Source organism: Tinamus guttatus, unplaced genomic scaffold (assembly GCF_059628265.1).
Source record: "Tinamus guttatus ecotype Peru unplaced genomic scaffold, ASM5962826v1 Tinamus_guttatus_pri_ptg000244l, whole genome shotgun sequence".
NCBI classification, from domain to species: Eukaryota; Metazoa; Chordata; class Aves; order Tinamiformes; family Tinamidae; genus Tinamus; species Tinamus guttatus.
In genome coordinates this window covers 19,495-142,801 of record NW_028288778.1, presented here as the reverse complement: position 1 = coordinate 142,801, position 123,307 = coordinate 19,495, and the positions used below count along the sequence as shown (strand labels likewise).

General features: G+C 46.6%; 9 protein-coding genes across 13 annotated transcripts; 6 read left to right on the top strand and 3 right to left on the bottom strand.

The window, feature by feature from the left end:
• Positions 1-2,889: 2,889 nt before the first annotated feature.
• Positions 2,890-7,207, bottom strand: MARVELD3 (MARVEL domain containing 3). The gene is made up of 3 exons (XM_088526259.1): positions 6,963-7,207; positions 3,689-3,789; positions 2,890-3,575 (listed from the first exon to the last, which is right to left on the bottom strand). Exons 1-3 carry the CDS (start codon positions 7,205-7,207, stop codon positions 2,890-2,892), a joined length of 1,032 nt encoding a protein of 343 aa, XP_088382385.1.
• A 3,623-nt stretch (positions 7,208-10,830) lies between these two features.
• On the top strand, positions 10,831-20,678 carry TAT (tyrosine aminotransferase). Its single transcript, XM_010216722.2, has 12 exons — positions 10,831-10,912; positions 12,250-12,492; positions 12,671-12,775; positions 13,451-13,518; positions 13,909-14,067; positions 14,201-14,339; positions 14,867-14,919; positions 15,299-15,451; positions 16,375-16,503; positions 16,946-17,029; positions 19,919-20,017; positions 20,382-20,678. Exons 2-12 carry the CDS (start codon positions 12,258-12,260, stop codon positions 20,523-20,525), a joined length of 1,368 nt encoding a protein of 455 aa, XP_010215024.1. The 5' UTR covers positions 10,831-10,912; positions 12,250-12,257; the 3' UTR covers positions 20,526-20,678.
• A 10,368-nt stretch (positions 20,679-31,046) lies between these two features.
• On the top strand, positions 31,047-32,208 carry LOC104569729 (carbohydrate sulfotransferase 4). The gene has a single exon (XM_010216717.2). The coding sequence runs from the start codon at positions 31,069-31,071 to the stop codon at positions 32,206-32,208; it is 1,140 nt and encodes a 379-aa protein (XP_010215019.1). The 5' UTR covers positions 31,047-31,068.
• A 5,958-nt stretch (positions 32,209-38,166) lies between these two features.
• Positions 38,167-39,339, bottom strand: TERF2IP (TERF2 interacting protein). Its single transcript, XM_088526258.1, has 2 exons — positions 39,085-39,339; positions 38,167-38,610 (listed from the first exon to the last, which is right to left on the bottom strand). The coding sequence occupies exons 1-2, from the start codon at positions 39,337-39,339 to the stop codon at positions 38,167-38,169; spliced, it is 699 nt and encodes a 232-aa protein (XP_088382384.1).
• On the top strand, positions 39,338-49,249 carry KARS1 (lysyl-tRNA synthetase 1). Of its 3 annotated transcripts, none has more exons than XM_088526196.1 (14): positions 39,338-39,708; positions 40,535-40,685; positions 40,885-41,050; positions 41,460-41,553; positions 41,825-42,011; positions 42,188-42,313; positions 44,382-44,501; positions 44,725-44,887; positions 45,008-45,181; positions 45,890-45,975; positions 46,661-46,746; positions 47,045-47,171; positions 48,608-48,751; positions 49,136-49,249. In XM_088526196.1, exons 1-14 carry the CDS (start codon positions 39,338-39,340, stop codon positions 49,220-49,222), a joined length of 2,082 nt encoding a protein of 693 aa, XP_088382322.1. In that variant the 3' UTR covers positions 49,223-49,249. The 3 variants fall into 3 exon arrangements, with proteins under 3 accessions (XP_088382322.1, XP_088382321.1, XP_088382320.1); XM_088526195.1 differs by lacking the exon at positions 39,338-39,708 and adding an exon at positions 39,808-39,902; XM_088526194.1 differs by lacking the exon at positions 39,338-39,708 and adding an exon at positions 39,850-40,094.
• Positions 49,250-49,887: 638 nt separating this feature from the next.
• Positions 49,888-67,223, top strand: ADAT1 (adenosine deaminase tRNA specific 1). Of its 2 annotated transcripts, XM_010216718.2 has the most exons (9): positions 49,888-50,058; positions 50,818-50,886; positions 52,920-52,974; positions 53,714-53,844; positions 55,141-55,765; positions 58,368-58,513; positions 59,778-59,877; positions 61,482-61,568; positions 66,756-67,223. In XM_010216718.2, exons 1-9 carry the CDS (start codon positions 49,890-49,892, stop codon positions 66,886-66,888), a joined length of 1,515 nt encoding a protein of 504 aa, XP_010215020.2. In that variant the 5' UTR covers positions 49,888-49,889; the 3' UTR covers positions 66,889-67,223. The 2 variants fall into 2 exon arrangements, with proteins under 2 accessions (XP_010215020.2, XP_088382319.1); XM_088526193.1 differs by lacking the exons at positions 49,888-50,058; positions 50,818-50,886 and having other exon boundaries at positions 52,919-52,986.
• A 4,641-nt stretch (positions 67,224-71,864) lies between these two features.
• Positions 71,865-79,270, bottom strand: GABARAPL2 (GABA type A receptor associated protein like 2). Its single transcript, XM_088526191.1, has 4 exons — positions 79,108-79,270; positions 78,781-78,836; positions 74,486-74,658; positions 71,865-72,448 (listed from the first exon to the last, which is right to left on the bottom strand). Exons 1-4 carry the CDS (start codon positions 79,139-79,141, stop codon positions 72,358-72,360), a joined length of 354 nt encoding a protein of 117 aa, XP_088382317.1. The 5' UTR covers positions 79,142-79,270; the 3' UTR covers positions 71,865-72,357.
• A 261-nt stretch (positions 79,271-79,531) lies between these two features.
• TMEM231 (transmembrane protein 231) lies at positions 79,532-84,077 on the top strand. 2 transcript variants are annotated; one of them, XM_088526189.1, is made up of 7 exons: positions 79,532-79,689; positions 79,775-79,944; positions 80,632-80,760; positions 82,148-82,291; positions 82,562-82,643; positions 82,775-82,880; positions 83,755-84,077. In XM_088526189.1, exons 1-7 carry the CDS (start codon positions 79,548-79,550, stop codon positions 83,942-83,944), a joined length of 963 nt encoding a protein of 320 aa, XP_088382315.1. In that variant the 5' UTR covers positions 79,532-79,547; the 3' UTR covers positions 83,945-84,077. The 2 variants fall into 2 exon arrangements, with proteins under 2 accessions (XP_088382315.1, XP_088382316.1); XM_088526190.1 differs by lacking the exon at positions 82,775-82,880 and having other exon boundaries at positions 83,436-83,817.
• Positions 83,975-96,066, top strand: LOC104569728 (carbohydrate sulfotransferase 5). The gene is made up of 2 exons (XM_010216716.2): positions 83,975-84,037; positions 94,858-96,066. The coding sequence occupies exons 1-2, from the start codon at positions 83,975-83,977 to the stop codon at positions 96,064-96,066; spliced, it is 1,272 nt and encodes a 423-aa protein (XP_010215018.2).
• The last annotated feature ends 27,241 nt before the right edge of the window (positions 96,067-123,307 follow it).

Genomic DNA, 123,307 nt, shown 5'->3' with positions numbered 1-123,307 from the left:
TTTTTCTTGGACCGATGTGGAAAATCCAGGGGGCCTTGCCAGTCTGAACCAGCAGCACTGCAGGAACTTTGTTGTGAACAGCTCTGCTCAGCTCAGAGGGGAAAGGATGGGATCAAGCCAAATGGAAAGCTCCATCTTGAAGCATGCAGGAGGGCTGAGCTGCTCCTCCTCATGGGAGTGGGAAATGACTTGGCCTTTTCTCCAGTGCTGCTTCGGAGGTTGAAGGAGAAAGGAAGGTTAGTACAACCAGCTGCTATTTTCTGTGGGTAAGAACTGGCAGAAATTACTTGTTCTCTCAAACACTAGGTAGAATCCATAGCTTCCTCCGGTTTCTCTATACTAATGTTATGAACCACTTGGCTGATTTGGCAGCAGTCTGAGCATCCTCCCCGACACCCCATGTTTTCTCTGCTTCTGTAGAGGCAGAAGGCATCTGCCTTGTCTTCCTCACCCTACCTATTAACATCACTTTATATTTCAAACTCCTTAGGAGTGCTGCTGTATGTGGAACAGGTACAAGTGGGCAAGTGTAGAGATGGGCTCACAGAAGGGAATAGAAGGTGTTAACCCACTTCCCTTACTACTAGTCTTTGCCAGTCTCTTGTCCAAATTTTATATGCGGTTCTTGCACAGATTCATCTTCTATCCAGAACCACAGCACTGAGCCTGTCCCTTTCAGTAATTATCAGGGTCAATGAACTTAGTGCTGGAGAGGGATTCTTAGCTTGGGGTCATCAGGTGCTCTCGTACCCCTGCTGAGAGCAGTGCCAGGCCTGCCGCGGTCCAGGGCCACAGTCAGGTTTGCCTGGTGGGTTAAGAGTTCATCCACCTCTTCCATAGTTTTAGCCCTGCCAGTGCGCTTGGTCACCAAGAACAGATACTGTGGCTCTGTCTGCTCTGTCCTTTCCAGTAAGGCTTCAGCAAAAGGAATTAAAACAGGATATATTCAGTGAGGAATGGTTGATGACAGAGTGCTAAGAATAAAGGATAGCTTCCAAATTGCTCCCAGCACATGGAACAGGCCAGGTGGAGGCAGCACTATGTGTGTCTGGAATTTCATTGGACTCCTCAACTACAGACAAGGATAAAATTTTCAAGACTGCAGCAAGTATTTCCTTTTCTAGGGTAAGAGACAGCTTTGTGGCTGCAGTCCTAGGACACTGGGCCACACCAAAGGGCCTTGGACGTCAGGAGGTTTTGAATTCTTTCTAGCTGTGATGGATTTCATGTCACTTGCCAAAGGGCCTTCTTCAGGCAGTAGGTTCACCTCTTTGGTTTTGTGTGGTCATTGTCTGTTGTTCTCTTGCCATCTGAAGACTCATAGTGGTTGGTTACCTTTTGTTTTTTAATTTTTAAATATTACCTTTTTTTTTTTTACTTGACTCACCTGAGCCCAGAGCATGATAAACAAAAATTGTAGCACATCTATTGTTCATGAAATAATCTGTCTTCATTCTTTTTTGTTGTAAAATGGAGACCATTTTATATATTCCACTCTAGCATGAGCCTGTAATAATCGCCTTTTTCACTGTACATGGGAGTAGGGCATTTAATGGATGCACCTTCAGCGCTGTAGCCTGCGTGTGTGGTGCTTTGGAGAGGCAAATGGTGCAAGACTGCAGGAAAACACTATTCCATCAATTCTTTATTCAGATGTACAGAACAGTTCAGGAAGGAAGAATATTTTTGCATCAAGTTTTCAGCTGACTTAGCAATAAAGATTTTTACTTTCATCTAACTATATATTCTGGTTCTGTTACTGCACTGGAGGGAGTGTGTGGTGCCCCTCATGCACAGATGCATGAGCCATGGCCGCGCTGGAGGAGCCCCGAGCCGCAGCCGTGCGGCTGCCTCCACTCGCCAGGCTTCCCTGCTCCAAAGGGAACTGCTGCTCTCTGGAATAGCTTAGGGGCTCCCAAGAAGGAGAAGAGATCAAATAGAGCCAGAAGTACCAGGAATATTAGTGTTAAGAGTATTTCTTATACCTTTATATCTCTACTTCCAACCAGTATTCCAAAGCTTCTGAAATCACAAAAATTTAAGGCACTGCTGCCTGTGAAAGTAGAGATACAATGGAGACAAGGCGTACTTTTCCGTAAGCTTTGCATTCTTTTTTTTATGCACAGGACTGGTCTGGGAGACCAGCAATTGCTCCATCTACCTATGGACACTGCATGGAATGCCTGTTGCTCAGAAATGGTACTCATTCTGAGATGGGATTTTAGGACTGCCTTTTTTTTTTCCATTTCCTATAAAAGTAAACAAAATTTGGAGGCTTTTTGAAAGGTAATTTTACCTTTAATTGTCTATAAGCTGTACAAGAGCAGCATCTCCTTCCTTCAACTTGTACACTGAAAATGTATTTTGATAGGCAGAATACTGTTAAGCCACCTGTTTTTCAGTTTTAAGCTCATACAGCCCTTGTCTGATTAGCCCGATGTGGGGAGTCTATTCAAGCAAGACTACTGTAAACAATATATGAGACCATTTCATACAGCAATATGCCATCTTCAAGCCCCTTTGAAACAAAGGCACTAGGTCACAGATCAGGCTGGGGGTATTCATCCTAGGAAATTTCATTCAAAAATGCAATGGTGAGAAGAAAAATGACATCTGATCCCTCTTACGTTTATCTAATGCATTATACTTATTCATTATCTGAATGTATTAATTCCTGCTCCATTATGGAAGGTGTCTTGCCAGCAACCTGCAGCAGACCCTCTGCGGGGGAAACGGGACCTTCCCAGGCTGGGGCTGAGGGGAGGGCAGCTGGAGGAGCTTGTGGGAGTTACCACAAGCAGGGAGTCATTCCTGCTGCAAGAGGGACACCTGATGGCGGCAACCCCTGGGGCTAGCGGTGCGTGCGCTGCGCTCATCGGCAGTGCAAACTCAGGTCCGGAGCAGCGCGCCCTGTCCACCTGGAGCCCTGCTCTGCGCGCAGGACGGGCAGGCTGCGTCGCTCCCTTTCTGCTCGCAGGACGGTGCCGGCTTCTGCTTGAGCCCGCGGACCGCGCAGTACGCGCGGAGGGCGAGCGCGGCGCTCAGCACGTGGGCCACGCCGGCCAGGCCGCCCGCCACGCCGGCGGCCACCTCCGCGCCGTGCAGGCCGCAGCGGAAGCCCTGGTAGCCCTTGCTCCCGTAGAGCTGCTCCCGCTCCGCGCACACGGCCGAGCCGTAGACGCCCAGCAGCCCGCGGAAGCAGTAGTACATGGCGGGCGGCAGGGCGGCCGCTACGGCCGCGTCCAGGCCGCCCTCCAGCAGCAGCCAGGCGGGGAGGCGCCAGGGCAGCCGCAGAGCCCCCGCCAGGAGCTTGAGGCCGGCGGCGGCCGCCAGCGCCGCCCCCGCGGCCACGACCGCCCGCGCCAGCGGCGCTTTCAGCGCGCCGAACTGCTGGTCCAGGCGCCGCGCGCGCTCCCCGTCCGCGCCGGTCAGGCCGCTGTAGGCCCCGCCGTACTGGTAGTAGTAGAGGCCGCCCAGGTCGGCGAGGCCGGTGTAGCCGCCCGGGGGCCCGAGGGACACGCAGCCGCACACGAGGATGAGCAGGGCGAGCAGCGCCTCCAGCGCCTGGCAGCAGGCTGCGGGCAGAGCGCGCCGCTGGGCGGGGGGCAGCGGCCCGCAGCGCCCCCCGGCCCGGCCCGGCCCGGCCCGGCCCTCCCGCCGCCCGCCCGGCACGCCCGGCGGCGCTCACCCCTGCCCGTGCACAGGTACCGGCACCGGCGGCCCTCCAGCAGCGCCCGCGGTGCGGCGCGGCTCCCGGCGGGGCTCCCGCGCCAGGCTGCGGGCGCGGCGCTGCGGGGAGAGCGCGGCGTGAGGAGGCGGCGGGCGCCGCCGGCACCGCCCGCGTCCCCCCGCCCCGCGCGCCCCCCGCGCGCCGCCGCCCTCACCGCGCGCCGCTCCCGCCGCCCCGCTCCGCCATGGCCGCCCCGACGAGGAGCGGCCGCCGGGGCGGGAGGCGGAGGCGGGCGGGGGGACGCGCCGGGCAGCGCGGGCTGGGCCGGCCGTGGGTGCGGCGCTCCCCGCAGGGCGCGCGGGGACGGCGGGGCCGCTCCCTCGGCCACCTCCCTGCGGCTCCTGCCCCTGGGCTCGCCCGCTGCCCCTCGGTGCTCGCTGGCCCCGTCCGTCCGTCTGTTAGTCATGGGCGCCTGTGGTATCGAGGTCTCAAAGTTCGGGACCTGCCGTGCACGGAAGTATTTTCTTGCGTTTATCAGCTGCTCATCTCTGCTTTCCAGGGCTGCTGCCTGTCCTGTGCTGTGGGTCCTGGTGGACAAGTGATCCGCAGGCCAGCTTGGTGCTCCCCTGGCTGCCCCGGCTCATGGAGCTCATCGCTCCAGAGACTGGTCGGCGACGCCTCTGAACTTGTCAGCCGCCTGCTCTGAGTTCCGTACTGCATAAGCCATGTTCAGGTTATTTTCTTTGTCTCTGTTACTTTATATTTATCCTTACAGAACTACATAGACTTCTTCCGTGTCTGCTTGCTGGAGCGCTCTTCCAACAGTAGGACAAGAGCTTTTTGCTGTCTGCCCCATTCCCATGAACAATAATATCCTGCAGCCCAGTGTGAGCCGCTGCTGCCCATGCAGGAGGCTGCTGAATCCAGCCCTCGTCTTCCAGCAGGCTGCGTGATTTATGAAAACAGACTTTCAGGGAAGTGGGATTACACAGTGAGTATGAAGAGTGGCCCCAAGTAGTCCAACTTTGTTACTGAGGTGCAGAAATACAGTCCATCCGTCTGTAAGTTTGGTGGCAATACTGAGATTGTTTCACACTTATGTCCTTTCAGGAGCGAACTGACAGCCCTGTAGTCGAGTCCGCACTCTCAGCCCAGTGGGAAATGCATCTCCCCAGTCTCTTTTCTTTGAAGGGCAAAGAGACAAAGATCTGTACGCTCACCTTAAAGTGTACCTAGCTTTGGCACAAGGGAGAAGCAACCGTCTCCCCCATCCCTTGTTTCCCCGCCCCCCCAAAAAAACAAAAAAATAAACAAAACTCCCTGTTAAAGCCAGTTCAGCTAGCGGGGACAGGAGTTTTGTGATGAAGTTAGGAAACGGGGAAACTGTAGGGAACCACGAATAGGGGACCCTGCAGACACTGCTGCACCTCAGTGCTGCAACAGTGAGACTGTTGCCTTTTAGCATATGCCTGTGGCATCATTCATGTTCCTGTGTTGGAACCAAAGCCGCCTTGTTGGCATGCATAGGATGAGTTTAAAAGCTGCAGCAATCCTTTGTGTAAGTCGAGGATTTGCTGCAATGCCATTTTGCTTTTAACTGAGTTGCCATGGAAAGGACACGAACAATTAAGTAAAGTAAGCCTGAGTAATCGTAAGATAGGAAACAACGGTGTTTTTTGTGCAGTGTTGCTTTTGGTCATCCTGCAAGGTGAGCCCAAGATAGAATTACTGGAATTGCCGGAATTGCTTGTTCAAAGCAAGACATAAATCTGGAAAATGCTGCTGCTCACTTTGTGTTGCATTAGGTGCTCCGTTAGAGCATTTGCTGATAACAAGTGAGATATAATGTTTAAAATATTGTAGAATTGAGCCATGCTCCTGCTTCAGTTACTATATCTAGATCAGTGCGTAAGAGTTCTTAACAAAGTGCTTTGTTTGTGCTCTAAATTATCATAGCTGATGTACTAGTTGAGATTGGTCAGTTTCATATTATCTGTTATCACCGCAACAGTAGCAGTCAACAGAAGAGAGCAACAGGAAGGACAGGGTGAGCTTGCCTCTGCTTTGGCATCTCGTTTTCTTTTTTTTTTCTCTTCTTTTTTCTTTTTGACTCTTCTGTTTCCAGCTGCTCCTGAGGGAAGGGCCTGCCCTGGCTTGCTGTGGGCCAGAGCTCTAACCAGGTTCAGTGCCCTCCCTGGGAACCCAGAGCATGAAGTGGAAGGAGGGAGTCATGAACTGCCTCATACTTCTCCAGTGTGAGGCAGCTGGGAGCTGCAGCACAGTCACTGCTGACCATTAGAGCCAGATTTATTGACTGTCCCACATAAATAAATAATCACGGGAACAATGAGCACAGCACAGTGACGATGCAGCAATGCTACAGAAAAGAACTAGAGGTTACAGTGAATCACAAACTGAACTCAAGTCCACAAAGTCATCCTCTTGCGAAAAAAACTAATATCACTGGTATGTATAAACAGATATGTCACATGGAGGGCATGTGAAGAAATTCTTCTGCCCTCTGCAGTGCTGGTTAGGCCTCCAGTGGCTGTGGTCCAATCTTGTGTGCTGTTTGCAGAAGTGAGTGCATCAGTTGGAGGCGATCCAGTGGAAAGCAAAAGAAAAGTCTAGAAGAATAACCCATAAGATTGACCCTAGTTATTTCGTTTAACTGAGCATAGGAGATGCATCTTAAATTGTAAAAAAGGCTGCTGTCAAGAGGAGAGGAGTATCTTGTTCTTCTTATCTCCTATTGGCATGGACTAGAGCAGTCAGTTTGACTTGAAGCAGAAGACATGCATTTTAGACACCAAAAAAATGCAAAACACCACTTTCTAATGAGAACAGTGGTTTTGCTGGAGCGGATCAGTTTGGGAAGTGGTGAGTCTCCCATCACTGTGGCCTGGGCTCGGTTCAAGCACGTGGCCTGTATGAGAGTGTGTGGGGGCTGCTTTCCCACTCGCCACAAGCCGGTGGCGACGCTCCACTTTGCAGGGCTGCGCTGCCTCTTTCCATTCCACCTCTGTTGTGTGGTCACTGTCCTACAGCTTCAAGGCCATCCAGGGGGGCATATACCACAACAGACCATGCAACAGCTTGAATTTCAGAAGTCACAACTCAAACATAGGCTATGCACTTGCACAATGTTTGCCTGTGTGTAAGCAAGGCAAGATATTTCTCTACACTATGCCTGCACCCAGGCCTGCTAACCCCAGCTCTGCATGGAGCATTGCTTGCAGCATCTCTCGCAGGGTCTGACTCCATTGTGGCTGTTGGGCCTGTAGCTCCTTGCGCCAAGTCCGCAAAAACCTGGGCTGCTCCTTTCAGCATCCCTGCCAGCGTCCTGCCCAGGGGCTCCGGGCTCAGGTTGACCAGCACGACGTTCCTCAGTGCTGCAGGACTCCTTCCCCGCCGCCCCTCCTGCTGCAGAGTCCCTGGCCGTGGAGGGTGATGGGGTTTCCCGGTGCAGCTGGCGCCTGGCTGCAGCACTGCGTAGACCTTCGGCTTCCTCAGACCATGCTGCTGTGGGAGGGCCATCACGTGCCACGGTCATGAGAAAGTTTGGCCTTTACATTTCCTACTTTTCTTAACAAAGAGGGATTGCCATGGCGGGAGATAGTGTTCATTAAGACAAGTGTACTAATGTAGCTGTTTTCAGCCGACAGACAGCACCAGGACTTGCAGAAGGAGAGAGCTGTCCCATAAGCCTGGATGTGAATGACTATCCACAGCAACAGCGTTCCTGCTGCAAGGTCCTGTTGTATGGCCAGTGCAAGTCACCTTGCTCTACTTCCAAATGCAGCGAGTGTGGAGATGGGACAAGATCCAGAGGCTGCGGCACGCATCTCATGAGGCCAGCTCACAGGGTAAGCGGAGCACCCTGCAGGTCTCCTGCTTTTCACAGGCCACTTTTGCAGAGTGAAGCATCCCTAGCTAGGTTATAGCAATGTGCCTTTTTGTGTCTCTCACTTTTTTTTTATTTCTGAGGTCAGATAAAAATCGATCTTACCTACAGGCTATTAGATACATAAGCTACCGTATATCTTCCCCATTATTCACTAGCTTTGAGATGCTTTATGTGAATTGTACTGACTTGCTAGCTATGAAAATGAAAGTCTTGCATGGCTTTGGAGAAGCTATCTGTGTGTTTCTTTGTTGTTGTGTGTGCATTTGCTGTTTTTGAGCTTGGTTTCTGCTCGGTTTCCACAGAGAGACAACTAGTGCTGTGCTCCTTTTCATGTTAAAGCCGGGCAATTAAGATTGCTGGAGTCACAATCGTACATTGTTGTGGTTTGACCAGTGATTTGTGAAGATGTTTGCAGATGTGACACAGGAGCCCTGCACACACCAAAAAGTGGATTTAAATGTGTTTATTTTCATTTTCGGAGTGCTAAGGTCACGATCTGACCTATAACAGAAAAGGTTTGTCTGTTGCTGTGTTCTAAAGATAAATATGTCCTGGGATCTACAGTCACAAAATTCACTAGAGCTAAGTAATATTTTGGACTGATTGTTCATTTGCACATGGGATTGATAGGAAACTAATAATAATAATAATAATAAAACATATTTGCTTTTTGACAGCTGACTCAACCAGGAATGTCCAAGCAGAGATTAGCCTATATTGGTGGAATTGGCTACGGCTGCATGTGTTCCGGGAAGGAGCATCCAGAAGTTGCTGAAAAGAAATGCCAAACAGGAGGAGATAATGTATATAGTGATTTGTAATGGACTCTGGGAGGTTTTTGTGCAGTTTACTGGTTGGTAAGAGACATAGGTCAGCGCTGTGAAAGGGGTGCAGCTCACCCTGAATCAGGGGTTGCAGAGCAGTCAGGTAAAACTCTGCTGGTACGTGTCCTGCCCAAAGATTGGCAGAGACACAGCTTTGCCAGTGCAGTGGTGCTTGAGCCTTTGCTCTCCTGGAGCTGCTGTTTGTCAGTCCTGCCTGGTAACTGGCTAGTCCTGGAAGAGGGAACTGCTTCATCTTACTGTTCTGGCCTTGTTCACAGGAAGAGCCTCTGAGCAGTCCTGGTACTACAGGGCTAGTCAGCACCAGAGAAACACTGGCGTCATCATCAGTTTCTCCTTACATCAAAAAGAGACACAAGGTCTTTACTGCTGCCAATTAGTCAAGCTACAGAAGACATGGAGCTGAGGAGAGATGCAATAAGGGGGAGAGATGCTGAAACAGAGGAGCAATTCTGGGGCGGTAGGAGGTGTAAGGGGAGCTAGTCAGGGCTGATGTGGGTGCTGAAGATCCTGGCAGTCAGGACAGCCAGCTGCCTTGCTGGCAGAAATACAGCCTGCAGGATCTGTCCAGCCCTTCCATTGAGCCTTGCAAGAGGTGCTTGGCCACATTTGCAGAGCTTGAAGCACTAAGCTGAATATACCTGCTTCAGCACCAAAATGCTCTGTGCATCATGGATTGGGGTAGAGCTGCAGACCTGTGTGGGAGAGCATCCAGAGAAGGATCAGAGTTATGCAGAGAGGGGAAAAGGGCAGGAAGAACCCAGTGCCCCCATGATGCTATGTTTTTCCTCAGTATGGTCAGATTCCCAGCCTTATGTAATTGTTTCTTCAGCACCACATTTTTTCCCCTTTGGCAGCAGGCTCCTACCCTGCCCTCCCCTGCACCCCACTGCAGAGTGCAAGATTACAGGTAGAGCTACAGATTGCATCAGCTTCAGGGACTGTTGCTAGGCAGACCATGGGGCAGTGTCCTTGAGACCTCCCTGTGCCACATTTAACCCATGGCATGGAGCCAGCTGGAGGGAGCTGGAAAATAACCCTTAGGTGCTTGGAGAAGGTCTGAGTCCCTGAAAGTGTTCATGTGTTTGGCTTTGACAAGAAGAGAGAAAGTAGCCTGGAACTGTGCAGTTCTGAGTAGAAAAGAGCCCAAGTGGCTTTGAGACAAGATGTTTCATTGTGAAATGTTTTTGAAGGGTACAATTTCTTATCCAAAGCCCCTAGGTGTGGTTGCTGTGGGAGGCCTGGTTGAGATACACCGACTGCACACAACCACCCGTGAGCCTGTGTCCAGCATCTGTATCTTTGGCCCCTGTAATTCCCATTGTGCCCTCAGCAGCACCCACCACGGCACTGAAGCCGTCTTGGGAATCCATCAGTCCTCAGCAGCATCACCCCAGCCCGCAGGGCTGAGCGAGCAGGGGCACTGCTTGTGCCCAGGGAAGACGCAGCCTTATGGTGGTGATGCAGTAGGCATGGGCTGAGCACGGTGGTCCACCCTCCTCCCACGCAGAAGTAGGTGTAAACAGACAAAAATCACCCTGACCGCTGGCCTCTGCAATGGAGGCGTCAGCAGTCTGTTTGCAAGGAGATTAGAAGCTTCCCAGTTGTCCCTGAGCAGCTCTTTGATCTCCAGCCTTTGGTTGCCAGGGTGATAGGGGAAGGCTTGGAACAGCCCCTACAAGGCAGAGAGAACGCAGACTTCTCCCTTTCCTGCTCCGGGCCTCTAGCAGGTGAAGGACAGAAAGGCACAGATTTCACGTCACTTGAAAGTGATGCACTGGGCAATGGTGTCATCTGCACTCTGCAGCACCATCAGAAAAGGAGGACTTGCATCATCTCTGTTATCTGCCAAAAATGATGAGTATGGGCCTTGCAACACACTAGGCTTCCTTTAACTCCTCAGGTCCTAGTGCATCCCACTAGGATGAAGTGCCTGCCTCCCTTCAGCCAATGGAGATGTCCCATGTATGCAATGATGCCACAAACTGTCTATCCACTGGTAAGCTGGGTTCTCTGGGCGTTTGTGTAGCAGGCAGCGGGTAGGAGAGACCAGTGCTTTCCGTGGCCTTTGGTGTCCATTACTTCACACTTGGTGCATTACAAGAGGCTGAAATAGCTGGACTCTGCTCTCTGTGGGGTCTGCACTGCTCCCCCAGCTTTGAAGGAGGTGGTGCAGAAGGAATCAACCCAGGGTTTTCAAGAGTCAAGCTGTGCCTCTCGGTGAGCTGTTCGCAGAAAGAGTTAATGTACAGGCAGATTCCAGGTGTTTGAATTGAACATAGTTACAGTGGGGAGGAGAGGGCATTTTTGGGTGGGGAGTGCAGCCCTCTCTGCCAGCCAATGGCTAGAGTATTCAAACCCAACGCCCAGTTTTGGGACTTATTTCATGGGTGAGAGTTTGCAGGAATTTCTTCTCAAGGCAGTTTGTCGTGGATGAAAAGTACAGACAGGATCTCCAGGCTCATTAGTGTCTCCCTCTCAGCGCTGTAGAAGGTAAAATACTCTCCTTGCTGCCTTTGGGGGGAAGAGCAGGATTATTCCCCGGGTGTATGCAGTGAAGGTGTCCATTCTGACTGCAATTGCAGTTCCCCTTCACACAAGAACCATGCTGGTGGGTGAAGGCTCTGCTGGATAGACATTGCACCATGCATTTGAGACTCGTCCCTGTTGTTGAATGGGGTGTATAGCTCATCTCTGTGCTCAGTTTTGAGGCAGTCATGCTGTGTTGTTCCTCAGCTCCATTTCCTCATGTGAAGGAGATACAGAAGATGCCTGCAAGAGGGAAGCTGAAGTTTTTGCTTTATCATGACCAGCCCCATTAGCTCAGTCTCATTTGCTGTAAATAGGCTAGCAGGGCACTGCTGGCAGAGTAACTGCAGCAGCATGGGGTGTCCCTGGGTGCAAACTGGACTACCAGGTGATACTGCAACACTTCCAACTCAGCGTGTCTGCAGCGGGGAAGGGGGTAGCATGCTCCCTTTTCTGCTGTGTCCTGCATACCCGTGAGCTTAACTCCTGGCTGCCCATGGGAAATACCACAGATCAGTGAATTGCCTTTCAGTGGAGCAGGTGAATAGGGTCTTAGAGCGTGAGCAACTTATGGCAGGATTACAAGACACAACTCATCAAGAATGAGCTCAGTGGCCCAGGAGGTGTCTGCCCTGTGCCCTGTACCTAATCTTCTGCTGGTGGAAAGCCCTAAGTCAGCAGCAATTCCTGAGAAGGCTTTGGCTGGTTGGGAATGGCTTGTGCTTTGTGCTGCATTCTCAGGTGCCTAAGTTACTTTCAGGAGTACTTGTTGAGGCCTATAGAAATGCAGCTTTTCCTCAGCTGCCCCATGCTTGTTACCAGCCTTGGGCAGGGTAACAGGCCCTTTGTCTGGGGTAGTGTCAGTGCCCTGATAACTCTTTTTGCTCTGCCTGTCTTGGTCTGTTCTCTAGGCACTGCTCTCTGATTGAGGGTCTCTGGGATAGCCTCTGCTGACAGGGATAAGTGTCTGTGTCCACTTTCTGATGCTGCCTAGCACATCCTGAGAGCATGAGATCAGCTCTATCTTTTTGGTGCCTGAGATTTGATTTTTAACAGTGCCACGTTTGTGTCTGCAAGCAGAAGGGACTTTCTAGATGTGAATGCACCTAGTCGGCAGTTCCTTGTGGTTTCTTGAGGTCTAAAAGTTGTTAGCTGCAGGAGGATGATCTGACACCGAATCTGCAGTGACTACAACATACTGTTTTCTTGGGTGACTGTACTGGGAACAGCTCATCCTTAGCACAGCAGACCACACTAGGCCTATGTTAGCTAAGCCCAGGAAATCCATCTCCCACTGACAGATCTCAGGATGGACTCATATGTGATCCAAGTGAATGGCCATGGTGACCACGCTCCTGTACTGGACGTTCATCTCAGTACCAATGGGAACAGCCTGTCGCTGGGGAAGGTGAAAGGCCGGAAGCCAAGATGGGCTGTCAGGGCTTCTGAAATGTCAAAGAAGACTTTCAATCCTGTCCGAGCCATCGTAGACAGCATGAAAGTGGAGCCCAACCCAAAGAAAACCATGATCTCCTTGTCTCTAGGTAAGCACTAGTGCTGTGGCTGGAGCTTCTGGGCAGTGGGGTAGACTTTGGGGCTGGCAGAGTACAGGGCTCTGAAGCACAAAGCTTGTGAGAGCACCCAGGACATGCCAGGCTGTCTAACAGCTCTGCACCTGTCACGCAGCAGTGAGAACTTTATTACTTTTCAATTTTCCAAAAGGAGACCCAACGGTCTTTGGAAATCTTCCCACAAATGATGAGGTCACCCAGGCTGTGAAGGAGGTTTTGGACTCGGGACATTACAACGGTTATGCTCCATCTGTTGGTAAGCTAATATGCTCCTCCTGTGAGGGCAGGATGAAGACATGTGATAGCTCCCACCCCATGGCATGGACATGGAGTCCACACACCTCTCTCCAGCAGAACCCTGCAGCTGCCCTCACCAATACTCTTACAGGCACAGAAGCATGTGCATCTCCCAGATACCGTGAGCACCTGTCCCTGTGCGTGGACATCATATAGGTGCTTTCCTTGAGATGCCCTGAAGGCCTAAAGCTTCCTGCAGAAATCATTCCTTCTTCCCCCACCTGAGCCATTAGAGCAGGCAGGGTGTCAGGAACATAGAAAGGCTCAGAGCTTTGTTTTCGCTGTCACAGGTTCCTTTTGGTCTGCCTTGGCCAGTACTTCCCTTGTGCTCCCTACTTTCATGGAGCACATGAGTCTTTTTCTTTGCATTTAGTTATCAGAAACAGCATTTACAGAGCATAGATCACAGCTGCCTTGGTGACACTGAGAGACCCAGGACAGAGAGATCTGCCCTTGTGCCAGCACTTAGTAGTGAGGGTCATATAGTAATACTTGTGTGTCAGCCTCCTGCACCTCAGAAAAGTGTCCCTAACAAACGGGTTTGCCATGGCTGGGCTGGCAGCTGTGAGCCTTGTCCTTGCAAAACACAGGGAATGTAAAACCGCCTGTTCTTGTTTCGTTCTTCTCTCTCCAGGCTACAAGTCCTGTCGAGAAGCTGTGGCTGCATACTACAGCTGCCCAGAGGCACCTCTACAGGCCCAGGTACTGGCACCAAGCTAAAGCACCCCAGTACAGTACAGAGAAGGTGTTTCTGCTCGAGTCGAGACCATACAATGTGGGCTTCTGCCCCAACTGACACCCACCTGCCCAGTGGGGGACCTAAGGCCAGCCCGCGTCCTAGTCCTAAACTGATCTCCTGCAACTCCCATCCTTTGCCCTGGGCTTCTTTCAGCTGCACTGCCCAGAGAAGGAGGCTGAGCTCCCTAGCTAGTGGAGGTTTCCTGTTTTCAGTCAGGCTTTGCACTAGCATTTTTGGCTGAGAAGCTCTCATCTGACAGAGTCTGGGGCACTTAGGAGCTGAGTAGAATATCCACATGTCTGGATATTCTTGATCTGGGTGCATTTCCACTCATTCCTGTGTGCTTTCTGCAGGACGTCATCCTAACGAGCGGTTGCAGTCAGGCCATAGAGCTTGCCTTGGCAGTGCTGGCCAATCCAGGCCAGAATATTCTAGTGCCACGGCCCGGCTTCTCCCTCTACAAGACTTTAGCACTGTCCATGGGTATTGAGGTCAAGCTCTACAACCTCTTGGTAAGTGGTAGCATGCTAGAAGGAGCAGCCCTGATATTTCTCCTTCCCAGATATATTCAGCCCTGGACACCTTGGCACACCTTACTCTGTGCCAAGCCCAGTTTCTCAGCTTTTCTTTCCTTTTCTTCATTAGCCAGAGAAGTCCTGGGAAATTGATCTGAAGCATTTGGAGTCTCTGGTGGATGAGAAGACGGCTTGTCTCATTGTGAACAACCCATCCAATCCCTGTGGTTCTGTGTTCAGCAAGAGCCACCTCCAGAAGATCCTGGCAGGTGAGCCTGTCTATATGCATCTAGTATAGGGCTATAGTGTCGTGTCTGCCCAAGCTGCCCGTGCCTTAATCACTGTGGTTCTGCAGGGCTGTCAGCCTGCACAGTATGAACACTGCAGCAGAGCAGCACTCTGGCCCTGGGGTCTGCCCCTCTCCCACATGACTGACTCCAGCCCAGGGAAGAGGGCTTGATCAGGATGCAGGGCTTGCATGGACAAGAAAGGCAAGGGTTATACGTTGTTATTTCCCATGTGTCCTGTGTGTATTGGACTGCCCATTTCCCTACTCTTGCTTCACAGGGAGCCCTACGGCCCTGTCAGTCACAGGGGTGTGCTCCCTGCTACCAGAGGTGGGAGGAGAAGCAGGCCTAGCAGGGCTCTGTAGTGCATGGCCAATTCAAGTGTACAGGCTGCAGGAAGAAAATATGGACCTCTGCCCTAGGGCAGAGCTTGCCTCCTTGCAGCAGAGGGAAAATCTGTTCCCATAGAGGATGCAGGATGACCAAGCTGAATGCCTTGTCTCCCACAGTGGCCTCAAGGCAGTGCGTGCCCATCCTTGCTGATGAGATCTATGGAGACATGGTGAGTATGCATTTACAGACCTTTGCACCCATACACTGCCTTTCCCTTCTGATGTACTTTGGTCGTGGTAGCTAGCTCTTCAGAGGCAAGTTACAGCTCTGCTTCCCTGTACTATGCCCAAGTCCATGCCTGAATCTCCCAGTTCTGTAATTTTCAATCCCTAGCGGTACTTCTCATTCTCATCTAACTCCTTTCCTCTTCTCAGATGGCTCACTCCCATGTGAACACATCTTGGAGTTGGTGGCTTTCACCATCAGTTTCCCACAACATTTTTGCTTCCCTTCTTCTTGTAGTTCCTCGTTCACTTAGCCTCCCCCTTTCAGTTCTCACAGCAAGTGAGGAGAAGATAACAATCCTAACACAGCTTCTTGTACCAAAGGTGTTTGCTGATTGCAAATATGAGCCTATTGCAACTTTAAGTACCAATGTGCCAATCTTGTCCTGTGGTGGCTTGGCAAAGCGGTGGCTAGTCCCGGGTTGGCGGATGGGCTGGATCCTGATCCATGACAGGAGAGACATCTTTGGTAATGAGGTAAGCACTGGCAAGGATCGCTGTCATGGTAGTGTCTTTGGTGTGTTTGTCGCCAGGGCCTTAGTGAGACAGGCATGTACTGCTTTTTTTTTGCTCTCACATGTGTGTCATCCTATTGCTCACAGGCTTTTCAGGATCTTTCCTTATGCCATCTGCTTTGATATATGGCCTGGTACCTACATCTGCAGTCTTAACACACTCCTGGTTTCTGCTGCTTCATGTATCCCTTGCCTTCCTTGTGTGCTTCTCTTCTCAGGCAGTTCCTGTGTGCATTGAAGGTATTGGCATTATTTATCTAGCATGTGAAGTCCCTATGTGGTCTCTCTGTCCTTTATCATGGTTCCACTTACCAGTGGGAGCAAAGCACCATGCAGTGCAGCCAGCGCCTTACCTGGCTGTTTGTCCATCTGTGTTACAAGAACACCCACCACCTGCGCTGGCCTTTCTACTTAGAGGCCTTTCTGCTCAGGAAGAGGGAGAAGAGAAGAGCAACTGAGTGACCAGAAGAGTTAATATTTCCTCTCCCTGGCTGATTTTGATGGAAGTGTGCATAGTGGCCCCAAATCCAAGGCAAAAGCAAAACAGTATTTTGCCATGACTCTGGCACTGTTGTATTAACTATATTCCGGACTGATTTAGGTCAGTTTGGGAAACTCCAAAAATGATCTCTGTTAGTATCTTGATCTGCAACTCTGGCATGCAGAATGACATTGAGAATAGTCTGCAAACGTGGCATATAGTCAAGCAAGTGTTTTGAGGTACTCTGTATGCTTGCTGAAGAAAGATGTATGAGCTGCCCTCTATGAACAACTGCAGAAATGCAGACACGAGGCCTTGTAGCTTTTTCTTCAGTAAAGAGCAATCTCTGAGCTGCACATGTCACTGTATTTCTTTTTTTGTTGTTGTTTGTTTGTTTGTTTCAGATCAGGGATGGCCTTCTAAGACTCAGTCAAAGGATCTTAGGACCCTGTACAATTGTCCAAGGAGCGCTGGAACATATTTTGAACCGAACACCCCCTGAGTTCTACCACAACACGCTCAGCATCCTCAAGGTAAACAGGCAGTAACAGACCAGCAAAGTCTGATCATGAATTGTTGTTTTGGGGGAGCTATGTCCATCCTCCTTTGTTTCAAAGTGCAGGGCAGAAGTCTTGTCTGTGAGCAGAAGAGCCCAACAAATCCAATTTCAGCAAGAGACATAGTAAGCCAGGCAGAAATATTGGCTGTGACAAGTTTCAGGCAGCCCTCCAGTCAAAGCAGGGTTAGATGGGCAGACACAGCAGGCAGGAGGTTTGGCTCCAGCTTGCTGAGCTCAGTTCAGTCAGTCACACCTGCCATCTCAAGGCCATGATCAACAATGCTGTTTGCATTCATTGCCCCTTTATTTGCAGGGAGCAAACCCATGTGTGATACTGGCCTAGAGTTAGGCTTCCATTTGCTGAGCTTCTTCCTGGAATTTCTCCTGTTTTGACCTTTCTCCTTTCTGCTTTACAGTCCAATGCTGACCTTTGCTATGCTGCCTTGTCAGCTATCCCTGGCCTACAGCCTGTCCAACCTGCAGGAGCCATGTACCTTATGGTAAGGAGAGAGACATGCTCTTTTCAGATTATCAGCACTCACACTGGGCCTCTTTTCCAATACCTTGTTATTCAGGTTAGTGCTTGGCACCAGGACTCTGGTACCATGTATCTTAACATTTCCCACAGCAGTAGATCTATCCTTTTCCCATTTTGGAAGGCCAGAGCAGGAAGGAGGACCCAGGCAACTACAGGCCAGTGAGCCTCTCCTCCATCCCTGGAAAAGTGATGGAACAGCTCGTATTGGCCATTGTCTCCAGGCACATGGAGGACAAGAAGGTGCTCAAGAGTAGTCAGCATGGATTCACCAAGGGGAAATCTTGCTTGACTAACCTGATAGCCTTCTGTGATGAAATGACCAGCTGGATAGATGAGGGCAGAGCGGTGGATGTCGTCTATCTCGACTTCACCAAGGCTTTTGACACCGTCCCTCACAACATCCTCCTGGGCAAGCTCCGGCAGTGTGGGATAGATGAGTGCACAGTGAGGTTGATTAGGAACTGGCTGGACGGCAGAGCTCAGAGGGTGGTGATCAGCAGTGCAGAGTCTAGTTGGAGGCCTGTAGCTAGCGGTGTCCCTCAGGGGTCAGTCCTTGGTCCAATCCTGTTCAATTTATTCATCAATGGCCTGGATGAAGGCACAGAGTGCTCCCTCAGCAAGTTTGCTGATGATACCAAATCAGTAGGAGTAGCTGATACCCCAGAGGGCTGCGCTGCCATCCAGAGGGACCTGGACAGACTGGACAACTGGGCAGTGAAAAACCTCATGCAATTCAACAAGGCCAAGTGCAAGGTCCTGCACCTGGGGAGGAATAACCCCAGACACCAGTACAGGCTGGGGACCGACCTTCTGGAGAGCAGCTCTGTGGAGAAAGACCTGGGTGTCATGGTGGACGACAAGTTGACCATGAGGCAGCAGTGTGCCCTCGTGGCCAAGAAGGCCAATGGGATCCTGGTTGCATTAAGAAGAGTGTCTCCAGCAGATTGAGGGAGGTGATCCTGCCCCTCTGCTCAGCCCTGGTGAGGCCACATCTGGAGTACTGTGTCCAGTTCTGGGCTCCACAGTACAAGAGGGATGTGGAGCTGCTGGAGAGAGTCCAGCGCAGGGCTACGAGGATGATCAGGGGCCTGGAACATCTGCCCTATGAGGAGAGGCTGAGGGAGCTGGGCCTGTTCAGCCTGGAGAAGAGAAGGCTGAGAGGGGATCTAATCAGTGTCTATAAGTACCTCAAGGGAGGCAGTGAGGAGGATGGTGCTGGCCTCTTTTCACTGGTGGCCACCGACAGAACTAGAAAAAACAGCCACAAACTGAAGCATCAAAACTTAAGGAACTTAAGGAAAAAATTCTTAACGGTGAGGGTGACAGAGCACTGGAACAGGTTGCCAAGAGAGGTTGTGGAGTCACCTTCAAAGGCCATGTGTGGCAGTCTCCACAAATGTGGAGTCTCCACATCTTCATGTGGAGATCTTCAAAAACCCGCTTGGACGCAGTCCTGTGCCACGTGCTCTAGGTGACCCTGTGTGTGCAGGGGGGTTGGACTAGATGACCTCTGGAGGTCCCTTCCAACCTTAAGCATTCTATGATTCTGTGTTGTCTACTGCACACAGCAGTGGCCAGTACGTTTTACTCTCTTGTCTTTGTATAGAGCTCAATAGCTTGGACTTGGCAAGGCAATGCTATTTCACATGGATTTAATACCAGCTAGAAGATGGGAAGTCCCTGTAGCCCATGCTAGATTACCACACGTACTGTTGAAGACTGTACCCTTCTTCATACTAGCACATCTGTCTCCTGCCTGTGCCATTGCTTCTGTTTTTTTGGCCTTTCTCCATACCTAATATATTTTTTTTTACCTTCTACAGTGGATAAATTTCCACTTTCTCATCCCAATAAGCTCAAGTAAGACCTTTAAGCCTCTAACATATTTTTGAAATGTGTTGTGCCTCACAGTTTCTCAAGTTTTTCATTACTTTTAAAAATTTGGAACCAAAGTTGGAGACTTTGGTGACTGCCATGTCAATCACATGTTCTCTAGATAAATGTTTATCACTTGGCCTTGTTTCCAGGTTTTCTCAGAGTTCCATGGATCATTCTACTTGTGTTGTTTGTGTAATGTCGCAGCACTAGAATTCTTTCAGATCTTTAGCATTTCTGGAATATCTGAACATTTATTTCAAATGAAATCATCCAGTGAGAGGTTTCTTCCACATGTTCATTTAGAACTTTTATAAATGTTCTCTGGCCTTTTTTTTTTATTTAAAAGTTTTTTTTTTTCCTGAGTCATTTTAAAATCATTGCTGGTCGTAAACCAGACATTCCAGATGGTCAGAATGTCACTATCCTTATATGAGCTGACCATTTCAGCCTTTCTACATCATCTATCAGTTCTATCATCCTCATGTATTTCACGGCAAGGATGTATTTTGTTGTTAGCATTAGTGTCTTATTATCTTTTTTAACCCGTTAATTTGTCATTAGTCTCTTCTGCTTATCTATGAGTTTCTTGCATGACAGAATTACTAATGCACATTAACTACAGTTCTCTTTAAAGTTCTTTTTTAATGTCCTATTTATTGCTTTTCATTACTGGTTGTTTCCTGTATCTTTGCAATCAGATTTTCACTGAAATTATCCTTTACTGTGAAACTGTAGCTTTAGAGCCGAAATTAGGTACTTTGGGCAGCTGATGCTTCCTAAAGAATCCTCAATTTTCATTAAAATGTTTCTTGTTTTATATTCCAGTCAGTTAAAATTATGAACAAGAATTGTTGAGGGCAGGTAGCTGTGCTTGGCTGGGAAGGGTGAGCAGCTCTTGGGCCATGTGGTTAAGCAAGGACGTTGGTGACAATGATGGTGCCCTTTGTTGTCATGTCTCATCTCTCTGCTGCAGGTTGGGATTGAGATGGAGCATTTCCCTGAGTTTGAAAATGATGTGGAGTTCACTGAGCGGCTCATTTCTGAGCAGTCTGTGTTCTGTCTGCCGGCCACGGTGAGTCCAGCTCTGAGAGCTGCAGTGAGCTGCAGGACCAGAGCGTGAGGAGAGGGAACAGCAGAGCGTGGGAGTGCAGGGCCGAGGGTAGCAGTGCATGCCTGCTGGCACTGAGCTCCAGGTGTGTGCTGGTTTAGAGACTGGCAGTCCTTGGATTACCAGCAGCCCTCCATAGAGCTTCAAGGGTCTTCCCAGCTCCAGACTTGCTCTGTTCTTTCCAAATTGGCTAGAACCAGTCCTTAGTCTCTGGCCCACACTGACCATCTTCACTTGCTGACTCATCAGATGGCCCTGACAAGGCCAGCAGCCCTCTGAGACACAGGTATTACAGCTAATCTGCCGGCTTTGCCCTTTCTCGTTTCAGTGCTTTGAGTACCCAAATTTCTTCCGCGTGGTGATCACAGTGCCTGAGGAGATGATCTTGGAGGCCTGCAGCCGCATTCAGGAGTTCTGTGAGATGCACTACCAGGGTGCTGAGGGGGCCCAGGATATGGAGTGTGACAAGTAACCACTATGAGCTCCTGCTCCACCAGGCCCAGCCTTGTGTGAGGTGGCAGTGGGGAAGGCCGGGCTGCTCCCTATCGGCCCCCACCTCCCGCTGCCTGCAGACCGTAGCCATCCTGTGGCTCCGCCATTTGTGCCTCTGCAGCCCCCCTCAGCACCACAGGAAGCAGCAGCTCTTCTCTCTCCTCCTACGCTGTTGCTCACAGACCCTGGCACCCAGCGCTGGTGCTCCCCACGCACTTCACCTCTGCACCTTCCCCACGGGTCTGCCGCAGCCCTGAACCAGGTAGGGCAGGCAAGCATGGCTGCCCTGCTGCAACCGCCCGCAAGGGCTCTGAGCAGCCTCTGGCCCCTGGTCCTCGTGGCTGGCAGCACCTGAGCCAGGCTGTGCCACAGGGCAGGAGACAGCAGTCCCCTCAGAGGGCAAGGAACAAGGCGCCTGAGGACCTGCTTTTTCTGGGCATCTTGAGAAGGCAGAGCTCTTTATACTCTGCCCCTTGTGCAGAAAAAGGGAGTAAGTTATTTTATCTTTTTTATTAATAAATGTTCTAATGTGCCAGTACTCATGCTGTGACCCCAGTGTGATGGTTCAGCCGAGGCATGGCAGCGGCTGGCCCCTCACAGAAACCATGCAGCCTGCCTAGTCCATGGGACTGTGTGCAGCCCTGGGCACAGTGAGGTGCAGCCCCCAGATACCTGGGCACCCCAAGGCACAGCCCCTGGGCCCCTCTGCACCCCGAGGGGCCCTCCCCCGCAACCCCAGACACTCCAAGGTGCAGCCTCCAAGCAGGCTGCAGAGGGTCCCCAGGCCAGGGGACTGTACTCACAACAGATACCGCACCAGGCCCCATGGCCCTCCAGGGCAGAGCCCCCAGGGCATGTCGCCAAGTCCCCTGCAGTTCCCCAGGCTCCTTGCAGCCCCTCTGGGCAGAGCAGGGCCATTCCCAACAGGTGCCCCGACTGCCACCGCTTTGCACTCCAAAACGCTCACTGCAGCCTGCAGAAAGCAGGCCCAGTCCAGGTTACAGCTTGGCAAATTGAGGAGGAAACCCCAAAACAGGAAGGCCAAGCATTGTCAGTGCCTTGCATGCAGGTGCCTCTGGGTCTTTGCAGGGAGGGAAGGGGGATCCCCCTCTGCAGCAGCACCTTCAGCACAGACGGAAGCCCTTTGCTGCACTGCTGCTGGAGTAGAAGTAATGAGGCCCAGTAAAGTAATGAGGAAACAATGACCAGGAAAACCACTTTCTGGGGAAACTGGAACAGTGTTTGCAGAGTTGGGGGAGGACAAAACAGACTAAAGTGTGGATTAGTTGGTCCACCAGCTAGATGGTGTTTGGCAGGTGTACCCGGAACACAACCCTTGGTGCTGGAGCCGTCACTGGTGCTGCACAGCCCAGGCAGAGCCTGCACGGGAGGGAAGAAGCTTCAGGGCAGCAGGGAGCAAGGAGGAGGCGCGTGCCAGCCCGTGGCGGGCTGCCTGCATGCACTCCGCATGCGGCTGGCAGCCCAGACCTCTGCCAGGCCTTTGCTTTGCCGCACATGGCCTTAGCGTTAGCTTGTTTGCCAGAGTCAGCCTCTTAGAGCCTTGTCAGTATCAGCAAGTCTGCAACGGTGCTGCATGCCTGGCAGGAGGATTCGGTGCCTGCATGGGGCTCCCTGCACTTACCAGGCTGTGCATGTGCTGTGCTGCCCCTCACTGCTGTCCCGCGCAGCCTTGGACTTCGGAACAGCTGCTGCAGGGTTTTAGACTATCTGCATATGTAAGGAAGGCAGGAAGGCAGGAAGGCAGAAAGCTCACCAGTGAAGCAAAACTAGTAGCCGAATGCATATTTATTTTTTCTTCTTCCTTTTTTTTTTTTTTTTTTTTTACTGTTTTTCTCTTCTAAGTAGTATGTTGGTAAAGTGTTATGGGATCTCACTCTTACAGCCTTATTTGCATAAACCGAAATAATCTATCTTGTTTCTTTTCTCTTCAGTGTTTCAAATAAGCGAGTACTGTAATGCAGTGAAGCTGATAAATGAGCATAGCCCTTGAATTATTTTGTAAAACATAGAAATGTAGTCCAGGGATGACCTTCCCAGGTTATTGATCCTTATTTCCTGCATCTGAACAGACTGCCTTTGAGTGTGCAGGAGTAATTTCGTGTAATTACTGCAGTAAACAGCACCAAATTTTAGCTCAGATATTTCTACAGTATTGTTTTATTTGCGCCATTCAGACTGGGATGCCTGTTTATGTCCTTCCATAAGAAAATGAAAAATTAGATAGACAAAAATAAAACCAGAGGATTAAAGTACAGCAGTGAGTAGAAGGTTTAGTAGTAAGGAGGAAGTAGTAGTGTTAATTCAAATAATGGAAAGTAGGTGACATTGAAGAATACCAGCCTAGGTAGGAAATGGAGTAATGTCAGATAGATATGGCCAAGATGTTTCTTTATTAAGGCAAGTAATCAGCAACAACAACTACAGCTCCTTGTTCTAATTGTACAGTGGGTGAGAATTATTGATCACCATGAATTGGCAGAAATAATTAGAGCACAGGTATTAACGTCCATTGGTCAGGAAGGATAGAAAACCAAGTAATGTCACAAATGACAAGTATGTGTAAAACTGACAAGTAATGGCAGGGGGATAAAGTGTATTGGCAGGGGGATCAAGTATAATGGCTTGTCTCAGGACCTCTTCCTAGAGGTATTAAAAGCAGGTATAGTGAAGGCTTTAGTGATCTGCATGTGATCACATTCACAGATCTCCTTGGTATTAGAATAAAAATTCAGTGAAGGACTGTGTAATTTTGGAAGAGTTTTCAGCTTCTTGGGTAGAGACCAGAAAGTAACATTGTTAACAAGAAGAATCAATTTTTCCTGATGCAATGGGGCGATTTGTTCACTGAATTAGTCACCAAACTAAGATATTGTGTGGCAAGCAGCCACCATCTTGTAAAAGAGAGTCATGGAAAAAAAAAATCTCCAGTCACACAGTCCTACTGATTTGGTTTGAATTCTGGAGAGAGAAGCAAATGTCATGTTAACTGAGATGCACAGATACAAGCATGTGGATAAGGTGTAAGGCTTTCCTAAACAGTACATTAGATTCATGTTCAACAATCTGATCTAGAAACAAAGCAAACAGTTGGTTTCATGCAGCTGTGCTGATTTCGTGATACTTGCTAATGATTTGTGATCCAGTTTGATGTCTTTTTTTTTGTATCCAGACTGCTACATCCTTGGAAGCAGCATTGGTGCTTTTTTCTTCCTTTACAGCTACAGAGCCAGGGCAACATGAGGTTCATGTCAGCCCATTTCTCCAGCATGCCAGGCTCCTGCCCCTCAGTTTGTATCATCTGCAAAAATGTTGAGAGTACATGCTGTCCCATTGACCATGGCATAGATAAAGGTATTAAACTGCCCACAAAACTCTACTCTTTCACTCAGAAAGTTGTAGTCTCTCAGGAGTGCTGTTTCTGTAACACAAGTGTTAATTCCCTGTGTTCTGCTGCTGCTAAATTTTGTGGAAAAAAAATACATGTGTGTGTATATATATATAAAATCTTACTGCCACTTCATTTTGTGACAAAACACCTAGGAAATAAATGCACATTTTCATTTGCTCTGATATTCCCTCAGTGAAAGTGGAAAAATTTAAGTTCCATTTTCTGATGGAGTATATTTTAGCCCATTGCTATGTAAAAACTCAGGTTTCGTTTCCATACATGCAAAGATTTTCCCGTGGAAATCAATACCCAGCTTATCTATAAAATGCATTTTGAACAATTGCATAGTTTATAGCCATTGACTTTGCCTATTTGTTAGTCGTGCTCTCGTCTTTGGTGGTAGTTTTACCAGTTTGTCTGCTCCATCACATTTCATAGACCATCTGCTGGATGGTGATGGACAAATTCCTTGCTCCTAAGTGTAGCTTGGCTCTTTAATAAAAGAACCACTTACAATTACTTGCAATTGCAAGCCAGGATTTACTTGTCTGATGGGGAGGGGTGGAGAATTGTTTACAGGGCTTTAGTGTAAGCTGTAAATTCAGGTTTAGCTCTGGGACTAAACTGTGCCAATTCAGACAAACCGTTTTAGATTACACTATTTCTAAAGGGACAAACAACTTTACAATTTACAATCAAACACAAGGCAAAGGCTGCACCAATGTTTGTCTGGGTGCAAACTAGTCTGTGCCAGAGAACACTTGGCCGTGGAGAGAGGTTTCACACAGGACATCATATTAGTCATTTGTGTGTCTCCTTCCTCCGGAGGCTGTAGTGCTCCAGGGCTAGTGAGGTGTCAGTAAGAAAGGCACACGTATTCCTTGTGGCATCGCTTAAAATATTATTTATTTGAGCTAACCCCAGAAAGAATAAGAAGATAGACTAGATAATCTTATGTGCTTTCAGTTGCTGGGAATTCCAAGTTGTGGCATGTCAGGTGAACATGCATATAGTTGATTTCTAAAAATAATGTGATCTGAAAGTATATCTTAAGCTTTTTAGCTACTAGACAGATTCTTATCCACAAGGCAATTTCTGCAATCAATATGCAATAAAACTGACAGGTAAAATAATCTGAGAATCGGTTTAGAATAGCAGTGAAAAATTACGATTTACAATTCAGTGGGACGGTCTTGTAATCCATACTGGCATTGGCAGTGGTGGATAGATTTCCAGTTGCAAGGTTAGAAAAGCTTCTTGAGAGGGTTTTTCAGCTCCCTGCATGCTTTAATATCCATTAGTTTATTCTTGATGTAATTGGATGGATTTCCATGAGTTTGGACTACTTCACATCTTCCTGTGCCTCTCCTCCTCTGCAGAGGCAATTAAAGAACACCTGCCATTAACAATTAGCAAACTAAGTTTATCATGCAGACAAGGTACAGCACCGGCCTGAGAGACAAGCTGAATGTGCAGCATAGCATAGCACAGGCCTATGTCTGCTCAAGTTAACTGTTGTTGGGTGACAGGCTCCTCAAAGTGTGTGCTGGTCCTGAGTTAGGGCCACGGCAGAGCAAATGGAGCAAATTCTGCTTTGCCTGAAGAGGAACCTTTTGTAACAGGAATTAGCATAGACATCACATTTCTGCTCCTATGCATCCAGTACTTGCCCAGCAGCTGCATTCCCTGTCCTCTTTGGTATATAAGGGATAGAGAACCAGGCTGCATGGGCAGTTCACAAGGTTCAGTAGCCTCTGAGTCCCCAACAAACACCTTCGGTTGAAGAAGGAGTGTAGAAAGCAGAAATGCGCTATTAGCCACTGAGTGATGTGGAAGCAAGGTGTGCAGCACAGGAAAACCCGATAGCATGGAGAAGCAGACCTTCTGCCTAAAAACGGTAATAAAGCCTCTGTCTGCTGGTATGTCTGCAGTAGCAAGTGACCTGCCCTCATACTTTTAGCTCAGCTGAGTGTAATGTCTTCTCCCCTATGGGCGGAAGCCATGGGGACTGTTCTGGCGCAGGGTTTCCGGAACAGGCCGGGGGCTGCCACGTGTTTCCAAAGACATTGTATGTTCACCGTGGCCACGTACAAGGTGCAGCGGGCAGCTCCCCGCATGGCTGTGATGTGGAGGCAGTTCTGAACCAGGTGTCCGGCCGTAGGGTGGTGCAGACGGAGCCCGAGCCTTGCCAGTACCCTGCCTCCTCTTGTCCCCCCGTGCAGTAACTGGCAGAGACTGCCAGTGCCTGAGGACAGACAAGTGGCTGACAGTGAACTCAAGCTTGGCTAACTGCCATTTGCTCCTTTCATGTGTCACTTAAATCTTATGAGTCAGGCAAGCAAGGAGAACTGTGTCCATTGTTCAGGAGCCAGAGGATCCCTCCTCCACTTCCCACAGATCTCAGGGGGGGAAGCATGCCAGAGCAGGGCACCTCCCCAGCCTTGTCCCGTGAAGAAGGCGCATTCTTCATTCTCCCCTCTCTACATTGCTCATGCTGCAGAGGCTGCTGGCTGGAAAGACTGGCCAAGCTGCCAGTACCTGGGATATGTGCAAGTGAAAAACTGCAACGAGAGGACTGCGCAGCAGTGTTCAACCCTGTGCAGGAACCTGGACAAGGGATGAGGATATCCTGGGCAGAGAACATGCAGGCAGAGCAGGGAAGAATGATAAGGCTCCAGGAAGAGCCATGCAGGTGTGTCAGCACCATTGCAAACCGGGAGTGCTTGCAACACTCACTAACCCACAGGTAGGTCCTTACCTTACCAGAGGTGTCAGCGGATGATGTACCATGCATAACTGAAACCCATACCACAGTGACCATTGTATGGTTCCCTGTGCAGGGCCCTTCCAGAGCCACTGCCAGCTTCTCGCCTTGGTTCTCAACCCCGGGTTACCAGGGCATAACCATCTGTGTCTGCAGCACAGCACAGAGAAAGGGAATGTGACCTGCCCCAGTCAGGCTCTCCCTCCTGCTGGGAGAACCAACCTTGCCTGGACTTTTTTTGCTTCTGCTGTCTCTTACGTTCAGCTAGTCCCCAGAGCAGCGTGGTGGGATCCCTGGAGAGAGAGAAAACACCATAAAGAGAGGGTAAACACGTCATGAGCAGGTGAGACAAAGAAGGTGAGACCTGGCATAGGAGTGATCCAAAGCACTGTCTCTGTATGGTTGCAGACTGCCACACATTTCTCTGGAGTCCGGCTTTTGCCCCACTTTACCCAGCGCAGTCTCACCTCAGCTCCAGCACTCTGTAAACTATTAACAGACAGCCCTGACAGGGAAAAAGAGAATCCAAAATTCCCCACTTTGCCTTCCTGGTGGATGGCTTTGTCCTTCCTGAAACAAAATTGACTTCACTGCCCTTGGGAGTGTCCAAGAATTGCGCAGATGAGACCACTAGGGACATGGTTTAGCAGACATTGTGTTGAAGGCCTTACAGTTGGCCTCAATGATCTTTAAGGTCTTTTCCAACCATAATGATTCTGTGATTCTAAAATTTCCTGTCTGTCCCTGCCTTTGACAGATATTCCCATCCCTTCTTCAAGAGCAGTCTCTTTTGGGGCCTGCAGTGGAAATGGTATTTGATGTAATAGTTCCCTTCAGTTGCACCTGGGATTTTCCTGGCCCTTCTCCTTTACCAGTGGGATTTGATCATTCCTGTCTTGAGAAGCTCCATCCATCTTTCTGCTGGGTGGAGTTTTCTCCTATAAGGCAGGTTGAAGTAGGCGGGCACTGTGAAGCAGTAAGTTTTAGAGCTGTGACACACCTGCAAGGGAGCAGGAGGCAGGTGACTGATAGAGGTAAGAGCTCAACACGTGTATGAGAGCCTGGCCTGGAGACTGCCTGTCCATAGCGACTGCACGGTGCGTGTATGACTGTGTGTGTGCCAGGTGTGGGTGCAGGGCAGCTGAGAGGACCCTTGTTTGAACCAGAGCTGGTGACACTGCAAGACTGCATGTTAAGGTGGCGTTTTCCAACCATTTCTTGGTATCTGTTGTGGATGCTGTGGTGCCTAGAGCTGTGTTTGCTGCTCATGCTAAGCAGCCTGAATAGAGAGATGATGTTTGTAGAAGTTGGTTGTAATGTAGTGTTTAGACATATTGAAGCTAGTAAAGATTTCCTGTGAGGGCAGAAGCTGCGGGTCTGGCTTGGAGAATAGTTCTTGCTTCACAAGACTTTCCTAATGTCTTCTCAATGCTTTTCATCAAACCTTCTCAACTTTTTCCCACTGTGGCTACCAAACCATGTGTCCTCTTCTGAATGGGCAGATGCCACTACTAATTATGCAGCAGCTGCTTAGGTCAAATTGGAGCTAGATATGTTAAATCTGTGAGCAATCAGCAGCAGCTTCAAAGACCAATGTCCAGGGTGTTGGTGCTAGATGTTCTTTGCTGCAGCAGCACCTTGCAGTACTGAGGCATGCGTGTGTGTCCGAAGAGCTCTCCAGACCTTGGTGCAGAGCCGTGTTTTGTGTGCCAGGCAAATGCTGCTGTGCTCTGTGTGCATCTGGTCAGTGTGTCTCTCTAGGGCTCCTGGGCTGCTTTCTGTACTACTCTTTCCTTGCCAGGATCAAGCTTTCCCAATGGCCCTGTGTGTATACAAAAAAAAATTGAAACTCTGTTTTTTGGTTACTCTCCTGCTGTTCAGGGCAGGCAGATCCCTGCCCTGACTTCCTTGCCCTCTCCTAACTGTGCTGTGGGAGACCCTGGCATGGGGACATTTTTCAGTAGTTTCTGTCCTTTATCCTGAGCAAATGTGATGCTTCTTGTTCTTGCCCTCTTCCTCTCTCACCAGCTGACAACAATGTGTCTTTTTTGATCTGCACTTAGCATTGTTTCCATCATTCTGTCTCATCACTGCTCCTCTGTGAGGGCTTCGTTTTTCACCTTTGCAATGCAAAGTGCTTTGACCTTTTAACGGCTCTGCATGTGATTCTGTATGTTTGCTGCGGGAGCCGGGGGGACGAGGAAGGATGTTAAAAGCTAGCTTAGAAACATCCAAACTGCTGTGATTGAGAGCCAGAGGAGGTTGAAGAATACGGTCGTGCAAATAGTTTTCCTTTCATATTAGAAAATGTCTGATAGAGCTTCTACCTCTCTTCTGCTCCCATCTTACGCTTCACCAGGGACACGGAGCTCGTTTCACTCCCTTTCCTGCTTTCTTTGTGGGGAATGGGACAGAGCAAGAACTGCCTCTTGCGTAACAGTGAGGAAGTTCCCTGTGCATTGCAACCTAACACGGAGGCCATTTCTCCGGCCCACACCAGAAGAGGTCAGAGGGATGGTCTGTATGCTTGTGAAATATCTAAGGTGTCTCAGATGGGCTTTTTTCAAGACAGCCAGTGTATAGTGGTTGTCTCTGGGTGGTTCATCCTGACTGGTAAGTTGAGGGAGATGATGATCCTTGTGTAATTCTAGCCTTGCTTTCTGGGACAGTGGTAGGCCATATCTGCTGATTAAAAACATATCCTTGCTTCACAGCTTCACAGCAAAACTGAATCTATTCTCTCATAATAATCGCACAAAGGTTTGCAGATAAATGTTTCTTTTTATATCTTACTGGCTATAACTAGGCTTACTTATTGTGCCAGGTTTTGCTCTGGCTCTGAGAATATAGTTGCTGCCCTGTATGCCCTGGGCTCAAACAGAAGGCACGGCAGGTATGTGAGCCAAACAGGCAAACTCATGCAGCTATGCTGGCGTGAGACTGTATCTGGACATACAAACACTAGTGCTGTGGTAACCAAAACCATGGGAGGAGGCAGCATTTTACCTCCCCACTGCTATGCAGACCATCCTGAAGGCTTTGTGGATTGAGGGAATTGAGGTATGGCGCAAGGGGGAGCTGCTGGAAGTTTCGACTCAGAACGCTTCCACGTTGTAACAGGTCTGTCCCTGCCACAGCACAGCTCAAGTGCTGGCTGACACGTGTGTCAGGGGAACATGCTGGCTGTGTCCTGCGTGTTCATGGTGGTTTGTGGAGCGTGGCAGGTCCCCAGGACAGATGGTGTCACCTGTGCTCACTTATTAGGCTGGGTTTCACAAGGGAAGAACCACAGGCAGAGCGTGCTTTGATGCGCATTTTGATATTGAGTCCTTTTGGGCTCACCTAAATCCCATCCCTGCCAGAGCAGCTCCTGCTGTGCTCCGGTGCGAGTTGTCTCCAGGCAGCGCGGCAGCTCCGGGCACTTTCCAACCATGAATCGCCGCAGGCACCCAGTGTGGGGGGCTGGTGCCAGAGCCCTGGGCAAGGCTGTGATTTGGCCTGGCTTGTTGCGCTGCACCGCATCTCATGAAAGACCCGAGGATGGGTGGGGGTGAAGGGAGCGATAGCGTGAACAGAGACTTTCTAAGAAGGCATCAGTCTAAGAAAGGGGCAAGACGGAGGGGAGCCCACCTATGCAGAGACGGATAAAAGAGCCTCATGGGTCTTTTTAGCAAAGCTGTCTCTGACACTCTGACTGTAGAGTAGATACTGATATACTTGGGTATATTACAGTGTCAGATGGCTTCCTTTGACACATGTGCTTTTGCCTGTGATGACAACAGATATTTCCTGAAAGTGCATTCATTATTACAAATATATTTAACAAAAAAGCAAAAGAAATTGAAGTTTACATTGTATTTTTATGACATTCTGGCAAAAAATAAAAAGCAAGTATAACCAGCATTCACAGCCAGAAGTAACAACGTGGGACTATTTCATTTCCAACAAAATCTTTTTGTTTCATCTTCCTTCCATAAAATTTTCCCTGCATGTCTGCAGGGGCGGTATGCACTGTTGTCTGTAATGACTCTTTTGTATATGCAGCACTATCTCTTAAACTTAGATAAAGGTCAAGACAAGTTTTTTGTGTGATCTGCTAAGAAAGCACTAGAATGACTTACTAATAAACAGTGTTTTCATTACAGAAAATTTGCAGCCCTACAACATTTGTGTCCTTTCCAAAGACAGCTCTTTCCTTAGCTGTCCCAGTGTCCCTGCTGATGTGGCAGTCTTCCAAAGCTCTGGACCTGCAGAGGGACCAACAGGTTCCCCAATGTACCATATCCTGCCTTCCTTGTGACCTCGTGAAGCTGAATATCCTCTGTATGTCTCCACAGGTCCCTTGTCATCATGATGAAGTTTAAAGGGGTGCAAGTGCTCATGATTCTCATAGTTCTGTCCTTTGGTCTGCTATACTTCCTCTTCCTACCCTGCAGCAACAATGCTCCCGTGGAAGAAAAACAGTCTCCAATCCACATCCTTATCCTGTCCTCCTGGCGGTCAGGATCTTCCTTCACAGGACAGATCTTCAGCCAGCACCCCAGTGTCTTCTACCTGATGGAGCCCGCCTGGCACGTGTGGGTCACAATGTACCAGAACAGTGCCAAAGTCTTGCACATGGCAGTGCGCGACCTAGTCAGGTCTGTCTTTCTGTGCGACATGTCTGTGTTTGATGCCTACATGTCTAGTCAGAAGAAAAAGTCTGACTTATTTAAATGGGAGACAAGTCGGGCCTTGTGCTCCCCCCCGGCCTGTGATTCATTCAGCCGCAGTGACATCATAACTGCGGGCAACTGCAGGACAATCTGTGGCCGGTACCCATTCAGCAAGGTGGAGGAAGCCTGCAAGACCTACAGCCACGTTGTCATCAAGGAGGTCCGATTCTTCGACCTGAAGGTTCTCTACCCGCTTCTCACCGATCCCTCTCTGAACCTCAAAATTATCCACTTGGTGCGTGATCCTCGAGCTGTTTTCAGGTCCCGGGAGAATGCGGTGGCTGATCTTACACGTGACAGCAATATTGTTGTGGGGACCCAGAAGGCAAAGGGAGAGATGGGACCCTACAACACAATGCAGGAAATCTGTAAGAGCCACGTTGAGATTTACAAAGCAGGCAGCCAGACCGTTCATAGCTTCATCCAGGACCGTTACCTGCTGGTTCGTTATGAAGACATCGTCAGAGATCCACTAGCAAAGGCTGCTCAGATGTATCAGTTTGCAGAGCTCCACTTCACACCGGAACTTCAGAAGTGGGTTCACAATATCACCCACGGGAAGGGACACGGAACACAGGCCTTCGACATTGGGTCCAGGGACGCAGCGAGTGTATCCCAGGCCTGGAGGATGACCCTTCCCTTCCAGAAAATAGAAAAAGTGCAAGATGTGTGCAAGGATGCAATGGACTTACTGGGTTACCGACTAGTTCAGTCTGAAGAAGAACAGAAAAATATGTCTCTGGATCTTTTGTTTGCCCAAGACTCCTCTGAGTGACAAATTCTGAAGGTAGGAAAGCTGCTCTCTGAGGGCCATGCAGAACTATCAGCTAGAGCGAAAGAGGACAAAGGTGCATGCACATGTGTGTGCAAGTGAGTGCACACGTATGGACTTTGAAAGGACCATTACCACAGGAACAGAGTGCTATGAGGCCCTGTCTATATGTACAATCACTTTCCCAGCAGAACAGCATCCTTCTCCAAGGCCAGGCAAGTGTGTTTTCTTGGAAAGGCTCCCAAAGGCTCAGCCACAAGGCAGCTTGAAGAAGTAATGCAAGGCCATTTTCCAAATAAAGCTCCGGGGGGGCTATAAGAAAGAGGAAGTATGTGCAGATGGGAGCAAATAAAACGCCCAAGGAACAAGACCAGACAGCAGAGCATGCATCCTCCAGGCCACGGTTACATACCAGTGAAGCCGTGCAGAGCAACTGCACTGCAAAAGATGATGAGATAAGTGGCATATGAACAGAGAGCACTGTTCTCCTGGTCACAGTGCTACCGTATTATGTAGTGCTGGTTCACTTACTGTATAATGGGAAAATAGAATAAATCTGCTATAGCTGAAAATCAAAACATTCTTAGTTTGGGCATGGGGACCCATTTCTGAGACTGTGAATTCATGCATTCAGCATGGCCCTCTCTGCAGAGTCCAGGATTCCCCTGGCATGGCATCTTAATTTATTTTGCTTGTCACTTTATGGAGTTTTGATTGGTTACTGTTTTATTCTGCAGTTTGTCAAAATAATTTGTTGTGTCAACAGGTTTGATTGTACCTCAGTTACCTTTTTTTTTCTAATTTTTCTCTGTGCTTGTTTTTGTTTGTTTGTTTGTTTTGTAATTGACCACTGAGTTGCAGTGAAAGTGGGAGGAGAGTCCCCAGCTTAGTTAAATGATTTTATGAAAGCATGTGGTAGAACAACAGGCATCTAAAATGTCACTGATACATTCCTCTCTCCTCCAACCATCTTGTATGCAACAGGTTATTTAAATTAATTAAATTTGTCAGGCAAATTTACTCCCTGTAATTGATACCATTAATCAGAAGCAAATGACCACAGGTGCATTTTGAACCTATTTAACCTGTGAGTTTAAAGCACAAAAGCCATAGATTGCCATGGCTCCTGCCATGGGTGCCTGGGTATTGTGCACAGACTCCACATGGGATGAGAAACCCAGTGCTGCTTGCACCATGTTTGCCTGTGATTTTTAGAACTGGGGGATTATAGTGACTGTGTTGGTGTTTGAAGATGCATTGGCAAGAAACCAGCCAGGCACAAACGGGCAGAGAAGAGGCTTCAGGCCAGCTGATTAGTAATCTCCAGCAGCAGGAGGGAAGTCTTCAACAAACTCATGGCAGGTGGGCTGGTGTTTCTGCAGTGAGACTTGTTGAGGATTTTGTTATGCATTGAACCTGCTGAGTATCCTAGCTGGGTAGCCCTGTAGGTAGGTTAGCAAGAGAAAGAGCTACCAGCTAATGAGTGGGCTTGTGGAATTAGCTAATTGGCGGCTCCTTATTCAGAGCAAGTTCTGAGATCCCCTAGAGCGTCAGCTGCAGGGAGAGATGAAGGGGCTTCAGCCTGGCAGTAGTCCTGTAGTAACCCCCGCTGGGAGGGGACGGTGCTGTGTCCTGCTTGGCCTTCTGGGGTGAGAACCATCTCACAGCACGTGGGAGCGGAGTTATGGACCTTGTATGGTGCAGACTGTGGGCACAGGAGGTCAGGCATCCTGCAACAGCTGCAGGAATATCAGCAGTGGGAAAGGTGATGTAGAGAGGAGGGTTTGCTTTAATTTCTGTTTTAATCCAAGATAATTTTTGTTGATGATGTAGATTTGACAGGTCAGTGTTTTGTTGTAGCCTTTCTTTTCTCCATGAAGGTCAATGTCCACTTGTGCCCTGTAAGGACTGGGAGAGCGTCCCAGGTTTCTGGATGCATGTCAGAAAGTGTTTTGGAAGCAGCCCTCTGACATTGAATCCAGATTTGTTTTTCCCCCAGCAAACCTGGAGTGAGCAGGTAGGCTGGAACAGAGGTGCCTCAGGCTGCACCAGAGAAGGGCAGAGCCACTGCTTTGCTAGGGGAGTTCCTTTAAACCAGGGCTGTTCTCAGGTAAAAGCAAAGAGACTCAAAGACTGGGCTGAACTGGTGTCCAGACGAGGGGCTTTCTACCTTAAGAGACAACAGGCTGATTTCTGAGCAAATGTAGCCTGTCATCAGTAGAGTACTAATTATATTTCTATATAACCCATCTCGGTGTGAGTGGTATAAATTTTATAATGAATATTTGTTTTGGGTGGGCTTGTCAATTCCTTGTCTTAGCTGGACAAAAATGTTCAGTGTTTCTGGTCACCCAATAAACAAATGATGTATGGTGTGGGGGAAGTTTAGTGTACTGATTTGAAAATTGCATATGCTCAGTTAGAGAAAAGAAAGACTGTTGATTTCAGCATATCTTTTCTACATGCTGCTAGCAATTTTTCTTCATTACAACAATTAGTAAGATGTTGTTATAGAAGTCCTCAAGATATGCACAGTGTGGCTAAATGAAATTTTGAAGTTGTCATAGTGTTAATGCAAGCAAAGATGATTTAAAAAGAGGAAGGAGAGCAAGGAAAAAGGAACAAAAACCAGACTTTCAGAGCAGTGAGCATGACTGACAACAGAAATATGGCAGCATCCTTTGGCATATACATAATAGATCTCCATTATCTTTATTTTTGGAAACACATGTCAAGTTTAAGTAGCGCAAGTTCAGAAGAACAGGCTCTGCTTTTGAATCAGAAGAATATAAGATGCAGAATTCTTAATCAAAGAGCAATTAAAAGTATCTCTTTGCTAATCATGTCTGTTGCTTTTTTAACTTGTTAGCATTTGAACAGTATACACAGTCAGTCCTAACTGGTAGGAAAAACTTCAACCATGAATGTCCAGAATCCACTGATATTATTGAATGCTGTTTAACTCCAAAAGAAAACTATAGGAAACACCAAACCTCCGATGTGGTTTGTAGCTCCAGCAATGGCTCCTCTGGGATTGTCTTTAATCAGCTTCAAGGTGTGTGTGTCCTCTCTGCTCATTTCCCCAACTTAAAAAAAAAAAAAAAACAACTTTGCTGCTACAGACAGGAATGCCAGGAAGAAACAGGCACATTCTTTGACCATGAAAATAGTGTTCCTGATGTAAAAAGGATTCAGATTTTTTTTTTAATAGCATGACAATGCCTTAAGGAAAGGACTTAAACATAATTTTGTTTAAAATGCCTTTTTGTGTGTGTGTTTATAAGTCCCCTTTTATTTTACCAAAGGATTACTGAATTCAGATTTACAGAAATAATTAGTGTTCAGTTGTCATTTTGAGAGTGATTATTCAAATTATGTTAAAACAATTACCAGAGCATGGTATCAATCTAGTTTTTCAAACTGTCACTGTATTCTAGCAATGGTTTGGACAGGTGTGGTGTTCCCAGAAGTCAGTGTTGGGGACAGTCCTCTTGATTATCCATGATCTGGATGAGGGGATTGAGGGCACCCTCAGTAAATTCCCAGATGATGCCAAGCTGGGAGGAAAAGTTGATCTGCTTGAGGGTAGGAAGGCACTGCTGAGGGATCTGGACGGGCTGGCTGGGCTAAGGCCAGCTGCATGAGGCTGAACAAGGCCAGGTATTGCATCCTGCACTTTGGAAAAGGATCTGGGGTGTTGGTCAACAGGCAGCAGTGTGCCCGTGTTGCCAAGAAGGCCAATAGCCCTCTGGTTTGTATCAGAAACAGTGTAACCAGCAGGACTAGGGAAGTGATCCTGTACTTGGTGCTAGTGAGATTGCACCTTGAGCACCGCGTCCAGTTTTGGGTCCCTCACTACAAAAAAGGTGTTGAGGTGCTGGAGCATGCCCAAAGAAGGGCAATGAAGCTGGTGAAGGGACTGGAACACAGACCATGGGAGGAGCGGCTGGGGGAGCTGATATTTAGTTGAACTACCTGGAAGGAGATTGTAGCAAGGCAGGGATCACTCTTCTACAAAATAACTACTGCTAGGACAAGAGGAAATGGCCTCAAGTTGCACCAGGAGGGGTTCAGGTCAGACACTAGGGAGAATTTCTACACAGTAGTCAAGCATTGGAACAGGCTGCCCAGGGAAGTGGTGGAGTCACTGCCCCTGGCAGTGTTGAAGAAATGTGTAGATGAGGCGCTTAGGGAGATGGTATAACAGGTATGGTATTGAAGGGCTTACTCGATCTTGAAGGGTCTTTTCTAACCATTATGATTCTATGTTATTCTCCCTTTTTAGCTGATAGATAATGAATGCTCAGTTTATTTAACCATTCTTTTATCTACCTGCATCAGACTTGAAACAGGGCTTGTGCACCTGGCTATGCCAGCTGTACCCCCATGGCCTGATGCAAGCAAAACTTCATTTAGACTGAAGAAGTTGAAGCTCTGTCACCCATGCGATGCAAGCTGTTGTGGCAGGATGGGACCTATAATTAAGGTTTTTGAAATCATGAAGGCTGTGGCTAAAGTTAAATTTGTTAAATCCTGCAGTACCAGGAATGAAGAACACTTCCTGAAACTGGTAGAGGTCAGTTTAAAACACGCAAGTACCTTCTGGAGCTTTCTGCCATAAAAGGTTACTGGGCAGAAACAATATTGGTGATGCAGAAAGGCATTAGCCAAGGCTCACTGACAACAGGTGCATAAACATATACTAAGGGAACGTATAAATATATACTATGACAAAACACTTGACTGGAAGTAGAATTGATTGGACTTGCATACTTTCTGAGAACAAAAATCTTTCAATCCCACCTAGAAACATCTCTGAATACTGCAAGGTATTCTTCCCTAGGAGGTGAAAGCTAATGTGGGAATTGCTTGATATATTCCCTCTAAATCAAATCCCCTTTGATTCAGGGGATCCCACCTAAATAAATAGGTGGGGTGATAACTTAGGACAGAGCTGCCTGGCAGAGTTTAAAATTCAAGCTGAAACAAACACCTCTGCTGCCTGTTTGAAGGTAGACTGGGCAGGTGTTGTGCCAAACAAAACTGAAAAGCCTTCATCTTCTGAGGGAAATAAAATAAATGTAATAAATGGAAGGCTGGAAGCTGAAAGATCCCCTGGTTCCTTGAACTATATTTTACTCTGACCTTTTTCATCTCACAAATGAGTTTATTTGGAATATAAAGACACTTATCTGTTTTTAATCACAAAGAAGAATTACAGGGTATATTCCCTTCTGACTATGAGGCATTTGTGAAAAGTGGTGCTAAGTAATTCTACAAATAGTAAAAATTTCCCATTGAAATTAGCATAATAAGGGAGGGATGCATACAGGAGGTTAAATACATACAATTACAATATGCAGGTAACATTGTCCCCCCAAACATGTATATAATTTTACCTACAGGCTTTTTGGCACATGGAGCTTTTTTGTTAAAATAGACCTCAAGATTGCTACCTACTGGCCCATGAAGGTAACCAACAAACCATTTGCCAGAGCAGGGTGTTAGACTATCAGCCTGGGAACGCAATGATAGACATATGACACGCTGCTACGGTTAACTAGCGCAGTGAAAGCTCAGAGCACTGAACGGGGTTTGGTCACGCGTCAGTGCTCTCCCCCTCGATATCCTTCCCATGCAGCAATGTACAGGTGTTTTACCTAGTGAGGAGGAGGAAAAAAAGAAGTTTACCTAGCAGGTGTACAATTTCAAGTTCTACCTATACTGAACAGCATCTTTCTTCACCTTCTTTTACTTTGAAGTTTTCAGTATACTCATAATTACAAAAACAACAACAAAAAAGATAGGTCCTTTATATATATTTATAAAAGCTTGTTCATTTTAAAGAATTTGAGACTTCAGAACACTAAATTATTTTTTCCATCACATTTGCACTTATGACTCTGCTTTTATAAGTTCTTGCCACAGCCCTAGATGAACAATTCTCTGCTACTTTGCTCTCTAACTCTTCCTAAATGCTATTCTTTTTGCTATGTTTTCAGCTCCAAATTTTGCTATCAGTTTATTTCTGACACGTTCATCATCTTTTTGCAATTCCAAGTCATCCTCTCTGCTCCACACAGGGTACCCGTCTAAGCGCTGTCCCGTCTGCAGGAAGTTGAAGGTACTCTCCACCTCACCAGTGTTCTTCAGAAGGGCCTGGGTCACAGTGAGCAGGTCCATACTGAACTTCTCCATTAAGTGCTGTATAGTTTTCACTGCCTCTCCTACTGCAGTGGAAGAGGGACAAATGCTTATTGGTCTTTCTTCCCCTTGCAACTGAGTATCAGGGAGAGCCAAGTCTTCCTGTCCCATTTTCAAAGGAAAAGCTGTCTCTTCTGAGGACTTTCCCTCTCCGTTTTCTGAAGTGAATCCTTCTGAAATGTCAGAGGCATCGCTTTCTGACTAAAAGTAGGAGAAATAGAGTTATCAATTAGACATGGTATCTTCTGTAAAGTTATCTTATTACTGCTACTCAACCATTTACCCTGGCGACTCCACAGTGTATAATGCCACTTGATAATTAGTAGGTATAATGAAATCTGGTGATTAAAAAGAGACCACGTATGCATGCAATGATGTATAAGGCCATGGAAAACCACGGGACATAAGGAGGAATGTAAATCAAATATAGAAGGCAAAGCAAATGAGCAAGTGTTAATGTGACTGTAAGGCCACCCTGTGCCAGGTGAGGCTCACTGGCCAGCCCAGCATCTAGCGAGCAATAACGTGGTGGTTCCCGGAGTCAAAGGCCAAGCAGGGGATGGGACCACTCGGCCCGTGGGCTCCTGCCGTTAACAGAGGATACTGTGTGTTAGCGGGGAGGGGAGGGCAAGTCCCACCCGGGGCTCGGCCGCCCGGCTCCCGTCCTGCGCTTACCTCGGTGCTTTCAAACTCCCGGTTCGCTGCCGCGAAGATGCCCAGCTCCGCAGCGGGCTCGCCGGGGGCGTCCGCGTGCCGGGGCTCTGCGGGAAGGGGGGACATTCGAGAGTGGACGAGGGGCCGCAGCAGCACCGTGGTGCCGCCGTCGCCCTTCCCCGGCCGGTCCCGGCGCTCCCCGGCCCCGCTCCCCCGCTCACCGTGGGCAGGCGCGGCGCGCGTGGGGCGCAGGTGGCGCAGGTAGCGGTCGCGCATGGCCTGCCAGGAGTGGCGCGTCAGGCCGCGGCGCTCCAGCTCCTTCCAGAGCGCCGTGCCGCTCGCCCGCGCCGCGCGCCGCCCGCGCACCGCCCGCAGCAGCGCCGCGTCCTCCGCCGCCGTGAAGGCCAAGCGGCCGCGCGGCGCGGCGGCGGCGCGGGGCGCGGGCGGCAGGCGCCAGCCCTCCAACGGCAGCCGCCGGTTGCGCCGCACGCACTCCTCCACGTACTCGGCGGACACGGCGCCGCCGGGCGCCGCCTCGCCGGGCTGCGCCAGGAGCACCGCGCCCGGCTCCTGCACGCGGCACAGCCGCCCGCCGCCCGCCAGCACCAGCGGCGCCAGCCGCAGCTTGGCCAGCCCAGGCCGCACGTAGAAGCGCATGGGGCTGCCATCCTCCCAGAGGAACAAGGTCCGCGAGGGACCCTCGTCCGCCGCCTCCTCGCCGGGACCCGCCATCACTGCCGCCGCGCAGGCGCGCCCCGCCCCGCCCCGCGCGGGAAGATGGCGGCTGTAGCGGAGGGCAATGTGGAGGCCCCGGAGAACGAGGCGCGTCTCAGCAAAAAGTGAGGGCGGGGCCGGGCCGGGCCGAACCGAACCGGGGAGGGGGGTGTCGGTCCGCCCGCCGGGGTGCGTTTTCGCCAGCTGATCTGCTGCAGCCGCCGCGCCATGCTGGGCCCCGCCGCCGCGCGGCTGCTGGGCCGCGCCTGGAGGGCCGCGCCGCCCCAACGGCCGCGAGCGCTTCATGGCCAGAGCAGGTCGGTGCTTCGCGGTCGGGGCCCGGCCCGTTCTGTCTTCGCGAAGGCGCGCCCGGTGGAGCGGCTTGGATGTGCGCGGGCTCCTGGGCCGGGCCGCGGGCGCCGCCTCTGCTGGGAGTCGTCTCACCCCAGCGGGCTGCGCCGGCTGCAGGGCGGCCGCGCGGGGCCCGGGCACGCGGCACGGCCGCAGGGTGCATCCCAGGGCCTCTCCGGGTGTTGGCGGGAAGGCCTTGTCTTCCTCTTAGGCTACCAAAGGTTTCGCTGTGTTCAAGGAGTAGAGTACTTGGACGTTATTTTGTCTTTAGGGCAGAGTAGCAGCAGAGTCATGTATACACCAAACTTTTGGCAGAATCCTGCTGCCAGTGTTTCCCTACACAAATCCCTGCTGCATCTGGTTTCCTCTCTCTTTCTCTGTGTTTTTTTTTTCTTTTTTTTTTCAGTGAGCTGAAGAGACGTTTAAAGGCAGAGAGAAAAGTAGCTGAAAAAGAGGCAAAACTGAAAGAGCAAAATGAAAAGCAACTACATAAGTCTTCCATGTCTCCTGACTGTGAGAGTAATGCTGGTGCTGATGAGGAAAACTTGGATCCAAATGTGAGTATCTGCCCTTCTACTGCTCTGAGAAAAAAAGTTACAGACTTGCATATGACTTTCAGTCATAGTAAAATAGAGGATTTGAAGGGGAGAGACCTCCATATTCCTAAATCAGGACAGCTGTGTTTGAAGTTTTAACTTACCACATATTTTTCAGTCCCTGACAAAACCCTTTGTTTTTGTTTGATTTTGGTGACAGCAATATTACAAGATCCGCAGCCATGCAGTCCAGCAGCTGAAGGGCACCAGAGAAGATCCTTACCCCCACAAATTCCATGTAGACTTGTCTCTCTCAGATTTCATAGAGAAATACAGTCACCTGCAGCCAGGAGATCACCTGACGGACACTACAGTCAGAGTGGCAGGTAAGGGTTGTTCTGGGATATGGAAAATAGTCTTTTGCATGTAAAAGCCAAATCCTAGGTACTTTTAGAGATGGGATGGTCTGTTTCCTAATTCTATTCATCCCTTTTACTCATTCATGAAGCCAAGTCTCTAGCAGTGTTTGACAGTTTGAGATAGAGCCTTTCAGACTGAGTGGAGTGTTGCGGCTTCCCTGACAAGTAGAAGGTCAGAAGGTTATGGTTTGGACTCCAGGACTCTGTGTTCCTACAACCTTTTGTGCAGTGGTGTTAATTTTGAGGCTCTAAGTGCTTTACTTCAAGGCCTAGTGATTGGTTCAGAGCTGAAGATTCTTTTTCCAAATGACAATACCGTGGCTTTTGCACTGTGCACTTTCTGTTAGGGTTGCATTTTCTGTTGTTCTGCATTTAGGTCGTATCCATGCAAAGCGTGCCTCTGGAGGGAAACTGATCTTCTATGATCTTCGAGGTGAAGGAGTGAAGTTGCAGGTCATGGCAAATTCCAGGTAAGTAGAATTAATCCCATTATCGTTCTAAACCAAATGATGCCCCTGGGCCTGGTGATTTGCATTTGGGTATCCTGTTCCTTCAGCTCTTTAGATAGGTTGATCAGCTAAAGATTGGCTTAGCCAGCCAGGTGGTGTTGTATTAAGATGTTGTGTTAGGCATCCCCCTTAGATATTTGTTAAAGGATTTGTTCTGGGGGGAGACTTGCAGGGCACAATTTGGAAAGTTGGATTGCAAACAAAACTGCTTAATTTGTTACTGTAATTACAGGCTTTACAAGTCAGAGGAAGAATACTTCCTTATTAACAACAAGCTTCGTCGTGGGGACATTATTGGTGTTCAAGGGAATCCCGGGAAAACAAAGAAAGGGGAACTGAGTATTATTCCGTATGAAATAACTCTGTTATCTCCATGCCTGCACATGTTGCCTCATCTTCACTTTGGCCTCAAAGATAAGGTAGCTGTCGCATCTAATGCTCTCGGAGGCTATTTGAGAAAAGGTCTGAATAGATGGCCTTTTGTATCTGCTAATGGTGTCAGTGCATTAATTTTGATTTGTTCTTCCCTTTTTTTTGACTTTTTGGCAATGCATTTTGTTTATTTTTTTTTCTAAAAGTATTTACTTTTTTTCAGGAAACTAGATATCGTCAGAGATACTTGGATTTAATTCTTAATGATTATGTAAGGCAGAAATTCATAACCCGTGCAAAAATCATTACATATATCCGGAGCTTTCTAGATGAATTGGGCTTTCTTGAGGTAAGGCTTCATGGTTACTTCTCCCTATCTACTAGGTATTTTTGGAGCTTCTTAGTTTCAGGGTTACCTCATATTCAGGCTCATATGCAAAATGTGTACAGAAGTGAGAATAATGACCTCAGTCATTACATTTACACAATGGAGACTATTCCTTTGCTCTCATTTTAGAGTTAATACTATTCCTGAGATGTTAGTGTGTAATTCAAAAACTTTTTATCAAGCTGGTACTTTAAATTGTTGATGCCCTTTTCCTACTTCAGTAATTTAAGGTGGGGAATAATGTATTTGAAATTCTGCCCCAGGATGTAAAGGCAGATATTATTTCACGTAAGTAAAATTGATTCTATCCTAATATCTGCTGGAGATTAGTATGTTAGAAAATAATATCAGTTGTGATCTGTTGAATCTCATTTCTTTTGTTGAGCTTTTTAAGTTATGATCTGCTAACTGAAATATAGTTTGTTTACACACTTGTCAGTGGAGTAAATTATTTATGTCTGGTGAGCGTGTTAGTAATACAAAGCAGAGGAGCTAGGGAATGGTCTACTAGTACAGTTTAGTTGAAGCCTTGAGCCACTGCTGAATCATGCTGAACTGTGCAGTGTTCCACATAGCATAGTATATGTCCCTGCCATGATACTAAACCTGTCTGGACTGGAAAAAATATAGCTGAACCCTTAGAGTTCAGCTTACTATCAGGGCTCATTAGTTTGGAGTCAGTTTGATGCGCGGGAGTTCAACTGTTTCACATTCCGGCAATGTCTGGAATGCTGACTGCTTTTTTTTCTGTACAGCTTAGCTTATTATACAGTGTGGATCTGTCTGGAGAATCGAGACAGAATATTGATTCATATTCTACTATAAAGTTTTTCCTCTTTTCAAGGTCTAAAATCACTTTTGTTCTGTCTCTCATACACTTCTCTTTTTGCCCTAATTTATGTTCTTTCACAGGAGTCCTGAGTCTCCTCCTAATTCATAGAAGGCTTCCTATTCTGCACCATTTTATGTAGTTCTATTGTGAGTTGTGATGTACTTGTTTTCACGATCCTGAGTTAGTAACAGGATGCATTTCAGGACAGGCCTGAAGTTCTCTGTGAAAACCAAGCCGGTTTGTCAGCCCAGCCGTTTAAACCAGACATCTCCTGCAGAAATGGTTACACAATTGTCCTGGCTTGGGCAGAGGAAAGGGGCAAATGGTTGTTCTGTTTGACCACTTCTGCCATACTTCTGAGTAGAGCAGATCGTCACCCAGAGTCTGCATTGTGAATCATTCTGCTGCTCCGTTCTTTCATCTTTCATAGTTGTTCTCACTTTATTTTGTCTGTGTGCCTGGCAGGTGGTTCTTGCCCTTTCTCATATGTAGCCTGGGCCATAACTGCACATCCTTTAAACAGAAAAGGAAATGCAGCTTGTGTGAAAGTAAACTTGTAACTTTTTTTTTGTCTTAATAAAAAACAAACTTGAATTTGCATATATTTTCATAAATTAGTTCAGTTAGACTCTGGGGTTCTGTGTGTGTGTATGTATATATTTATGAACATATGTGTGTATATTATATGCATACACACAAAAATAGCAAATGCTTGTTTTCATTTGAAATGAATGTGTCCTTGTAGGCATACATTATCCTCTCCCCCAAATAATTTTGAATGCTCTACATTTAAAGACATGAAACTTCTTTTTGTTACAAAGCAGTATTTAAACTGCTCATGTTTTGCAAGGTTTGTAGTAACCACAGTATTTAATTTCTTTCAGGGTTACTATATTTTTGTTGAGACTGTCCTAAAGAATTTACAATGTGAGCAATAATTTGGAAAAGATACTAAGACAGACTAGTATTAAGCCTTATAAGAGAGTAAGAGAGTTCCCTATACAGAGGTGGTGTTTTTTTGTTTGTTTGTTTATTTGTTTTTCCTTCTTCTTTCTTTTTCCTCATGAAAGCCAGCTGTGGTTTGTTGTTTGTTTTAGAGTTCTGCTGTAGAAATAGAGATACCCTAAGGACTAACCTAGAGCATGTACTTGAGGTAGGAACTTGGTAATATTTATGCTAGTGTTCATTGTTTTTCAGATTGAAACTCCTATGATGAATATAATTCCAGGTGGGGCTGTGGCTAAACCTTTCATCACATACCACAATGACCTGGATATGAATTTATATATGAGAATTTCCCCAGAGCTTTATCATAAGGTAAAATACAAGCCCTTTGTGACCAAGCTCTATATTCTCTAAATTGTTCTTCCTCGTTCTTAAAAAATAATAATAATAAAAAAATATAACTGCAGAAAGGATTGTTCTTGAAAAATAGTTGACTCACTGGATCGGAGAGGAAAAAACAAATGTGTCTTGAATGAAGTTCTTTAGGTGTTGCTGTTCGAAGTTAGTGTTTTTATTAGAATTTCCTTTTGTTTAGATGTTGGTGGTTGGAGGCATGGACAGAGTATATGAAATTGGACGTCAGTTCCGCAATGAAGGAATTGATTTAACTCACAATCCTGAGTTCACAACCTGTGAATTCTATATGGCTTATGCGGATTATCATGACTTGATGGAAATTACAGAGAAACTGCTTTCAGGTGATGTATGCAATATTAAGTTAAAAAAAGGTCGAAGCCAAATCTCCAAAAATCTATTCAAGAGGAATTACATGTTAAGTGGCTTGTTGTTGCTTTTTAAATCTCAGTTTTCTCTTGTAGGGATGGTGAAGCATATTACTGGAGGTTACAAGATTGCTTATCATCTAGATGGTCCAGATGGACAGGCTTATGAGATAGATTTTACTCCTCCTTTTCGGCGAATTAGTATGGTATATGAACTGGAAAAGGTCCTGGGAGTGAAATTTCCATCGCCTGATTGTTTTGAAACTGAAGGTTAGACGCTGAGAATGAATATGCTTTAATTTCCCCTTAATGTGAAGAGGGCAAGTATTTCGGGTTCTTCATCTTCAGTCTGTCAGCTGTTTGTTTTGAGGTGATGGTAATACATGAGTTTGCTTTTCTCCAATTCTGCCCATTATGTGGGATTCCAGAAAGGAGTCTGTGTTCTGTAGTCTGCAGCAAGATACGACTCTTTAGCTTCTCCCTTTCTTGAGTATATATGGTATACTGCAGGAGATGGCATTGATGGAGATCTTTTTGAAGAGACTCAGCTTTTTTTTCTCATTTCTTCTGCCCTTAGTGCAGTTTAGTCTTGGTGTATGTGGTTGTAAGATAGGATTATTTTTGTCTTCAAATGTGTGCGTCTCCTATTTTGCTCTTGGAATATAGAGCCATAATGAAACAAGCTCATATTTTTTTTTTAATGATTTTTTTTTTGTGCGCTAATAAGCTAGCATTCGGCATGTGGGGATTATGTATAACTGTTGTCCAAGTCTCTGAAATAATGTGTATTTGTGGTAAATTGTTAGAAACAAACACCCCTTTTATGTATTGAAACTGCTACTTGAATTAGCACTTTCCGCAACGATATGTATATTATTAAACTCTTTAGGAACATTCTAGGACATATTGAAGGATGTGGAAATAAGACATAGCTGCCTGGGTGTTTTTTGTTTTAATTTTTGTCTACAACAATTTCAGAAACTCGCAGGTTCTTTGATGACATTTGTGTGGAGAGAAATGTTGAGTGTCCGCCCCCCAGAACAACAGCCAGGCTTCTTGACAAGGTAAGTAAAGGTGGTAGTTTTGTAATTTTCAGGTCTTTAGGGATATAGCCGTATGAACAGAAGTCCATACAGAGCAAAAGCTTTTCTACATGTGAGGAATTATGCTGAAATACAGTTAAACTCTTTCTGTATCAAAGGAGAAAACTTGCTGTGTCAAAATCTTTTCCCTGTTGTTTGCAGCAGAGTATAGCGATTTGTACTGATGCCAGCTTAATGACAGCTCTAGAGGTATTTGTTTGGTAGCTGGTCTCTTGTGCTTAAGGTGGATATAGTTATCTCACATTAGTTTTGTCAGTGAGATCTATGCATTTGAATCTACCTTACCAAACTGTTAGGCTTACCTCTTAGCACTCAGATCAACTTTTGAGTATTAAGTCTTTTATTTCAATCTCAAATATTGCCTAAAAGTTGGGGTTTTGCTGTTTTTTCTCTTGGCTTTTGTCACCATGTCCAAATTAGAACTTAAATTACATTTTATTAATACAATTTGTCCTATGTCATTTTTTCTTGTCTGACTTGAACACATTCTCTTTCAGTGGAGATGTTAACGTGATTAGGCATTATTAATTTTTCATGTCTACAGTACCTTCCTCAGAACTGAATGGAGGAAGGATGATGTTTGGGGTGGGCAGTGTTAGTAAAGCGTTCCTGTACTCTACCTTTCTCTTCTGTTTTCTCTTCCCAGTTAGTTGGTGAATTTCTGGAAGTCAGTTGTATCAACCCAACATTCATCTGTGACCACCCACAAGTCATGAGTCCTCTAGCTAAGTGGTAAGTGTCAGATATACTCATGTTATAACTCTAACCTCCCTGTTGCTACCTGGTAGAAAAGGTCCCATTGTGAAAAGGGAGATTTTGATGCTGTATAGTGGTTTGTGAATTCCAGCACCAATCCAGATAGATACTGGTCCATTAACTGTGAAACCCAACTTTCAGAGAATATTCAGTAATGGGAAGTGCTGACAACTGTTACTGGCAATATAGGTCGTCCTCCTGAAGTATGTATATTCTCTTTTACTTCTGTAAGGCTGTCATTTTAAGGTGTGGTTGATTTGTCATCTCGATGTAGGCATCGATCTCATCCAGGACTGACAGAACGCTTTGAACTTTTTGTGATGAAGAAGGAAGTGTGCAATGCATACACGGAATTGAATGATCCTTTCCGGCAGCGGCAGCTTTTTGAGAATCAAGCCAAGGTACAGTGCGTGGATGATAATGAATAAACAATTTAGGCACATAAGCAAATAATACTCCCTATGTCTCTTCAATGTCTGTTGTTAGTCCCTGCTCTTGAAAAGGGTTGTTAAGTGAGAAACTCTTCTCAAATTAAGTGATAGCCTGTCATTAAAACTTAATAGGTTTTAAAAGTTAATTTAAGAATTCTTTTTGGATGAATTTCTTTGAGGTATACAAGTCTGAACTCCATGGTTGATCATTGTTATTTTAGTAGTGATGCCATGTTTCAGATTTTTTTTTTCAGATTGGCACTTAAAATAAAAATCAGATGTGCAGAATGGTTACTGTCATCTTCAAGTTGACAGTGAATTATTTTTCCCACAATTAAGCTATTGTATAATAACACAACATTGTAGTTTATTAAATGAATTTCTATATCCAGTGAGAGCTTTAATGATGCACAGGAAATAATCTGATTTGCAGAACTGAGCTATTTTTAAAGTGACTCACAGAATAGACCTGCAGACTCCTTGGAAATTATTCAGCCTGCAAATCTATATGACTAGGTTTCTGTAGGTAAGCCTGAGAAAGGAGGAGTTTTGATTGAAAATTTGCCTGAAAAATTAATGTTAAGTTGGAAACTGAGATGGTTGGTAGCAAATCATCACATTTCAGTATTTCAGACTCAGGCACAAAAATGTCTTTATTGAGCAGCCTTCGTTGAAACTGCATGAGCTAAAACATTTCATAGTTTCCACACTTGCATTTGATGCTTTCTAAATTTGAGAGGGTTGGCTTGTCTATATTTTTATTATTATCATTTTCACCATTTAGAGCCTGTCACTGTCAAATTACGCAAGAAATATGAGTTATTTCAGTATTTTCAAATATTTTTATTTGAGGAAATACGATGTCTAAACTTTGTTTCATGAGGCAGTTACTGATGATTTGCATGACTTTGTCCGTGTTTGTTACAGTAAACATTAAGGGAGGAGGATTGCAGGTGATAAAGAACCTCAACATCCTTTGAGAACCATGTATTAACTTTCACCATGGTCTGCTGCCACCCAGGTGGTTGAAGTCCAGAGACATTCATGGCCCTGGAGATAGCTTTCAACAAAGTGGAGGGGCTGGACCTTTGTCTAGAAACTCCTAGATCTGAAAGGAATTGACATAGCAAGCATAGCTGAGAAAGTTTCAATAGAACATGTGAAAAACTGCAGATTAGAGAGAGAGCAAGAAGAGGATTTGCCAGCCTAGTCTTGGAAGCACCCGTAAAAGTGGCCTCCAGAATTTTCCCAGGGGTGAGGTTCCTTAATCTGTTATTTGGTTTGGTTTTATCAGTTACCTGGCTCCTGCAAATATAAGTGTTCATCCTTGTTGGTAGGTGTTGGTATAAGTAGTAGTATTTCTAGTGCTGTACAAATGCTTTTAAACTGCGTATTTTCTTTCATAGGCAAAAGCTGCAGGTGATGATGAAGCCATGTTTATTGATGAGAACTACTGCGTTGCACTGGAGTATGGTCTTCCTCCTACAGCTGGCTGGGGCATGGGGATTGATCGCTTCACCATGTTGCTTACAGATTCCAGTAACATCAAGGTAAATATTAGAAATGGCAGTGCCTACTGATAGTTTTGTCAGAGAACTAGAATGAGATTCTACAACGTAGACCTCATCTGCAACAAAACTTCTCAAGGCTAAGAATTCCACCTCCCCTCGGAAAACCTGTTGTATATGCTGAGAACTGTCTCCAGATTCTGCAGCTGCCATGGGGATGGCAGCCATGTACCATGCTGGGCACATTAAGCGCAAGCTGAGCCCTCTGCAATAGTGTGTCCTCGGCCCCGCAGCCAGACACAGCCTGGACTGCCAGGGGCTGTGCTTGTCCTTGGGGCTCTTGATTCCTGTTGGGGGGCTCCTGCTTTCCAAGCCATGAGGCGCTGGGGCCAGTCCGGTGCCTGCTGATGCTGTCCCTCTTTGCAGGAGGTGCTGCTCTTCCCCGCCATGAAGCCGGAGGACACCAAGAAGGAGGCACAGCGCGACCCGCCCGCGGAAGGCACCTCTGTGTGACGGCCCCTAATAAAGGCCGCGCGCTCTGCCGCCCTCCGTGTCTTTGTGCGCCTGCGCGGGAGCGGGGCCGCGGGGCGGCGCCTGCGCGGGAGCGGCGGCGCCTGCGCGGGAGCGGCGGCGCCTGCGCGGGAGCGGCGGCGCCTGCGCGGGAGCGGCGGCGCCTGCGCGGGAGCGGCGGCGCCTGCGCGGGAGCGGCGGCGCCTGCGCGGGAGCGGCGGCGCCTGCGCGGGAGCGGCGGCGCCTGCGCGGGAGCGGCGGCGCCTGCGCGGGAGCGGCGGCGCCTGCGCGGGAGCGGCGGCGCCTGCGCGGGAGCGGCGGCGCCTGCGCGGGAGCGGCGCGCGGCGGTAGGGTCGGTGCCGGTGAGCCGCCAGATGCGGAGGGGCGGCTTTCACGGTAGGAGCCCGGGGAAGTAGAGCGAGTCCGTCCACTGCTGACGTGCGTGACCTCCAGTGCTGTCGCTTCTTCTAGCGATTCCAGAGAAAACTAAGACATTCCTACTTTATATGACAGTTGTGATAAATAATCCCGAGAATTATGGTGTAAATGGGTCTTCGGCGTGGGATCTGGTGCGGGGGTGCGTCCCGCAGAAGCGGGCTGTGGGGCCCGGAGAGGTGAGGAACGCTGCTCAGCCCTCACTTCTGTTCTGAACGCTTTTTCCGCCGTGGTGATGTGGTCGGCCGATGAGATCGCTCATCTCTGTTACGTGCACTATAGCTCCGTGCTCCCGAAACAGGGGAAGCCAGACCCAAACAGGGAGTGGACTTCCCTGGCAGCTGTTGTCAAAGTGGAGCCAGCAGTGTGCGGAGAGGATGGTGCTAGTCCACAGAGCACACAGGGTAAGAGGAGCAGTGTTTTGTCAGCAGAGTCTCCCTGACATAAACTTATGCACACATCCCTCAAAATAGAGAAAAAAAAAAAAGGAAGAAAATTCCATCTTTTTTAATTCTCTCTCTTCCCAAGTAATTTACAGTCTGCAGTGCTAAGAGCTTTTTGGAGCTCCTGCTTGAAAAGAGATAACGATAGTAAAATCCTGCTCTTCTCAGACTTTAACTAAGAAGGTAAAAGCTTGTATTTAGCTACTCATTAAGTGGTGAAAATCTGGGCAGGAGCTGATTTCCTTTTGTAACCCCCTGCAAAAGGGTGTTCAGATGTTATTTGTTAGAATCTTAGAAAGACCTCAATTCAGTTGCCTTCAACAGGCTGCGTTAGCACAGTGTGCATTTGTGTTCATTTCACCATTTTTTTTTCTTTTGCATAATTGGTGTTTCCATATTGTCATGCCATATCATGTCCTACTTTCCGGTTCTTTTACATCTTTGAGGAGGAATCCTCTATTAGTGTTTGTTGGCTGCCAGGCATATGATGCCTGTGTTAGCATTCCTGCCGGGGAAGGTTGGGCTATCCTTACCACTGTTGCACCCTCTTTGTTCAGTTCTCCAACTGATGCTCCGTCTCCTGCCTGGAATGCATCTCTATGCCTCCTTCACTGTACCTTGCCACCTATGCAATCTTATGTCTGCTTTCTTACCAAAGTGGCTGTATGAGTGGATGCTTCTGATGATGGTTTTTTTAGGTAATCTTGTTTCCCTTTTTAGTAAACAAGGAAGTTGTTGCCATGGGGACTGGAACAAAATGTATCGGTGAAAACAAAATGAGAAAAACAGGTAAGCATGGTGGAAAATGCAAGAGCCTAGCTGAATACCTATTATAGCTTCATTCCTGCTGGTGTTCTAGATGATGTCCTATACTGAGTGCAGGCTTTCAGAGGGAAGCCAAAAACGTAAGGCAAACCTCCCACTTGGCAAGTAGAGAGCATGTCAGGCAGCCAAAATGGCTCCTCTGCATGTTTGGTACACTTGCTCCCTTAAAGGTAAATAAATTTTTTATGTGTGGAAATCGTTACTGACATACTACTAGCTATTAACCAAATGTATCAAAATTTATTGTTCTCAGTCAACTTTTTTAGTCTGGTGCAGAATATACTAGCATAATGTTAGTGTAGATTCTAGAAAGATGGTAGTAGGGTATTTTTCCATATATTCTGAAGTTAGATAGTACAAGTATTTGTACAGTAAGTATATGGGATAGATATGTAATTTCCCACAGCTATTGATTCTGGTAAGCCATTTATTATGGGACTTTTTGTTTGTTTGTTTTGGTTTGGTTTTTTTGTTTGAGGGATGCGTTTGTCAGATTTTCAGCTCCATGAATATGCTGATACTGGCTTTCTACCTTCCTTAGAGTTCAGAGGAGAAACGGAGCAAGATAGATTGCTTTGTCGCATGTCACTGACAAGCATGTTCATGTTCCTTAGAAATCCTTCCTATTTCATATGCAAATGATTTTGGGAGGCAAAAGATAAAAATATAAAATATAAATTTTGTTTTTTAGATTTAGATATAAATTTAGTTTTCTAGATTTCTATGGATGTTTCCTGTGACTAAGCAGTCTTAGAACATGGGTAGTACAGACTGAGAAGAAAAGGTTGCAATAATGTCCAGTTAGAGAGGCTTGGTTTCTTTGAGCAAACTTTTACAGTCTTTAGCGTATTAGTATTTTAGAAGGTAAAGTAGTTCGTGTATTTCTGTAAGCCTTCTAGAGGCTTTGATGGTAACTCTTTTAAGTTGCACCTGGCAAAATGAATTGAGGAAGAGACTGTTGTCTTTGATCAAGAGTATGAGAGGCAGCAAGAATGATTTGTTAAAGGATTGGTGTTATCGGGGACAAAATTCTGGACTAGCTTCTTGTCTGCCTTAAAAAAGGAATAATACTGGTGTGGAAAAAAACGTGCAGATGTTGTAGCAAGTTTAAGTTAATTAGAGTTAGAAAGAAGTAAGAAGAAAATATAAAGAAAATGAATGTTTAAAAAGACCCAATAGCATGCTCTAATTGAATAGCATGCAGCCAAAGCATCTCTTCAGCAGCTGATTGGGAATTAAATAAAATATCAAATTGTTAGATACATGGGTAGTGCACCAAAAAGGTACCTTCCTATAAATCAGTAGCGTCACTTACCTGGGCATTTTAGCTCCTCTTGCCTTACTAGGGCTACTGATGAACTGGTAAGGAGTTTAAAGGACTATGTGTAGAGTGATCGTGGAAAAGCTTAAAAAGTTCAGGAGTTGTAACTTAAGGAGGAGATGTACCTTTATCATACAACCTTTTACTTTGAAATAACATATAGCTCACAGTTTCTGTCCTGTTCCTTTAGGTATAGAGGCAGGCAGGTAGGCCTGATAAACTGCATTTTGAATAACTATACAGATTTCTTTGTTGTCAGTTTTGGTGCAGCAATAAGTTTTGACCAAAAACTGAAACACATAAAAATCATTGGATATAATGCTTATGCTGAGAGTATCATGAGTCACTGTGCCAGGAAGACACTGAAGGAAGCCTGTGCGCAAAGGATTTCAGATTTCAGGAGATGTTAAATTTATTATTTAAATCTGTCTCTGATTTACTTCAGGGGTGAGGGCTTGCGTTCTTTTATACAGGCTTTTGACCTCCTGTAATTATTCAAAGTTTAAATATTTTGGAATAACCCAGCTGTTTTACCTAACCAGTGCTAAATCTTCAAATGCTGCCAAACTGGGAGGAGCACGTGACCTGTTAGACTCTGTTCTTTCTGTAGTGTTGGCTTTGTTCATCTCCTCTTCAGTAATGGTCTGGTATTGTTCTTCTGTGGATGTTGTTGTAGGGGACATTCTGAATGACAGTCATGCTGAAATTGTGGCCAAGAGGAGCTTCCAGAGGTGAGGCATGAAGTCTGTGCACTGTTGTTTAATGCCACTTGAAGCTGTCATGCTGTGAATGCTTTGCTTTTTATCTCAAATGGCCAGAATGCCATGAGAAGATAATGAAAGAGGAGATATTAGCTCTGTGTAGGCAACTCTTCTCTGCTCCTTTTGTTGGCAGGAGATTAACCTAATTTTTACAGATCTGATTAGTATTTTAGGGTGCTTTCAGGGAAGTTTTTTTTCATCTGCGTTGTAATAGACCCTCTATATGAAGAAAGAGGATGTGATTTTTATGTGACGTAAATGCTGGTCTAGATGTCAAAAATGACTAATCAAATGTAAAGAACGGTAGCCGTTTTTCACCACATACATGGAATAAACTGTCTGAAGGAGCTAAACCGGGAGTATAGTAATAATACAAAAACAAGGGATAAAGTTTCTGTACTTTTATGCCACTGTGCTGATTCTCACAGAATTAGATGAGTGGCGGTGTTGGTAAAAAGTATAGATGGGAAGAGATCTACAAATTGAGGAGGTAGCTAACTCTTCTGAATCTCACGTTTGAGCTCTTGTTGCTAAGCTTCTGATTGTGTGTTGTGGAGTTTGTTTGGGTCAGATCTGTCTGCAGAAGCATAACCAATCGTTTGGGTTCCTTTACCAGAAATGAACAAGCACTAGTGGGCCTCTGAAGTTTATTGTTTTCACTTGCACCACAAATTAAGCATGCAAATCTTGTAAACTTTTTGCCCAACAGGTATCTTCTCCATCAGATGCATCTGGCGGTTTCCTACCAGCAGTGCAGCATCTTCATTCCAGGAACCAAAACTGGAAAATGGAAACTCAAACCAAATATCATATTTATTTTCTTCTCCAGTCATACCCCATGTAAGTACACTCAAACAATAATTTCAAAGAAGAAATATTGGAAGTAAACCAAGAAGAAAATTGGAGCAAACTAATTTCATGCCCTCCTCTTATGGAATCTTTTCTGACCCTTTACCTTTCTTTAGTCTTTAGTGAGTGAAGCAGTAATTCTTGTAATCTGTTTATGCCCTAAGAAGTATTTGACCTGTCTTCCAGAGATAATAGGTACTTTGTCTAACTGGATGTGAGCCACAAGGAATAAGTAAATCTAATATCCTACTTATTAGAATGGCATGTTTCACTTTCCTTTTAAACAGAAATGGATTATCATTTTCTTTTTCAGAAACGACCATACTTATCAGAGGTCCTGACAATTACGGTTATGTTTCCCTGTCGCTTTGCTTTAAATGCTGTTTCCCTGGACTCTCATTTTAATGAAAATCATTGCCATTTACCTCTGTTCCTAAAACCTTTTATGGAATGAATTGCAACCTTTTGTCTTGCTACAGGAAGCACTTACTCCTTGTGTCCTAAAAAAACAAAACTAAAAAAGATAAGTCTGTAGGAGGAAAAAGGTGTTACCACATTCTTAACAGTACTGTATGTTCTTTTCAGTAGCCAGTCCGTTACCAGAGCAAACTAGTCTTAAGTATTCTCAAAATATGCTGAATATTCTCAAAATATGCTTCATGCAGGGCAAGTCTTTCAATAAGTAGTACAGGTGTTCCTATCCGGATTGCATTGCTAGAGTTAGCTTTGATGATTTTCTTCATTAATGCACATACAAGTATAGAATATACATCCTCAAGTTTAACAGCAAGAGCATAACCTGACTACCTTTTCTTTCAGGATTTGTTTGATTTGAATTCAGCCTCCTGGTTTTGATTCTGAGCTTGTCTTGCTAGCCTAGCTTAAAGCTTTCACCCTGATTTAATAGGGCTTGCATTGACTGTTCTTTTGGGATTGGCATTTAGTTGGATCAGGCAAGTTTTACTTTGAGTCTTCAGCTCTGCTTGTGGTCTGTCAAACCATTTTGGAACTATTCCCTTTTTAATTCTAGTTAAATCTTGCTGTTGAAATTATTTCTTCTTTTGCTGAATGCACATCTCACTGAAACTCAACATATGCTGTCTCAAATCTCACTTAAGTATGATTCATCACTGTACAGAGCTGTTGTTTGAAGAGTATGTTTTTGTATCTGTATTTTTCTGAGCACAGATCTGTGAAAACTAATGGTAGTTTTAATATTACTAGCATGAGGATTTTTCGTTTGAGGCGCATTTTTGCCCAGTTTAGGAGTAATTTCCTTTGTTCTAGGTGGAGATGCCTCTATTATTCCAATGAGTGAGCCAGAGAACCAACTTTCTAAGCCAGTGGTTGCAGAAAATGCAGATTTTGCATCAGCAAAGTGTTGTAGAAACCATGAGCGTTTGGGTCCAGAAGGTAAAAGGAAATTAGAGGAAATGGCAAGTAATCTTGTAACCAAGAAAATAAAAACTGTTAATGACTGTTTTCCTGTGATCACTGAAGACTTGGCTGTTCAGCAAGTATCTGGGAAGCAAGCAAGCTTAGAAGACAACACCAATCCAAAGAGCTTTGAATATTCTGCAGAGATGCAAAGAGCTGATAAGGATGCTGGCCTAGGCAGAGCCAAGGTGGTCGATGTTTATAGAACCGGAGCAAAGTGCGTACCTGGAGAGTTAGGCAACATTCAAAAACCTGGAATAGCATATCACTGTGTGGGATTATTGCGAGTGAAGCCAGGTCGTGGGGACAGAACACGCTCCATGTCCTGCAGCGATAAAATAGCTCGCTGGAATGTACTAGGATGTCAAGGAGCTCTTCTGATGCATTTCCTGCAGCGTCCGGTATATCTGTCAGCAATTGTAGTGGGGAAGTGTCCATATAGCCAAGAAGCTATGCGAAGAGCAATTATTGGAAGGTAAGTGACCTCCTTTGAAAATCAGATAGTGCATACAGAGACTAGTTATGGAAAACATCTGTCGCACAGCTGGCAGGATTTTGCACCAAAGTCATCTGCAGAAAATGGGAGTTTCTGCAGATTCACATTTGCAGAAAATAGCTTTGTGTAGTATGGAGAAAAGGTGATTATTGTTGACCTATAAAATTTGAAGACTTAAAACTACTTTGTGGTAGATTCGAGATCCACCTATTTTCTCCTCCTTCAAGTTATGATTGTTTGTTACCACCTGGCCTTTTTGGAAGCCTTCCAACAGAAAATAAAAGGTGACAAACTGAGGGTATATTTTGTTTGTTTTAGCACGATGAAGCTGAACTCGCCTTGCACTCCTTACACTATTTGAGGATATAATTTTAAGAAATACTTTTTATTTATGTATTAATACTTCACAAATAATTGTGAGTATCAATAACTTCTCTCTTATAGAAACTTTGTGTTGGTGAGAAAGAGGTCTGGTTTTTCTTTCAAGTGGCTGAATAACACAGATCCTTCCTAAAGTTTATTTTTAAAAAAAGGTTCATAAAGGCACCCTGATTAAAAAAGAGTCCAAATAAATATGCAGGTAGATTTTTTTTGATTAAATGTGTGAACCATTGCTAACCTTTTTGAGACACGGAATTTGAAATAACATTTTGACATTTATTTTTCAGTTTGTTTTCACCCTTTCAACTTTAGTCATGGATGTATCAAATTCTTATGTCTGTGCCTTGTAAATACTGAACATTACTGTTTTATGAGAGAGAGAATATTGATTTCAAGAGGCCAGGTAGGTAAGGATTATAGAAAGAATATGTAACTAGCAGGTTTTGATTTCAGGTGAATAAGATAGTCACACAGAACATCAGTTTGCAGCTTTGGGACTTCACTTAGGAACAGTTTGCTGTTACTATTACATAGATAGTGCTTGTGTGTACACTGAGACAGAATACTGTCGCACAGAGTAATTGTGGAAAAGTTGTCTTTGGGATTTGCTTTGCAAAACCTGTTAAAATTTGGCCCTATATGAGATCCTACTAGTTCTTGTGCAGGTTTTGCAGATTTTAGAAGCTGATTTCAGACTTAATTTTTCCGTAAGTACCTGGTCAAGCAGCATTTAAAGCTTACTTTAGAAGGATTTATAATAAAATCAGTTTATTTTCTGCTTTTTAAAATCTTCCCAAGCTTTGATTCAAACTTAGTTTTCTAGAATAATGTTATTTAGGTTATTCCGTATACATGCAAATCCAGCCAGTGTAAGATTTCAGAATCATTGTTTTGACTGCTCTAACTAGAGGTTTCTGAAAGATGCTGTTGCAAAGTTTTGACTGATTTGTGTTCTCTCAGTGCGTTGCTCAGCTGAGGATACTGAGTTACAAACACAGAAACTGCTGCATGCTGTCCCTTTTTGTTTAGAAAGATGAGTACTGTTTGACAAACAGTTTGGGAAACCATGAGTTCACATGCATTTTTGTTTGCAGAGTTGTTAACTGTTACTATGTAACTTTTGTGCCAAACTTTACATGCAGGCATGCTTCGTGCTTGCATTCAAGCTAGTATCTCTCCTTGGCCTTTTTCGCCATTCAAAGGTACACTTGGTTTGGATGTGCAATGCAAGATCACCTTTGCAGTTGTCATGCGTTCTGAGAGTTGTGCTTCAGAATTCGGCCATGAAATCTGGGCCCTCGGTGTCTATAAGAATGAGATTTGTGGCTCCCTAACTCTGAAATACTTGTTTCTTATCCTGCTGCTCTGGAAACCGAAAGAACTAGAACTTTTGAGTATTTTCCACCTTTAGGGATGATTGAAAGGATGGATCTTTGCAACAGTTTGAAATATCTAACATGTACATAGCTTTTACTGGTCATCTGGAAAAAAAGAGAAAAAGTTGTGTTAGACTAGAAGCACAAAGCCTAGGTGCAATTTCTTTGGGGTCAAATTGCCAGTTTCTTTGATTCCCAAATACATTGAAGATATTGTATTTCTCCCTGCAGTGAGTAGAAGCGATCTGATAATATAAACTGTCAGGAGGCAGATTCCACTGGTGCTAAACGAGGAAGGTTGTGAAATGTGCAGTGACTTTTGTGCTTCTCAGATCCTTGAGTTGATCAAAATTATCCCAGCCCAAAAGAGTAAAAAATTCTTCTTTAGGAAGCTGAATCAATTCAGCAAAAGGAATCAGTGAGCATTAGAGAAAGATACAGGGGAATGCAGAGAATTTATTGATTAGAAAAGGAGAACAAGAGAGAAAAGGGGACTGGAACCGCTGCATTTAATAGACAGGTGTCAGGCCAGATCATCTGAAAGGATTGACTTGGCTCAGGATATCATTCTCTCTTTTATACTCAATGGATTTATGCTTTTAACTGGATCTGTTTTAAAATTAATTCACTACCGTTTTCTGGAACGGGCAGGGTCCTACTAAAGTATCTGACTTCTAGAACCTAATCAAGTATTGTTTAGAAGAAAAAAGAACCTCTCAGTTTAAAAAGTAATACATTTCAGATTATGAAGGGAGATTTTACAAATCTACTTGTCTTGTAAAATCAGATTTTAAAACACTTGCATTCTTCCATTTTTACTTTAGGTGTCAGCAGATCTCATTTTTACCAGATGGCTTCCTCACTCAGGAGGTTCAACTCTTGCAGTCAAATCTTCAATTTGAACATAGCCGTCAGGCAATCCAGGAAGCTCAAACTAACAGCAAAACAAAGCTTGTTCCCTGTGGTGCAGGTGAGTTAACCTCAACTAGACACAAAAGTAATTGCCCACTCATAGTTCAAAAGAAAATATAAAGTAATTTTGAGGAAATTTTGTAAAATTGAATTCCATTGCTAGTGCTTATGACAAAGTATGACTTGCAGCAAGATGTTAATTTCAGAGCAGAACTTAACTGTTAATATTCATGCTCTCCTGATAATTCTATGTAGGCAGTTTTCATACTGATTGAAATAAAAAGATGGAAAGTAACAGGTGAAGACATGTTCTAATGGTGATAGGAGGACAAAATATAACAAAAGGCTTATATCAGCTAGTTATTAGTTTTTCTTGGTAAGGAAGACAAGACTCTAAAACTCATCATGCAGTTTTATGCTTGCAGTCTCTCCAGAAATCTGTGAATGTAGAAGGAATACAGAGTAGTGCAGTATAAAAATTCAATTGACAGTTTTGGGACATTGTCTTTCTCATCATGGTGATGAAGATGGAAGTCATGCTCGTGATGTAGTCTTATGGCTTGACTCCTTTCAGAGAGCTCACATAGTTCTCAAGTCTAAGGTTAGATTTGCAACCAAATTAATCTTATAAAGTGTCGTGAAAGATGGCAAGAATAAATGATAGTGGACTGAGAGAGGGTTAAGTAATGATATTTGATGTGAGTTTATCGGTAATGTCAAATTCAAAGATGTATTTTAGGAGCTGAAGGGAAATACTGCAATGCTGAGGTAAAATTCAGAGTTCCAGCAGCAATATTTTTATAGCTCAAGATGGTAATTAAGTACTGGGGTGTGGGCAGAAGATAAGGATGTTGGCAATTAATGTGTCTTCCAGAAGTTTATTGTTAGATGACTAGTAATATTTTTAAAATATTGTCTATAATTGTATGATGTGTGAGACCCAGAGCACTATGTAGATGACCTCAGATAAACTTAAAAAGGAAAAACAGGGTGACTGATGCAAGTGGCAGGATGAGGAGTGTTTGAAAGCATAATATGAAAATAAGCCTGGAGATTTCTTCATAGTTTTCCAGGCAGGATACACAACAGAAGGTAAAAATCCCTTAAAAGGGGGAGAATCATGAAGCTGGGGGCCAAGTGTTTCAAGGCATCACCTTCTAAAGAAGCTGATTAAGGTGAAATCATGGTTCCAAACTCTTAAGAGTTTATCTGAATTATTTGGGTAAGTAGCTCAGTATCATGTGAACGCAGTGCCTAAAAGAAACTGTAAGGTTTGTTTTTGTGCTGGGTGTCTGTCTTGTTCTTAAAGCTTTCTTCTGCAGCTATCAGTTGGAGTGCAGTCCCTGAGCAACCTCTGGATGTCACCTCAAACGGCTTTCGTCAGGGAACAACAAAGAAGGACATCGGCAGCCATCAGAGCAGGTGTGGGAATGCTGTGATATCTGGATGCATGTATCTCACCTGTCGGCAGACATTCATCTGTCTTAGCTCTGTGGGATGCAAAAGGCATTGTCTGAAAAGGAAGAAATCTCCGCTCACTCTTTCCAACCCATCTCCAGAAAGAAGAGGACCAGGAATCTTGTAGCTTGTGAACAGTATCAGTGTCTGGGGTATTGTTATCACAGGTGACCTGGGTGACTTTTGTGAAAAACAGTTTGCAATGTGTGGTGTGCAAACTATTCCAGAAGATGTATAAATATAATAAAATAAAACATTATAATTTAATTATATAAGTTATATTATTTAATTACGTATAATTAAAATATTTTATATATAAAAAAAACACTAACATTTGTTTTGTGGACTTAAACTTGCTATATAACATTTTTGTATCAACTGTAAAACTCCTGAGAGCCTTCTGCTACCTGTGAGTTTACACAAAACTGTAGCAGCTTAGTTTTGTTGGAAGGTTAAAATATTCAAAAGTTATTAGAGGGAGTATACAAGACAGCGTAATTGAAGAAGTTTTGTTTCCTTAGGAAATCAGAATTAAAAACTGTGTTAAGAAATAATTAAACAGTTATGCTTTTGTGATAAACATCCAAATGCAGAGTTTATATCCTAGGAGTGGAGGAATAGAGAGAGTTTTTTTGATTATTAAACAGGAATTGCATTTCTACCCACCACCCCCTTTTTTCTTTCTTTTTTTTTTTTTTTGCCCTCCCTCCCCCCTTCAGGAATCTTGCTGATTAGTAACTTTTTTTCCCTCTTCTCTATGTAGCATGGAAACCGCATCTAGATAACATTAGATACAAGTAAGGTAAAACTCACTGAGCAGAAGGAATTTGTAGGTGGACTTTCTGGTATGTGCTTTTGTTAATGCTTGATTAACTGAAACACCAAAAACTATATTATGAATCTTGGTAAATTAATATGAAGATGAACATTTGGAGCATGCAAATTAATAGCAAAATATGAAGCTTTTTAAATGCTTCTGGAGAATCAGATTGCATGTTTTGGAAAATTAAATCAGTCATTGTAAGGACAAATACAGAAGACTTAAATCAGTTGAGAAAATAAGAGAAACTTTCAAAACAACACATTTTTAAAACAACTGTCTGGCGAGAAGAGTTTAAGGTCTGCAGGTAGGGGTGCCTGTGGCATCTATAAAAGACTTTTAAAACTTGACTTTCATTATTCAAAGGATGAAGGAGCCTTTTTGTATTTAACTACCTTACTACTGTTGCTGAATACATCATATCAGCATTCTTGTGAAGACAGAATTATTCAGATATTGCCTTTTTTGTCACACAAAATGCTTTTAGGTACACTTTATTCGGTTGTTCTTGAAAGCAGTTCTAGAACTACATGGTTCTGGGATGTGGTTAGTCATTTTTGAGAACTTCCAGACCAACCTGTATAAGAGAGGACAGGATCAACTGATCAGTCATTGCTCTAGGTCTGATGTGACAGATCTACTTCAGCAATATGGGGGAAAGGGAGATGTGAGTTGGTTTTTTTTTTTTTTTTTTTTTTTACTCTGAGAAGTCTGATTCAAATTTCTGATTTCCCTTTTTTTCTATCAGATCCAAGATCTGTAAAGTAGAACTCTTCCATACATTCCAAAAGCTGGTGACAAGTATTTCACAGGAGATTCTACCAGACACCCTCAGGTAAAGTTTTCTCAAATAGCTAGAAAAGTGAATTTATCTTCATAAATCCCGAGTGTACTGTGATGATACCAGAATCTTCTCATGAGTCTCACTTTTGATAAACTTGTTAAAATCTCAGACTTGAAGAATATGGCATGTGCTTGGGTTAGGAAGAGTCTTTCTAGGTCTTTTTATTCACTTCCTTGGAAAAGTGAATAAACGCATCTCATGCGTTAATGAGAGAGGAGGAAAAATCACAGGGAGCTTCCTACTTTGGAGGTAAGAGTTTGGTGCAGCCGTTCTGATCTGAAGCCTCACTTTAGGAAGGATAAATAGATCTCTGACTTCTGCTTAGAGATTAAAAGTGATGGAGAAGGTTCCAAATCCATTGTTTTGGAAGTTGTTTTTTTGTTTCGGTCTTATTTTCAGCTATAAATTTGCCAGTCCTGGGATGTGATTAGACCATATGTCAAGCTCATTTAATTGCTTGCAGTTACTAATAGGGCCATATGCTCCTGCGGCTCTTTCTTTCTATCAGTGGTGCTTCTCCAACACTAGGTTGCTGCTTCATCTAGCTAACATAGCAGAAAGCTTTCCTTGTGTTCAGTGATTTTTGCTGGATTACTGAGGTGAATTTGTTCATGGAAACTGAAACAAGTAATGGAACCCATGGAGGGGGTGGGAAAAAACATGTGGGGAGTGGGAGGAAGAAGTAGGCGCTGTGTATGGCTGGAAGCAGGGGAGACAGGCCACCTCTCTTTCAGTGGCACCAAGCCATTAGATAAGAGGAACTCAGCCAAGAGTGCATGGAGTCTTTCTTTAATCCTTGTATTTCGCTTGCTCCTATGTTTTGTGGATTAAGGATTCCAGTTATTTCTTCAGTGTAGGTATGAAAATCGACCTAACTAAATGCACTGATGTATACATAAACCACATTATTGTTGAAATGACTTCAACGGATGTGATATAGAGATATGTTTCTTCTTTTTCTATTTTAAATATATAACAAAATACTAATTTCTTTGGGGTGGAGGTTGCTCGATGCTTATTTAGCTACTACAGTTTCATCAAAGTGAAATGTGTGCTGTTGGTTAGGTGATTCATTGTGCTAATCATCTGCTGCTTATATAAAGTCACTTCGCCTCAGGCCTTTTTAGATTCTAGTGGCTTTGTAATTTCCTTTGACTTTTTTGTCCTTTATCATTTTTCTCTTTCTCCTGTCCAAATCCAGCTGGCTCACAGATGTGGCATCATTTTGAGGCTGCGCAAACTCTGTTTATACAGCAGAGGTGCTAGCTCACCAGTCGGACTGTCCAGCTGCTTCCCTTTTGAAGCTATCCTCCTTCCTACTCCTCAAATAAAAAACAAAATAGCAAGTCTTTGTATTGCTCTTTCTTTCTTCTCTTTCCTATTCTATACAGTATTCGGATAACATGCTCTTTTTCTTTTATGTTATCTGAAATTGAGTGGCATGAAAGCATTCACACTCTCATTGTTTTCTTTAAATTTTCATGTCTTTAACTCTTACCTTTTTTTTTTTTTCTTTTCATTCAAATATATCTTGATATCTCCTACAAATGGCTGGCTTCAGTGCTATGCTGTCAGTCCATTTCTTCTTCCCTCTTTATCTCTAAGCCTCTGCCCTGTGCTTTCTGGTCCTCTTTTTATTCTGTTGTCTTCAGTCCTTTCTGCTCCATCAAGACAATCTTATTACATAGTCCTTTTCAGCTGGCTATGTACGAAGGACAAGGACCACTCCTTACTTAGCCTTTCCCTCATCTACTCTTGAACACTGTCAGACATAGGTTAGTGTGGCCAGTTAGAGCTTTGTAGGGAACTAGTATAATGGTAATTACATTCTTCTGTTTTTTATTTTTTGTAATCCTGCTTTTCTTTCATTTTTTTTGCTTGCCTCACTCCTCCTCTTTTGGGAGGATCAGTGAAGGCACTGTTAAATTGGAGCAGGTTGAGAGCCCATTTGGGTAGAACTTTGATGCTGGCTGTCCGAAGAGGCAAGTTTGGGAATTTGTGATTGGTCTAGTTTATGTAACAGGTTAAGCATAGAATTTACTGTCTGCGCTTTCCAGGGTTTGGTTAATTAGCTCTCAGCTAAGGCAGGAAGGAGGAGATTTTTGGTCAGATTAAGGTACTTCATCAGAAACTAGATAATCTTTAAGATGTCCATCTCTCATGCCTTATGTAAATGCCCGGATTGTCCCCCTAGGTAGATTACCTGAAATGCTGCCAGTTACTGTTTCATATATATATATATGTATGCATGTGTATATAATATTTTAAAATACAAAAACAATAAAATGTACTCAAACACACACATGTACCTATGTATATACATAACAACTTAACTACTCCTACTCTTATGTTGTTTAGGTTAGCATTTTGGAATTACTGGTCCTTTTCTGTTATTGCATCCAGGCGGCCACCTAACTCGGTTCTGTTTGCTGTCACCTTTCAGTTTCTGCATCAATTTCCTGTTTTGTGTGCTCACTTCTAAAGGAATGTTGGCCAACTTTTGAGCAGTGTCAAGAGATACTATTATGCTATTGTTAGTTTGAATTGTTATATTTAATACTACAGAGATTTCTATGTTCTTTGCAGAATGCTTAGTAGAAATAATGGGAAAGAGTATTTTTTGTACTGTTGGTTATTTTATCTGCTGTTAGTCATGCCTTGTCCATTACAAAAAGAAATAAAAGCTTCATTTTTTTTTTTTTGGCAGAGTGGCATCCACTTGTTAGAGTCAGCTATCTGCCTTACATGTAAGGTTTGGCTGATTGCCTGTGTCTCTGAGTATAAATGAGACTTGGTCACATAAACCCAGACTGAGTTTCGTGCCAGGCTTGTTACAGGGATGGCTGATCCTCTCCTTTCTTAAATCATAGTCAGGAGCCATCACAAATAAGGTTGTGTTTTCTTCCTCCTTCCCATTCAGTCTGAATTATTGGTCATTCCAGTTCCAGTGACAGGAAATGGAAGGTGATGGGCTGTTGTACAGAGATGTGTGTGGCTCTTTGATGGCTAGAGATAAGCAATTAAGAGTACAAGGGTTTTAAATGACTTAGGGGTTTAAATATCTAGACTAAAACAGAGGACCTTCTCTTGATTTTTCTTAAGGATTTGCCTGTGTTCATTTGTTAAAACAAAAACATGAAAGTCTGCTCTGGAACTTTGTGCAGTGGTTCTCAGACCTTTTAGATTAGAGCCCCTGAAATAGTTTTTCTCTTTTGTTTTGACTCATGTTCATTTATTCCTATTGGTTCTAATGTATGTTACATGTTTTATGTGGCTGACAGAGACTGACTGGAAGAAAGAGAAGAAAGAGTTTACCTTGTCTCCAGCAAGGCTTTTGACACCATCTTCCTTAACACCCTCATGGGGAAGCTCAGGAAGTGTGGGCTGGGCGAGTGGACAGTGAGGTGGATTGAGGACTGGCTGGATGGCAGAGCCCAGAGGGTGCTGATAAATGGGGCCAAGTCTAGTTGAAGGCCTGTGGCCAGTGGTGTCCCCAGGGGTCAGTGCTGGAGCCGGTGCTGTTCAGCTTGTTCATCGGTGACTTGGATGAGGGCACAGAGGGCACCCTGAGCAAGTTTGCGGACGATACCAAATTGGGAGGAGTGGCCGACGCTTCCGAGGGCTGCGCTGCCATTCAGGGAGACCTAGACAGGATGGAGAGCTGGGCACAGGGGAACCTCATGAGGTTCAACAAGGGCAAGTGCCGGGCCCTGCACCTGGGTAGGAATAACCCCAGGCACCAGCACAGATTAGGGCTTGACCTGCTGGAAAGCAGCTCCGTGGAGAGTCATTGGGAGTCCTGGTTGACAAGAAGTTCCCCATGAGGCAGCAATGGGCCCTTGTGGCCAAGAAGGCCGGTGGGATCGTGGCTGCATCAGGAGGAGCGTTGCCAGCAGGTTGAGGAAGGGGATCCTGCCCCTCTGCTCAGCTCTTGGGAGGCACCTGGAGTATTGGGTGCAGTTCTGGGCTCTCCGAGACAAGAGGAACATGGAGCTTCTAGAGAGGTTCCAGCATAGGGCCACAAAGGTGATTAAGGGACTGGAGCATCTATCGTATGAGGAAAGACTAAACGAGCTGGACCTGTTTAGCCTGGAGAAGAGAAGATTGAGATGGGATCTGATGAGTATGTATAAATATGTGAGGGGAGAACGTAAGGAGAATGGGGCAAAACTCTTGGTGGTGGCCAGTGACCGGACAAGGGGTAATGGGTATAAACTGAAACACAGGAGGTCTCATCTCTTATGAGATATGAAGAGAAACTTCTTTTCTGTGAGGATTACAGAGCCCTGGCACAGGCTGCCCAGAGAGGCTGTGGAGGCTCCTTCTCTGGAGATCTGCAAACCCGCCTGGATGCGACCGGGTGCCCCGTGCTCTGGGTGCCCCTGCTGGAGCAGGGGGCTTGGACTAGGTGATGTCTAGAGGTCTCTTCCAACTCAACCATTCTGTAATCCTGTGAAGAGGATGGGAAGAGGACAGCGAGGAAAGAAACCAATTCTTGATTAAATTATTTTGGTCTTCCTTGTGCTGTCTTGTGTTTCGGTGATAATCTTGTTTCCTGTTTTGAAGAACAGTGATATAATGCTCTCTGCATATTGGCCAGTGATTCTGCTGAGATTGTGGAGAGCAGCTGCTGCATGAAGGAGGAAAGGAGAGCATGGAAACTGCTGTCTCCTTCTCTAGGGAGAAGATGAAAATATTTCCCCTTGCTTCCTGTCTCTTTCTGTCGCACTTCCCATTTATTTTGTGCTGGAAAAGAAAAAATGTCTTTTTTCTTGCTGGCCTCTTCTCTGTCCAACAGTCATATCCATTCTAGTAAAACATAGTCACATCCACCCAATTCAAAGCTTCCCTCTCTAGCTACCTTTTTCGCTTTGCTTCTACATATTTTGCTACCATAGAAGTTTTCTGTAACCTATTGTCACAAATACAGACACTTCTCTTGTCACTTTTGTCCCTTCTGTTGCTGAGAAGCTGCTATAGTGACTGCTGACAGTATTGAAAACCAGTAGCTCTTTCGGAGTTTAGACCTCTCCAATGTCCATAGAAGTGCAGCGCAGGAAAATTCATGGAACATAATGCATGCATCAGCATTATTAAATGCTTGGCTTTTTATATTTTGTGATACTTGCATCCAGTAGGTTAATAGAAAATTGTTCATTCTTGTGTATTTTGTGTCAGGATGAAGACTCTAGAAACCTATTGTGACTACAAAGAAGCTTCATTAAATTATCAAGAAGCCTGGGAAGTGCTGCGTAGCCAAGCCCTGCAGGGTTGGGTCAAGAATGCCAAGGAATACCTGCACTTCACATGAAAATATATGAGGCTGTATAAATTTAGCAATAAGCTCTGGTACACAGCAGATACCTCTTCATTTCAAGAGGCAGGAAAATATGTGCTCTAGTTTCTGTGCCTCAGGGAGATAGAAGTGAAAAGGAAGCCTGTTGAAAAGTCCTTATTTTGCTTTTTTGAAGCCCCCTTTTCATCATTATAGACTTAAAATTCTGACTTACATAAAGCAATATATCACCAATGGAAAGAAAGCAGTGGTGTGCCATCCTGTCTTACCTGAGAATATGATCTATCTTCTATAGTGCACTGTAATGGGAATAAAAGTAACTGAAGTTGCTGTGGAAGAAAGGCTGTTATTGTAAACTCTAGTGCTGTTTATTTCTTTTCATACTTTTGTGGCTGGTTTTGTGGTGCTGGAACAACCCTAATCTATAGTAAGTTTTACTTCTGTTTCTCCTGGCTCTCTTGCTTGGTGCCTGGAGAAATAATTGTTCCCCCATTGCACCTAACTGGAAGTATTAGCTCTGGTGAAAGATATTTTTTCTTTTTCATGTAAAAGTCTATTTCTACAAGTAGCCAATGTGATGGGAAGATGACCATGTCAAACAGCAGATCTTGCAGCGTGCGCTGCATCTCCTTTTCAGGACTTTACCAGATACTGCTTTAATGCTGTGCTTCTGTAGATGGGAAAGAAGCCTGCAGACACTTGTCAGTTGTATAAAATCGTGGGCAAATATTTACCTACTTTTCAGTGTTTCAAGTACCTTTTTTTTTTTTTTCCCCCCCTCCCAGTGATAAGTGGTTAGCGAAAAGCAGGGGTGTCTTAGCCGTTTACCTCACTGTTTCCTGGCAAGTGTTCGTTAGTAGCCTGGCAAAATTGGAGATGCTTTGGAGGGACAGGAAATGGTCCATGGCAGTCTTTGCCTTTATGATTTATTGCAAAATAACATCTGCTTGGCAAAAGAGTCCAAAGCTTCTAGCTGCGGGGTAAACAGTGTGTGATCCTCCTTGCACTTCCTGTCCCAATTATTGCCTTCCAAGAGTAATTTCAGGACCACGTAGTTGCTAGTGAGTACGTGGGCAAAGCAATGGGAAGATAAAATAAGTGGTAACTTGGAATTTAAAATTTCTTTAGTGATTCTGAGTTTTCTGATCTTTGCTATTTCACTACTGTTTTGAAGTTCTCATAACCTTTACAGTGCATCTACTAAGCTGCATATGGGTCTGGACAGATGGTAGGAGAGATCAGAAGTCAAACCAGATGTCATTGCAAATGGATTACTAGGTGAACTGCAGAAAAGCAACCAACAATGGTAGCAATTAGCAGAACTGACAAAATAACACTCCAAGGGCAGTCTTGTAGCCATAACATTTGAATGTGGCTATTAAGGAGAATTGTTGCTGGTAACTTTCCTGTGCATTTGTAAAACACTCATCAACTGTAGACTGCTGATTTCTGCCGCTCGTCAAATCTAAAAGCGGCTTTAGAGATCGTGAATGCTAGTACTAAGTTTGCTCCTTACCTGGCCATGAAGGCATGTTTCAGCCTACTGTCTGTCACTGAATACACAGAGAGGGGGAAGGAGTTAAAGCAGCATTTAAAAGACTTAATTTGTTAAGTTTGCAGGATCTTGCCTGATGCATTTCTGAGACTGAAAATAGCAATGTGCAAATGTTGTATCTGATTAATTCCAAAATGTTGGGAAGTACCTCAGCCAGGTCTGAGAAACAGCTCTGAAAATAAGAACAGATAAATGTAGAGGTAAACTGCTTTTGAAGTAGGAAACAAATCATCTGCCATTGTCTCTATATCTTTGGAAGAATTGCTTCTGGAAGGTAGCACTTGACGTGTTCTACACACGTGTGACTTGAGCTATTCAACGATGAAATAGTTGATGCACAGAAAAGCAGAGATGGATAAGATGTGGCAGAGACCCTGCCACAGACAAGCAGGTTGGGGATTGAAGTGTCCACAGATAATGGTTCATGGGGACAACCAAATAGTTGTCACTGGAAACAGCAGAACAGATGAGGACACAAATTCCCTGGGTTGGTTTAAATTGCTCCATAGAGTGTATTTGTATTCCTCAGCTAGTAGTTTGATTTTTCCCAAACTGGTATGGGCACCAATGGTTCCTATTTGCCAAAGCAAAGAAAACTGTAATTCTTGATTTGAATGGGATGCCTCTAACAGCTTCACTGTTAGAGAAAACATTTCATTCTCAATCATACTAAGAAGTAGGGCGGGCAGACAGGCTCCTTGTCTTTAAGGAAGTCAGAACTAGAACATGGGAACAACCAGTTTTGTCTGGGTTCATGATCGACGGCTTGAGTTTGAGAGGACAGTCTCATGAGCCAACGTACTAGTACCCCATTACCTCTGAAAAAGAAAGGTTCTGATCCTAGCATCATGTTTCTATGACTTACCTCATGTTGGCTGGAGTATGTATTGCTCTCAAGATATTCAAAGTAATTTGAAGACAATTCAAATTACAGTTCCTCACAGAAAACCAAACTATTACTCCAAAGCAAGGTAGCTTTTCACAAGGAGTTAAAATGGTAATCAGCCTGGTGAGCCCTAGAGCAATGAAAAAGCCAAGACTGAATTGCAGAAAACAGAAAGGGGAGGAGTCAGGCTTCCCTTTTGCAGTGACAGAAAACAGGCCGAGTTGAAACCACACCTGGAGGGAAATGCTTGAGGTGCAAGCATGAAAATGAAGAGACTCCCAGTCACAACTGGGAGGTTGCGATCAGCAAGGAGGAAAGAAAGGTGTTACAGTTAACACCTGGAACAAATGCAGTTGAAGTGCCTAATAGGTCTTTCCTTCAAAGCATAACCATCCTAAATACCTGACACTGTTGTTATGAAAGAGGTGCCTACATTGCTGCAGCAGTGCTACAGACTGAAGCAATACATTTTTTGACTATTTGCTTATTTATGCAGATCGTATTTCAGGCCAGCTTCAAAATAGGGGACACAGAAACAATGTTGGAATGGTTTTGTATTTTGTCTGGAAGAGTTAACAGGAAGTAAAGATGTGATCGTATGGACACCAGATGAACTAGACAAGTTGATTTTAATCATTTTATAAGGCTGTTCAAAAGGGGAATAGTTGAAATGAAAATCTCTTTTCTGTTTTGTTTGTATTTGTAGATGCAAAATAAAGTTACTGCTATAGAATCTTTATATCTCTGGAATTCTCTGGAATTACTTGTAAACCTACGCTGCTAAATCTAAGTTTAGCAGTAATTACTGTTTTTTTTTCCAGAGGCGGATGACAAGAATTCCAAAAGTCTTTTCAGACAAACCATTGGAAATAAAATTTCATTGTGCCTTTTTGGTCAGATGTATCTCTGTGCTAGTATATAATTAGGTTTATCTTGTAGTTATAAAGGGTAATGTTACTTTTTTCTTTTTCTTTTTCTTTTTTTTTTAAGTATCTTGATAATAATGAGCAAACACTGTAACTGCAAAGCTTCAGTTAAAGGAAACAACATTTTTCAGTAATGAAAGATACATCTGAAACCCTTTTCTTTCCTCCGAATCTGAAACTATTTTCAGAGTAACCATTAATACTAAATCCATGGAAAGCAGGATGGAAGCAATCCAACATGGAAATGGTGACAGACTGCTTACTCGAGTACTGCTGTACACTGCAGTGCTCCTCAGAATCCTGAAAAGCTTGCTGAAATTCTTAGATGCGGTAAGCACTTGCATGTATTGCAAATAGCTTCAGTAATAAAGTAGTACCAACACTGTCTTCTCAGTAAAAGAAGTATTCTGGACTCCTTTGAAAGTGCCTGTGAGTAAGACCTGTAATATAATTTTAGGCACAAACTCAAACACCGGAGTTCCATCTCTGTATGAAGAACTTCTTGGCTGTGAGGGTGCCAGAGCCCTGGCACAGGCTGCCCAGAGAGGCTGTGGAGGCTCCTCTGACAAACCCACCTGGATGCCACCCTGTGCCCCATGCTCTGGGTGTCCCTGCTGGAGCAGGGGATTGGACTGGATGATCTCCAGAGGTGCCTTCCAACCTCAACCATTCTGGGACTCTGTAATAAGATGGCTTCCTGGGAGTTACAGTTAGTGTGAATCTAAGTATTAACAGTGATTCCTTGCTGGTTTATCATGCTCAAAGACATGTAACTTTCCCAACCCTGTCTTGTCCTTCCCATAAGAGCATGAACTCCTGTACTTTGTAATTGTTTTTTGCCATTTCCATTCTCACAGTTCGTAGCTTGGAGCCACAAATTTCCCTCACTGCCTCTATAGCAACAGTAGCTATATAGTATAGCAAGTCAATTTGGACACAAGTTGAGAGCCTCATGAATAACTATGCTTCTGGGCTTTTGCAAAGCTTCCTTACTTTTGCTGTGTTATGCACATGCTTTGGCAATAATGCTTAGAAAGTGAGGGAATGACCTTTCTTTCAAAGACAAAAGCTTGCTTTTATCTTTTTAGCTGACATTTATCACTTATCATTCAAGTTTTCTCAGCTGTTTCAGTAAATCCATTATTTGGTTATGTAATGCTTTTTTATTCCTTAGAGTTTTTACTTGGAAGAGACAGGTATATTTTTATAACCACCTGTAACACAAATAATGTATTTTTTTAAGAGCTGCTCATGCAATTCTCTTAATTTGACCTCCTTATCAATTATTTCTTTCCTTCATAACTCATCTACAGATAATTTTATCCACTTTGCGAGCTTTCTGGTCCCCTATTACTCTTCTCTTGCCTAGGTACCCTTTTTTACACTATTTCTCTTGTCATCTCAGTGTTGCTTTCCAAAGGCCATGGTGCTACTCCTCCATTGAAAAACCCAAGGACTATTCTTTTGATAGGAGTGAGTAGGTCTGCAGTTGTCAGCATATAGACACATGTCCTTGTTTCCTTTTTGTATAGGCATCAGCATGGTAAACTTGAAAATCTGCATAATGTCTAGTAAGCAAGATGTACAACTTTCTGAACAAAATGAAGGTAAAGAAAGGACAGCATTGCCTGTTTGTGGGAGGATTTTTTAATGTACTTATTTGTTAACCAAGAAAGAGGAAAATATTAGCTCAGTTCAACATGATCAGCATCTTTCTACTATTCAGAATAATCTAGCAAAGGCAGCGTTCCCATTACTGATGTAATATTTTTATTTTTGCTAAACTAACACTTCAAAAATCAGCATAATTGCATATTTCTCCTTTTCATATTTTAGTAGCCCAACCACTTTGCTTTATTATTTAATGTTATTAAATTTATCCCCCAAAGGAGTGAGACTCTGGGGATTCACAGCTATGAGAAAAAAATGCACCAAAAAAAAAAAAAAACTTTTGATAACTTACCAGTCTAGTAAAACAAGATCTATTGGTATATTAGGAAATAAATCCAGTTACCAATGCATGTATATAGAAGGAACATCTGTGGATGCCAAAACAGAAAATTATTAGCTATTTACAAGATACACAGCAGGATGGTGTAGTAGCCAAGATCCAGGATTCAAAAACCAAATGTGTTCTCTCCACTGTAGGCAACATACAAGAATCCATCCTCATCTTTCTCCTTCTCGTAAAGTTGTCCCATAGTTAAGCTTGAAGAAAAGAAAAAAAATGAGAAACAGCTTGTTTAAATCATGACTGCTGCAAATGGTAAAAGTTAGAATCTGACCTAGACAAGCTAGGTAAGATTTAAAACTTACAAATTGCTCTGTAACTTGAAATATGTAAGAATATAGGAAAAGCTGCTGACTCCTGACTTCACAAAATGTTTCTGGAACTTCTGCAGAGTGCCTAGATTTTTATTGTTATATTTGTACTTCTACACAAATGATTTCTCATTTTATTGGAAATGAGCTAATTAATATATTTGAGGTGCTGAATGAAATATTGCTGATGCCATAACTAGTAACAAGTGCTATCAGGGGTCTGATAACACTTTCTCTGAATTCTTTTGTCTGTTCTAGACATTTGGTCTAAAGTTTGTCAAACTTTAATCCTTTTTAGAGTGACTCTTCAAAGTCCAAGTTGTTTGGGGAGTAAAAGCTTTGTTTTATCTCTTATTAAAAAGTAGTGAGTTAACAGTGCTAGCAGCAAAGCATGTGACCAAAAAATTGCAAGATAGAGAAAAAAAAAAAATTCTGGCTTCGGTGGATAGGGTTTTCAATGTTTTTTTTTCAAAGACAAACATTTTCAAACAGCATACATGGCCATTCATAATTATGTAGCTGTAGTCTTTAAGGGGATGTCTGATTCTGGCAGGGGAGCACTCGATAGGCCAAGCAATTACTTGGTAAATACAAAGGCTTTAACCATCTACCTACAGATGAAGTAGGCAGCTCACATGAATCAATGGCAGAAATAAGGAATCATCCTCAGCTCTTTTTTTTTCCTGACTTTCTAAAAGTGTTTAAGGAAAAAAATGGTGAACTGAAAGATACAGACTCAAAGTGAGTGATCAGGAAGATAAGCATAGCTTTTTCTCCAAGGAGCTGAGAAGAGTTGGAGGTAGAACATGAAATAGAAAGGAAGTGGTGAGTAGTAGGCAGAATCTCTGGATGAAGAGAAGGACGGCATGAGTTAGTCATGCAATATACTCTGACAGAGTATGCAATATACTCTGACTACAACAGGAACAGAACCATTGACCTCAGTTATATTCTTGCTTTTCTATTAACTGTATATTCTAGCTTTTCTATTTTCACAGTAATATAGAAGATTCGAGGTTGCATTTCTCTAATATGTAAGAAATTAACAGGGCAGATGAGAGAATATGCCTGTTTTTTTTTCCTGCTTGCTACTAGCAGTTCTACGGTGCTACTGGAAAGACCACACTTGGGCATTTCTAATATTCTTAATGCAAACACAGCAGACAAAAAAAAAAAAAAAAAACCATCCTCAAAGTCCCTATTGTGCGTCACAAATCAAATGAAAACACATCTAGAAGGGTCCAGTTACTTGAAGGGTCTGATGCTGTTGCATACAGAAGGATTAATAAGGTTATTACTGTATCTAAGCTGTGTAACATTAGTATGCACTCTTTTTCAAATACTATGAAAGCTGTATAGCAAGCTGTTTTAGTAGCTGCTTCTCCTGTACATTTTCCTGCATGTAGCAAGCAACTAGGGAAAGTTATTCCTATATAAAAGCAACATAAACTTCTTTCTGTGCTTATTTTGCATTTGGTATTATAGGAAAAAAATAAACTTAAATAAGTCTACAATACAATTTCTTTGTGAGGTGACAGAGGTGAGGTCACCTCAGAATAATTTATCGTGTTTGCTTTTGAGCATTTAACTGTGCAATTTTAATTACTTGGAGAATGTTTATTTGTTAGCATTGATGATGTAAATGATGTACGATTACTCAACTTAAGAAATCTAATTCCAGAGCTTACCTTCTTGCCATGCAAGTAAGTCATAATCATCTTTTGTAATCAGATTTCAGCTTATCTTGAGAACTAAAACGTGTATCAAGCTCTTGAGAAAAACTACACAAGTGAGATTAAAATGTAACCAAACACCTTAAATCACCAGGGAAGCCTAAGGTGCGGTGGGTAGGGTGTTCACTGTCACTCAGATATGCACAGGCTCGCTGAAATGGTTCTGAATACCAAGTGAACAGCCTCTCACCTGGATTGAGGGACAGTCTTGTCTACGAAGAGGAATATTGCTTTCTCAGATGGCAGTTGAATCCTCTTCCTGATGATCCACATGAACTGGGCCACAGTGATGTCAGATGGAACTAAATACTTCCTCTTGTCAATATCAACGATCTGAGATCCTGAGACCTTCTCCACTATGACCTATAAAGCACAGGTGTGAAGGTGAGGTGTTTCAGGATTAATATAAACAACCAATTTTGGTAAGTCACTTACTGGTATAGGCATATGACATGGAGGGGAGGGGAGAGACAAAAAGGTTTGCTCAGCACTGTATAACCTGACTTTATAGTTACTAAAGCCTTTACTTGTATGTACAGTCATTCCAACCTTCCTATGCTTGAGGTTGATGATCATGTTATATAGAGATACAACATGCCTAGGATAAACTGTGACAAAAAGTATACACATCTTTAACTGCTTGCATTTATTCATGTTGGGACAGTAATATCCTGTTGTGTTTAAATAGGGCTATTTTCTGACACAGAATTGCTAACTTACAGCATATGGAGACTTTAGAATATTCCAAATCTTAAAATAGTGTATTCTGCAAAAAAACCATTGAGATTTAAGATATTGGAGGAGGAGGGGGAAAGAAAAAAAAAAAACAGAAAAGAGAGAGAATCATCATCATCTACTGAGATGCTAAGAAACACTGGCATCTTAAAACTTTAGGTTTAGGAGTGTCTTGCCTCTGCACTAATTCCCTTAGACTGCTGTATGAATGGAGTCCAGGGCTCCTGTCTTCTATCTCCTGATGATAGTAACAAACTGAGGAGTCCATTTAACCATATTCCTTCCTTGCACCACTCAGCTCTAATGGAATCATGGAAAATTCAACAAGACTACAGCCTTCATAGCTGACCAACGGCAGGTGAGCTGAGGAAATGCATTCTTTATACAGAGGCTGCTCACTGTATTTGTCACTGTCTCTACATAGAAAACCATGAAAGCCATTTTGAAGTCGTTCCTTACACAGAGTTATATCCTGCAATAAGCATGCCTTATCACCTTTCATAATATGACTAAATAAAATCCTGCAATACCAAGAAAAATAGAAATAGTCTTAATATAAACACCATCTGTACCCTTCAAACTTAACCGAACCCCACTTCAGCAAAAATCATCAGTGAAACCAGAGGGAGTTCTATCAACTTAGTCTGCCATATAATCTGACACTTTACCTACTGTGCACAAATGAGAGATGCCAAAAGGACATTTAGGTGCCTCCAGCTGTAGCATCTGAGTTTTAAAGTCTTTTTGCATTCATCCTTATAGCATTGTATACCATTACATAAAGCATACCAGTATTTGAGAAACTGTTGCATTAGATAAAGGCACATATCTATTTTAGATAACTCAGTGCAGTACTGAAGAAGCCATGATATAGCTGAATATAGAAAAACCTCTGATGGAGTTGTACTGTGAATTGTGGAAGCATAATGCAGGGTTCTAGTCTGCTGTAAACTACGTGGTTGGTTATTCACAATGCTGCCGTTGATTTGACTCATCCTGCTTGGGTTTGTGTAAGTCATCCTGTTAACATTATTGACTTCCCACAGCCATTCAACATGCATTTCTGCCAGGCTCTATAATGCAATATGGCAGAGAAATAGAGCATGGCTGCAGTGCACCCTGGAATGCCACCTGGTCTGCCACTGATGTTATTTGAACACTCTAGCCCATTAGCAGAAATGTGCTGTGCTGTGATCTTGTCTGTGTGCCTCTGCCAGACCAATCTCGTACTGACAGGAACTCCAGCAGTACGTGTATCTGCACAGACTCAGTTGTTTGGATGATGTTATGTGATAACAGTGAAGCCATACTAACAAGTGTAGGTTTTAGCTATACATGAATGAAGTCCAAGGGGACTCCTACATACCTCTTTGGTCACACATCCTTACACTGACAGACTACAGGAACTTGGCTCTCCTTTGCCTTCACTAGGAGACTGGGAAAAGAAAACATGTAGGGATGGAAGCAGAGATGCCTAGTGAAGATCATACTTACAGCATGAGCCTTTTGTCTGCTGATTTGAAAAAAAGAGTTAAAAAGATTGCCTATGTCTCTATTTTAGGGTGTCTGCAGACTCAGTTTTGCAATAACATTGTTTTCAGAAGACAAGAAAATTTAACATGAACCATGCTGAATATTCATAACTGCTCTGTAACTCATGATTTGTTCTTCCATGTTATTGCTGTCATGATTCACTGGATGGTATTCTCTGCTTTGTGTTGTTCTTCACGGACATTATAGTATTTTATACTGACATAGAATTACTTTATACTTTACAAAATTAAGGAAACATGACCAGATGGCCACAAAGAAAACCATTTAAAAAAAGAAAAAAAAAAAAAAGGCAGGACATACAGGAGGAAGGAGAATTAAATATTGTTTGTAGAAAGTCATGACTCCACACAGACTAGGCCTTGAAGAAAAAAAAAATGCACCACGCCTGGGGAAGCGGAGCTAAGAAGAGGTTCCAGTGGTGTCATTGCTTAACTCTACCTTCCTCATTACTGCAGCATATAGGTAATACCCAAGTAAATTTACAAAATATACACTCTTATGATCTAGAGAGGGTTCTCCCTATCTTTTCTTCAGCTTCCAGCAGCTCTGCTTACAGAGAAAGAGAAAATAAAAGATGGCCTTTGTAAATTAATACGGGGGAATTTAGTAAAGAATGCCAAGAGCAGCCTGAAAGGAGGATTGAAGCCTTAACATATGATTAAGAACAGTAATAAAATATCCACCAGGCATTTTAGCTTTATGATGCAGAAACTTCCAAAACTGTAAGTCTCACAGCTGATAGTGAAGTGCTTCTAGTAAAACTTACCCATACCTTTAGCCCTTCAGCTACTTGATCCCCAGGCAAATTTAAAATAGCAGGGCTTAAGGGGAATGAATTTCTTCCAACTCCCATTTTATTCATCTAAAGGGGCCAGGCCAGAACAAAAGCAGGCTGTTCATAGACTAACTCAATCCATTTCAAATGTTTGAGTCAGAGAAATATCTCAAAATCCAGGTAGCCAGAAATAGCTGAGAACTGTTGAGATCTGAAGTCCCTTTGACCCGTGTCAGCCTGGAGGGAGACTAAAATCTGGAAAGCATAGAGCAAGTATTAAGTCTGAAAACACTTTGGATTATTCAATGTCAAAATATATTTGATAGCAACTACTTTGTCTGGAGAGATACATATTTTCTCTGATATTTTAATTTGAGCCACCTATCTTTTGCAGAGGGTCACACTCAATTAAGAATTTCTTCTAGCCATTCATTGTTTGTCCGTTCCTGATATTTTACCATGTTATCATTCCAATGGCTCTCTCTATCCTTTACAGTTATGAAAACATATTCTGGACTAATGGATGCCTGTGAAGATATATGGTTATTAGCATACTACTGTATATGAGTAGGTAGTTAGCCAAGCAGAGAAAGGGAAGGATGGGATCAGCTGGCCAGACTACAACTGGAGAAGATGCTCCCGCTGCCACAGATTTAGGTGGAACTCAACAGAGAAAGGTAAATGACAAAATAAGGTTAATGGTTCTTGTTCTGGACTGTTCTGTCTATTAGATTAGTTATTTACCAAGAAATCAGACAGGAGTGGAACTAACTAGCATATGGCCAGATGGGATGTGGGAAATTTTTCTCACAAGCAGTTGAAAAGTTGAATATTTTGCTATTTGTTGTAGAAGATTGTAAGATGTGGTTATTTCACTGAAACGCGATAGAACAGATTTGAGGTAAGCAAGAGAGGTTATTCACTAATTGGAAGGTAAGTAGATATGCCGTGCAGAAAAAAAAAGGGTCACCACTCATGCAAGGGAGGCTTGCATGAGTTCAACGAGATAAATTTGTTTAAAGGCATGAAAGAAAATTATCTCCCTCATATAGCCACAACAGAGTGTTGTAAAGCCACAAAGAGTTTATGGTCTTGCTCGGGCTCAGATGCAGAAGGGAGTAATCAAAAAGCTCAAGGCACAGGACCCCTGTTGGGACACAGTTGCTGTTAAAAGAAAACAGGACACTGATAAGGATACTGAACAGGACACTGATAGGACACTCTTGTTTATATGCCAGTACCACTGGGGCAGGTGGAGTGCTGAGTTACTTCAACATTTTGGGGGACTCTCTAAACATACAGGACCCAGGAGAGAGTATAAATCTACTCCTTAGAATCTGGTGAAAGAAGAGGGAACAGGATGGAAACAGTGGATCCACTCTTGTGTCCAAGTCCAGGGCGAGGCAGGCATGGTTACTCACCGGGACACGGTCAGGGTATTTGGCTCGGATTTTTGCCGACTCGACACATCTGTGCTCTGGGGACAAAACTTGCAGTTAGTCACTCCATGGCAACAGCAAGGCCCACACCCTAGGCAGAGCGACCGGCGCCTGTGGGACAGGAGCTAGAGCAAAACCGTCGGTCTCGTCCCTTGAGACCCCGACTGTTTGGAGAAGTCACCACGGGCACCGACCACCTTCCACAGTGGCTGCCCCGCCAAGACGAGCGGGCTCGGGCAGCTGCTGGGGCCTAGGGAGCCCTGCAGGCCCGGCAGATGCCGGCGCAGGGCCGCGCAGGCCCGCCCTTACCCAGCGCGTGGTCCTCCTTGAACATCCACTTCATGGCGGGGCCGGGCGGGAAGCGGGGCTGGCGGCGGGGCCCGTGTGCGGGCTGCGGGAGCTCGTGCCGGGCGGCCGGGCCTGTCACAACAACAGCAGCAGCGCAGCTCGGCGGGCGGGACTTCCGACTCCCCGGTTGCCTAGCAACCCCCCGACAAGCAACGCTTCCGGCTCGGGACGGAGCGGAGGGGCGGGGCTGTCGCATCACGCACAGTCACAGGGGGCGGAGCTGCCGCGCGCGGGCTTGTGGAGACGCTCCCAGTCATCCGCTCAGGCGCCGGGCTATGCTGCTCATTGGCTGCTGCGCTCGTCCCGCCCACGGCGCTCTCCATTTCTATAGGCGCGTCGTCCCGTCGCTCTAGTGTCGTGGCCGTTACCAGGGTGAGGAAGGCGGCTGGCGCGGTTCCGCCATGGCCGGCGTGGAGCTATTTTCTCACCCCGCGTTCCACACGCGATACCGAGCTGGGTTCTGCTCCGCCGCGGCACTGGCGCTGCTGCTTATCGGGGCCCTCACCTACGTGCCGCCGCTGCTGGTGGCCTACCGGAGCCACGGTAAGCGCCGCCCGGCCCCGCGGCAGGCCGCAGCGCTGAACCCTTCCAGCAGCCAGCGCTGAGGCTCCGCGCTCTCCGCCTGCAGGTTTCTGGTTGAAGCAGAGCACCTACCTGGAACAGCCTACCGTGCGGTTCCGCTACGAGGTGCTCTTCGTGGCCACCACCGGGCCCAGCCCGGGCAGCTTCCTGGCGTGGAGCACCTTCCCCGCGTTCAACCGCCTCCAGGAGGAGCGGCTGCGCGTCCCGCTCTTGTCGGTAGGCCCGGCCGAGGCGCGCCCGGGCGCCGGCGCAGTGACGGGAGCGGCGCCCTACAGCAGGCCGGGGAGTCCGTGATCCCGAGTGCTGCCGCCAGGAGGCGGCTGCTCCTTCCGCTTAGTGCCTCGCGGTGGACTTGACCTGGGCAGGGAACTTTTAACCAGTTTTATCACCTCTTTGTCGTCCTATTCTGAGGACTTGGACATATTGATGTCCTTGCAGCCACGACTCATGCAAAGCAATAGCCTACAGGTGCCATCAAAAGTTAGCTTGTAAGGGCGCTGTATTGTGTGCCATAAAGGCAAGGGACAAGCTCATTGCCGTCAGTCACAGTTGCTAGAGGTTGTAGCAGAAGACCAGTGCTCATTGTGGCATGCAAAGGAGATGGTCAGAAGGGCATAGGGCAGAAGTGTTTGAAGAATCTGACAAGTCTTTCCTCTCTGGGGAGCACGTTGAACCTTGTATAGTAAACTTAATGCAGACATCGTGCTTGGTTCTACTGTCTTGTCTTTAAAGTTAAGTGGCTTTGCACTGTTTTGTTTTTGTTATTGTTTTAATAATGCAGCTTATCTACTTTAAGGTTCTTTGCTATGTTTGCATGTTATGATTCTGAAAATCCGAGTATTGAATCCTTAAATGCCTTTTTTTTAAGGCAAGAACTGTTACAACTACTATTGTCTCTTTTAGACTAGAGAAGAAGACAAAAATCAAGATGGTAAAATGGATCAGTTACATTTTAAGCTGGAGCTTCCATTACAATCTACGGAATATGTAGTTGGTGTTCAGCTGATTCTGGTCTTTTCCTACCAACTTCATGTGAGCATTTTTATGATTTTATTTGTTGTGCCAGTTAAGCCCAATGTAATATTTCAGTAGCAATTATGCAATGCATAAAAACTTACACATTTGATATTGGTATCCAGAAGATTTAACTTAACCAATACTTGTTTTCTATGTTGTTCAATAATAATGCAGTTTAGGTCATTTCTAATTTATTAGAATCTATTTCTAATTTATTTTAATCTATTTCCGTGTTTTGATAGGTTCCATTAGAGTACTGATCTGTTTTATTCCCTGTTCTATTGGCATTTTGTTCTGTTTTAAGCTGTGTGTTCTCTTGGTCTTTGATGCAGCTTAAATGAAGAGCTTGATAGAGAATGTACAGTGATGTCTGGCTGGGATGATGTCAGAACATATCCAAGAATTTTGCAGAAAGGTGTACGCTTGACATAGCCAATTTGATGAAATGGAGAGGCGAACTACCAAGCAGTTTAAAAAATCTTAAGCTTTGTTTCTTTGGCAGTTCTCGAACTAATGGTAATCATTTACCAGGATCTTCTGTACCTCATAGATGTGAGAGGGAAGTAGGTGTTGTGGAGAGGCTGGAAGATAGAACTCTTGTCCAGCAGGGAGGTTGGAGGATGTAATAGCAGCAACAGAACTGTGGCTCTCGAGTGGCAAAGTGTTGAAAACTTGGTTCCATTAATATCTAAGGCACTGGTTGAAACACTAGAGCACAGAAACCCCATGGATGGTTCTGAAAGGAACAACACAGACAAGAGAAGCTTTACTAGAGAGTTCAGGTTTAGTTTAGCCAAGGTACTTTAGCTGACTGTAGATGGACAAGGTTAGCAAACAAAGTGATGTGGTGTAAAGTACATTCTTAAGCCTCTGACGCCCGGAAGATGGCAATCGTAACTGTTGTGTATGGAAGTCTTTGGTCAGTGGTTAATATTTGTGGAAAGTTCTGATATTCACGTTGCCTTTGTTTTACAAAAAACGTTAGAATTTCCCTTCAGACTGAGGGGTCAGTGTGGGCTAAGGAACTTCCTTCTGTGGCCCTTATTGCAGGGCAGGAATCCTTAGTTGGCTTTGACTGACGAAAGTGTGTCTCCCCAGTAAGTTTGTTTAATCATCTTGTCATCTTGTTGCTTTTCACATGTTACAGCAGGTCCAGTCTTTTTGTCATTTGCCACAAATTGTCAAACTTCAGTGAATGACCTGTGGAATTTTGTTTATAAAGTTGGTTAGCTAATGACTAATCCACTTAAATGAAAAACAAACATAATCTCCCTTCTCTAAAATAATGTAATGATCTGAAACTTAGAAATCTATAAAGTTAAATCCATGCAGAAAATCTATAGGTACCAAGTGACTAAAGTTTGTTTCCCTAAAGTCTCTTCTCTCATGTTCACTGTTTCAGAGAATGTCAACATTTGTGATGCAGAGCATGGCTTTCCTTCAGTTTTTTTCTCCTCTACCAGGGTCTCATCTCTATGTGAATGGAGACCTGAAACTAAACCAGAAGCAATTACTTAACCATTGTGGACTGGATACCAGATACAATGTGAGAAAATTCAGTTTTTTTCCCTAAGTTGCTCTCTCTATTTTTGTAGCACCGTGGATGACACTAACTATTTATACCTAGAGCACAGCGTGGACCCTAGAACTTCTGAACTGATGCTTCATTAGAAGAGATTCTTCTGTTGAGATGTTCAGCCTGATGTTTACATGTTTGTCTTGTCTTTAAAGGCATGATTACTTTGTGTAACAAGCTCAGTACAACTGCTTTCTGGACAAGCAGACAAATAATGCATGTATCTCCCTGTGGTAACAGGTGTCTGTGATCAATGGCACAAGTCCTTTTGCAAGTGACTATGATCTAACAAACATCATTGCAGCATATCAAGATAGAAATGGTAAGCCTGATTGTATGGCTGCTGCTTTCAGGACAGCAGTAGTGAATACATGAGCAGCTATTTTGAGGATTTGAATTCTGTATTAAGAATGAAAAGCCCCTTAACCTGGAAATATTCTTTGTTTATTTTAGTAACAACAGTCTTGTCAAATCCCAACCCTGTTTGGATGATTGGAAGAGCAGCAGATACACCATTTATCATTAATGCCACTATTCACTACCCAGTGGAAGTTATTATATATCCTTTGTAAATTGTGACATAACCGGATAGCATTATGCAGACTTTAAAATACAGGTCAAATTAATAACACTATCCTTTATTCTAAACTTATTAATCTTCCCTTATTAGCTAAGCTTACACTTAGTAGCTGAAGAGTTGTTCACGTATCTGTCCTTCCGTGTTGCAGATACACCTGCATGTCTTTCCCACTGTCTGCACCCTTGAGATGTTCTGCTTGAACAATCATTTATTTCTTTTCTCTAGTTGGGAGCACATGTTGCTTTTCAGCCTTGCTAAACTGTCCTTTGCATCAATTTATTAGCAATTTGTAGTGAATGTCCTCAGTAAGTCTTGCTTTGCTTGAGCACCTGCAGTCCCAATCTGTCAAGGATGCCCCTGACCAAGCTTAATACTCCAGTTTCTGACCAAAAACAGGTTATTCAGAATCTGTATGTGAAATAACATCACCAGATATTACTCCCTGCAGTGCCCCTTGCTGATCTGGGTCATGTACAGAAGGAGCTGAAAGTTCTACTCCAGCATAATTCTTTCTTCATTACATTCTTTACTCAGTTTTTCAAACAAGAACAAGCCTGTGTGTAGAAGATGCTGTACAGACCATGTATCTCATCAGATTTGCTTACCTGTATGCTTTCTGGTGAGCCAGGGAGAAAACAGACAGAATTTGTTCCGGCATTTTCTTGGTCAGACATTTTGTTGCAGCTTCTGTTGTGTATTGCAAAAAAAGACTTTTTGAGGTTTCCTTGCCTCAAAGTCTTTTCAGCTGATGTCTAACCGTTTTTGTGCTATTTTGCTTAAAGAATTCTTTCACTTAGTTATTGTGTAGTAGTATCAGAAGCTTCTCAGTTCCTTGTTCCTTGACTTTCTTTAAGTATCAGCCGGGATTTTGGGAAATGATTAAATTTGCTTGGATCCAGTATGTCAGCATCCTACTTATCTTTCTTTGGGTGTTTGGTAGGATTAAAATTTTTGTGTTCCAGAATCAAGTGTTGACTACGACTCCAATATCACCACTCTTGCCAGTGTCTCCACTATTGATGTACAAACCACACCAGTCCTGAAGAGATGTTTGAAAAAAAAACTTTTAAGAAATGCAGTACAAAAATACATATCTGCTTTTATTCTCTATACACTTCTTTGTACTTAAGAACAGTGTAAGTATCATCTGCAAATATTTGGTTATTTCTTTGACAGTAGTTCTTCTCTTCCCCCCCTTTTTTAAAATATCCATTCATATACTTCTATGGGAACAGTGCTTTGGGATTGATATTTTTTAATATTTTGGACAGTTAAAGAGCAAAAGAATACTTTCTACAAGTGGTTCTAAGAGTTGTAGAAATCGATTCAACCTTGCTTTTGAATGATCTTAGTCTAGCTAAAAGGCAAAGACTGAAAATGGTATGTTAACAGTAACAATGTATAGCATTTTTGCTGGCTTGTAAATAAATGAACTGCTGAGTTTAACAAGAGAGTTACGTTGCCTGTTTGTATGTGCACTCCTTTGCCCTGTGAAAGGGAAGAAGCTAGTGAAAGAAGACTAGAGAGAAGGGAGAGGGGGGTGATAAGGTTTAGATGGAATTAGAGCTACTCTTCTCTTACTAGTGGCTTACCAATTTATTTATTAAATTAAAGGATGGATAAAGTCAAGATTGATATGAGAAACTGGGTCATGGGTGATGGTGTCTGGAGGATGTGTGCAATCATTTGTTACTTGTATTATTATTGTAGCACTAGACCATAATTGTGGATCCGTAATAATCAGAGAAACTTAGTGTTTAATTTTAAAAAGTTAACAATAATCTACCAGTGAAACTTCAGAAAATCGAATTAGCTTATCTTATTTTCTCTTTCTGAGCTTATTCTTTGCAGTACACAAAAGGAAATGCAACAGAATTTAAGTTTTGAGAGTTAATCCTAATAAAAAGTGTTAGAGAGGGAGAAAGTCTAAAGCAATTCTAGATGACTATTTATGACTATTTAGTGTCTCTGGTTTTCTTGAGTTCTTAAGATATGGTTCAAATATTAAATATGGAAGAGCAACAAACAACTTGACTACTAGAATTCCATCTCCTAGACATGGCTTATGGAATTGAACATCCTAGCAGTTTGCAAGCCTTCCTTTTTTTTTTTTTTTTTTCCCCCCTCTCTCTTCCCCCTCCCTCCTTCGCAAAATAGGCAACTTTTCCTGAACTTCTGTTTCAACATATTTCAAATGTAGAAATCTTGGAGCTTGCATTTCTTCTAGCCATTATGTGCAAAGGATTCTAATGTATTCTGCAATGTAAATGAAATATTAATGTGGAGAGTGATGCGTTGGTGATTCAGTACACTTTTGTGCTTGTGAAATGTTTTAAGGAGCATTCACTGCATGTAACTTACTAGTGTGAAACCTCCAGTTTGCTTTTGTGTAGGGATGTTTTTGTGTGCATGTGTGCTTTATTTTTTTTGACTGTCTCTGACAGCTTGGAGCTACTGATAATAGATTTTGTACCAGAATGCATGATGTCTAAGCAACTGTCTAGTACTTTTTAGTGTTTCTAGGCACTTAACTTAGGGTAAATGAAGGAGCCTCTGAGCTGCAGCCTCTTGATCTGCAGTAGTATCTTAACCCGAGATACCTGGGTACACAGTAGTCCCAGCTCTCTCTCTTTGCAGTGCTGTTAGTGCTTGCATGACTGTGAGTTAATTCAGGGACCTCACTCATTATGATGATTAACTCTACCAAGTATAGGTAATTTGTCTTCAAAGAGGTGTGTTCTCTGAATTGTTTTGATAAGTGTCTGTACAAGCATTAGGATGGGAATAAGCAAGGGACAGCCAGGGTGGCCATAGAACCCCATCTTCGAGGTCTGAGCTGTTGTTGGTCTGTTAGGAATCTTATTTTTGTAGAAGTACAAGTTGAGCAGAAACCTCCTGGAGCTAGCAAGTGGAAAGAGACTAATAGCAGAAAATAGCAACAATAATAATAGGAGGCTCCATTATCCCTCTCCTTTTGTTTTTTGGAGAGGTTTAATTTATCACAACATGGTTATGGAATGAAACAATTCACTGAATGCACCTAAGAAGTAGTGGAATAGATATGGTTCAGGAAGTGTTAAAGAAAATTTCCTTGCATTCTTTTTTTTTTTTTTTTTTTTTGGAGAACTAGAAAAGATCTTCTATGGTAATTAAGAAAAAAATGTAAATAAGAAGGAGCGATCAAAAAGAGTTAAATGCTTGGTGGTGACCTAAAGCAATCTTCAAGTTTCTTTCTGCTGAAAGAAGAACATTTCACTACTGGGACTAATAAGTGAACGTGGTATAAAAAGAGCAGTGTGTGACAATAGGAAGGAAAATAACTGTTTGGAGTACATTTGTTGTGGTAACTTCCTGGATCACTTTTACACTGAGCATCATTCTTGGCAGGTCAGCCTCTAACCATTGTGGCAGTTGGGCAGTATTTAAATTGGCTTAAAAAAAAAAAAAAGCGTTGTAAAAATATTCAGTTGCCTCTTAGTGTTATGAACACTGACCCTATATTTCATATCTTCTACCCAATCAAAAATCTTCAATATGTTTGGATTGGATCTATAACTGTTCTAATGAAAATGATCTGCAAAAGGTGGGTAATTACTGAGGCGACAGTGTTTAGACAGAAGAGTATGAAGGTGACCGCACATGCATGGAGCGGCATTTTACTACCTTTAAGTAGCAAGGTAATATTAGTAGATGCAGTTTAATCTTTGTAGTGGGAAGTTGAAGTACAAGAAAAAATACTTTCTTGTGAATCTACTACAGTTAAAGTACCTTTAAGAAGGAGGAGTTGGTCTTGAAAGGCTCTGTAGGAGGCTCTTAAGTTCTTTTGGCTTGCTAAACAGCAGTGAATGAAAAGATTAAAAACAAAACAAACAAACAAAAAAAACACACACACAGTGTAAGTGGTAGATCTTCTGTGTGCTGGTATCCCAGAGCATAAGCTAATGGCTGTAGATGAAGGAAAGACGCAAGGGAAAGTCAAGAATAACAAGACTTCTGGAAATGTTTGCATGAGAGACAAAAATAAGTAGTGGCTTAGAAGTCAAAAGGTACTGTTTCATCCTGTACCTAAATAAAACTGGGAGCAAAAATGCCTGGAATGCTAAGAGGTTGCCTCAGGGTGAAGGCTGAAGGCTGCAAGCTTAAAAAGAAAACGGAGGCTTTCTGGTGTGTCTCTTTGTTACTTGCCCCTTACCGCAGTGCGGTTGTGGCCCCGTTTGTGTTGGGCCGGGCCGCTGCTGGCCCCCCGCTGTTAGGCCCGGTGGGGCCCCCGCCACTGTTGAGGGCGCCGGCGGGAAGGGGTCGGGCTGGGCTGGGCGGGCGGCCCCCGCCAGGCCGCTCCTGTGCCCGGGGATGCTCCGGGGGCGCGGGGCGGACCGGGTCCTTCCTGCGCTCCTCCCGCTGCCCCGGCGCCTCGGCCACGTCTGAAAGCGGCTCATTGTGCGAGCAGCAGCTCGAGCCGCGGCGGCGCAGGAGCGCGGCGGGAAGGTACGGCCGGGGGTGGGGGTGGGCAGGCCCGCATCCGCGGCGACCTGCGTGCGCGCGGACGGACCTATATTAATTAGTGAGCGCTTATCCCGCCCTGTGCCGTCCTGCAGGGCACGTTGTCCTTCGGGCGCTGTGCTCGTGACGGGGCTTCCGACGGGCCCCGCTCCCAGCTGGGCTTTCCCCGAGCTGCAGTCGGCTGCCGGTAAAGCTAAATCTTTGGAAAAAAAAAAAAAAAAGTCTTTATTATTTTCCCGGTATGATATGTCTGAATGGGGTTAAGGTGTTTCAGGTAGAGGCGTTTTTGTTTGCAGGAATGGGGCTGCAGAGCCAGGTGCTGCAGAGAGAGCATTTCCTGTCGTTCTGGGAAATTCGTTCACCGCGAGAACGGTCTCTACCGTCACCATTACTTGTTTCTAGGTGAACGTGACATATATGATAAAATAATATATTATCAGTTCTTAGGTATGATGATTGCTGCAGAGGAGCTCTGCACAGCACCCTCAGCATGGGCATGCTCAGACTTTGAATTTTAAGACAGGATTGTGCCAGAGCAGGCAGTTTCTGAAGGAAGTGAAAAACATTCACCCACTGTGTCTGTCAACCAATTTTCACCACATTTAAAAATTGATGGAATTCCCTGTGGAAGTTGCCAGAGAGCATGCCTTATCTGTTGTACCATATTTATAGTACATAAAAATGTTCTCTGATCCTTTCAGCTACATTTTTCTATATGAAAAGTCAGTATTGTAGAGTCATGGCTTCATTCTGTCTTTTGTTCAAGTTGGACAAATTTAATTTCTGTAATTCTGAACGGTTTGTGCTTTAAAACAAACAAACAAACAAAAAAACCTAGCCCAAAATCTTTTATAAGTTTCATGATCATACCTGAAATCTCTAGTCCATTGTACTATAAGATAATTAAGCCTGATGTGCAGACACTTTACCTGGAAGTGCCTCCTGTAGTCTTGCTTTCCACTAAACTGTAAAAAGAAGGATGTTTCCAAAAGCTAAATCAGCATCAGCAGTGAAATGATGATATAATGTAAGAATTGAAAATACTGGATTGTAGTACCGTTTACAGCACTTTTAATAAATTTCTATTACCATTTCCCCATTAGATTAAAAATAATTAAATGTGCAATTCTTTCAATTATGTAGCGGTGAACAAGTATAGGAAATACCTTTCAGTCTCTTTGAAACGTTAATAGTTGCATCATGTGCTTTCTAAACTAACTTTTATTTCCTATTGAAATCCAATCCACATAACGTTGTCAATACAGTAAGCTTTTGTCCTGTGAGGATGTGTCATTTCTAGTTGTGAATGAACATTGGAAAACATTTTGTCAGTCAGGTGATTTCTAGTAAGAATTATTGGTAATATTAGTATGCATTTTACTTGGATCTACTGCATTTTTGTTCAGAAACCATTCCAGTGGTGTTTTATTTATTTATTTAAAGTAAGTTCCATTGCTGAGAAGTTTTATGTCCAGTCTGTCATGAGCAAACTTCTCTGTAATGTACAGCAGACTTTCTAATGATTGTTGGTCTTTTTTAGCAAGAGATGTGAAAACACTTTCCTGTTAATTTTAGGGAATATATGATGCCATCAACTTTTTCACAGTCAATATTGAGATACACCTTGGCCAATTATAAGAACATAAATAATGCTTATATTCAACAGCAATGATTGCTGTAATAGTATTTAGTGACAAGCATATGGGAGCAAATAATTTCCATCTATAGAAAGGCCGAGCATATAATATAGTGCTACGTTTTTGTGGTTTTTTTTTTTTCTGTAAAATAGATCTGTTCCGAAAAAAAAAAAAAAGTATTTTAACATGTTGTGGAAGTTTAATTTCTACATAATCTATAAAGAGATTTGGGTCCTTGTGCTTTAGAAATGCTGCATAAATACAAGAAGAAATTGGTTTTGAAGTATGTTGGATTTTTTTTCTCACATGCTAAATGTCTAGGGAAAATGCTGTTAAAGACAACTAAGATTAAGTTGCTCTGAATTCCTTGAAGGCTAGGAGGTGCTGGGGGTGAGGGGAAAGGAGGGGAGTAAGTACTTGCAATTCTTCTCTCATTTTTCATCTCTTTGCTTCATTCCAGTCAGACTTCTCAGTCTTTGAGCAACAGACCCAAGCATGTTGAGGGAGTCTTTTTATCTCTGTGGTTGCCCAGATCTCAAAAACAGCCCATGTTTCTTTCCAGCTCTAATGTTACGCACTCTTTCTGCAGTCTTTTTAGTGTTCTGGAGCAAATGAGCAGTATACTATCAAGATCTCTCTCTTTTGAGCTTTCAGTTAATTTTTGTTAATTGAATTCTGTACTGAAAAGGTAACTCAACATTTATGCTGGTTAGTGCTGAACTGCAGATATGGCCTGACTCCATCATTCCTTGTCTTATATAACAAATAAAAATTCCTAAAATTATGAGCTTAATGATCATCCTGTTCACAATTTATTTCTTCTTTCCTCTGTTTTTTTTTCTATTTTTTTTCAGTCATCCTGTGTCTGAAGATTGTTCTATTTACATAGTGAGTTTTTGGGATCCGTACTGCTGCCCAATGTGTATCAGCACAGTGCTTAGTATCTTACTGATTAAAAGTATGTAACTTGCTGTACTGTGCCCAGTGCTTCAGGAAGTGGTAATAGCTTTCCATCAGGGCAATTTTAAGTGACAAACCATCACTTTGTTGTTTACTTTGTGTAATTAGTTTGTTTGCACCATGTGATCTGGGAAAATAGTGCGGCTGCCACAGAGTTCACCTAGTCTAGGATTGTGTTTCCAGTATTAGCCGCAAGCAGACAACCCAGTGACTGAGCTTGACTCAGTATTGCCACCCAAAATGTACACATGGAGGCTTTTCGGTTCACATTCTGAACATCTGCATTAGAAGAAATCATTCTGCCCCATGAATTCTTTAAAATTAAAGACTTGAATTATTCTGATGTCTGCCAGAGCTCTCCTAAAGAAATGCTGTCAAAACAAGGTTTTGGAGTGCTTCACAAGACAACTGCATAGACATTCCCCTCTGTCTTTCTGCCTCTCCTTGCTCCCTCACTGCTTCTCTGGTCTCCTGGGTTAGCGAGGAACTGTTTGCTAGCAGTGTTGGTCATGGAGGTAGCAGTGTGGTGGCTGCAGTGCTTGGATGCCCAGGATCTGCACACTGCATGCCTGCTAAGGAGCCTTGGGCTGGTGCCACTGTGGGAGCTGCTGCTGGCGAGCCAGGCCAGGCGGCAGGAGCAGGCCCCTGCCCCATGCTAAGGGGCCTGGTGGGCCTGAAGCAGAGCGCTGGCAGAGTGGGAGACCAAGCAATGTAAAGCAAGTCGCACACTATCGTTTTGTCTAGTAACTTGATTTACAGTTTAGCATATTACCTCTCTGGGCTAAAAGAGTGAGCTTGCCTAACAGCACCCTCTGGTGAATCTTGTGATGAAGTAGACTGAGGATCAGAAGAAGCAGTCTGCATCACTAGGTTCTGTCCCTCACAAATGAGGCAATAACGTAATGTAATTTATTCAGTAAATTTATAGGAAATAGATATTTAATATCTTTATGATCAGGTGATTCTTCAGGCTATTCAGAAGCTCTCTGCTCTAGCTACCATTTTTTAAAAACTGTAAGTAAGTTATTAAGCTTTTCTACAATATTACACACTAAAGGGATATAGGCTTAATCCAGTTTGAAATTATCTTAGCTAAAGAATTCAATTGTTGATGTTTAAATAGTATTTCCATGAAAATAAAATGACACATACCCAATAAGAGACGTATGAAAATAAAAGGCACTACTTACAGGAACTGGATGTGTATTTGGCCTCGTGCAGAAATACTCCAGGATAATAGATTGTATTTTGTTTTCTGTGTTGTTTGTTTCTGTGTTTTCTTTGTTTATTTTCTGTGTGAGGCCTGCATGTGTGCACATTCCTTATTAAACAATTTTTTTCCCCAAAGTTTCCGAAAAGACCGCAAGATGAAGCTTGCATACTTAAAATGTAATCCAGACAGTACTTTATTTCTGTATCATGCTTTTTCTTGTAGTTTATGTAGTACTGAAGAGATTCTTATCTACAATCATTTTGCATACTATTTATAGTGCTTATGTTGGGCAGACTGTTTCAGAAACAAGTTACTGCTGTTAGCTAGTTTTTCTTTGGTGCGGTGTTACCTGCAACGGTACTTAGGTGAGAATTGAGGCAGAGAGAAGTCCAATCTTCATTTGATTTCTACATGTTTATAGGTTTCCTCCACATTCACCATGCGCCTGTTCAATAAGGTGTAAAGAACGGGTAGGATTTGTATTTCAGCAGAGCAGTCTTGATGGCAGTGAAGCAGCAGTTTTGTGTGGCTAAAGTGGAAACATATTTATTATTATAAAAAGCATTATTGGATCTCTTTTAGAGATCCACAATGTATTCAGTCCCCACCTATTCTGGCCACAAATGGGCAGCAGCATCAGAAGCTTCACAGACAATTGCCAGAGCAGAGAGGGAGGACAGGGAAGACTGGACTACTTCACCCAAGCATGTCTGTCTGTGTATATTAGTAGCTATTTGAGTGAATGTATTGAACTCTGTATCTTTAAAACAGGTATACTCCTTTTGTAGCTTTGAATGTATGTAGGAAGCTGGTCCAGAAAAAATAAGATTGTTTATGAGCACTACATTGTACTTGTTATTTTATAGCTATCTTCTCAGGCAGAAATAGGGAAATATGGATATGTAGTTTTCCCCACATATTTGGAAAAAATAGAATCTGGAAGTGAAAACAATATGGATTACTAAGGAGGCTCCTTCAGTATTTTGACACGACAAAATAATTTTAGCAGCTTTTTTTATATGTGTATTTGTTTTCTTATTATACAAAATTTGCATTTTTTCATCCATTTAACTGTATTCATTTGGACTCTGTAGGCTTGGCAGTTAGTTGCCTTCTTCTCTAAGGTGATTAGCGACCCGTCAGATTAGAGTGACCCATCATAGGAGAAACTTAATACAAAGGTCAACGTAAATAAATTGCAGAACATGATTGTGCAGTAGCTGTCAAAAGATCTAATGCTGATAGTTTAAAAGAGCCGTGTGAGTGATTTAGGCTGTATTCTGTTGGCAGCCATGGTCAGGGGCTCCTCCTCCCTCTTTCTAATCTCTGCATTTTTCTTCCCTTATCTGTAGCAGCTCCAGCACTGGTATATCGCTTGCTGAATTGTCTCGAGGCTTAAAAGGTAGCTTAATTAAAAAAAAAAAAAAAAAAAAGTGATTTTTTTTCAAGCTGACAGACTGAAACAGCTTAGCAGAGTATCTGATAAACCTTAAGGAATATGAGGAAAGACTAAGCAAGCTGGGCCTGTTTAGCCTGCAGAAGATTGAAAGGGGATCTTATCAACATGTACAAATATGTGAGGGGAGAATGTAAAGAGGATGGGGCCAAACTCTTCAGAACAAGGTGTAATGGGTATAAATTGAAACACAGGAAGTCTCATCTCTTACGATCTATGAGGAAGAAATCTTTACTGTGAGGATGACAGACCCCTGGAACAGGCTGCCCAGAGAGGCTGTGGAGTCCCCTTCTCTGGAGATCTTCAAAACCCTCCAGGATGCGACGGTGCCCTGTGCTCTGGGTGTCCCTGCTTGAGCAAGGGGGTTGGACTAGATGATCTCTGGAGGTTCCTTGCAACCTCAACCCTGACTCTGTGATTAAAACTATGCAAGGGAGAGCTGGGACAGGTGGCATGAAAGAGAGGGCACCGGTCTCATCCTGAGAGGTGTTTTTTCAGTCACATGCCATGGATATTTGCACAATGTTCATGAAAATGTGGAACCACTGGGGAATCGGGCCTTGCCTCAGTGGATAGCAAAACCATAGAAATTCGGCAATGACCCTGGCCTTTCAGATAAATGAATGCTATGGTTAACCTACAGACCTACAGAAATGGAGCCTTGTAAAGTGGAATATATAATAAAACCTAGTAAAAAGCCTTTTTTTTTTTATGATGAGTTGGTCAAATCTAGAGTGAATAAAAAGAGGATAGCATACAAACAACCGATTATACTTTGGGAGTAAAATGCCCTTCTTGTTTGCTTGTTTCCTTGCTCTATCACCGTGAAGTTCAGAGGCTTATATTTACTCCTTTTTGCACTTCATCTGATATTTCTGTTTTTATTATCTTGGAAACACAAGTTTAGTTTAAAAAAAAAAAAAAAGTATGTTCATTTAAGATATTGAGAATATATTTCTCTATATCTTGATGTAATATTTAGGTAGCAGAAAGAACTGAACCCATTTCTAGCATCTCTCTTATTTCACCACTTCTTTTAGTTTCTAGTACTTGTGAATAGGGTTTCTCATATTCATAAGGTAGTGAAAAGAACTTAATGCATTACTGTGTCAAATGGGTTTGTATCCATACCTACTAGTCTACATGGTTTACTGTCTACATGGTTTACTTTGAATAGAACCCAGAGCGTGTTAATATATTTACCTTCCATTGTAACAAGAAAACTGTCTAAATGCAGTTAGATGGCAAATGCTTATACATAAGGCTCTCAAACTGATATTAATACATAAATTTTTGTTTTTGCATTGTGTTGTGTCTATTAGCTTACTGCCTACAAGTGCTTTGACTTTTGCAGTTTGCACTTACCCAAGAGGCGCCCAAAACTGCTACTAAAATATTGTAGGGTGTACATGTGGCTTGAACTTTGGCTTCGAAGTACAACACAGCTTCTGTTTTGATTCACATGCCTAAAACGCTCCACGCAGGTTAATTCTAGTTTGCAAGCAGGTTATTGCTTACATGCCAACTCAGAGCAGTCAGCTTTGGGGTATATGTGCTCCAGATCAGAGATATATCCTCCAGTAGCTTGTTCAATAGAACATATGTGTACAGATGCTGCTTCAGGTTGCAAGTTTTTGCCCACCATTTGCAATACTGAAAATAGTAGGTTGTGCCTAGGTACTAGTTAGTGTAGTGCCCTGCGCTCACTGCAGGAAACAGTTTTCCCATTTGATGAAATGCTGCTTGTACTGGTTAGGCACCCTTGTATTTTCAGGTTGAAACTGAAATCTAGTGGAAAGATTCTGAAAAAGAAATCTCTGTGTCAATATCCCCCAGAACTGAAGTTGAGGCTACTGAGCATTTTATAGGATTTTTTTCCCCCTACAGTTGAGCAGCATAAACACAAGACTTCCTTCAGGATCAAACATTTGCTCCAAGCTTATGATCTTGTGATCATAAACACCACTGTAATCTTGCTGCCATGAGTCTTGTTCTTTCTGTTTTCAATTCCTCCCATCTGCAGGTGTTCTCTTTCCAGTGTTACTAAATTAAGGAACCAAGGATGCCAAATGCATGCATAAATATTTAAAGAGAGGGCTTACTCTAATGCGTGAATTCATATTGTGTAGCTTTTACAACTGTTATGCCATAGAAACAACTATTTGCCAACGATTTCCTTTTCTTTTTCAGCTTTTTTATTGTTTTTCCTCAGTGACAATGGCAAGGATTCGGATTGCTAGCGCAATCATTATACTTTTTGTTATGGTTCAGACTGGATTCTTACTCTTCATGTATGCCCGGCACAGTAATTTCATGCCTCAGTCAAAGGAAAAAACATCCCAAGTCCACATCCTCATTCTGTCCTCCTGGCGGTCAGGATCTTCTTTTGTTGGTCAGCTTTTCAGCCAGCACCCCAGTGTCTTCTACCTGATGGAGCCCGCCTGGCACGTGTGGGTCACAATGTACCAGAGCAGTGCCAAAGTCTTGCACATGGCAGTGCGCGACCTAGTCAGGTCTGTCTTTCTGTGCGACATGTCTGTGTTTGATGCCTACATGCCCTGGAAAAGAAACTTATCAGATCTCTTTCAGTGGGCAGTGAGTCGGGCTCTATGTTCAGTTCCTGCTTGTGACTCTTTTCAACGTACAGACATAACCAGTGAAATGGCATGCAAGACCCTCTGTGGCCGGTACCCATTCAGCAAGGTGGAGGAAGCCTGCAAGACCTACAGCCACGTTGTCATCAAGGAGGTCCGATTCTTCGACCTGAAGGTTCTCTACCCGCTTCTCACCGATCCCTCTCTGAACCTCAAAATTATCCACTTGGTGCGTGACCCCAGGGCAGTTGTCAAGTCAAGAGAACAATCAGTCAAAGCATTAGCCCGTGACAATGGAATTGTTTTGAGTACCAACGGCACTAAAGTCGAGGACAGCAAATATAAAGTAATGCAAGAAATTTGTAGAAGTCATGTTCAGATTTATGAAACAGCTACTTTTAAACCCCCTAATTTCCTTAAAGATCGCTATCTAATGATCCGTTTTGAAGATCTGGTAAGAGATCCTTTGTCAGAAATCTCAGAAATGTATAAATTTGCAGACCTTAGACTGACCCCCACACTCAAAAGCTGGATATATAATATCACACACGGACAGGGACCAGGAAAAAAAAAAGAAGCCTTCAAAATCACATCCCGAGATGCAGTTAATGTTTCCCAGGCCTGGAGGAATGTTCTTTCCTTCCAGAAAATTAAGAAAGTACAGGAGGTTTGCAAAGGTGCTATAACCATGCTTGGTTATCAGCTAGTGGATTCAGAAAAAGAACAAAGGGATCTGTCACTGGATTTAGTGTTGCCAAGGCGACAAAACCAATTCAGCTGGTTATCATTTAATCCAAAGAACTAAGAATATTACTCCAAGAGATTGGGGGAAGGGGAGACAGGTTGGAGGGGAAGGGAAATATTTATAGTGCAGTGTATAGGTAACTGGAAAATACTTGCGTGCTGAAATTATCTGTCTTATGTTTTTCTGAATTATATATATATATATGTATTTTGAATTTCTTGCACTCAAAACAAAAATGCAGCAAGACGCATATCAGATTACGGAATTACAGACCAGCTCTGCTGTACTCTGTTTTTAAGAATATAATTTAATTATTTCTATTAAAAGATGAGTTATCAGAGATGTCTTTTTTTCTTTTGATTGATAATAGTTCAATTCTGTAGTAGTTCAATTCTTCCAGAATCATGCGACAACTTTTGTTTTAAATCTGTTTTGCAGTTTTGCATTTTTTTAGACCTCTCTTAACATGCTTAATTTCAGCATAAAAGGTCTCCAAGAGATAGAAGAACTGCAGTGGTCAAATTGCGAAAGGCTTAAACAATCATTTATTGGTAGGTTTCTTACTATTCTGTCGTGGCATATTTCTCAGCCAGACTTTTGAATGTGATACTGGCACAGAGCTCTATCTTGGATTACAGCAAGTGAAAGAGAGAAAGAAACTGCATGGAGCCGCGGTGGAAGCAGCCTGTAAATGCTGCCGTAGGCACATGGCCTCGTGCTGTGTCGCAGAGCAGCGATGTGCAGGGCAGCTCCCATGTGTTCCTCGCTCTGGTCAGCACTGTACATCGTTTGTAAGGAAGATCATTGAGAAATGTAAGATATTTTGGAAATGTGCGTGTTGATTGTATTTTTGTATGAAAGTGATCAATTCAAACAACTTTGATAGCAGAAATAAAGACCGGTTTTATACAATATGTCTCAGGATGAGCCATACAAACTGGAGCACTAGCAGACGCTCAGCGGCGTGCGCATGCGCAGAGAGCATGCCCGCCGCGCTCCCCCCACCCCGCACGCCGGTAACAGCACTGCAGACGGAGCGGCCAGCGCATGCGCGCCGCGTCCCGCCGCGCTCCGTGCTGCCCTGGCGTGCCCAGACGCCGTGCTGCGCCCGGCACACGAGCGCATGCGCGTTCCCTCCCTCCGTCCGGGCGCTCCTGCGGCCGGGTCGCGGTAGTCGCGGCTGCCCCCGGCCGCACCGCTCGTCCGTGGAGATCGCTCTGGCAGCCGCGCGCCGCTTCTCGCTGCTCTGCGGCGCTTCGGTAGCGGGTGAGCGAATGGGCCCGTGCTCGCAGCCCCTTCCGGGGGCTCCCGGAGCGGCGGCGCAGGATGCTGTTGCCCGTCGGCCCCTCCCGTGGCGCGGGGACGGGTAGTGCCGTCTCGGAGCTCCGTCCCCCTCTCTTTCCCCAGGGCCGCTTGCTGCCCTCCGCCGGTCACCCAGGCACGCGCAAAGCAGCCCTGGGGCGCTGGGCTCGCTTGAGGACTTTTGGAGGGTTTTTTTTTTTTTTTTAGAAGGGAAATTATTTTGGCAGAGGAAAAAAAAATGTGTGTGGAGGGTTAACTTTCAGAAGAAAAATTTTGTGATTTTTTCGAAGGATTTTGGGAGGGGCAGTTTTTTGGGGGGGGGAATCTTTTGCTTTGTTGGGAGGGAGGATTTTTTTTTTTTTTGAAAATTGGGTGTAAAAAAAAGTTCCCGATGACTGTCTACATAAATAATATAAGGAACATAAACAACATTTTGAAGCAAGTTTTTTTTTTTTTTCCTAGATGATGTTTTCTTTGGCTACCTTGTATTCTCAGTATTTAAAGTAGGCTCCACTTAAGTGAATACAGCAAAACAATTTTAAAGAAATATTTAACTCTCCTTAGAAGTTGTTGGTAAGTATTAGGAATTTTTTTTTTTTTGCATCACTCTTGTCAAGCAGAGAATGGTAACTGCTATTCTTATTGTGGCCCAGATAAAAATAAAAGCTTTCTTGTGATTTTTTTTTAATTGTAGTAGTAAGGTTACATTATGTTCTTGCGGAAATCCGCAGTCAAATTAAGGAGGAGAAACAAATGCATCATCTAATGAAATGAAAGTTGGGAGGGCAGAATTGCTATGATAAATAAATAGATCATGTTTTCAAACTCAGGAGTTACTGGAAGAAGTGCAGTGTCCTTGCCTTGGAGTCAATATATCGTGTTTCAGAAACTGTAATTAAAAAGGTAATGAAAACATCTTACGTTTGGATATCATTCAGTGTTATTTAAGTATTTCCTTTAATAGATGAAGATACCACTTTGAAAAAAAATAAAATGCTTAATCCTGCAAAGCTGGCACAAGCAAAAGTCTTTAAATAACCATGTCAAGTTCACTGGGTCAGGAAGTGTTTCTTTTTTTTTTTTTTTTCTCCCCCAAACAACAACTCCCATAAAACTTTGCTTTTACGGCTTAGCTTTGTTTTTCTTTTTAGATCACTTCAAAGCTGCACCAGTGTCTGTTGCAGTTATGTGCTAAAATCAGAGAATTCAACCTTACACTAGTGCTTTTCATGGAGGACCTATTAAGCAAATGTCATTATCTCTACTTTTTTTGTATAACTGTTGATGAAGAGAGAGGTAATTCTCTACTGCAGTCTTAGTGTGTTAAGTAACTTTGTTTTTCCTTTACAGAGTTCATGTAACCACCAGTATATCCTGCTGTTAGGATACATCCTGGAGATTTCCTGCAAAAATGATCAGGGAAGACCACTTTGCAAGTGAGAAGAATATGCCATTGTGGACTGCTAAGTGCCACAAACCAGATGGGTACTTCACTAGTAATGTTTTCATTTCACATTGCCCAATTTAAGTTGCTTCTACTGAAGCAACTTGCTTAAAAACTTGCTTAAAAAGAAGTCGTTCAAGTGGAGTGCAGTCAACTCAATAGGGACGGTAAAGCAAAGACAAGGAGAGGAGCAGATGAAAGCCGAACACAGCTCAGTGAGAGGTCAGGCCACAATCCATGAGGATCTGTTTTTTTCAAATTCTGGAGTGTTCATTATAGGGAGGACCTCATTTTAGAGGAGGTACTCATTTTAGAGTGGGGGAAAAAAAATAGATGTATTAATTTCGGAGAATTTCTGTGCAAAAGTCTTCTCTTTTCCTGTTAACGTAATATATAAAATGTGTGCGTGCTTTTGGAAGAGTTCCTATTAAGTCTAGAGGGCATAATTTCCCTGATTAGCCCAGGCATCCAGGTTCGGGGAATTCTGTGTGTGTTAGCAAGCTCAGCTCAAGAGTTAATGCCCAGCAGGTATTGCAGCGTTGCCGGCAGGCTGGAGTTAACGCTCTGCTTCGCAGCTGGGAGAAGCTTGATTCAAAGCAGAGTGGCTGAGCAGGGTGGACTGCGTGCCTGGAGCTGCTGTTCCTGTTTGATTTCTCAGGTAGAACAACTTCTCCTTGTCCTGCAGACAGCTCAGACGAGATGGCTCCAGTGTTGCCCTTTCTAGGGCTGCTGGGTTTGGTGTGAGAGAGAAGTCTAACTAAATCTAGCGTCCTGCTCCTGTGAGAGGAGGAGGATGGTTTCTGGGCTCTTTCCTGAAGGAACTGCTGAATGCTGGGTCAATAAGAGGTGTGCTAGTGATTTTTAACAGCAGGGAAACACGGTTGGTATGTTTCGACTTTTGAAGTTTGGGATATTTCCAGGAGTGATGGTGCAAATTTTGTGAGCACGACAAGAAGATAAAGGAAGAAAACCCAGCAGAAGTGGCAGGAGTGCTGGTTTCTGCTCTGCCCAAAGTGACTGTCAAAGGAAAGGTTTGGGCCTTGGGTCCCCAGAGTCCCTGTGTCTGCTCCGATGCCCCAGCCAGGACAGAGGGCTGGTGAGATTTCCTCACACTAATGGAAAGTGTTTGCCACTGTGCCTGAGCTAAGAGCCTTTCCCTTCTAGTGCACTAGAGAAGTAGCGTGCTACAAGCGGTTGTGTGCTACAAACTAATGTATTCTGCTCTTTTCATGCTTGGGCTTTCCCCTTTTGTTTTGGCACGGGACAAAGATGACCGATAGCTTGGAGGGGGTGCAGTTGCCGTTTTGGATGCATCGTGGAGAGTGATGGTGACCCAGAGTACTGCAAAAGCTGAGCTGATGGGCAAACCCTGTGGGGATGTCCTGACTCTCTGTGCTGTCATTAAGGGCAGATCAGAAGCTTCTTCTGGATGAGTGTGGTGAGTGAGGCAGAGGCACTGTTGTGCTCACATTGCAAAGTGAGGGCATGTGAGAGTGGACACCTCTAGCCTGTTTGTGGTTTGTGTTGCAACTTTGTGCTCTTTTGCCTGGGTCCTGATGCTGCTGCTGTTTGTGCTCTGGAGCACATCACACAATGTGGGGTGCTGGTAGTGGAGACACCCGTTGTCCTTTGCCTGGCCTGTCTCATCTCACTGCGCTGGCAGATCATGGCTTGTTCTGTGCAGCCAGCCAAAAGGGGCTCTCTGTCGCCCTGACTCTGCGTGGCAAGCGTTTGCGGCCATCATCAAGGCCTCGTTGGCTGCTCTCCTTCGAGGCCCCTCTTGTTCTGCAGTGGGGCTTTTCTTCCCCATATCGTCAAGGTCTTGGAACTAACTTGCCGGCCTCTTCCGCATTGATCATTACTGCTTGGCTGGCCCCTTTCCGTCATGAGCTCCGTGGCAGGCTCTTTTTTCTAGACTCATGCAGAGCAGTGGAGCTCTACGGTTTTGTTGTCGTAGTGCTTTCTGGCCTCTGTCTTATGCATGGGAATGGTTCTTTATGTGCAGGGCTTTCCTTTTTGTGCCTTGTGTGTGCATGTACGTGTGTTTGGGGTTGGACCTGCCTTGCATCTGGGAGCTTGCCGTGGTAGTAGAGCATGGCAGCGATGGACTGGTGTTTGGTCAGCCTTGGTGTGCACCACTTGGACTTGTTTCTTTCTGACACAGAGCTGCATTTGCAGTGACCCAAGGGTCATGCCCTAATAAGAAGGTGAGTTGGAGGGTTGCTGTTGCAAGGAGAGTGTTGTGGTCAGCAGGTTCCCTGATGCCTTTTTCCTTTGAGTGTGTAAGGGTGGAGGAATGAGGCAAGTGGGTTGTTTGCCTCCTGGATGAGGAAGTGCAACCTATCATAAGGGGGTGGTTTTGCTGGCCCCATCCGCATTGCCCGCTGTTCTTCTGCTTTGAAAGGTGCTGTGGCAGGCCCAGAGATAGTGGTGCATAACCTGGCATTTGGGATCGGTGAGTGGAGCAGGTAATGGTGTTGGGGGGGGTGCATTGCTGTGGATGGGGTGTGCTTTTTGGCATCCCATCGAGGTGTTTTTCTGTCTCTGTGTTTGCAGGTTTTTCAGAAGTTGTGGTGAGGAGCAGCTGAGTGGCTCACAGGAGCCTGAGCAAGTTTGAGAGATGAATACCCTTGGGTTCCAGCTGATCCTCAGAGGCTAGAGGGACCAGGAGTGGCTAGACTCGTTCATCTCTTAATTGGGATACCCAGTACTGTGGTAGCTATAGGACCCACCTCTGGCTGAACTGTATTCAGGAACAGTCTTTCAATTGTAGATTCAACTGCATTCAAACCAATTAGTCTAGTTCACGGATAGTATGATTTATTCAAGTACAACATTTACAAAGCAGGTTTCAGATATCAAGACTGGAATTTCTCCACTACCCCGTGGGGTTCTTGGCTAACTTTAAGGTCCCAATGTGCAATAAGCACCACCCAAGAATCTGAGAGAGGTCTCTTAAGCTCCAGGAGTCTCTTACTGAGGCGGTGTCCAGACCTGAGGGGCGAGTTCTCTCCTGCACAACCCGGCTGCATCCAAGAAGCCAGCTCCAACTCTGAAAGCCAAGGGTTAATTTTAAACCCTAGTCGGGATGTGATCAGCCTGCTCCTCTTTTGTGCGAGGAGTGTAGGCAAGTCCCAGTGCAGCCCTTTTGTGGGAAAAGAGCCCCAGGGCTTGCCGGGGTTGTCCTCTCCCGTGGGACAAAGGGGCTGATGGAGGTTCCCACACCTGACTGCCCTCCCAGTCCCTGTGCTCGGGCCAGGGCTCTTCCCAGCGCTTCCAGCGAGCTGTGGGGAGGCTCTGCTGCCCGGGCGGCCCCAGCTGTCCCTAGTGGGGCTCGTGGCCCTTCTCCGGTCCCGCTTGGTGACGGGAGGCAGCTGCGGGTCCTGGGGCCGGGCCGAACCACGGCTGGGGTCGGCAGTTGGGGGAAGCGGGCACTGGGGCCGCTTCGTGAGGCGGGCGCCACTGAGCTGGGCGCTGGGGCCGGCACCAGAGGAGGTGAGCGGGGCTGGGGTTGCGCGCTCGGGGCTGGGGATCCCGCCCGTGCCGGGGGTCCCGTTTGGAGAAGCTGCTTGCGTTAGGCCAGCTCCGGCACAGGTATGTGTGGATATCTTAATAAAACACGGCCTTGAACCCTTGGTGTTTGTTAAAGACTGGATGGCGGGGGTGGGGCTCGGGGGATGAATGTTGTTAACAAAACACGAACAGCCTCTGCAACGCCCGCAGTTCGCCGAAGCTGAACGGGGCGGGGGGGGAGATGGGTACGCCCCCGCCCAAAAATGCGCGCATGCGCACAACTCTCGGGGCCGCGAGGCGTACCTGCGCACGCGCCGAAGAGTAACTGAATGCGCATGCGCATTACGGGTCGCAGTGAACTGTCCTGCCCTCTGGTGCCCAAAAGAGCGCAGTGCAGCATAGACGGGCCGCGCATGCGCAGAGCTCCAGAGCGCTCTCTGCTGCCACCGCGTGTCCAACAACGCGCACTGCAAAGGGGAAGCGGCACCGCCGCTGCAGGGCGCTCCGCCGCGCGCCCTGCTGCCACCTGGTGACACAAAGTCGGTCCTGCAACGGTAAGGAGCGCCGCACGAGCTGCGGCTCGCCAGGCTCAGTAATTCTCTCGTGTATACAAAGATCAGGAGTGCAAACATGTCGATGCTAGGCAGATTTTTTTTTTTTTTTTTTTTTTTTCCAGGTAGTGGTCACAAGCAGACGTCTTACATAATAAGTCCCTGGGAACACCAAATATTGTCCCAATGGAAAAGTATTAATTCAAGCCCGGTTTGATGCAAATGGCTCATTCATGACAGGTTGGGCACATATATGTGTATGAGCCGTCGTTGCATAGTGACTGTGGCACTGCGGGGGAGAGTGGGGCAGGGCATAGAACAGAGCCCGCACTCACCTGCCACAGACGTCGAAGGGACTGCAGTGCATACGCACAGCCCGGCTCTATGGAGTGGGACACAACACGCTGGGACAGAACCCAGCGCTCAGCCGGCAAGCAAGTGTGCGTGCGCAAAGGAAGTCAACTACAGGGCATGTGTAAAATTTAGCAACATGCATGCGTACCCCTGAGCCTCAACCCTGCTTCCAGTGCATGCGCAGAAATCACGAGCCAAAACGCATGCCCGCCGCCAATATTCCATGGCGCATGCGCAGTACAGATGTCTGCTAGGCTTTCAGTGCGCATATGCAAAACAGTCATGCTGCGCGACGTGTGCTGTCTGTAAACCAGCGACGTGCGTGCGCGGAGCAGCCACACCACTGCGCAAGTGCAAAAAAAAAAAAAAAAAAAAAAATCGCCATGCAGAACGCATGCGCTCGACCGGGAGGCTATGGCTTATGCGTGCGCTTTGTCGCAAATGCGCATGCGCCAGAAAGCACGGTGAGAATGCATGCGCCAAATTTAGCCACGAAACACGCATGCGCTGCATGGGGTAATAATAAGCATGCGCAAAAGTAGTGAGGTCAAACGCATGCGCCGCCCCAGCATTCAAGGGCGCATGCGCAATAGATTCGGCTGCTATGTGCTCAGTGCGCATGGACAATAAAGGAATGAGGCGAGCGCATGCTCTGTTCTTTTAGGCAGCTCTGCGCATGCACGGGGCGGCAACGCCACTGCGCACGCGCAATAATCACCAGCTAGTTCGCATGCGCTTCACCGGGAGGCTATAGCGCATGCGCGCTCCCTCGCCCCCAACTGCGCATACGCCAAAGAAGATGGCGAGAACGCATGCGCCAAATTTAGGCTGGAAAAGCGCATGCGCAATAAAGATCCCTCCCCCAAAACGCATGCGCAGTAGAGCCGCCTTTTACGCTGTCATTGCGCATGAGCAATACAAATCGGAAGGAAGCGCATGCGCTGTCTCACCATTGCCGCGCATGCGCAGCACGGCGACACCACTGCGCATGTGCAAAATGGGCACCTAATACGCATGCGCAGAACTTAGACTCTATAGCGCATGCGTTCACCCTGTCCCCATATACGCATGCGCCACAGAGGACGCAGAGGACGCATGCGCATGCTGGGGGGGGCGCATGCGCACAATTGAGGTACCGATACGCATGCGCAAAAAAGCCTACCATTACGCATGCGCACAATTGATGTACCTATACGCATGCGCAAAAGAAGTCCACCATTACGCATGCGCACAGTTGAGGTACCGATACGCATGCGCAAAAAAGCCCACCATTACGCATGCGCGAGTCTATTGCACATGCGCAAAAAGCACGGGGGTACAAGGAGCGGCAGGGCGCATGTGCTGATTCGGGACTCCATTACGCATGCGCAAAAAAAAAGGGGGCGGGGGGGGGCGGCCCCAGCAAGGAATAAAAAAAGCGCGGCTGGTAGGCTCCTCCCCAAGACATTCCCCCCGCTCAGGAATCGAGTAGTGTTTTCGGTGTTGGAAAAAAGCATTCCGAAGAAATAAGAAACGCGGCTCCCATGGAACACTGCACGTAGCCGGTGTCCGCCTGCCTGCCGAAGGAAAAAGGAACACAAAGGGAAGAGAAACCAAAAAATAAAAAACAAGTTACGGGTAAAGGGGCTTTCAGGAAAAGGGCCGTGCTTGTCTCTCCCTCAGGCCTTGCCGGGCTTGTCCTTTCCGGCAGGACAAAGGGGCTGATGGCGCCGCCCACACCTGACTGTCCCCTTTGTCCCTGTGCACTGGCCAGGGCTCTGCCTGGCACTTTAAGGAAGCTGCGAGTGGGGGCTCTGCTGTCCTAGCTGTCCCTGATGGGGCTCGTGGTCCTTCTCCCGTCCTGCTTGGTGATGGGTGGCAGCTGTGGGCCCTTGGGCCGGAATGAGTCACAGGTGGGACCGGGGGTTGATAAGGGTGGTTTTGGGCGGGGGTATCCTATGGCTGGGACAGCAATAGAAGGAAGTTCGTGCTGGGGCTGTTCTGCAACCTGGACGCTACCGCTGAGGAGCTGCCGTTGGGGCTGGCGCTGGAGAAGGTGAGCGGGGACGGGGATGCTGCCCGTGCCGGGGGGCCTGGGCCACTCAGGGTGCGCTGGGACAGATGGGGCAGCTCCCTAGGGCAGGGTGGGGCCGGAGGCGGCCGTGGTGGGCGAGAGCGGTGGTCTGGGCCATGGAGCAGGGGGAGAACAGGCGCGTGCCAGGGTTGGAGCGATGGTGGGGAGGGAGGGCAAGGTAGAGCAGGGTGTCTGCCGGGGCCAGGGTGCTCCTTGTGCTGGGTGGGACCTGGTCATTGCTCTCGGGGCTTCTTTTAGTCACTCTCCAGTCTCCAGAAGGTGCGTTTAATCTGCTCCTAGTTCCCCTGAAGCGGCTTGTGCTGTTGAGTCCTCTCGCTCCTGCAGAGCCCTCGGCACACCTTCAATTGCCTCAGGACCGTGCCTCAGCTTGACCGTTGACTCCGGCACCGGTGACTCCACCTAAAAAGAAAGAGCAGCAGCACCCGTGCGCCTGTCTAAGAGGCATGTGAGAAAAGCTAAGGGATGCTGTAGTAGTTACGTTGCAAAATGCCCCAGAGAGGCAGAACTTGACCACGGCCTATGTCGTGAGTCGACTGAGCTGTTTAGGGTGCTAGCTTTGTGGAATTGTCTTTAGCTTAAACGCTACTTTTGCAAGATTTTCTGATTGGCAAGTAGGAAGATGCATTTTTCTATGGTTGCAGTGTGGCTGTAGATAATATCAAGTCCGTGACTGCTACTAACCTGAAGTAAGGTATGAACGGTGACATAGTTTTAGAGAGGCAGAGGTATCATTGGGAGTCTTCATTGGCTGATGATTACATAACAAAACCACGAGTCTGGCTGGGTGACACTGAGTAATCGGGTATGGCAGGGATCGAGTAAATGGGAGCACGTGAGCCGGGAGGGCACGAATTTCCGACATAGGAAATACGGAGGTTACTATGCTAAGTGTTAAAATATCAGTCTATGAAGAATTTGTTAATTTCCACTTTGTCATCAGACTGTTGGGTGCTGCGGATTTCAGTGGGTCAGTGTACAATTCCTGTAAAACCAGGTAGGTGGTCTGCAAAAAAGATCTTTCAGAATGCCAGATAATGCCTATTTTCTTTAGCCTGTAGAGTCTTTCTATGATCTAAGGCAGAGACAGCTGATCTAAGTCAGATTTCTACGATCTAGTCAGAGACAGCTGCTACAGGAATGCATCAGTTTGCTCACGGCTGCTACAGCTGTCTCTGACTAGAGGAATGACTGTAGCAGTGGGACAGCCCTGTGGAATGAGGCTTCTTTTGCTGATTCAGTTTCCTTTTTCTCTTGTGGGAGCGCTCGCCTGCACAAATAACATATGCCCTTTGCTTTCAGTGCCTCGGTTTGTGGCTCGGAACGCACACGTTGGGGTCTACAGCTTTAGCTGGCCCACGGAGACAGGGCTGACGGCGGCGTTCGTGGAGGTGAGCGACCATCAGCACGACTTGTATGGCTTCGCCGCGTGCGAGGACATATTCATGCCTCTTGTATTTCTCTGCCTTTGGTTGTCTTGTGTTTGGTTCAGACAGTAAGACTGAGTTAGCCCTACTACCGCTTGCTTTCAAGGTCGTGCAGAATTCCAGTGCTTTGTCACAAAGTCGGGACGGTTAGGCACCGCACATCCCTCTGGGTTCCAGCTTTCTGAGAAGATGATCCAGGGAGGTAAAGATATGTATCAAAGATGAGTTGTGAGTATAATAGGAAGATAAACGTAGTCATATTGCTTCACCTAATGGCTGCCTGGCCCTTTAAAAAATCCTTGCTACCGGGTCTTGCTTTGACTTGGCAGGCTAAGTTAATCTAGAAATAGCTGATGTTCCTCTGCTCTGATGTAGAGTACATTGGGAAGAAACGCTGTGGGAGGGAAGCAATGGAAATGGCAATGATGTGATTTTTTTTTTTTTTCCTAAGCTTGCTCCAACCTCGTTTTTCAGATATGGAATATAACTCTGAGTAGGGCTGGGGCAGCATTTTGACAGGGCCCCGTGAGCGTTGCTCTTGCCACCCAAGATAAATACAGTTTTCTACACGGGCTTTGCATCGGAGTCATGCCTGAGAAACTTGTCTGTGGTGGAACTCCACTTCTCTCTTTGGCTTTCCTGTGCAGCAAATGGCTGACCGTGACTACTTCCTGCTGCCAAGACTGGAAAACATTGTTTTTACTGTGTGCTGTTTTCTTCCTCCTTACAATGTAGTGACAAAAGTTTCAATGCGGCAGGAACTTTGCGCAGGAAATGTATACCTCTCTTGGCTTACAGATGAATATGGCGCTGCCTCTGTCGAAGTTTGCAAAACTCACCTGTAGAACTGCTTATGCTAACCTGCATGTAGGCTCACAAAGCTGTAATTTTTGAAGGCTCTTGCGTGAATGTTTTGGACCTTGAACGGAACCTTCCCGTCCAAAGCCAGGGCCCTGGCCAGGTCCCGATCCCCGATGATAAGGAAAGTAGGACAATACCAGATATTACCGCTCACAAAGGAAAAGGCAAGTTTTGCCCATTTGGTTCTATAAAAGCTGGGCCCTCTTGCTGTGACGTTGGAGACCTCGCTTACGGGTGGACGCACCACATAAGACCTCCCAATTGCCGGGAAGGTTCTCCAAGTCCTTGCTGCAACAGGGGCTCCCCAGCCGCTGCGGATCTGGATGATGCTAATGTTTTTAGGCAATTGGGGACGTATCTTTTCCGTAATCACTGATCTCTTTCTCTTGGAGTAATGGTTAAGTGCATAGCAGAATCATTATGGTTGGAAAAGACCTTTAAGATCATCAGGTCCAACTGCAAACCCACCCCCACCAAGCTTCCTAAACCATGTCCCTAAATGCCTCACCTGGAGGGGTAGAGGCGCCTGTGAGTGCTCAGTGACAAGTTCAGAGTGATTTTTTTATTATTATTATTTTTCTTTTGTTGTTTGACTTGGGTGTTTTGGTTTCACACCTGCAGCAGCCTCAAAGATGCAAGGATTAACACATCAATCTTTAATAGCAATCTCTACTTATCCCTCCCTGCTAAATCACCTTGCTTGTTCTGCTTGTTGTTAAAATCCAGGGCTTAGTAAGCTTATTGTTTTGTTAGATGTATTGTTTTATATATGTATTATTTGATACTAATAGAAACACTGCTGTTCTTTGCCTTGGTGTCTGGTTCTTTCCACAGCCACCCCGTCAATTGCTATAACGTGTACCAGTGTGTAAGTACCTTACTACTTTTGCCAGCCTCCTTTCTGCAGTGCTCAAATTGTGCCTAAGCTGGCTTCATTTTCCTAGTCTTGCTTCAGATATTTAAACAAACAAAAAAAAAGTGTGTGTCATTGCATAGTCTGCGGTTTGCGTCGCAGCTCGGCTCTGGGTGGTGCTCTTGTCGGTTGTGCTTCCGGAGCGCCACTAGCGCAGGAGGTGTCAGTTGTGGCCGGACAGCTCTTGCGCTGCCGTGGTGCTCTTTCATGGTTTTGTTTCCTGTGTTGTCACAACCTTGGGCCTTTCCAGCTGGCCATTTGTGTTTTTGCGTCGCCGGACCCGTTGTCATCCTTGCGCCATTGGTTCTCGTTTTGGGTTGTGTGTGGGCCTCGGAAAGGGTGGACGGTTCTATTTGGGTCGGTCACCGAGGCATCGTTGGTCACTCTGTCGCAGTTGTGGTGGTCAAAAACACAAACTACTGGGGTAGATGCGATGCAAACTACGCTTTATTGTTTTCCAAGTGCATTATTTATACTGAGCTTTCCTTGTTGTGGCTGCTCCTTATTGGTGAGGACTACAAAGAACAGTAGCTAGGAACAGAGTTATGATTGGACTATTTCTGGCTTGGCCAGTTTCTGCTCTGTGGCCAAAATCTCCTTAAACTTGTTAACAACTTTCTGCTGTCTCTGTGTCAATTCCCTATGTGTGGTGGTAGTTCTCTTTTGTATAGGGCTTTCCTCTGTACCAACAGAGGTGTCTCCCGCTTGTGTGCATGGCTGTCCGTGTGGGGCTGGAGCCAGTTTGCTCGTAGGAGTCGGTTGTAATAGCAGGTGGAGATTGGCAGCGATGGCCCAGAGTGGTGGCTGGTCAGCCTGTGTGTAATCCACTTGATTGATTGATTTTTGGGAGAATAGGTGTCGGTGTGACTGGCAGGTAGGCTTTGGTCTGCTTTTGAGTTGCGGAGCAGTGTTTCCAGGGTTTCCAAAAGAGGTAGAATAGGAAAGGGTGCTATCCTGAAAAGATGATGAGCTATGGGGTTGTTGGAAGGACAGTGGTAGAGTGTTGCCAGGCTCGATCTTGGTGATTTGCTTTTGCTCTGATTTTTCAGGTGCTGCAGGGGCCTTTTACCTTCAGGTCTGCAGATTTGAGGTGAGGCAGAGTGACTGGATAGAATGGTGTATCGCTAGATCTAGGAGTAGTCAACCTGTCCAATGGATGAGTCGCTTCACTTGTGTTGGTTCTAGGTGTCATCACTGCCCTGATATTGGAGTGAGGATCTGACACCGCGCAGGTGAGCGGAATGACAGCAATGCTTTGGGGCACAGTGTTTTTGTGAATGAGGCGGGAGCTGACTGTTTACAAGATTGACCGCTTGTGCTGCGGTTTGGCAGGCAACGGAGGTGAATGAGGCGTCGGAAATAAGAAGTTTGAAGAAGATGCGTCTGCTAGTTGAGGAGAGCTCCTGAAGCCCTGCGGTGACCCGGAGACCTGTGAAAGGTAAGTGAAGGGATAGAAGGTGCTGGGCTGCCTCAGGTCTGTGTATGTATGTGCTACCAGGGGTATGTGTTTGTCATCCCCTCAAGATGTGCTTTTCTCTTGTTGTGGGCAGATTTTGTCGGTCCTTGCTGAGAGAAGGTGCGTGGGCTGATGGAGCCTGAGCAGGTGAGAGGGGAAACCTGTGTGCGTGTGCGCATTGCTCCTTTTTTGGGCAGAGGCTGTTGCCAGTCGCCTCTCACTGATTGGCTTTTTCTCTGCTACTTCAGGTGACGAGTGGGCATTTGCCTGTTGTGGATGAGGGTTTGAGGTTAGGGTGACTCATATTGTGTAATGGTGTGTCAGGGCTTCTAGGACTAGTCATCCCTATGTAGCACATTAGTCACTTGGTAATTTGGTTCGTTCTAGCTGTTACGAGTGTCATGGCATCTCCAGTGCCAGAGCGAGGATCCAGCACGATGCACGTGTCCCTTCTCAGTTGCACCCAGGCCCAGACATGGGTGCAGAGCGTCATTGCGAGTACATTGAGACACGGAGACAAGGGAGTCCTCCCCACCGAGATCCGAAAGAATCCTGTGGGATACGGCCATGGAGAAAGAGCGACAGCTCCAAGCGTGATGGAGACCTGCGAGCAGCACCCGCAGCCAGGTCCTCTGCACAGTCATCATCCACGTACTGACTGTGGCGGATGTCACCATCGAGAAGATCTCTGTGCTCCACCCGCCCCTACTCCCGAAGATGATGCCCTTAAGGCAAGCAGTGTTTCCTTTGATACCAAAGAGGGCGGATGCCATTTTGGGATCAATCCGCAGAGTAAGAATAAAACAGCATTAGCTCGTGTAGGGACAGGATGTGTGTGTTCCAGAACAACGTGTAAACACGTGCCAAGTAATGAGAGTTATAACCAGACTGTGTTTAATGACTCTAAGACGTGTGCTAAGTAATGTAGTAGTTATTAGAGGCTGTGATTTTTGGGTATGTTACCCACGTTTAATGCAAATCTGTGCGTGTGTTGCCATAATAGCGGCTTGCTATTACAGTGGTGGTCGTCTGTATTTCTGCATTGTTCAGGTGATAGCTTGGTTCCTGAAGCCTTCAGAAGCAGCTGCCTGATTCCAACCAGGTATGTTGGAGATGCAAGCATATGAGAAAGGCCCAACCATTAGGATTTGTTTTTATGCCGTAATAGAGGTGATGGGGGTTGAGTGAAGTAATAAGTAAAGGTATTCTGGAAACTAGAGCAGTCTCTTTCCTGAACAAAGCCGTCCTCATGGTGCCGGCGCCAACGTGCGTACGTCGAATGAAGACCGCTCTGCACGTGCAGTCAATGGGCTGACTTAGCACCTGCATGCCAGGAGCTCTGTGGCTCCCCTGTGCTTTACGTCCCGCGCGTGCGGGGAGGTTGTGCAGCGTCAGCACAGAGTGGGCGTGTGCACAGTTTGCCCCAGAGCACCCACTGCAAATGTCCTGTGGATGCAAGAAGTGCTGCCGTGGTAAAGCAGGCGTGCGCGCGGACTGCCTTCCCTTGCCCTCCGTGCTGCCCTCACGTGCCGAATAAATGGTACCGTAGACGAATGACGCAGGTAAGCCCTACGTTTCCACCCCGCGTTGTTGCATTCGCACGTGCGAGCGAAGCATTCTGATGGCTACCAACACTGGGGACGTCACAGTAAGATTCTAGAAGGTGCAAGCACAGACTGGACAGGAACGCGTTTCTTGCAGCCCCCTTCGAAGAAGCTGCTTACTTCAGCCCAGGTAAGGAGGGAGGATACACGTGTACCTGTATATAATTGGGCGTTTCTATTCCTTACAGCATGAATAACTGTTTGACTACAGTTACTGTTGGGGGGGGGGGAAAAATCAAGTCCTGCATTCTGGAAAGCGAGTGAGCCCCTTGAACGTGTCAGTACAGCAGAACTGCTGTTGAAAGGGCAGCACGTGCGTGCTGTGCGTTGTGCAGCACTCCCTCCCATACCTAAAAATGAGTTCCATGACAGTGAAGTGTGGCGCATGCACGTGCAAATTGCTCTGCTCACTGCTGCCCTCGGCAATTCAAGTAGCTGTGCTGGAAAGGTAAGGGGAGGCATGAAGTGCTGAGCACTCCCCTGTGCTTGCTATTTTGCTTGATGATTGGAGAAGCAGAAATGTGGCTGTGAGTCCTGGCTCCCCCCAGTCCTCCAGCAACTCAACAGTGTCAACATGTCACTGTCAACTGCTACACCTTGACATCTTGGGTAATCTTGAAGAGCCCTTCAAGGCTATTGATTCTGATCGTAAGCTCTTCCACACCACACTTCTAAACCAAGTGCTTTGCCTACACCGTTCCCGAACGCTGTCAGGGGTGGTGGCTCCATCGCAGTCCTGGGCAGCCTATTCCAATGCTTGACTACTCTTTTAATCTGGCAATTTTACCTAATATCTAATCTGAATCTCCCCTGGCACAACTTGAGGCCCCTGCCGGTGTCACCTGCTTTCTCGCCCCCCTCCCCTGCCCTTTGCTCGGTCCCCTCTTGGTGACGCCTCCATGGTGGCTGTGGTCTTGTCTTGTGCAGCACCTCTGTACAGCGTGTTGGTGGGTTAGCATCCAGGGGACACACGGGTGTTTGTTTCTCTTCTGAGATGCTTCTCAGATCCTGTAGGGTGCATTAGCAGGGAAGGTAGGGGTTAAATAGCTAATGTAGAATAAGCTGAGTCTTAGAGCACAAGGACCCATGATAACTGGCAGAGTCCGGATGTCTTGCTCATGGCAGGGGCAGAACCCTTGATAGATGGCAGGGTCAGGATGCCCTGCTCATGGCAAGGTCTGGACCCTTGATAGGTGGCGGGGTTAGGGTGCCCTGCCCTCAATCAGGATGATAGGGGGGCTGCTTATCCAGATGTTTTAATTCAGCAAAATAGATAACATTAACAAGAATGCAAAACAGGAAAACGGGAGGGGGAACACTCTTGGGTAAGAACGGTATAAAAGAGGGACGCTCGAAGTGGTCGGGGTCCGTGGTGTGACCCCTGCGTGGGAAAGCCCGGACCCCAGCTAGCTGGTAATACTTATTATCTTTCTTCTATTAATAAAAGACAATATATCTATGGTGGTTGTCTCTCTCCCTGTCAGTTCGGATACCGGACATAACAATCCCTCCGTATGTGCATGATGCAGGCTTCTGGGATAATCCTGCTGTATGCGGTGCTTACGGCGTGCACAAATGTAAAACTGAAGGGTAAGGACCAACTTTTTGGCCAGGGTTTCCTCTCTGGCAGGACAAAGGGGCTGATGTCGCTGCCCCCACCTGACTGTCCCCTTTGTCCCTGTGCTTGGGCCAGGGCTCTGCCCAGCACTTCAGTGAGCTGCAGGTGGGGGCTCTGCTGCCTGGGCCACCCCAGCTGTCCCTGATGGGGCTTGTGGCCCTTCTCCTGTCCTGCTCGGTGATGGGCAGCAGCTGCGGGCCCTTGGGCCAGAATGAGTCACAGGTGGGACCGGGGGTTGATAAAGGGTGGCGGTGGGCGGGGGCATCCTGTGTAGGGGCCGGCAGTTGAAGGAAGGTGGTGCTGGAGCTGCACCACAACCTGGACGCTGCCGCTGAGAAGCCGCCGTTGGGGCCAGCGCCGGAGGAGGTGAGCAGGGCCAGGGGTGCGCGCTCGGGGCTGGGGGTTCCCCCACCCTGTGCCGGGGGCCCTGGGCCACTCAGCCCAATCGGGGAGCGCCGGGACGGACGGAGCAGCTCCCCGGGGCCGGGCAGGGCAGGACTCGAACCCGCGGTGGGCGAGAGCGGCGGCCCAGGCCATGGAGCGTGGGGAGAACGGGCGCGCGCCGGGGTTGGAGCGGTGGCGGGGAGGGAGCGTCTTAGATCATTGTCTACCAATTAAGAGCCTTTGTATTTGCATCACTGGTTACTAGAATTATCGTCCGAACGGTGTCCGAAGATCGGTACTACGACGGGGAGGGGGAGATGCGCATACGCAGAGCGTCGAGAGCGCTCACTGCTGCCATCGCGTGTCCGAGTATCGGTACTGCAACGGCCAGGGGAGGGTCTGAGTTACATCATTGTCTACCAATTAGAAGCCTTTGTATTTGCATCACTGGTTACTAGAATTATCGTCTGAACGGTGTCCGAAGATCCCGTCGCAGTACCGGAGGGAGGTGGTGCGCATGCGCAGAGCGTCGGGAGCGCTCACTGCTGCCATCGCGTGTCCCAACGCCAGTACTGCAATAGCCAGGGGAGGGCCGCGCATGCGCAGAGCGTCGGTAGGCCTCGCTGCTGCCATCCCGTGTCCGAACATCGGTACTGCAACGGTGAGGGGGAAGCTGCGCGTGCGCACAGGGGTGGGAGCGCTCTCTGCTGCCATCGCGTGTCCGAACACCCGTAGGGTCTTAGTCAGATCATTGTCTACCAATTAGGAGCGTTTGTATTTGCATCACTGGTTACTAGAATTATCGTCCGAACGGTGTCCGAAGATCGGTACTGCAACGGGGAGGGGGAGGAGGCGCATGCGCAGACGGGAGGATGGCAACGCGCCGCCATTGGCGGAGCCGTCGCTCGGGGCAACGCGCCGTCATTGGCGGAGCCGTCGCTGGGGGCAGCGCGCCGCCATTGGGCACCTCCGCGCGGACACGCGGCGGAAGCGGCAGGTCTCTGGAGGCGGAAGGTGAAGGGCGTAGTCGGCGCCGCCGGCTCCCGCTCCCCCTCCCGCTCCCGGGGTCGGTCGTGTTACCCACAGGGGGTCATTGGTGTAACGGGGGGCTGGTGTCGCCCACAGGGGGACATTGGGATCCTGCCTCTTCCAGTGTGAATGTGTCGCTGGAGGCAACGCGCCGCCATTGGCGGAGCCGTCGCTCAGGGCAACGCGTCGTCATTGGCGGAGGCGCGCTGGGGGCCACGCGCCGCCATTGGCGGAGCCGTCGCTCGGGGCAACGCGCCGCCGTCGCTGGGGGCAACGCGCCCCCATTGGCGGAGCCGTCGCTGGGGGCAACGCGCCGCCATTGGCGGAGCCGTCGCTGGGGGCAACGCGCCGCCATTGGCGGAGCCGTCGCCTTAGGCAACGCGCCGTCATTGGCTGAGCCGTCGCTGGGGGCAACGCGCCGTCATTGGCTGAGCCGTCGCTCCGGGCAACGCGCCCCCATTGGCGGAGCCGTCGCTGGTGGCAACGCGCCGCTATTAGGCACCTCTGCGCGCAGACGCGGCGGAAGGGGCGGGTCACAGGAGGCGGAAGAGGAAGGGCGCAGTCGGCGCCGCCGGCTCCCACTCCCCTTCCCGCTCCCGGGGTGGGTCGTGTTACCCACAGGGGGTCATTGGAGTAACGGGGGGCTGGTGTCGCCCACAGGGGGACATTGGGATCCTGCCTCTTCCAGTGTGAATGTGTCGCTGGGGGCAACGCGCCGTCATTGGCGGAGCCGTCGCTGGGGGCAACGCGCCCCCATTGTCGGAGCCGTCGCTCGGGGCAACGCGCCGTCATTGCGATGGCAGTAGCGAGGGCTCCGTAATCTCTGCGCATGCGCTCCGCTCCCTGGCCGTTGCAGTACCGATTTTCAGACACGGGATGGCAGCAGTGAACGCTCCGGACACTCTGCGCATGCGCAGCATCCCCCTCACCGTTGCACTACCGATGTGCGGACACGCGATGGCAGCAGTGAGCCCTCTCAACGCACTGCGCATGCGCCCCCCCCCCCCCCCCCCCATTGCAGTACCGATGTTCGGACACCGTTCGGACGATAATAGTAACCAGTGATGCAAATACAAAGGCTCTTAATTGGTAGACAATGATCTGACTAAGACGCTCCCTCCCCGCCACCGCTCCAACCCCGGCGCGCGCCCGTTCTCCCCACGCTCCATGGCCTGGGCCGCCGCTCTCGCCCACCGCGGGTTCGAGTCCTGCCCTGCCCAGCCCCGGGGAGCTGCTCCGTCCGTCCCGGTGCGCCCCGAGCGGGACGTCGTCTCTATCCCGGGATCGGGCGTTTTCCTGCGGGAGAGCGGGAATTCTCGGGAGGGAAAGGGAGGATCGCGAGCGGGACAGCCCGGGAACTACTGCCGTACGACAAGGTGGCGGCGCCCACGGCCGGAGGAGGCGCAGAGCAGCGGGGCGGGAACTTCCGGCGCGCGGCACTTCCGGCGCAGGCGGTCATGGCGGCGCGCAGGAGCCTGCGGCTCGGTAGCGGCGGGGGTTACCGGGACGGGGCGGGCGGGGCCTGCGGAGGGGGCGGGGCCTCTCTGACCACGCCCTCTCACCCACAGCGGAGCTGAGTGGGCGGAGCCAGCGCCTCCCCCCGCCGCGGTCGGAGCGCGTGGGCGCCTGGAGAGAGCGGTGAGCGCGGGGGGGGGGGCGGGGAAGGGCGGGGCGGGGGTCGGAGCCCGGACGCCGGGGCCCCCTCACCGCCCCGCCCCCTTCCCGGTGTTCCAGGCAGGGCCTCGCCGCCAGCGCGGCCGGATACGGCCCCTTGCGCGACCTCCCGGATTGGTCGTTCGCGGGTGAGCCCCGCCCCCTCCGGTAACCCCGCCCCCCGGTAACCTCTCCCCCTCCGTTAACCCCGCCCTCTCCGTTAACCCCGCCCCCCAGACGGGCGCCCGGCGCCGCTCTGGAAGGGGCAGACGCGGCGGCTGCAGGAGAACGAGGCCTTCGTGGTGAGTGAGTGAGTGGGGACAACGGGGGGTACCGGGACACTGGGGGGTACCGGGACACCGGGCCCCCCCTCACCGCCCCCCCCCCCCCCGCAGCGCCGCGCCGTCCTGCTCAGCCAATCCCTGGACGATGCCGCTGCCCGCCCGCGCCGCGACGACCACTGAGGAGGCCGGACGCCGGGGCCCCTCCCGCCCCCCCCACCTCGGTTCTCGCACTGCTCCGTTCCGGGACGTTTCTTTATTAATTATTATTAATTAATTATTAACTATTCGACGCGCTCGTGCCCTGGTGCCCCCAGCCCCTCCCCCACGCAATGGGGGGGGGGAGGGGGAAGGGAGGGGCCCCAGTGCGGCCCCTCCCCCCCCGCCCCCCCAAGTCCCGCCCAGCAGGAAGTGGTTGGGGGGGAGGGGAGGAGCCCCTAACCCCCCCCATTAAAAAAAAAAAACGAAAATAGTAAAAAAAAACGAAAATAAAAACCTTAAAAAAAAACCCAAAAAGTTCCTTATGTACAATGAGCCCCGCCCCCTCGTTTGCATAATGCTGCCCCTCATTTGCATGAGCCCACCCTGCTCGCCCCGCCCCGTATTTGCATAGACCTCGTGTGCAGGGGAAGCCCCACCCCGTAGTGAGCCCCGCCCTCGTCTATGAACGGGGGTCACGTGACCCGCAGCTCCTTGTTCGCCCCCTCCCGTCCCAGCGGGGGGGGGGGGGTGTGTGTGCGTGGAAAGGGGGAGGGGGCGGGGCCTCAATGGGGCGGTGTCTCAAAGCTCCGCCCCCAACTCCAGGGTCCTGCCAGGAAAAAGGGCGCAGTAGGCGGGGCCTGGAGGAGCTGGGAGGGGCCTGGAGGAGGTGGGCGGGGCCCGCGGGGGCGGTAGGCGGGGCTAGACGCGCGGCAGCAGCGAGAGCTGGCAGCGGAGGAGGGGCCGGGGGGCCCCGCGGCACCGCCCCCACACGACCCCCCCGCGGCCGCCAGAGCCGCCGCCGCCAGCGCCAGGGCCAATGGCAGCGCGGCCCCGCCCCCGACCTCGATGACGATGACCTCGGTGTCCCCGCCCCCCTCGGGGGGCGCGGCCTCGGTGGGGGCCCCCCCCCCGGCCGCAGCCCAGCCAATCGCGGAGCGCCGACCTGGGGTAGCCCGGGGAGACGCGGAGCTGCTGGTTGTCGAACTGCCAATAGCGGCCGCCCTTGTAAAAGTAGGTGAAGGCTGCGGGGACACGGGGTCCGATGGTGGTTATAGGGGGTCCTAGGGGAGCTCTAGGGGGCCATAGGGGGGCTATAGGGAATCCTATGGGGACTATAGGGGGTCCTATAGGAGCTCTAGGGGGGCTATAGGAGCTCTAGGGGGTCCTATGTAGCATATATGGGGTCCTGTGGTGGTTATTGTCGGCCCTAGGGAAGCTCTAGGGCGCCCTATGGGGGCTATAGAGGGTCCTATGGGGGCTATAGAGGGTCCTATGGGGGCTATAGGGGGTCCTATGGGGACTATAGGGGGTCCTAGGGAAGCTCTAGGGGGTCCTAGGAGATTTCTAGGGGGTCCTATGGGTGCTAAAGGGCGTCGTATAGGAGCTCTAGGGGGGCTATAGGAGCTCTAGGGGGTCCTATGGGGCCTATACGCGGTCCTATGGTGGTTATACGGGGCCCTAGGGGAGCTCTAGGGTATTCTATGGGGAATATAGGGGATCTTATAGGAGCTTTAGGGGGGTAATCGGAGCTCTAGGAGTTCCTATGGGAGCTATAGGGGGTACTATGGGAGCTCTGGCGGTCCTAGGGGAGCTCTAGGGGGTCGTATGGGGGCTATAGAGGGTCCTAGGGGAGCTCTGGAGATCTCGTGGGGTTTCTAGGAGGCCCTATGGGGGCTCTAGGGGGCCCTATGGGGGTTATAGTGGGTCCTATGGTGGCTATAGGGGGCCCAATGGGGGCTATAGGGGGTCCTATGGGAGATCTGGGGGTCCTATGGTGGTTATAGGGCACGCTGGGGGAATCCTTGGGGGCCCTATGGTGGTTATAGGGGGCCCTAGGGGAGCTCTGGGGGATCCAATGGGAGCTCTAGGGCATCCTATGGGGACTATAGAGGGTCCTATAGGAGGTCTAGGGGGCGTATAGGAGCTCTAGGGGGTCCTATGGGGGCTCTAGGGGCTCGTATGAGAGCTCTAGGGGGCCCTATGGGGGTTATAAGGGGTTCTGTGAGCGCTCTAGGGGTCCTGTAGGGGCTATAGGGGGCCTTATGGCAGCTCTAGGGGGCCCTATGAGGGTTATAGCGGGTCCTAGGGGAGCTCTAGGGAGTCCTATGGGCGCTGTAGGGGGTCCTAGGGGAGCTCTAGGGGGGTCCTATGGGAGTTCTAGGGGGCCCTATGGGGGCTATAGGGCATCCTCTTGTGGTTATAGTGGGTCTTAGGGGAGCTTGGGGCGTCCTCTGGGGACGCCAGGGGGCCCTATGGGGGCTCTAGTGGGTCCTATGGTGGTTATAGGTGGACCTAGGGGAGCTCTAGGGCATCTTATGGGGACTATAGGGGATCCTATAGGAGCTCTAGGGGGGTTATAAGAACTCTAGGGGTTCCTATGGGGGCCATAGGGGGTCCTATGGGAACTCTAGAGGGCCCTGTGGGGGCTATAGGGGGTCGCATGGTGGTTATAGGGGACCCTATGGGAGCTCTAGGGCATCCTATGGGGATTCTATAGGGTCATATAGGAGGTTTAGGCGGTCCTAGGGGAGCTCTAGCGGGTCCTATGGGGGCGCTAGAGGGTCCTAGGGGAGCTCTAGGGAGCCCTATGGGAGCTATAGAGGGTCCTAGGGGATCTCTGGGGGTCCTAGGGGAGCTCTAGGGGACCATATGGGGGCTATAGGGCATCCTATGGGGACTATAGGGGGTGCTATAGGAGCTCTAGGGGGGCTATAGGTGCTCTAGGTGGTCCTATGGGGCCTATAGAGGGTCCCGTGGTGGTTATAGGGGGCCCTATGGGAGCTCTAGGGCATCCTATGGGCACTATAGAGGGTCCTCTGGGAGGTCTAGGGGGTCCTCTGGGAGGTCTAGGGGGCCCTATGGGTGTTATAGGGTGTCCTAGGGGAGCTCTAGGGCGTCCCGTGAAGCTCTAGGGGGTCCTGTGGGGGCTATAGGGGGTCCTGTGGGGGTTATAGGGGGTCCTAGGGGAGCTCTGGGAGTCCTATGGGACCTGTAGGGGGCCCTATGGGGGCTATTGGGGGTTCTATGGTGGTTTTAGGGGACCCTATGGGAGCTCTAGGGCAGCCTATGGGGACTATAGAGGGTCATATAGGAGGTTTAGGGGGTCTATAGGAGCTCTAGGGGGTCCTATGGGGGCTCTAGGAAGTCCTAGGGGAGCTCTGGGGGGTCCTATGGGGGTTCTAGGGGCTCCTAGGGGAGCTCTGGGGGTTTTAGGGGAGCTTTAGGGGGCCCTGTGGGGGCTATAGGGCATCCTATGGAGACTATAGGGAGTCCTATAGGAGCTCTAGGCGGTCCTATGGGGCCTATACCGGGTCCTATGGTGGTTATAGGTGTCCCTATGGGAGCTCTAGGGCATCCTATGGGGACTATAGGGGATCCTATAGAAGCTCTAGGGGGTCCTATGGGAGTTCTAGGGGGCCTTATATGGGTTCTAGGGGGCCCTATGGGAGTTCTAGGGGGGGCTATTGGGGATCCTAGGGGAGCTCTGGGGGTTCTAGGGGAACTCTAGGGGGCCCTATGGGGGCTATAGGGCATCCTATGGTGGTTATAGGGGGCCCTAGGGGAGCTCTAGGGCATCCTATGGGAGCTCTAGGAGGCCCGGTGGGGGCTATAGGGGGTCCTAGGAGAGCTCTGGGGGTCCTGTGGGGTGTCTAGTGGGTCCTATGGGGGCTATAGTGGGTCCTATGGGGGCTCTAGGGGGTCCTATGGGAGCTCTAGGGGGTCCTATGGGGGTTATAGGGGGCCCTAGGGAAGCTCTAGGGCGTCCCATGGAGCTTTAGGGGGCCTTATGGGGGCTCTAGAGGGTCCTAGGGGAGCTCTAGGGAGCCCTTTGGGGGCTATAGGGCATCCTATGGGGACTGTAGGGGGTGCTATAGGAGTTCGAGGGGGGCTATAGGAGCTCTAGTGGGTCCTATGGGGCCTATATGGGGTCCTATGGTGGTTATAGGGGGCCCTAGGGGAGCTCTAGGGCATTCTATGGGGAATATAGGGGATGCTATAGGAGCTCTAGGGGGGCAATAGGAGCTCTAGGAGTTCCTATGGGAGCTATAGGGGGTACTATGGGAGGTCTAGGGGGTCCTATGGGGGCTATAGAGTGTCATATGGTGGTTATCGGGGGCCCTAAGGGAGTTCTAGGGGGCCCTATGGGGGCTCTAGGGGATCCTATGGTAGCTCTGGGGGTCCTGGGGGGCTAGAGGTGGTTCTATGGTGGTTATAGGGCGCGCTGGGGGAGTTCTAGGGGGTCCTATGGCGGCTATAGAGGATCCTATGGTGGTTATAGCGTGCCCTATGGGAGCTCTAGGGCATCCTATGGGGACTACAGTGGGTCCTATAGGAGCTCTAGGGGGTCTATAGGAGCTCTAGGGGGTCCTATGGGGTCTATACAGGGTCCTATGGTGGTTTTAGGGGGTCCTAGGGGAGCTCTGGGTGTCCTGTGGGGGCTCTAGGGTGCCCTATGCGGACTATAGGGGGTCCTATGGAAGTAATAGGGGACCCTATGGGAGCTCTAGTGCATCCTATGGGCACTGTAGAGTGTCCTATTGGAGTTCTAGGGGGTCTATAGAACCTCTAGGGGGTCATAAGGGGGCTCTAGGGGGTCCTATGTTGGTTATAGGGGGCCCTAGGGGAGCTCTAGGGCATCCTATGGGAGTTCTAGGAGGCTCTCTGGGGGCTATAGGAGGTTCTAGGGGATCTCTGGGGGTCCTGTGGGGGCGCTAGGGGGCTCTATGGGGGCTATAGGGGGTCCTATGGAGGTTATAGGTAGCCCTATGGGAGCTCTAGGGCATCCTATAGGGACTATAGGGGATCCTATAGGAGCTCTAGGGGGGTTATAAGAGCTCTAGGGGTTCCTATGGGGACCATAGGGGGTTGTATGGGAGCTCTACGGGGCCCTGTGGGGTTTATAGGGAGTCCTATGGGAGCTCTAGGGGGCCCTATGGGGGTTATAGGGGGTCCTATGGTGGTTATAGGGAACCCTATGGGAGGTCTAGGGCGTCCTATGGGGACTATAGAGGGTCCTATGGGGGCACTAGGGGGTCCTATGGGGGCTCTGGGGGGTCCTATGTGGGTTATAGGGGTTCCTAGGGGAGCTCTGGGGGGTCCTAGGGCCGCTCTAGGGGATCCTATGGGGGCTCTGGGGGAGTTATAGGAGCTTCAGGGGGTCCTATGGGGGCTATAGAGGGTCCTATGGCGGTTATAGGGGGCCCTAGGGGAGCTCTAGGGCGTCCCATGGAGCTCTAGGGGGTCCTATGGGGGCTCTAGAGGGTCCTATGGGAGCTCTAGGGGGCCCTATGGGAGCTATAGGGGGTCCTAGGGGAGCTCTGGTGGTCCTAGGAGAGCTCTAGGGGGCCCTATGGGGGCTATAGGGTATCCTATGGGGACTATAGGGAGTTCTGTAGGAGCTCTAGTGGGGCTATAGGAGCTCTAGGGGGTCCTATGGTGGTTATAGGGGGTCCTAGGGGAGCTCTAGGGGGCCCTATGGGGGCTATAGGGCATCCTATGGCCCCCCATATTGGATGCCGGGAGGCTCCCAGTCCTCCCTAGAGGAGGGCACGAGGCTCAGAGACCCCCGTAGTGGAGGCTGGAAAGCTCCCAGACTCCCATAGTGAAGGCTGGGAGGCTCAGAGGCCCATGTGGAGGCCTCTGAAGCTCCCAGCCTCCTCTATGGGGGCCTCTGAGCCTCCTGGACTCCGCTCTAGGAGCCCTGGGGCCCCTCCTATTGGGGAAGGGAGCCTCCCGGCCTCCTCTGTGGGGGCCTCTGAGCCTCCCAGCCTTCACTATAGGGTTAGCCCCTTGAATTTACATCCCTGGTTACTAGAACTATCGTCCGAACGGTGTCTGAACATCGGTACTGCAACGACCAAGGAAAGGCCGCGCATGCGCAGAGTGTCGGGAGCGCTCACTGCTGCCATCGCGTGTCCGAACATCGGTACTGCAAGGGGAAGGGGAAGGCCGCGCATGCGCAGACGGGAGGAGGACAACGCGCGGGATTGGCGGAACTGTCACTAGGGGCAACGCGCTGCCATTGGCGGAGCCGTCGCTCGGGGCAATGCGCGCGATTGGCGGAGCCGTCACCAGGGCAACGTGCGGCGGAAGGGGCGGGTCGCCGGAAGCGGAAGCTGAGGGCGCAGGCGGCGGCAGCGCGTCAGGGGGACGGGGACGGGGTTGGTGTCACCCACGGAGGGACATTGGGGTAACGGGGGGGGGGCGGGCTGGTGTCACCCGCAGGGGGACATTGGGGTAACGGGGGGGGTTGGTGTCACCCCCAGGGGGACATTGGGACCCCCCCGTGCCCCAGCGCAGACCATGGAGCTGGGGCTGGAGCTGCCGGGTAGGAAACCGGGATCCGGGGGCGGTTAGTGGGAGGGGGGGCGGGATAATGCGGGGGCTTAATGAGGGGGTTAATGAAAGGGCCCGCTAATGAGGGGGGGTTAATGGGGGGGGTTAATGAAGGGGCTCGTTAATGGGGGGGGGGTTAATGAGGGAGTTAACGAAGGGGCTCGTTACCCCCCCCCCCAATTAACGCCCCCCACGCGGCGCCCTGGAGCCCTTGCGGGAGCAGCCGGGGCTGCAGCGGCTCCTCGGGGGCCTCAGTGGGGCCCTGGGCAGCGACGGGATGAGCCGGGGCCTGTGGAGCCGCCT

Bases quoted from the DNA above. Each gene is read 5' to 3' on its own strand.
- ADAT1 (XM_010216718.2), top strand. From the start codon at position 49,890: ATGTGGTCGGCCGATGAGATCGCTCATCTCTGTTACGTGCACTATAGC. The intron at 55,766-58,367 runs GTAAGTGACCTC...TTTTTACTTTAG, and splicing joins CGAAGAGCAATTATTGGAAG to GTGTCAGCAGATCTCATTTT. The intron at 61,569-66,755 runs GTAAAGTTTTCT...ATTTTGTGTCAG, and splicing joins ATTCTACCAGACACCCTCAG to GATGAAGACTCTAGAAACCT.
- GABARAPL2 (XM_088526191.1), bottom strand. From the start codon at position 79,141: ATGAAGTGGATGTTCAAGGAGGACCACGCGCTGG. The intron at 78,837-79,107 runs GTAAGGGCGGGC...TTTTGTCCCCAG, and splicing joins CAAGGAGGACCACGCGCTGG to AGCACAGATGTGTCGAGTCG. The intron at 74,659-78,780 runs GTGAGTAACCAT...TGTGCTTTATAG, and splicing joins AATACCCTGACCGTGTCCCG to GTCATAGTGGAGAAGGTCTC.
- MARVELD3 (XM_088526259.1), bottom strand. From the start codon at position 7,207: ATGGCCCTCCCACAGCAGCATGGTCTGAGGAAGCCGAAGGTCTACGCA. The intron at 3,790-6,962 runs GCAAGGAGCTAC...CTCTCCCCGCAG, and splicing joins CAGGTTTTTGCGGACTTGGC to CGCCGCGCCCGCAGCCTGGC. The intron at 3,576-3,688 runs GTGAGCGCCGCC...CTCTGCCCGCAG, and splicing joins GTACCTGTGCACGGGCAGGG to CCTGCTGCCAGGCGCTGGAG.
- TAT (XM_010216722.2), top strand. From the start codon at position 12,258: ATGGACTCATATGTGATCCAAGTGAATGGCCATGGTGACCACGCTCCT. The intron at 14,340-14,866 runs GTGAGCCTGTCT...TGTCTCCCACAG, and splicing joins CCTCCAGAAGATCCTGGCAG to TGGCCTCAAGGCAGTGCGTG. The intron at 16,504-16,945 runs GTAAACAGGCAG...TCTGCTTTACAG, and splicing joins ACACGCTCAGCATCCTCAAG to TCCAATGCTGACCTTTGCTA.
- LOC104569728 (XM_010216716.2), top strand. From the start codon at position 83,975: ATGCAGTACAAAAATACATATCTGCTTTTATTCTCTATACACTTCTTT. The intron at 84,038-94,857 runs GTAAGTATCATC...TTTCTTTTTCAG, and splicing joins TCTTTGTACTTAAGAACAGT to CTTTTTTATTGTTTTTCCTC.
- TMEM231 (XM_088526189.1), top strand. From the start codon at position 79,548: ATGGCCGGCGTGGAGCTATTTTCTCACCCCGCGTTCCACACGCGATAC. The intron at 79,690-79,774 runs GTAAGCGCCGCC...CTCCGCCTGCAG, and splicing joins GGTGGCCTACCGGAGCCACG to GTTTCTGGTTGAAGCAGAGC. The intron at 80,761-82,147 runs GTGAGCATTTTT...TCACTGTTTCAG, and splicing joins TCTTTTCCTACCAACTTCAT to AGAATGTCAACATTTGTGAT.
- TERF2IP (XM_088526258.1), bottom strand. From the start codon at position 39,339: ATGCGCGACCGCTACCTGCGCCACCTGCGCCCCACGCGCGCCGCGCCT. The intron at 38,611-39,084 runs GTAAGCGCAGGA...TCCTACTTTTAG, and splicing joins GGGAGTTTGAAAGCACCGAG to TCAGAAAGCGATGCCTCTGA.
- LOC104569729 (XM_010216717.2), top strand. From the start codon at position 31,069: ATGATGAAGTTTAAAGGGGTGCAAGTGCTCATGATTCTCATAGTTCTG.
- KARS1 (XM_088526196.1), top strand. From the start codon at position 39,338: ATGGCCTGCCAGGAGTGGCGCGTCAGGCCGCGGCGCTCCAGCTCCTTC. The intron at 44,888-45,007 runs GTGATGTATGCA...TTTCTCTTGTAG, and splicing joins TACAGAGAAACTGCTTTCAG to GGATGGTGAAGCATATTACT. The intron at 45,976-46,660 runs GTAAGTAAAGGT...TTCTCTTCCCAG, and splicing joins CAGCCAGGCTTCTTGACAAG to TTAGTTGGTGAATTTCTGGA.